Consider the following 144,179-nt stretch of genomic DNA (forward strand, 5'->3'; position numbering starts at 1 on the left):
GTCATCACAGTCTCGTTCTCCATAGGCCTCGATTCGTTAAACAATGTCCATAGAGCCTGGTTGTCCAACATTTCAGTTGTTTTAGTCTTGGTGAGGTGGGGTGCCTCATCCAAGGTGTGGCAATCATGGAAAATTTCAAATCCGGGTTTTAGCAAGCCATCCTGAACGAAGGGTTCAGGGAAATCACAGCATGGGTGTTCTTCTCCTTCCCGAACAAACATCCCGTTAAGGGTTCTTTGATATGGGGGAAGGAGGGTGGTTTGTTTGGCTTTGTTAAGGCGTAGCCTAGATAGGCGGTCAGCAATATCTTCCTCCGTTGGTTCATAACCTAAGCCAAAGGGAGTAGATTTGTCGGGAAAAGGATGGAATGTGCATTCCTTCTTCCTTATGCCCAATGGGGTTCTTGGGAAATAACCTTGAGCCAACAGCATTCTAGGGATGACTCGGGATGCATGCGGGTCTAGGAATGCTGGATCATAATCTTCAATGAACTGGATTGTTTCTTCCATTTGAAACCCATAAAGGTCATCTGCAGTTTCGGCCGTTCCAACCATAGTACAACTGACGTCGAGAGGAGGGGCGCGGATTTCTAGTATTACCCCGTTATGGTTAAGTTTAACCATTTGGTGCAAGGTAGAAGCCACACCTCCTAAGTCATGGAGCCAAGGTCGCCCCAAGAGGAGGTTGAAAGTGGGCTTGATGTCGATTATTTGAAACTCCGTGGTGCGTGCCACAGGCCCGGTTTGTATGGTAAGGTTGATTTTTCCCAATACAGGCCTTCGGGAGTTATCATAAGCTCGTACCCCTTGCGTGGAGGTTTGGAAGTCGTCGTTTCCCAGCCCCAAGCAATGGGCGGTTCGCAATGGGCAGACATTAACCGCCGAACCATTATCTACGAGCGCTAGGGGGATGTTTTGTCCTTTGCATCCAACCACTAAGTAAAGGGCTTTATTGTGAGCACCCCCCTCTTTGGGTAAGTCTTTATCTGTGAAAACTATGGCCTTTTCTCCGGCATCTCTCGTGACATGGCTAACCAATGAATCAGGTGTGATATCTGTGGGTACTGAGATGAGGTCAAGTGAGCGAATAAGCTTTTCGCGATGTTCCTTTGAAGTACACATAAGATCCCAGATGGTAATCTCAGCCTTGGTTCTTTTCAGTTGTTTCAGGAGAGAATTTTCAATGACTTCCGCAACGGTGGCGTGCCGCCCGTTCTCAGGAGTTTGCCTAACCGGGATGTCGTCCATAGGAGGTGGGTGAATATCCGGTTGGTATATCCTTCCGGATCGGGTGAGGTTGTCGACCTGGGGCTCCTAAGGGGTGGTGTCAATGAGAGCATTCCCGGGCCAAGTTTCAGTGAAGAGGTCCTGGCCCGAGACTTGAGATAGGTAAATATCTTCGGCATCATCGTTCCACACACCGCATACTTCCCCCTCGATTCGATCCATGGGTACCACAGCGAGTGGTGCACCTTGAGGTGTAATATACACCGTGGGGTCGAAATTCTCTGGTTGGTCGAGAGAGATGGGACAAGAGCCGAGTGGGCTCTTGTTGTTGTTGGGTTTGCCAACGTTAGGGAGAGGTATTACTTCATCCTCTATCATGTCCTGGATCGTATGTTTTAGATGCCAGCAGTTTTCAGTGTCATGCCCATTTCCTTGATGGAATTTGCAGTAAGTACCTTCGACCCAATATTTGTTTTTGACAGGAGGGTCACGGGTGGGGCCTATAGGTCTCAACTTTCCTTGATTGGTTAGTCTTTCAAAGGCTTGTACCAAAGTTGACCCGAGTGGGGCAAACTTTCGGTCTCGGACCCATCTTACAGGGTATCTTCGGGCGGGAGCCTCTTCTACAGCATGGACTTCTTGGGCTTGGGGTGTGTTACCCCGATTATAGGTGTTGGTCTTATATGCAGGTTTGCTCTGTATGGTTTTGGCGAGGTCGTCCTCGATTTTTATTCCCACATCATAAACCCTTTTGAAAGTGTCGAGTCCCAGGTACCTAAGGTGTTGTCTGTAAGCCAGGTCCAAGTTGTCAATGAATTATTGGACCAATTATGTTTCGGGAGGCCTATTGATTAGCTGGGCCGCCTGGTCCCTCCATCTAGCAAAGTAGGTTGTGAAACCCTCATTTTTCTTTTGGAAGAGAACTTCAAGCTCGCGCATGGTGACTTGGAAATCCATGTTCGACGAGTATTGCTTGATGAAGACATTGACAAAGTCTTCCCAAGTGGGGAAGAGCTTAGGGTCCTGGTGATAGTACCATTTGAGCGGCACAGGTTCCAAGGACAAAGGAAAGGCAGGTAGGTACATGGACTTGTCCACGCCTTTCAAGTTCATGGTATTCACAAAGCTCAGTATGATCACGGGGGTTATCCGTGGCCTTGAACTTTGGTAAGTCAGATGAACTGAACTTTTCTGGTAATTTGCCAGAAAAAGGTTCAGGCTCGAGGGAGAAGTATTTGCTCCCCATGGTTTGCTGTAGGACCATTTTTTCAATCCTCTTCTCGTTTTCGAGGTCATTTTTGGCTTGCGCAGCCGCTAAGGCTTCATTTTCCATTTTCAGTTGGCCCATGAGTTGGGTCATTTGGACCATCTGGTCTCGCAAATCTTCGATGGACATGTTTGGAGGTGCGAATCGAGGTTGGGGAAGCGGAGATCCTTGAAATGAGGGACGACGGACGGAGCTTGGAGTTACTAAACCTGATGTTGGTGATGTATCTTCGAGACGCACCAGCCGTTGATTCCCTGATCGGCACCAAGTGGCAGGACCGGTCCTAGGCATAAGATAAGCTAAAGTTTAGGTTCCCAAAGTTTCAAGCATTACTTAGTCTAGACTTCGACTCTCTAAATTGGTTTTTCACTTTTTCGCTCTTTCTTCTGTCGGTACACTTTTTTGGGGTTTTTTTTTTATTTTGGTCATTCTTTGGATTTTCGAAACACTTGCCTGTGTGGAATTCATAGTTGTTAGCATGTTCGGTTTTGGTGCCGAGCATTGCCGTCGTAGGAGGCCTAACGACGACACAAAGAGTTGTTAATTTTCCGCGAGTCGCTTTTGAAATCGAGTGCTTTTCTTACGCCCTCGTAGCAATTCCTTTTTTATGGATATTTTTTTGCTATGTATTTTCTTTTTGCTTGGGCACCGAGGCTGCTGCACCTGAACAGAAAGCCAAGCAGCAACTTCAGCGCCCAGCAGTGGGCGTCAGAAATTTTGGCGCCCAGCCAGGGGCGTTGAAAATGCGTCCCTGGCTGGTTCTCGTTTTCTGTTTTCTGTTTATGCGACTTCGATTTGCGTGCTTGCCTAATAACGTCCTTTACGCGTAACAGCGTTTGTGGGATTCGTTACAGGCCATCCCGAGCGTCGCTTATTTTGTGGCGATCATTCGGGTTTGCGGAACACGTGCTTCGGTATAACTCTTTGGAAAATTAGTCTATGAATGTTTGGGCAATTTTTAAGGTCATTGGTTTTCTAGGATAGTTTGTCACACACAATCACATATTTCGCTACACATAACTACATTACAAACATGGATTTGAAAATTAAATATGCCACGTAGTTTATGATAGGTTTCTATGGGTAGTTTATTTACGCCTGGCTTGGTACCGCTTCTATCGTAGATCCAACACATGCCCCGGTCGAGGTAGTGTCTTCAACAGACGAATTTCGCTCAAGAGGCCAACCCGCAAGTGCAAGCCAAGGGGGCATGCAGGCGAGAGGGACCTAATGGGCGAGCGATTGGGTTCGGGATAGGTGTACTACCTGCACAAGTACCGAGTGGGAAACATGCGCGGCGTATGCACCCCCCTATTGGCGAAAAAGGTATCCTTAGTCCCAACTCCCGAGGGAGCCGAGATTCGTTATGATGTTCTGCCCGTTCACATTAATATGCTGATTTTCAGGTCGTCCCAACTTGATGGGGAAATAAACGCGGGGTAGGATCGTTTCACCCTTCGGCTATTTTGATTACCTACAAGCACGAGTATTTCCTTCACTATCCCCAGCGGAGTCGCCACTGTGAGGGGGTCGAAAAAGCGCGAGGCTAATGCGTGACCTTGTCCCTCGTGGGTGTGACGATTCTTTTTATTCAATCAAGTGTAATTGGATTTCCTGTGAGTATACACTCAATTGACTAGTAATATAGGAGTCGCCATTCAGTTTTTAACAACAATGAGAAAAACTGACAAAACCCGGTTAACGTGACATAAAGGGAGTGCAATTATGTTTGACCACGACGGCCGTAGGTTCCCTTGTGATCCCTGGTGTGGGGATCTCTCAATATACACCCGCAAGGTAGAGATTGAGGGTTCGGGGGACTGTAACTACCGAGAGGAGTAATTCGCTCGTCAATAACTCCAGAGGCAGGATATCCTTACTAGCTCAGCATAAATAATTGAAGGGACATGCGTTCACTATTAAACTAATCTGAGTTGATTTTAGCAATATGCAACACATAATACTAATTCGATCGTGATTATCTGATTTAAATAGCATTAAGGGACCTAGCATGATAATCCGATTTCCCAAAGATATTATATTTGTTAGGCGTGATAGAACAATCATATTAGGTTGGTTTAACAGTTCATAAAAAGGGCGAGGAAAGTAGTTAAATCATCGAAAAGGGACACATTACGACGCACCCTTGAGAGGTGCGTCAGGGTTCTCAGAAAACTAACCACTTTGACTTTGCTATTTCTCCTTTTTATTTAACGAATCTCGATTATGGGACAGGATACGTTCTGTTCGATTTATGGATCGATTGCGACAGAACGCGTGAACAGTTTCGCAGCGAGAGGCTTAGGCTAAGGGGTTTAGAGTCAATACTCATAATATATTATGTGTTGTTGTGTGTTTCACGTCGAAACTAGGGGCCTATTTATAGGGAAGAGTTCGTGGAAAGATAGAATTGCAGAGTTCTAATCCGCAAAGAATTAGGAAAAGAGACGTACCCAGGTACTTTCAGCGCCCAGAGCTAGGCGTTGAAAATAGGGTCTGGGCAGATTCGTTTAGTCAGATTAGGATTCCTAAAATCCGTAGAGTTTGAGATTAATTCGAGTCTTTTAGCGCGTATCAATTTTGTGACGGAATGCGTCTGGGCCCGTTACGAACTCTAGGTTCGTTAGGATTTTAATTAATACGTAACTCTTATTTCCGAATCCTATTAGGAATAGGATTCTCGCGGTTTTCCATCTCATTTAGGATTTATGTTGGAGTGCAACACCTAATTCTGACAAGTTTCTATCTTTTATGATTTTCCACTATTAGACGCTACCTTTTACGGCAGTTACTATTTTTAGCAGGTTTCCATAAATAGCAGGTTTCAGGTGAAATGGGGAATCGAGATTCGTTTATTTTATAGGAGATGCGTTGTCAAGTGGAGTTTTTATGCTTTCATCATCGAACGTTTCCCTTGCGGGAATGGGGACAAAAGTAGGTGTCTACAACGTGCCACTAGCTCTTATTTATTGGAGCTAGCTCTTATTTTAGAAATTTCTCTTACAATCTTCAAATAAAAGACTCTCGTTACACACTTAAGAGCTAACTCTTATTACCAATTGTCTGTTGGTTCAGTGGTGATTGGGGTTGAATTTGGAAGGGATGACCCGTGTTCGATCTCCCGCAACAACAATTGGGAGGGGACTGGAACCTATCCACCCATGACTCGCCCCAAATCCGGATTAGCCATAAGGGAGAACCGGATGCTAACACCAAAAAAAGAAAAAAAGAAAAAAGAAAAAAAGAGCTAGCTCTTATTTTCTCTCTCTCCTTAAGAGTCACCTACGAGTTCCCCCTTATTCATGCTCTAAGATGCCCTAATTAAATATGCAATGTAAAACTAACAATAAATATGTAATACGTTAAGGTAATGTAAAACTAACGATAAATACAAAATTTTATATAAGACAGTCTTACACAAAAGGCCACCTTGTGTTATTTAAGTTAATCAATGATATTAATTAGTTAACCAGTGGAACTAATTACTTAAGCATTGAAACCAATTAATTAAACAATAAAACTAATTTCCCCTAAAAAAAACAATAAAACTAATTAATAAAGCACTAGAACTAAAACTAATTAGTTAAGCAATGAAACCAATTAGTTAAGCAATCAAAGTGATTTTTCTGATAAAGCCATCTTACACAAAAGTTACCGAACAATATATTAACAAATGAAAGTATCCTTTATGTGCCACATGGTTCATTTGGGCAAATAGTATTAACGTTTTTTTGACGGGGAAATAGTATTCACTTTATAAACAAAATTTTCACTCTTAATTAATCAAGGGATGGAATTAACTAAAAATTTACAAAGACGGGGCCTTTACCAAAATTTTAAATTTGGATAATTTGGGTCAGCTATCCCTCCTTCAAATTTTAGCTTACAAGACAAACCTCAAGTCTTATATGTGACCAGCCACACCATCAACTTGATGGTGTGGCAGAAATCCAATGGTTTTGCTCCCCTGTCGGCTTTGAGCCGACCTTTCAGATTCCAGGCTGCTTGGCTAACCCACGAGAGATTCAAAGAATTCATCCAGGAAAAGTGGAACAATGCGGCTCCCCTTGTCCCACACCTCAAAGATATCTCTCGTGACCTTCAGCAATGGAACAAAGATGTCTTCCATAACATCTTTCACCAAAAAAAGACTCTAATGGCCCGTATCTCTGGCATACAATCAACACTCTCAAAGGGTAGAAACTCGAGTCTTATGAAACTTGAAAATAAACTTAGACGGAAGTTAGATACAGTACTGCAGCAAGAGGAAATTCTCTGGTATCAAAAGGCACGGGTTGATTGGATTAATGATGGTGACCGCAACACCACTTTCTTCCAGTTAAGTACGGTAATCAGACGGTGGCGAAACAAAATCACTGCAATTAAAGATAATGCTAATCAATGGGTACATGATGCAACCCGGGTCAAAGAAATTGTAGTGAAATATTTTGCTGACCTCTTTACAGATGATGGAGTGACACAAGAGGTGGAGATACCCACTGGGATTTGCACAGAATTCTCTGATGAAGACTGGAGAAGGTTGAACCGCCAGTATAGGAAGAGTGAGATAGACCAAGTTATCCTAAACATGGGTTCCCTCAAAGCTCCCGGACCGGATGGATTCCAAGCTCTATTTTATCAGAAAAACTGGGATGTGGTTGCTCCTAGTGTGTATGCAATGGTGTTATCTGTTTTACAAGGAAAGGGCTTGCCCCCTTCTCTTAACGAGACTTTCCTGGTTCTCATCCCAAAGATGGACAAACCCGAACTCCCATCCCAATTCCGGCCGATTGGCTTATGCAATGTCAACTACAAAATAATTACTAAGGCCATAGTAAATCGAATTAAGCCGGTGCTGCCTCTAATCACCTCAAATACTCAAACAAGCTTTGTCCCGGGACGCCAGATCACGGATAATATCGTAATCGTGCAAGAAGTTATCCACACCATGAAAAGGAAACAAGGTCTCAAAGGATACATGGCAATTAAGATAGACTTCGAAAAGGCATATGATAGACTCAAGTGGGACTTTATCCTTGATACTCTTAACGAGATGAACTTTCCGAAACTCATGATCGAGGTCATTATGCAATGTGTTACTTCCCCCTCAATGCGCCTACTATGGAATGGTGAACAAACCGATCCGTTCACACCTTCACCAGTAATCCGGCAGGGTGATCCACTATCACCCTACCTCTTTGTTTTATGCATGGAAAGGGTCAACCAAATAATCGAGGAAGTAGTGATACAAGGGCACTGGAAACCTATATATGCTAGTAGAGGTGGACCTCTCCTTTCAAACTTGTTTTTCGCAGATGATATAATGTTGTTTGCAGAGGCCACAACCGAACAGGCTAGCATATTGAGCAGCTGCCTTCATCGTTTTTGTTTGGCTTCGGGTCAGAAAGTAAGTCTTCAAAAATCCCGTGTCTACTTTTCAAAAAATGTGCCTACCTCTACAAGAGAATCCATATGTGATACTCTATCAATGGAGATGACTGATGACTTGGGACTATACCTCGGCATGCCGACTCTGACTAGCCGAGTAACAAGGGACACATTCAAGCATTTGTGTGAAAAGATAGACAGAAAACTGTCGGGGTGGAAGACCAAATATCTTTCTTATAGCAGGCCGTATAACTCTCACCAAATCAACCATTGCTTCCATGGGTTACTACTCGATGCAAACAGCAAAATTGCCTCGAACATTATGCGATGATATTGATAGAAGAGCAAGAAAGTTTATTTGGGGTGAAGATGGTGATACTAGGAAAATTCATCTCATCTCGTGGGATAAGCTGCTAGAACCTCGTGGTCAAGGGGGAATTGGTTTGCGCTCGGCAAGACAGGCCAACTCAGCCTTTCTCACCAAGCTAGGTTGGAGAACACTCACTGAGCCCAATGCATTATGGTCCAGAGTTCTCAGACACAAATATTGTAACACCCCCAAATTTCTCTCTTTTTAAAACCAACATTTAATTGAATAAAACCAACCTTGAGAGAAACTTAGGAGTATTACCGCCACGTGATTACGTTAAAGGCTAATTACTCAACTAATGCAGCGGAATAACTCAAATACTTTTCTTTATTGAATAATAATAGTTAAAATAATAATAGTGAATATTTGATAAACCCTTGAAATTTAAATACTAAAATCTGAACTCACAAATGAAACCAACTTAGAAAAATAAATCCTAACTAGTGAACTCTCCATTAACCCCATATGCAAGCATGTCACATCATCACATCAAGTTCCTGAAAACTGCTCACCAAAAGGTGAACAGGGCCAAGCCAAAACAAATAGGAAATACGGGTTAGCAAAAGCTAAGTACGAATATATGCAAGACATGTAAAACATTTATATATAGTTGAACATACTTTCACAAACAATTTAATTCAAACTTGCTTAATTGAAATCATAGAAGATTCATTTTCCAAAATTAGAAACTTTCCATAAATAGTAACTTTCCATATATAGTAACTTTTCATAAATATTACCTTTCCATAAATAGTAAATTTTCAAAAGTATAAACATTTCAAAAATTAAGATTTCCAAAATAGAAACTTTCCAAAAGTAGAAACATTCCACGAAAAGAAATATTCCAAATATATAAACTTTCCAAATATAACAATATTCCAAAAGTAGAAACATTCCAAAAATAGATTCCAATTAAAATATGAAAATCAAACACCTCTTCTTATCTCCCCTTCCTTCCTAAATGTGCACACCCCCAAGCTAGTATTCCATCACAAATCTATACATTGGGGTACTAACCAATAATAGTCAACAAGTGACCCTCGACTTACACAACAAGTGATGCGTATGAACATAAAAGTTCCATGAAATCCATTCCACCTTGATACTTTATAAAATTATAATAATGTCATGAAAGACCATCCAGTTCCAACCATATGATAAACCAACAATCCTCCTTTTATTTAATAAAATTTATTTTTAAAGAAAAGAACGTATTTTAAAATAAAGATTTATAACTCATCAAAATCAAACAAACTATTTCAAATAACACTTGAACAAATCTATCATCATATTAAAATCAAGAAAAACATTTAACCTTTCAAAAAGCCTCAAACAATTTTCACAAATCAAGAAACAATTCAAAATCACTAATTCACAATTTTCAATTTTAAAACAATTAATAATTTGAAGTTAATAATCAAACCATACATAGGTTTTATTCATATAATAATCTAGCCACATACACGTACCTTGATTAAATAATACCCCACACAATGATAAATTTGATCCTGCTACGGATCACTCACGAGTTCCTAACAATTAATAAATAAAACCCTAATTAATTCCTGATTGAACAATTAAATTAATAAAAATAAATCTAATGCCCTTAAATTTAATTCATGAGTTATGCATAAATAATAACAGTATTATAAATCAAAATTTCGAACTCATGGTTTAAAAAAATATAATTTTAAAAATTACGGCATTAATTTAGAAGAGTTTAAATAGTAAAAACTGACCGTAAAAGAGAAGGCTTTGAAAACAATTGGGGTGTGGAAGTCACGACACCAAGAGGTAGACGTCGGCGGCAAGGAGTGCACGACGGGGGTGTCGTGGTGGTGGTATAAGGGTTTTAGGTAAGAAGGTTTAGAGCCAAAGAGGGAGAAGAAGTTTAAGAGCGGGCTTGGGAAAGCTCTCAACTTTTGGTGTGAGGAATGATGAATGAAGTAGGGGTATTTATAGGTATAGGGTTAGGTTTAGGGTTATAATGGAACCCTAAGGGGTATGGCCGTGGTTGGTGTTCAAGCTATGATAGGATTCTGAATCTAGTCATGACTTTGGTGATATTCGGTTTAGAGTAAAATTGTTTAAAATAGAAATACAAAAGATAAAATCACGAAATTTTAAACAGAGGCTTGAATGATGAATTAGGATTTATCCTGAAATTTTCAGAATTTATCTCAAAGAAATCGGATTTTTAGGGAATTTTGAATTGGTAAAGCTCTTAAAATCCAATTTTAAATAGAATTATCTTATTTTTTCCAAAATAAATCCGAAATATATTATCATAAATGTATTATTATATAAAAATGATTTTATAAAATACTAAAAATAATTTTCGGATTTTTAAAATAATTTTAAGTTGATTAAATTCTTTTTCTCCAAAATTGATTCCTAATAGAATTAGGAATTAATAAAATCCGAAAAAAAATGATTTAACTTAAGTTTTGAAAATAATATTCCTCTAAGACATTTAAATATTTACCTCCAAAATATTTGAATATATTTTTTTTCCCTCCAAAATAATTTAGTATCAAATATATATTAAAAAAATGCATAAAATGATTAATAAAATGCCTAAAAATATGGGGTATTAGAAATATTGTCGAGGGCGCTGCGACATTGATATGTTCACCCCTACAACGAACATGTCCAATGTATGGAGGGGCATCACGGATAATGCGCAATGGCACAAGAAAGGAGCGTCCCAAGCAGTAGGGAATGGACTGCAGACCCTATTTTGGGAGCATAGTTGGGCCACTGACACTCCCCTTCGTGAGTTAGCTACTCAAGACATCCCAAGTGAGGTGGAAGGTGCCATTGTACAAGAAATGTGGGAAGTTGGTAGTGGCTGGAAATGGAATTTATTTGCCAACTTATTGCCAGAGGAGGCATTAAAAAAGATAGCAGCACATACGGTAGTCGAGGACCCCAACATTGGTGGCTTGTTGTACTGGCGTGGTTCTACTTCTGGTCGCTTCTCGATCAAGCATGCCCTCACCCTCATTCGAAACGAAGAAGATTCAGCTAAAGATCCAAAATGGGAGTTGGCTTGGAAAGCACCTGTACAGCAACGAGTCAAAATCTTCCTCTGGCTTGTCCTTCATGATAAGTTGTTGTGCAATGCAAACAGACTCAAGAGAAGATTAACTGAGGACCCAGGCTGCCAAAGATGCAACCACAATGAAGAAACTCTTCTTCACCTACTTCGTGACTGCCCCACTTCAAGGCACATATGGCAAACCGTAGGAGGAAGTGCCAATTACCCCTCCTTCTTTACAGGGACCCTCACTGACTAGGTATGCAAAAACATAAGAGCAGATGGTTTGATATACTCAAACAACTGGCCTACTTGCTTTGCCACGACCCTATGGTGGATATGGAAGTGGCGGAACTGCTCTATCTTTGGCCGTGGTAATGAGATACCAATTGACACAGGAACTTTCTTAAGAACAAAAGTGGAGGAAGTGTGGGCTGCTATGAACTCCTCTAGAGATGGCAGAATCACAGATAGCAGAAGAGCCCGTCGCCAAGTCTTCATACAGTGGAAGGCACCCCAACTGCATTGGTTAGTGCTTAATACTGATGGTGCCTCTAAAGGGACCCCGGGCCGAGCTGGAGGTGGGGGGGTTATTCGAGACTGCAGTGGTACATTTCAGCGTGCTTTCTCTGCAAACTTTGGAATATGTACGGCGTTTAGAGCGGAGCTAATGGCTGTCTCACTGGGAATTGACATGGCAAAGGAAATGGGAATTACTAAGCTGGAAATTCAAATGGATAATGAAGCTTGAGTACATGTTTTGAAGAACATGGAATTCAATGGAGGAGAATGCTGCCATATCATCAATCACTGTCGTCGACTACTTGCCCAAGACACTTGGGAGACTCGGATCATCCACTGCTACAGAGAGGGAAATAAGGTCGCGGACAAGTTGGCGAACATTGGAGTGGAACAAACTGATAGATTAATGATGTACCATAGTCCTATAGCAGAGATAGCTAACCTCCTTAGGGAGGACTTTGTAGGTGTCACAACACCCCGTTTAATTGCTTAATTTCATTTCCTGTCGGGGCCTCCCCCACGTTTGCACCAAAAAAAAAAAAACTTGATGGTGTGGCATACTCACTCTTATAAATAAGCCCAACGTGTTGGTTAGCGGAATCTAAAAGTAACAACAACATAGAAAACAAAGTAACACCGGTCAGTCTATACAAGTAACCTCTAACATGAAACTGCAATAAAACAAGAAAAGTAGCGGCGAATACAATGTATAAGTAACACCAATATAGAAGTCAAGTAACATCGGGCAATACAAAGAACCTCTAACATGAAATTGAAGAAACTCCAATAACTAAAAGTAACACCAGCATAGAAAATCAAGTAACACCAGTCTATACTAGGAATCTCTAACATGAAATTGAAGAACCATCAATAAAACAAGAAAAGTAACAGTGAATATAATGTATAAGTAACACCAGCATAGAAAGTCATGTAACACCAGCCTACAAGGAACTTCTAACATGAAAATGAAGAAAATGCAATAAACCAAGACATGTAACAACGAATACAATGTATAAATAATATCAGCAAAGAAAGTCAAGTAACATCAGTATAAAAGGAACCTTTAACATGAAACTACAATAAATCAAGAAAAGTAACAACGAATACAATGTATAAGTAACACCATCATAGAAAGTCAAGTAACACCAGTCTATACAAGGAACCTCTAACATGAAACTGCAATAAATCAAGAAAAGTAACAACGAATACAATGTATAAGTAACATCAGCATATATAGAAAGTCAAGTAACACCAGTCTACAAGGAACCTCTAACACGAAAATGAAGAAACTGCAATAAACCAAGACAAGTAACAACGAATATAATGTATAAGTAACACCAGCGTAGAAAGTCAAGTAACACCAGTCAATAACTTTCTCCATAATAGTCGTGCGCGTCACACCATCAAGTTGATGGTGTGGCTAGTCACATAGAAGACGGGCTGCAAGACAAATGTGTATCGATTTTTTTGCGAAGCCCCTCCTAATAACTACTTCAAGTTAAATTTTGATGGTTTCCTTTGCTGAAATGTCAACTTAGCTTTGAGTGTCGTTATAGAGATCATGTTGGTACCGTTAGTTTTGGGACACTAAATTCAGTGGATCCAACTCAATAATCTTGTTAGCGGAAGGTTTGACGCCCTCAAGAAAGTATCAAACGAACGTTATTTCTTGGGATAACATCTTATAGTTGAAGGCGACAATTTTTGTGCCATCAACGCTATTAAGCGGCAACGAAAGATCACTTAGACGATTTTCAAATATATCATTGTCGATGTAGAAAAGGATCTTCCAAAGTATTAGTCAGTTTCTTTTCGTCAATGTTTCCAAAAGGTAAATCAAACATCGGATTTTATGGCTAATTATAGCTACAATCATTCTTCCATTCATTATAGGTTTAACTCATGTAATGAATTGTTCCCCTCAATCATTAGAAAAGATAAGTTAGGTTGCTCTTATCGATCCAAGATCCAAGACTTAGAGATCAACTCTAATATGCGAAGAACAACAATGAGTCGATGACCAATAGAAACATAGGAGCACACATGATAGGGTATGGAAAGAGTGATGGGAGTGATCGAAAGGGGGAGGGGGTTGGCATGGCATGGGACAGCCACCAAAATTCACAACTAACAATAAATTGATCGAAACATAAATTGAAAAGGAATCTAATCTTAAAAATCCAACTTCTTATTTTCTTTGTTTTGTTGTTTGTTTTAAGTTACTTTAATAAAAATTGTATAGTTTTTGTTGGGAAATAAAGAAGTGGGGAAGGAAGAGGATTGAGAAATGAAAGGAAGAGACATGAGTATCTCAAGGTGGGACTTAATATAACTGCTCTCGCCTTTCTCTTGTCTCTTTGTTCATCTCTCTTTCTGACATTACCCCATTGTTCTTTCGCTCTCTCTAAAACCTATCTTCGTTAGCCCCATCAATGCTCTAATTTATTTTATTTATTATATTATGTGTCAAATTTTCTTTTATTATTAACTATGAAAATTATACGAAGTAGGAGTTAGTAGATACATTGGATCCAACTTGTTTTAGTTCAAAAATTATTAGATACAACATGAATTATCATTAAAGTTTTTATATGTAAAGAAAATCTGACGAGGTTTTATTTGCCAGATCAAGTGTTACGAGTACTTCATCAATTATCACAATAGACACAAATGAAAATTAACTAGCTAATGTAACCCGAATATTTAGTCAGACCGTATGATGACCAAGACATATTCGATTTGTTATTGTATCCTATCTATTACATTATACTAAAACATACACTAGGAATGACACGTACGTGTTATTTCTTGATGCGATTTTTTCCCCCTTTTTTGTTAGTTTCTTAAAATGAGTAATAGAAAATTATTTGACTACAAGATTCTAACATATTGTTGTACGTTTCCAACGTTAATATTACAAGGATGACTATAATATCTATTTGACTACAATAAAATTATACTCTATAATAATTATGTAAAACATATATTTTACATATCTGTAATGAATATTATAACTTTGTACATAATAGATAAAAAATTAAAAAATATCCTACAAAACAAGATATGTCAAACGGTAAGATTTATTACTAATAATCCATATCCCTTTTGTTGATTCCTGGTTTTGATGATGACAAGCTAACCTTCTACTAATAGTTTGTTTTGGAGAATGTCAGGAACAGGTTAATATTTAAAAGAAGGACAAATGCAACAACCGAAGCAAGCAAGGGAGCTTTGAAGTAATTAAGTTCAAAGTACGTGGCAAGATTAAATCAAGGATCAAGTCAAGCAAATTCTATAAGGGTCAAAAGGTATAAGACCAATGTAATTTAGTACATGCTTAGTATGGGAACAGAGTATTTTGAAGAGTCCTAGTTATATCGTGAAACGAAATAAATCAGTTTTACTTTTACAAAAAGATAAACATCAAATGTTTTAAACTGATTTTACAAAACCGTTTGAAGTTATACTCTTGAATTTGAGTTAACATATAACTCTCAAAATACGAAAAGATTGATTTTCCTAAACGCGTTTGAAGTCAGATTTGCGAAAATCTATCTATTAAAAAGAGTCCTAAACTGGGTTGGATTTGAATCTAGGTTAAACACTTGGATTCGTATAAATACAACCTTTGTTCTTTGCGAAACTTTTTATCAGACTTATTTACATCAACCGGAAGCTTTCAGGTATCACCCTTAAAGTCTTAATCTTTGAAGAAGTCTGTTCCTGTTCCCATATAGAGCAGTATTTGTTACTTGGTCTTATATCGTATGTTAAGTAGTTAATTAATTCTTATACGTTTGATTAAAGTGTTGAGTTATTGTATGTTAAGCCTGAGTCAGGCTTACTTGAGCAAGAGAGAAGATCTCACGAGAGATCAGTGAGTTGGAACAGTTGAGGGACTGTTTCCATAAGGGAAGAAACAAAGAGGGTTGTTCCTAGTCATCTGCAATCAGAGGCGATTGGCAGATTGTGGCCCGAGTAGATTAGGTTTGTAAAGAAACTAAGTTGTTTTGCCTAATTAGTGAAAGTGTTTAAGTCCCCAAAGGGGCCGTGGTTTTTTCCTCTCTATTGGGCCTAGAGAGTTTTCCACGCTAAATCTTGCTTGCATATTTTACTATTTCGGTTCCTTGTAGTTTAATTTTTATAAATACGTAAAATATCAATTCACCCCCCCTCTTGAGGAACTCTGTAAAACTAACAATTGGTATCAGAGCCAGAACCCTTTAAACTGCAGGTAACGCTGACGGGAAAAACGATTCTGAAGCTATGAACACTACGGAGAAACTAGAAGAGGGATACTCAACACAACGACCTCCAATGTTTAGCGGCAAATACTATTCCTACTGGAGAAACAGGATGGAGATTTTCATTAAGGCTGAAAACTATCAAGTATGGAGAGTGATTGAAGTTGGAGACTTCCAAGTCACTAAGCTGAACTCCTTTGGAGAAACTGTTCCCAAACCTGTTGATGAATTTGACAAAGCCGACTATGAAAAGCTTGAACTCAATGCCATGGCCGTCAAAATCCTTCATTGTGGACTAGGTCCAAATGAACACAACAGAGTTATGGGCTGCAAGAACGCAAAGCAGATTTGGGATCTGCTCCAGGTTACTCATGAAGGAACAAACGAAGTTAAAAGATCGAAGATTGATCTCTTAATGCACCAATACGAGCTGTTCACCATGAAGACATCTGAAACGATTCAAGACATGATTACTCGCTTCACAAACATTATCAATGAACTAAACTCTCTTGGCAAAATCATAACTCCTGAGGAACAAGTCAGGAAGGTTCTAAGAAGTCTACCACAAGATCCCTGGATGGCTAAAGTCACAGCCCTCCAGGAAACTAAAGACTTCACAAAGTTTAACCTGGAACAACTGGCTGGATCTCTCCTAACTCATGAACTTCAATTAAACGCACAACCTTCAGAGAACACCAAAAATAGAGCTCTTGCTCTAAAAACCGAAAATGATGAAGACTCTGAAGAAGATGAAGAGACAGCTCTGTTTGCTAGGAGGTTCAGAAGAATGTTTAGGAACTACAAAGATGTGGAACACAGAAGCAAACCAAATAGAAAGTTCCCTAAAACTGACACTGGATGCCATAAGTGTGGAAACTTGGAACATCGCATTAGGGAATGTCCTCTATGGGATCAAGAACGAGGAAAGGGAAAGGAAACAACAAAAGATAGATTCAAAGACAACAGAAACTCCTTTTCCAAAACTGAGGTAAGGAAAGCCATGATTGCTGCATGGGGAGATACTTCTTCTGATGAGGAACAAGAACAACCCAACGAAGAAATTGCTCACCTGTGTCTTGTAGCTGAACATGAAGATGAAGAATCCGACTCAGAATCTGATAAATTCCAGGCAAGTCTTGTTCATATTAAAAGTAGGCTTGAATCCATGTCTAAAGTAGAACGGTTTGACTTACTTTCTTGTCTCACTAGTGATTATGAGGATCTCCTAAAAGAAAAACTAGACTCAGACAGAAAACACCAAGACATTGTCAATAAACTCACAGAGGAGTTGGAATGGACCAGAAACTCAAACTTAGATATTGACAATCGTTTCTTTAAACTCTTTGATCAAAACCTTCATATAAAAGAAATGTGTGAAGCCTTACGCAATGAAAACTCCTGGCTAAAACAAGATATGATTGACCTAAAAATAGCCAAAACCAAGAAACTCTATAAAGAAGAACTAGAAAAAGCTCAGTTAGAGCTAGTGAAAATTCACCAAGAAAAGACCCATCTAGAAAGTGAATTGACTAAAAGGACCAGACACAAAATAGAGGGAACACCAAAGTGGATAGAAGAAGCTAGAACCAAACGCACAGAAGGTTTAGGTTTTAACCACAAAAAGCATCATCCTAGAAAAACCAGAGTAGATTTATACAGTGACATAGTATGCACCTTCTGTGGTCAAATCGGTCACTATAGAGTTTCTTGCCCTAAAAACCAAAGGTACTTGGAAAAGAACATCGAATTCACTAAAACTAAATGGGTAAAGAAAAGTGATTTGATTCCAAGTAAGGAACCCAAGCTATGTTGGGTTCCTAAAAACTCTAACTAAAAAACTTCATGCAGGTCGAAGTGAGGGGGAACAACACATGGTACCTAGACAGTGGTTGTTCCAAGCACATGACTGGAGACAGAAATAGATTTCTCTCACTCACGACCTACGAAGGTGGAACTGTGACTTTTGGCGACAATAAGAAAGGTAACATCATTGGCATTGGTAAGGTTGGTAAGTCAAAGTCTCATTCCATCGATAATGTGTTTTTGGTTGAGGGACTAGGTCATAGCTTATTAAGTATTTCTCAATTCTGTGACAAAGGCAATTATGCAAAATTCTTCTCAAATAAATGTCTAATCATCAATAGTAACACAGAGACAGTGATCCTAGAGGGACAGAGGAAAGGGAACACATATGTGGTTAACCTCAACTCGGTCCCTCACTCCAATCTAACCTGTCTCAGTGTTATTGAAGATGATCCTTTGTTATGGCACAAAAGATTTGGTCATGCTAGCTTTTCTCTAATGAACAAATTAAAATTGAAAAATTTAGTCACAGGTCTCCCAAATACAAAGTTTGCAAAACAATCAGTCTGTGATGCTTGTATCAAAGGAAAGCAAGTAAGAACGTCCTTTAAATCAAAAGGGGTAATCAGCACAACAAGACCACTGGAGCTGATCCACATGGATCTGTGTGGACCAATGAGGACACAAAGCAGAAGCGGAAAGAAGTACGTACTCGTAATTGTAGACGACTTCTCAAGATACACATGGGTGATCTTCTTATCCAACAAGGAAGAGACGTTTGAAGAATTTCTGTCTTTCGCCACAAAGGTTCAACGACAAAGCAATCATAAGCTGGTCCACATCAGATCAGATCATGGTACAGAATTTCAAAATAAAAGATTTGATGATCTATGTAAAGATTCAGGAATAGATCACAACTTCTCTGCTCCCACAACACCTCAACAAAACGGTGTTGTAGAAAGAAAGAACCGAACTCTTGAAGACATGACAAGGACTATGTTGATTGCTAGTGGACTTCCAAAAAGTTTCTGGGCCGAAGCTCTAAATACGGCATGCTATGTACTCAATCGAGTGCTAATTAGAGCTATCAAAAACAAAACTCCATATGAACTGTACAAAGGAAGAAAACCCTCTATAACCCATCTTAGAATCTTTGGTTGCAAGTGTTTCGTTCACAACAATGGAAAGGATCAACTGGGAAAATTTGATGCACGAAGTGATGAAGCAATATTCCTAGGATATGCCTCAAACAGCAAAGCGTATAGAGTATTCAACAAAAGGACCATGTGCATGGAAGAAAGTATACATATTATATTTGATGAAACTGACTCCCAAAACTATGTTGCAGGTACAACTTCTGATGGAAACTTCGAACTAGGACTCACTAGAGAAACAGAAGACGAAGAGATAAGGAAAAGTTCCCAAACAGAAGAACAAACCCAAGTCGAAGAAACTTCTGAAAATAACATAGTTGAAGAGGAACCAGCACAGGCCGAAGATCAAGCAGAAACAAATGAGCAAGTTGAACAGTCGGTTGTGGAAACAAACACACCTTTCCAACCCAGACCTTGGAAACATCAAAGCTCACATCCCCTTGACCAAATAATCAGTGATCTTGGACGTGGAACCACGACCAGATCCCAACTCAAAAACTTTTGTGCTTTCTATGCTTATTTATCCATGATTGAACCTAAAAATTACAAAGAAGCACTAACTGATTCTGATTGGATCATTGCTATGCAGGAGGAGCTTAATGAATTCGAAAGAAATAAAGTATGGCATCTTGAGCCTATACCATTGAACAATCGAGTAATAGGTCTCAAGTGGGTATTTCGAAATAAACAAGATGAGCATGCTACGATTACCAGGAACAAGGCCAGACTAGTTGTCAAGGGATACAACCAACAAGAGGGAATAGACTTTGAAGAAACTTTTGCTCCAGTTGCCAGAATGGAGGCAATACGCATACTAATAGCATTTGCATCATATATGGGATTCAAACTCTATCAAATGGATGTAAAATGTGCCTTCCTAAACGGAAATCTCAAGGAAGAAGTCTATGTGGAACAACCTCCAGGCTTTGAAGATCCAGAATACCCCGCACATGTCTACAAACTAGATAAGGCACTGTATGGACTGAAACAAGCACCAAGAGCCTGGTATGAACGTCTCTCACACTTTTTGCTAGACAATAAGTTCAATCGAGGTAAGGTTGATAGAACTCTGTTCCTTAAGTCAAGAAATACAGACATACTAATTGTTCAAATCTATGTTGATGATATTATATTTGGAGCAACTAACGAAGATCTATGCAAGGAATTCTCTGACCTAATGCAGCAAGAATTTCAAATGAGCATGATGGGAGAACTCAACTTCTTCCTAGGTCTCCAAATCAAGCAAACGGAACAAGGGATCATGATACATCAACAGAAATACATAAAAGATCTCATCAAGAAATATGGAATGGAGTCCGCTAAGAGCAACCACACTCCAATGGGAACAACCACGAGACTGGATGAGGATCAAGAAGGTAAGAGTGTAGACCAAACAAGGTACAGAGGTATGATAGGCTCCCTACTTTATCTTACAGCAAGCAGACCAGACATTGCATTCAGTGTAGGTGTCTGTGCCCGCTTCCAATCAAATCCAAAAGAATCTCACCTTACAGCTGTCAAAAGAATTCTAAGATATCTAAAAGGAACAGACGATTTGTGCCTATGGTACCCTAACTATGATCACTTTGATCTCAAAGGATATACAGATGCTGACTATGCAGGTGACCTAGTAAACAGAAAGAGCACATCAGGAATGGTTCAATTCCTAGGAGCATGTGCAGTCTCCTGGGCTTCAAAGAAACAAAACACAGTGGCTTTATCCACAACAGAAGCTGAATATGTAGCTGCGGCTTCATGCTGTTCCCAAATGCTATGGATCAAACAACAACTTAGAGATTTTGGTATGAAATTAAAGTGTGTTCCTATTCTATGCGACAACACAAGTGCAATCTGCATATCAAAAGACCCAGTGCACCACTCAAGGGTCAAACACATTCACATTCGACATCACTTTTTAAAAGATTATGTGGAAAAGGAACTAGTCAAACTTGAGTTCTGTCCCACAGAAGATCAAGTAGCTGACATCTTGACCAAACCACTTAACAGGGACAGACACGACAAGCTCAGGTTAGAACTCGGTATGATACGAATACAATAATACCGGTTGTCCTTAACATTTTCTAACCTCACTGGAAAATATCAAAAAAAAAAAAAAAAAAATGTTCTTCATTATTTTTTTTGTTATGCACCATATTTTCTGAATGGACTAACAACCAGGTTCGGATTGCAAAAACCAGTTGTGCATTACCACAGCCACGTCTGCACATTATTAAGGTAATCGCACTTTTTCCCAATACTTGCATTCAATTCGAGGTCTAAGTGGGAATTCTAAAAATGAATGGAAAGCAATTAATTTGATTCATCGAATCTTACAAAATCTGGTGCATGCATTACTATTCCATATTTACTCACTCAAACACGCTTCCCACACTCCGATTCCCAACACCAAAACTCTTCCCATTCTAATCATTCCGCCTATAAAAATCTCGGAACATCCCCTCCTTCTTATCAAATTCCAAATTTTAAAATTCAAAATTCACCTATCTCTCCTAGTAAATCGCAACAGCCCTGCCTATAAAATCATGACCCTCTACAAACTCCAATTCCCAAACCCTACAAATTCATCTTCTCCTTCTACACCCATCATCACCGTCATACCTCTTCAAGCCATTTATCCGGAAACGATGCCTCCCAAACAACCCACACCAAAACCACCAGCCACAAAATCAACTACAAAACTCGCCACCAAACGGAAACTGGTCTTGAAGAAGGGAGTTGCTGCTTTGACTCAGGGGGAACCTCATCTTCCAGCTGAGAAGAAGGTAAAACTCGAACCCACAAAATTTTTCTATTTTCCCCCAGATCGTATGCTCCCTGGTCTTAGCATAGATTTTGGTTGGTGTCGGGAAATAGGGTTTGTAGAATTGTTGGAGACGATCGAGTCTCAAGGTTGGACCTATCTTTTTGAGGTCTGTTCTAAAGCTTGCATGTATCCAGAAGCAATGGGGGAATTTTGCTCAAACTTTGTCAATCAAAAGGGAATTTGTAGTTCTGAAGTCAATGGGAAACAATTTAGCTTCGATTCTGAGAAATTAGGGTCTTGGTTCAAAGTCCCAGTGTTAGGGGAGGAGGTCTATCACAAGGGAAAGGGTCCAATTGAGCTCGGGGGTGCAACAATGAAGGAAGTTTACTCATATTTTGGTGGTCAAGGGAAACACCCAAAAGCTTTCAACCAGTCTGTCCTCACTCCTTTTCAAAAGGTCCTTTTTCATGTGGTCCGACGAGGTATTGTTCCGCGTCATGACAAGCGTGCTTTGGCAAGCAGGTTAGATCTGATCTACATCTTTCTCCTCGAATCTCAGCGTCAAATAAATTTTCCTGTCGTTTTTATCTCCCATCTCACTCACTCCATCTCCCAGAACAATATGATTGGGTATGGGTCTCTTCTCACCTTCATTATGAGAAAGGTTGGGGTTGACCTTACTCGTTACTCTGCTGAACCTCTTACTCCTTCCCATATCCTTAACAAAGCTTGCTTGAATGGGATTAGCCTGAGTGTAGTGGATGGTGTCGTCTGTGTTGGTAAGACGAATGTGGGAGATACTACACCTCAGGAGGAAGAGGGAGAAGAAGATGTCGATGAGGAGGAGGATGATTTAGAAGGAGTAGAAGAAGAGCTTGATGAGGGAGATGAACTATCAGCTGCGGAAGAGGAGGCACCACTTCCTTGCCATGAGACAGAGGGTCAGACAGAGGGTGTTCCTGTTGACCTATGTCCAAAGGAGGCAAGTCCAATCAAAGCCACCTCCTCTCCCAAGAACATTCCGACCACATCATCTCATCAACCTATCCGTCGCAGTAGCCGTCTAGCCAGCTCTTCTAAAGGAATTCCTCCGGTCTACAGGGTCGAGGATTCAGAATCAGACAAAGATGGTGAAACCCAATCTGCTGCTCCCTCACCAGACGGTTCAGTGCAGCTCTTGGTGGCTAAAGTGGATCAACTGCAGCTGGACAATGTGGTTCTGTTGTCAGCTGTTACTTCTTTGCAGGAGCTCATTCACAAGATGCAGCAGGACCAGGCAGAGTTCTTCAATGACATGACAGAACGCCTTGCTGACATGATCGTCGAGGAGGTGACACATGCTGAGGATGCTGCTCCTGGATCTCCCCAAACCTGACCCTGCTACAAAATCTTTGCTTATCCTACCCCATATAATCTGCTGTCCATCAAACATTTTTTTGTTTTGCTGGCTCTTTAAACAATTTTTTTTGGTTTGGTTTTTGGATGCGCCAAGTTTATGACTAATGCTCATTAGTGCGCTTTTCCTACGTTCTGATAGTTGCCCCACTCTGACTTGTAGAATTTTTGCTTGTATTGTGCTATATGTTGCGTTTATCTTGTTCTGCTTGCAGGGGTGCGGTCAAAATCGTTGACCGACTTGAGCTGCATGATGACTATCTGCTTGCTAGGGTAATATGATTCCTATATCCTCCTTCTTCTTCTTCTCCTTTGGTTCCGCGTTTTTCCCTACTCCCTTTTTGATAATTCCAAAGGGGGAAGATATTGAGAGGACAACTTGTGTTCCATTATATTTGTTTTTATACTTGGGTTCACCACCTAAGCGACTCATCTGTTCCTGGTTAAGTTTTTGACTCTGGATTGTCAGGTTACATATCTCATTCCTTAAGTTATTTACTCCTATCAAGTTGTAAGGTTGTCATCATCAAAAAGGGGGAAATTGTTGATTCCTGGTTTTGATGATGACAAGCTAACCTTCTACTAATAGTTTGTTTTGGAGAATGTCAGGAACAGGTTAATATTTAAAAGAAGGACAAATGCAACAACCGAAGCAAGCAAGGGAGCTTTGAAGTAATTAAGTTCAAAGTACGTGGCAAGATTAAATCAAGGATCAAGTCAAGCAAATTCTATAAGGGTCAAAAGGTATAAGACCAATGTAATTTAGTACATGCTTAGTATGGGAACAGAGTATTTTGAAGAGTCCTAGTTATATCGTGAAACGAAATAAATCAGTTTTACTTTTACAAAAAGATAAACATCAAATGTTTTAAACTGATTTTACAAAACCGTTTGAAGTTATACTCTTGAATTTGAGTTAACATATAACTCTCAAAATACGAAAAGATTGATTTTCCTAAACGCGTTTGAAGTCAGATTTGCGAAAATCTATCTATTAAAAAGAGTCCTAAACTGGGTTGGATTTGAATCTAGGTTAAACACTTGGATTCGTATAAATACAACCTTTGTTCTTTGCGAAACTTTTTATCAGACTTATTTACATCAACCGGAAGCTTTCAGGTATCACCCTTAAAGTCTTAATCTTTGAAGAAGTCTGTTCCTGTTCCCATATAGAGCAGTATTTGTTACTTGGTCTTATATCGTATGTTAAGTAGTTAATTAATTCTTATACGTTTGATTAAAGTGTTGAGTTATTGTATGTTAAGCCTGAGTCAGGCTTACTTGAGCAAGAGAGAAGATCTCACGAGAGATCAGTGAGTTGGAACAGTTGAGGGACTGTTTCCATAAGGGAAGGAACAAAGAGGGTTGTTCCTAGTCATCTGCAATCAGAGGCGATTGGCAGATTGTGGCCCGAGTAGATTAGGTTTGTAAAGAAACTAAGTTGTTTTGCCTAATTAGTGAAAGTGTTTAAGTCCCCAAAGGGGCCGTGGTTTTTTCCTCTCTATTGGGCCTAGAGAGTTTTCCACGCTAAATCTTGCTTGCATATTTTACTATTTCTGTTCCTTGTAGTTTAATTTTTATAAATACGTAAAATATCAATTCACCCCCCCTCTTGAGGAACTCTGTAAAACTAACACCTTTTCTTTTTGTAAGTTAATTAAAATGATACTATAAATTACTTGACCAAGACCAAGATTCCAGTGAATGCATAAATAAAATGTTGAAAATTCTGAATACATATGCACTCAATCGATAATAATTTAATTGATAAAGTGTTATTAAAAAGGAAAATATTATTGACTAGTAGTTTAATCGATAGAAAATTATAATCTATAGTGATAGTTATGCAAACTACCTATTGCGTATGAAAATGTATGGTTATGAAAACAAACACCAGGAAATGACACGTAACATGTGTCATTTCCTGGTGCAAATTTTTCCGCCAAAATTTGTCTTTTTTCCCTTTTTTATTAATTTCTTAAAATGAGTACTAGAAAATTATTTGACTACAAGATTCTAACATATTGTTGTTTATAATGATAATATATATATATATATATATATATATATATATATATATATATATATATATATATATATATATATATATATATATATATATATATATATATTACAAGGATGAAAATACTATCTATTTGACTACCATAAAAATATACTCCATAATAATTACGTAAAACATATATTTCACATATTTGTTATGAGTATTATAACTTTGTAAATAATCGAGAATTAATAAGAAACTATCCTACGAAATTAGATGTATCAAACGGTAAGATTTTATTACGAATAATCCATATCCTTTTTTATTTTGTAAGTTTCTTAAAATGAGTACTATAAATTATTTGACCAAGATTCCAGTGAATGCATAAATAAAATATTGAAAATTCGATTTGAATACACATGTGCACTCAATCAGCAATATTTAATTGATAGAGAATTATAAAAAGAGAAAACATACCAGCAGTTTAGTTGATAGAGAATCATAATCTATGGTTATAGTTATGCAAATTACCTATTGTGTATGAAAATGTATGGTTATAAAAATATTTGACCAAAATTTTCTTAACAGATAATCCAAATATATAGCAATAACCAGTTGCACCTTATACATTTTAAAATTTTATGCTATGTCCTTAATTCTCAATATTTTCTCTTATTTTTTCAATAACACATGACAAAACTTGATTTGATTTTACTTTATTAAAGATATCTATTATCTATCTCTATTATATAAGCCAGCTCCTGAGGGTATTTTAGTAACTTAACTTTTCGTGTCCACCTTGAAAAATACTAAAATACCCTATTACATTAAACTCTTTCCCTCTATTTCCCCTCAGCCAGCCAGTCCTCACTCCTCACCAACCCCCGCTTCTCCTTCCTTCACGCCTCTTCTCCTCACCAAACCAGAGCAATTAAATCTCAGAAAATGGAAAACCCCAAAACTTTCGAATCTACACAAATCAAATCTCAGAAATCAAAATCACAAAGAGAGAAATATCTCAGAAAACCTTCGAATCTCACTCGATCTCCAAAGTCACCTTCTTTGTTTTCCCCAAATTTGATCGAAACGACTTGATCCTATTGGATTAACGCTTTGGCACTATCGTTGAAATAAGTAAGGGCTTGCATTGTTGTCTCTTTTGCTTGGTTGTTGAACAATTTTCCCAATCACTGTGAATTTTCACATTCATATCAACTGTGTCTTAGGAAATGGGAGTTATTTTTGTTAGTGTTGGTGTTCTGAGTTGTAATTTGATTGCAATTGAGGAAATTAGTTTTAATTTTGTAGCTCATTGATGCATTGTTTGCGTGCACAAAATCTCAAGTAAATTGGATTCTTGCATCCACTAATTATATATCAGCTTGCTCTTTTTTTTTTTTCTTTCACTACTATAGCACTTTCTAGATGAGACATTTCAGTTACAGAGGTTTATAGTCGCAACAGAACATAGGATGATGGAAGTACAGTCCAAAATAGCTGCTGGTTTTGTTGCTGAGATCACAAATGAGCTTGACGGGCCATCTAAGTAGTGACTTCAGAAAACCTGAACAAAAACTCAGGGTTCTTTTTATATTTTGTATATTCTATGTTTCAGTCAATTGGTGCAAGAAATAGATGGATTATATTCTCTGGTGACATTGTAAATAAACTCCAAAAATAAAGAAGTATGATGTTTGTTTGATACTTCTAAAGATCAGAACATTCCTTGCTTGAACTGATCTTGGATTTGTAGTTGTATTAGTCAGAAAGTTCAGTAATACAGATGTGGTAGTTCATTAGTCTACATCTGCTTAATTTTAATGCGCGACTTTGAAAATTGAGGTTTTGTTCTGTTCATCTTATTTTGTTCACATTACCCAAAATAAGGTGAATAGAATTTTTCTTGGTTTTTCTTTTTGAATACATGTTAAAGATTGAAAACACGAAGTATGAGAACTTTTTATAAGTCTTATATGCATGCGATGCATATAATAATTTCGCACGCATCGCGTGCATATAAGACTAGTTACTATATACTAAAAGAGACACCAGGAATGACACGTGTCATTTTCTGGTGCCATTTTTTCCCGCCCAAAAATATTTTTAATTTTTTTAATTTAAAATAAGTAAATTACATTACGTTCTTTTAGGAAACTAAGATAAAAATATATTTTAATTAACATGGATGTGTACTGCATCTCAAATTATTGGAGGAAAGCTAAATCAATATTATTTTGTTCCTTTATGATATAATTTTATTTATGTATTATTATAACTTTTTTAATCTGATAAGAAATATACAAAATATTGATAAATGAACTTCTAATGTTAGTCTACTATTAATAATATAATATATGGTAACTGGTAAGTAAGAATGTTAATTAAAATAATAATACATGGTAAGTAGTCTAACATATAAGTTTATTTATCAAGATATTTACTCAATTTGAAATATGTTGTATTTGACTAATTAACTCGATTATGCTCGGGTCTTTTCGAAAATTAGTCTTGTGTCATTCTGGTTTGGTTAACGTTGTTAGATCGTTTTACATACAAGTAAACGACTATACTTTTTTAACTTTGTATAGTAATATGCAAATTTAGTCCATTTGAATATTTTTTTTACACAGCTTTGAATTTATACTTTTTCATATATCCTTTTTACTTTCATCTTTCCTAATATCACAAGTCTTTTAGTTACTATTAAAATAATAAATTGTTTTAGTAGTAGCCGTGTGTTACACGGGCCTTAAACTAGTTATTTTAATAAATTAGAGTTAGACTAAAAATACAAAGTATTAATAACAACCATGCATGCATGAGACTTAACCTAGTAATGTTAATAACATTTACCCTTAATCACGGATTCACGGGTCCCCTACTTTGGAGGAAAGGTCAATTCTAAGTTAGGAACTTAGAATACGTGTTTGGTAAACTTTCTTTCTTTTAAAAATTAAAGTTAATTACCCATACTCCACATGATTGTGTTTCGGCTTCAAAGTGAAAAAAAAGACAAAATTGTTTGATTGATTAAAGCACAAAAAATTCTAATCTTTTTACATTGTAGTAAGGAAAGCCTACTTTTCACAATTTCAAAGAAATTGTTCAACTAGTCTTAATAATCATAATAAAATGATGTATCAATGTATTCACGAGACAACTCTAGTTTATGGAGGACCATGCAACTATGAATTTGTGGACAACTCATGCAAAGCTTAATTTGTGGTTGAATGAGTTTGCGCATATGGGGAAAATGAATTTTGTTACAACATTCAGTTTGCCACACTCGCTACAAGATCATAGTTTATTTTGTGTATGTGGTTGTGCGCCAAAATTAATAATTGGATATGTTAAGTTTTTTTTTTCCAATATAGTACTTTTGACTCTATTTACGCCACAGAAGAATATACGTTGTAGCAATCTCGTAGCTTGATCATGCATGTAAGTAACGAAATGTTAATTGTCTGCCCAATGAATCTAATCTCTTGAGTAGGTGGTTAATTCTTCATTAGTATTATATTGTCCCTGGACTCATTTAATTGACTTATTTATTTGACACCTTAAATATTAATATCTTCAATATCAATAAGCAAAAATAAATATTTGATAAAATGCACATTAATAAATTCAAATAAGATAAAATAGGATAAAGTACATGTTAATTATTATGTCTAGGCCTGTAAAATACGAAATTGGGTGAAAAAACACTACCTAAGAGCGTTCAAATAAAACACGTCCAAGGTTTAGTGACACCCACGCCCTTAGAAAACAAGACGTGACTATGGAGTATATATCGATCTTATACTCCCTCTGTTCCTACTTAAGTGTCCACTTTGAAATTTTACGCGGGATTTTATAAAACTGAGTTGTGTGTAAGAGGTAATGATTGGGGGTGTTTTTTTTTTGGGAAAGGAAAAAGTTGTTGGAACTTATACTTTAGTATAAGTTGTTAGTTTGTTTCATTAGTTTAGGAAGTTTGTTACTAGAATACTAACTTGTACATATGTTAGTATAAATACCCAAGCGTGTACTATTCTCATTAGTTACACAATTAATACAATGTAGTCTTTAGTTTTCTCTCTCAAAGCTCACGAGCTTCCAAGGTTCAACAATGGCTTCATGTTTTCTTCTACCTTTCTTCTTCCTATTTCCTCAATTCTAACATGGTATCAGAGCGGGAACGATCCCGACTCTTCAATTCCGCATAAAATTTCCGTTCGATTCAACTCCCCAAACTTTCTACTTCAGATTTTTTTTCTCTCGAATTGGGTCTAAATTCGATGAATTAGGGATTTGATTCGCTCTAATATCTTCTGAATTTCGCTCACAAATCTTCTTTCCAACCTTGAATCAAACGTTTTATTTTTATTTTTTAGTTTTCCCCAAATTCTAGGGTTCTTGAAATATTTGCAAGAATTTGGCATTGCTGATAGATTCTTGAAGAAATGTTCATTTTCGTGTTCCTCAACGGTGTTTTTTTTATCGGAGGTTTGATAGGTCGTCGATTTGGTTGTGATTCTTGAGAACAGAAGCACCCAATACGTGCTCTTCTGTCGTCGTCTTCGACGTCTGCTTCTGCTAAGATTCTGTTTGTTTGATTCTTGGCTTCCTAATTGGTAATACTTAAACCCTTGAAATTTGTTGTTGGTTCGTCCTTTTTTGAAATCATCTCAGTTGTATAGCCTGAGAATTGTTAGGTTTTTTGTCCAATTGATCTCTTTATCATACTGTAATGGAAACTTTAATTTCGAGTGACGAAACATGGAATTGTGAGATTTTATTTTCTTGAAGGTTTTAGCCGAAATGTTAGGGTTTAATTCCCAATTTCATCTGTTCAATTGAATTTTTGCTGTTGGTTCTTGTGTGAGAATTGGAGTGAGTTTTGGTTGAGATCATTTTGATTTTTGGATGGATTCGCGAAATTTGAGTTCATCTTCTTCGATGAATGTCTACGAGCAGTGGCATAACTCCTTCTTTTGCAATACATTTGTGCCCTGGTCTGCTGGTTTGTTCTATGGTCATGTGATGATCTTTCCTCTGGGCCTCTTATTTGGTGCTATGAACTATTTCTCCGCACCATCTGGCGTTGTCCAATTGCTCTGCTTGTGTGGCCGGGTTTACGTCTGCAAGCTTTGTCTCCCTCAATCACAAAACACACTTTGAGTCAGCTGGTTGAACAGATTTCTCTCCCATTGTTTTCATGAGAACAATACTACAAGCAACTGCAAGCAAATTGAAGTTCAACCTTGCCCTACCTCTGATTAGGAACTCTGAAGCTCACGATGGTTTTCTTTCCAGGTGCAGGCTCATCAACAGTGATGGTGGTCAACAAATTGGAGATGGTGTCCACTTTAATGTCAGCTGTGACATTGTTCTTTTCCTTATTGAGGTTTTTTGTCCCAGAAATTGATCTAGAGTTTGAGTATAGAACCTGTGAAATCAGGTCTATTTTGTGACCCATAGAGGTCTGTTTTCATTGATCCATAGAGATCAATTCATGATCCATTGTGATCTTTCTTTTGATGAGACCCATTGTGGCTCATTCTTTCTGACCCATAGAGGTCATTCTTTCAGACCCATAGAGGTCATTTTCAGACCCACGGTGGTCCTCTTTCCGACCCATAATGGTCAGTTTCGACCCAAAGTGGTCAATTCACAAGAGACCCAAAGGGTCAAATTCTCAAATTGTTTCTTTTTTTTTTTATCAATTTCTATCTTCAACTTTCTTTTTCATAGCTGAATTTCTCACTCTTTTCACTCTCAAACACATTATCCTTCATTCTTCACATTGGAGTTATGGTGTATGTATGTGATTGGTTGATGATCAATGGTGGATTTTGGACAGCAGGAAGTTGATTCATGGTGGTTGGTTCAACCATATTATTCTGATTGGTCAGTTCCATCTGTATGAAGTATTCTGGTGGTGTTCTCATCAGTCAACTTGTTCGTCTTGGTAAGGAAGCAACCATGGATTCACATAACAAATTTCGGATGGTAAGTGTTGAAGAAACACAAAGGTTAGCAGTGTTCAGAACTTCAGATACCTCCCGTTGACAGTGTTCTAGCTGTTGTGGCTGCAGTTCTCATCGCCAAGAGGAGTAACAGCTGCTTCATTTCAAGATTTCAAACTGAAAATGTTTAACACCATTTTCAGTTTGAGGGAGGGTGTTGGAACTTATACTTTAGTATAAGTTGTTAGTTTGTTTCATTAGTTTAGGAAGTTTGTTACTAGAATACTAACTTGTACATATGTTAGTATAAATACCCAAGCTTGTACTATTCTCATTAGTTACACAATTAATACAATATACTCCCTCCGCCCCTTAATACTCGCACCGCTTTCCTTTTCGGGCCGTCCCTTAATACTTGCACTGCTTCTATAAATGGTAATTTTTATCAATATTATATTATTTCTCACACTTACATACTACCCCACCTACACCCCTATTCTTTACAAAAAATTATTTAAAAATACACATCCTCCACTCACCACTCCCCACCTCTTAATCATTTCCCACTAACAATATTAAAAAAATAACCCACTATCAACTAACACTATTAAATTAATAACTCAATTAAAATGTCTTAAACTCCGCACCGGTCAAACCGGTGCGAGTATTAAGGGACGGAGAGAGTAGTCTTTAGTTTTCTCTCTCAAAGCTCACGAGCTTCCAAGGTTTAACAATGACTTCATGTTTTCTTCTACCTTTCTTCTTCATATTTTCTCAATTCTAACAAAAGTAGATAATTGTTTATTGATAAAGTACAAATAAAAGTGGATGTGAAGATTGAAAAGTGGGAAAAGTGTGGAATGTATAAGAAAAAATAATCATGAATTATGAAAAAGTGGGAAAAAAATATGTGGAAAAGTGAAAAAAATGTATGTTTAAAAATGAAAAGTGAACACTTATAATGAAACGCTATTTTTGAAAAGTGATCATTTATTTAGGAACAGAGGGAGTACAAGTTTTAAAAATAAGTTAAATAAGTTAAACTAGAGTAGAAGAAAGACGCCGGTAGAAAATAAAAAGTAAAAATAAAGTAAGTTACTTATCCAAAATCGGTGATCCCAAAACCAAATGTCTTTGTTTATACTTTATTCCCTTCTTATCTTCACCATAAGTGGCAAAGAAATTGAGAGAACCCCACTCCCTCTTGTAGCCTTGTCCCTTTTCCTCTTTAATTTCTGATTGTTCTTACCTCATTTCTACTTCACCCAAAACCTTGAAGAAAAAAAAAAGGAAAAAAAAACTCTTCCTACCAATTATTAATTTCCTAATCCCAATACTACTACTAGTAGAGTAGTAGTGTACTATCACTCCCAAATATAGCACAAACACATCCAACACGTTTTTTCTTAACAACTTCAAACTCACCTATTTTAATTTTTTCCCAAATTTCCCACCCTCTTTTTCACTCAACCAAACATGGCACATCCAAATTATAGCACCAAAGTTAAAGAAGATTTAGAGGAACAAGAGAGAGAAAATGAAGAATATAACAATAAGAATAACAATAGCAATCCTCTTTCTCTTGACTTAAATCTTTGTTTTGAGCCAAACAAGGAATTAGGTGGTGGTGATTGTGTTGATGATGACGGCGGTGACCGTAAAATTAACGGTGAAGATGTATTACCACCAAACAATAGTAGAGTATTCTCCTGTAATTATTGCAGGAGGAAATTCTTTAGCTCACAGGCACTTGGGGGTCATCAAAATGCCCATAAGAGGGAGAGGACGATAGCGAAACGCGCTATGCGGATAGGTGCTTTGGCTGACAGGCATGTGAGTTTAGCTTCTCTCCCTCTTCATGGCTCTATCCCTTCTTCTGGTTCATTTCCGATGTCTTCTAGACCGTCTATTGATATTCGAGCGCATCATGGATCTATGATGATGATGATGCATCCGCATCATCTGCACCCGCCGAGTGTCCAACATCAAAATCATCATCACGAGGAAGGAATGATCGTTCATGATCCTAGCGGCGGCAGCGGAACGGTGGCCAAATTTGAAGGGCATAGTGGGTATTTACTTGGTGGTGTGCCGGTGTTTAGCGCGGTGCCTTTTTGGCCAGGAAGTTTCAGGCAGGTGGATGATGAGGCTGACAGCTCAGCTATCACTAGTATTTCTAATAATAATAATAATTTTAGTAATACCAATAGTAATTACAATAATTATCACCAGCTGGAATATCCAGATTCTTGTCCTGATCTTACATTGAAGCTATGAAGGAAGTATTATCATTATTGTTTTGGGGTTTAATTTTTTTTGATGTTGCTTAGATTTTTCTTTTTCTTTTAGTTATGTGGTAAGAGAATTAATTGTTCAGGGGTTAAAGCAGGGCAGAATTATTCATTAATTTTGATGATGACTCTTTTTGTTGTGTCCTTCATTTGTGTTGTTTAAGCTAAAACATGGAGTAATTTCTTACAAATCATCCACCAGAACAACTGATAGAATATGAACTTTCAAGGTACGTATGTTGCTCTAGCTTAGAGTATGTTTGACCAAACTTATAACATATGTCTTTGCCGGTGGCATGTGCGACCTTTAATCGATCATCGGTTTGATTTAGAAATGTTCAGTCATAATCAAGGAGTTTTACGTTAATTGCAACCATTGGTACCATCAAGTGTGAACTCCAATTGGATTGTATGGATTGTATGGGTATTGGTTGCCGTTTGATCATTTTGAAAGTTTTTGTTTTTTTTTTAATAAATTATTAAAGGGTCTACCAAGCTTGACTTATTAGTCCGTACTTTATAAATGAGCTTTTTGAGGACCATTTTTGAGTCTAGTGCCAAAAAAATGGGTGACCATGAACATGGCCATCGAATATCATGGATGGCCAATTCAAGTGACTTTGGAATTGAAGTTTTTCATTATATCGTTTGGAAATTGGAATCCAAGATGAGTTTCCAAAAGTTATCTTAAAAACTTTTGAGGTTTTTTTAGGTTTAATGGAAATGGATAGGAAAATGAAAAGGGGGACTATGCAAATAAGACAACGATGTAAAACGAAGGTATGAATATTGCATATTTTTCTGACTTTTAAGTAATTGACACATTTTCACTTTGACGTACTTTTATCTTCAGGAATATTATTATGTAATAAAAGAATTCTATATAAGTTTTTTCTTATTGATAATTAAAGATGTTAGATGGTTGGATTTATGTATTGACAAATTTGACTAAAGAAAAATACAAGCTAAAAGTGGAAGCAAATCAGCAATGATATGAATCTCTATAACCTTGTCTCTCATTTTCGTGGTTTTAAATCACGTCGGTCGTGATGGAAAAGGTAAAGATTATGGTAAAGGTAAAGGTAAAGGTAAAGATTAAGTTAGGGATTATGTCCTAGTTTTGTTATGCGGATGTTGTTGCCCTTAAGAAATAGCCATGGTCCCTGTTTTGTTTTTAGGGTCGTTTTTTAATGACTTGTTAGTTCCTTTTCTATTGGAGTATATAACATAGTATAGAACATTAGCTTGTAATTAGTTTGTTACTTAGTATAAATACTCTAGATTTGTACTATCTCAATGAGTAACACAATTAATAAAAATGTAGTCTCTGGTTTCCTCTCTCAAAAGCCACGAGCTCTCAAGCTCAATAATGGCGTAGCACTTATCTCCTTCCTCTATTCTTCTTCTTTCCTCCTTCACTCACAAATTCAACATGGTATCAGAGCGGGAACGATCCCGGCTCTTCAATTCCGCATTAAACTTCTGTTCGAATCAAATTACCAATTTGTCAAAATTTCCCCAAATTTTCTGCTTCGAAATTTTTGCTCGAATTGGGTCAAAATTCGACGAATTAGGGTTTTAATTCGCCCTAATATCTTCTAAATTCACACACAAATCTTCTCTAGAACCTTGAATTAAACAATTTTTTGATTCTTGAGTTTTCCCCAAATTCTAGGGTTCTTGAAATTTTTTGAAATATTTGCAAGAATCTGATATTGTTGGTAGATTCTTGAAGCAATTTGTGATTCTACGTTCTTCGGTGTTTTTAATCGCAAGATTGACCGGAATTTTTGATCGGAGGTTTGATCTGTGATCGATTTGGTTGCAATTTCTGACCGTGCTCTTCCGTCGTCGTCTTCTTCGACGCCTGCTTCTGATACTTCAAGTTTTGCTGTTCTTCAATTTCGAAACTCAAATTAATGACGGGGACTGTTCTTCTGTCGTCTGCCTGCTTCTTATTCTGCTACTTCAAGGTTTGATTTACCCAAATTATTCTCCGATTTATGAGTTTTCGATTTGTGAGTTGATAGCTTTGGGTTGACTTTTGGTCGTTTCTGATTGGTGTTGACTCGGATGATCTTGAGTCAATGAGTTTGGCGAGTTCTTGATAATTCCGTGCAACGTAGAGAATATCAGAGTGTTGGTATTGGAGTTTTTTTTTTTTTTTTTTTTTTTTTTTTTTTTTTTTTTGCATTTGTTTGATTGCGGTGTGTTGCCGAATTTCTGGGTTTTATATTACCTGTTCAACTGAATTTTGGTGTTTGTGAGTAATTCATGGTTAATGTTTGATCTGGGTAGTTCTTTTCTACACTGTCAGCTGCATCAGAATCTTTTTCCAATTAGTTTTGAGATTGATGGAGACTTGATAACCACAATTAAATTTGTTGATGCATTTGAAGATTGCTTATATTGCTCCAGCATTTGGAGGCTGTGAAAGTATTGTGGTTAAGGACAGCTTTGTTCTGTACGGTTTTTTTTTTTTGGGAGATCTTGCTGAGTTCTATTCTTGGTGTAAGGGTGTAGAGTTTTCTGCTACGCCTTCTGATGAGTATCTTAGGGTTGAGAGATTTAGTGAGATGTTTCAAGGGCAATGGAGGAGTTTGTCAAGGAAAAGGCAAATGAAATAAGGAGTGCTAAGAAAAGTATTGTTGGATGATGTTGGAGGTTGCTCGTTCATGTGAACCTTGCTGAAGTTTGGGATATTGTTTTGGGAAGTCAGTTTTCAATACTTAAGGAAGTTGCTGCCGCAGTTACACTCAGGCTTTTCCAGGAACAGAAGTTCTGCAAAGCGTAGTTTTGCTGTGCACTGGGAAAATTGAAGGAGGAGGATACTTTGCTCCGAATTGGTTGTTCTTATGTAAGGGACTGATCCTGCAGACAATGGAGGTCGTTGTTGAATGTTGGCATGTTTTGTTGCAGTTTTGGTTGAAGTTTTTTTTTTGAATGTTGGCACGATTCAACATTTCTTTCCAGCAACAGATCTGGAGTTCAGTACCTGTATAATCAGGTCAATTTTGTTCATTTTTCCCAGCAACAGATCTGGAGAATCAGAACCTGTAAAATCAGGTCAATTTTGAGACCCAAAGAGGTCAGTTTTGAGACCCAAAGAGGTCAGTTTTGTGACCCAAAGAGGTCAGTTTTCATTGATCTATTGTGATCATTTTTTTGATGAGACCCATTGAGGCTCATTTCTTCAAGGCAATATTGGACGTTGCAGTTTGATATGAGCAGTTGGTACAACAGCAACAGTAGTGGACAACATCTATGCTTGTTCATGAGGAGTTCTTGGTGCAAAGTTAATGAAAGAGTCTGTTTTGAAGCTTTCAAACTGAAGATGTTTACACCATCTCCAGTTTGAGGGGGGGTATTGGAGTATATAACATAGTATAGAACATTAGCTTGTAATTAGTTTGTTACTTAGTATAAATACTCTAGATTTGTACTATCTCAATGAGTAACACAATTAATAAAAATGTAGTCTCTGGTTTCCTCTCTCAAAAGCCACGAGCTCTCAAGCTCAATAATGGCGTAGCACTTATCTCCTTCCTCTATTCTTCTTCTTTCCTCCTTCACTCACAAATTCAACATTTTCGTTGGTCATTCTATTAGTTGGCATAGGTGTTCAATAGCTTGGTCTATTCTTTAATTTTTATTTTGTTGTGTAGTATTGTGGATTTGTGGTTGGTTTTTATTTTTGTTGGTTGGTTACATTATGAGTATGTTGGTTTTGGCATTCAATGTACGTTGTTTTTGGTGTGTTTGGTATATAAATTGGATGGATGTACTAGGTGTACGTGAATGTCTAATTCGGAGAATTGAAGAGCAGGTAAAATTTTAGATATATGGTTAATAGGTATAAGGAGATAAAAAATAGTGGTGTCCTCTTTCTCTCGGTAGACTATTTGGATGTTGGAGGAAGTATAGCTAGGTTTATATGTTGTACTACCTCCGTTTCAGAAAGTTCTTTACGCTTTGGAAAATGTGTCCAAAGTATAAAAACTTTGACCGTAAATTCTCACCACTATATACATCAAAAAGTTACATGTAAGATCTTGTTAAATTGGTCTCGGAATGTATTTTCAGAATATCAAAATTTTATAATTTTTTCCCATACAAAATTGGATATATTAGTAGTTAAATATTGCATTGGAGTCCGTGCAAATAGTAACTGTAAATATCTTTTTGAAACGGAGGTAGTACATGTTAAGGAAGCCCGATACGTCTATTTCCTATGAATGTGGTCTTGGAGGTAGTTGCTTAGGTAGTGTGGTGAGGGAAGAAGGTGAGCGTAGAAGGCCGGTTAGGTGTTCATGGGTGTTAGTTATTAGTTGGTCGTTGAGATTAACTTTTATTATTGATTCTCAATTTAGGTTAGTTTGAGATTTGTTTTTGGCGCTTTTCAATTTTAAATTTGAAGACAACTCCCCATTTTTGAGGGTACATGGCATGCTAATTACCGAGCAATTCACAAATTCTTTTCAACCAGGTATATAGTGTTTTTATTAGTCCCGTTTTTTTTTTTTCTTGTTATCCAAGTTCCATATGTTTTTGAATGAAACTCGATCTTAGTGTAGGCCGTCTCAATTTCAGCTTAAATCTCATGCAAATAGCTGTGTACAGTTGTACACCAATATTTTTCTGTGAGTCCGCCATATACTATGCGTTGCCGAACACAAATACAGTACGTAGTAGGTCGTACGAGTGCCATGACTCATGCTTCCTATTCCATTAGGCTCCCAATTAAGCAAGAGCTGTTGCATGTTTTCAAGATCATTGGCATTAGGCAATAATGGCTGTACTGAAAATGATTGGTCGAGTAATGCTATTGGTAAGAATTTGTATTCTAATGAGGCCTTTATGCCCATACATGTCCTCGATGATTTCATGCTTTGGGCGTATGTGTTGCATTTCTTTTAAACCTTTTTAGAGGATTCACTAGTACAGTAGTACTAGTAGACTAGTAGTAGTAAGTCACTAAATCAGGCATTCGATTCCATATCCCAGCATATCCTTGTAGCCTTGTACCTGGCTACTTTCTCTGGGCAAAGGTATTTTGCTAGGTCATGTATAATTAGAATATATTTATGTTTTAAATCGTGTCTTACAGAACTGAAAAATCAAATAGGACAATCTTTTAAGGATGTAAGGAGTACTAGAGCACATGCTGGTCCTTAAAATTGGCAAACTCTCCTTAAATTGGAATTCGAAAATTCGTTCAGAGTCTTGATTCGAGGAGATCTCTCACATATACTCTTTAGAAATTCTTATATGCACTCGGGTGTATCTAAAACTAAGAGCACAAGGTACTTTTTTGTTCATAGATAAATTTAGCTCATTTCAAAATCTTCAAATGAGCAAAACTTGTCAAACAAACATAAATCTACCCTAGAGTGCACCTAGGAAAATTCGTTCAAAGTTGTGATGCGAGGAGATCTCTCACATATAAATTTATAAATAAAGCCTTTTAATCGTGTACCCTAATTATTGTCGATTATTTTCACAAGAACTTTATTGAAATTCCAATATTAGTTTTCATTGGCAATTATGTTCTATTATGGTATGTTTATTAACTTAATTAAAACTAGAGTAATATATGTAATCGTATTATGGATTATGCCATAAGGAATTAATGGAGGATCATTATTGATTATACATAAAAAAAAGATTGCTGATAAATAATCTATCTCTGCATGCATGAAACATAACAAGTCGTACAAATCAAAGATCTCCCAACTGCAACATTGGCCATTAGATTTGAAGTACGGAGTAAGTAATTTATTAGAGATGTTTGTGATTTATTAATAAAATCGACAATTCAAGAAACTAGAGGGGTTTTCAGTTCTGCAGATTCGAAAACAGCGAACAGGTGGCAGATTCTAATGACATTGCCATCTCTTGTGGGTTTCGAAGTAAGACTGAAACATGTGTTCTTTCGAGGCCGTGACCACTCTCATCTAAAAATAGAAATAAAGTAAAAGGATTTTCTATCTCAGAGCTCAATATCTTGATGACTAGACATGATAGTCGAACAGTTTCCCCAAAAGGGTAATCCGTAATTTCATTTGGTGCCCTAATAGAATTCGCATACACGACAAAGGTTGTGTTTGGTTGTTACTTCCTCCGTCCCGGAATATTTGACCTGTTTTCCTTATCGGGCCGTCCCTTAATACTTGACCTGTTTCTAAAAATGGAAATATTCTAACAATATTATATTATTTCTTACTCCACCCCTATTAACCCACCTACCCCCTACTCCATACAAAAAATAATTAAAAATTCAACCCCTACTCTCCCCCAACCCCACCTCTTAACCCACCTCCCACTAACTACATTAAAATAATATCCCACTATCAACTACTACCTATTAAATTAAATAAGTCAATTCAAGTCCCTTAAACTCTGTGCCGGTCAAACCGGGTCGAGTATTCCGGGACGGAGGGAGTAGATGATTAGCAAAACGTTGGCCAATTAATAAAGAGATTTGACCAATTTAATTCTCTAATGTAGGTGTTTGAAAGTAAGAGGATTGAAATAGAGTATTGGGATGAATCCTCTAATTTCAAAAAAGTTGCTCCAATGAGCTTTTTCAATAAGAGAATTGTATTAGGTAAGATAAAAAGACAATTTAGTCCTCAAGTTTGCAAAAATTACACCCATATTAATCATGCCCATGCATTTATCATTGGATTCACCAATTCGCAGTAGCTTAATCAAATAATTAAAAAGAAGGTAACAACCCTTGCAACAATATAGAAGATGAAGCTAAACAATGATAGAACAATACAAAATGTCAAAAATATTTGAGACATACTCGAACTTTAAACATCTTGATCGTCCAAGTCCTTATATTTGTTAAACTTATCTTATCTGAGTTTAACTACCTTGTAAGATCAATCATGAATGATTTGTAATTAATGCTCACCTAATTTTGACTTATTATAGCCAAAAAATTAATGTGAAGATAAATTCAAATAAGTTCAAATATATTAGACAAAATGCTTTTGGAGTGACTTTAGAGGAAAGAAAATTATGCACAAAATTATTACACGGTGCTTACCTTTTCTTTATTCACTTTAATACTTATATTTACTACTTTACTTACCTTTTATTTTTATATTACTTAACTAGACATTTATTTCTTAAATAGATGATGTATATATAGTAATGTTACCTTCAAAAAAAAATTTAATAATATAGTAATGAAAAAAAAATCAGTTTCTTAGAAGAGTGTAATGTAATTTTTTTCTCTCTTAGTTATTCCTATTTTGCAAATTAGACATTTAACCATTTATTTTCGTAAAAATTGTTAGTGGGATTAACAAATTTTCAACTTTATATAAATGTTGTTTAATTATTTTCATATTAGTACATTTTATTCCAATAAAAATCTAACCATACATATACATATATTTAGCAATTACTAATTCTCTATAATTAAATAAGTTAATGTCCTTATTGGTAATTTTACACAATCAAACAACTATTATATATCAGCCCTGTTTGGCAATTAGCGGTTAGCGGTTAGTTGTAGCGGATTTGATTAGCAGTTTTGACTAGCTGACTGGATTATCAGTTTTGACTAGCTGATTGAACTAGCATTAATTTTTTTATAAAAGTGTTTGGTAAATAGCTATTAGCGGTTAGTTGTTTGAGCATGCAAATTACAAAAAAGGACATGACGTATTCTATTGTTTAATTTTAAATTACTAATTGTTAAAATGATAATAATATATTTAATCATGTATATATGGTATACAAGGCCACTCGGAGAGTTAGAAACTGAAAAATGCATGGTCGTGCTCACATGAATCATAGGCTATGATTATCTGTTTATTTGATCAGTTGAACTCTGAAACCGAGAAATACCTTTGGACATAATAAGGATGACTACTCTTACCTTATGTTCATGAGCAAGCATCAAGCGACAAAGGAATTAGGCAATGCACACTTGTCCCTAAGGTCAAGTGGGAGCTGAAGGAAATAATGCCCTTGGTCCAAGTATGCATTCAATGCTAAGTCTAATAAATGCGGTTCAGTATTAATTGATTAAACAAGTTTATAATTCAGTGAGATCAAGTGAGCTGAATGCCTAGCTAGAGGCCACTTCAGTTCAAGTGGAATTCATAATATTAATCCACAGCTTACTCTTGACTAAACCCGTAGGGTCACACAAATAGTACGTGAACGAATCAAGTATTTAAGTGAATTAAATACTCTATTTATGAACATTCGGAAACGACGGATCTCGGTTCCAGTGGGAGCTGAAATCGTCAAAAGGAAAAATATAGAATGCTCCGAAAATGATGATATTGCCGGAAACGGAAATATGGATCATGACGGAAATATAAATATTATCCAAGTCGTAGATGTTGCCGGAAACGGAAACATGGTACGTATCGGAAAATATTATCGGAAATAGAAATATTGTCGGAATCTGAAATATTGCCGGAAACGAAAATATTACCGGAATCGAAAATATTGTCGGAATTGGAAATAAATTCCGGAAACGGAAATATTAAATATTTGTTCAAAACGGAAATAAATTTCGGAATCGGAAATATTAAATATTTGTTCGAATCAGAAATGAATTCCGGAATCGGAAAACGAAACGGAAGCGCGACGTACGAACGATCGACGGACGAGCTTGCAAGACGCAAGGCCCAGCACGAGGCCAGGCCTAGCGCCCAGCAAGCCCGTGCGCGCAGAGCAGGCCGAGCAAGGCAGGCCGAGCAGCAGCAACGCCCAAGTGGGCCGCGTGCATGCTGCCAGCGCCCTTGGGCCAGCAAGCAAGCAGCAGCGCCACTTGTGGGACTGCGTGATGCGAGCTGCGTAAGGGGTTGGCTGCGGGCTGCGTAGCAGCGTGGGCTCAAGGGCCACGCATGCATTACCTTGGCCGGTTAGGATTATTTCGTCGTCAAGTAATCGTGTTTTCCTAATTCTACTCAAATTGGATATTTTGTTAAATATGAAATAATTACGTATTTGATTAAACGTAAAATTCTAATGATATAATTTAACTAGAATCCTAATGGATTTAGTTATTGGAATCCTATTAGAAATCTAACTCCGTTATTTCCACCCTATAAATATGTGGTTCATGATCAAAATTTATAATGCAGTTCAATAAGTATTCACATACATTAAGTTCAAGAGAGAATTTAATAATTTGCATAAAATTAATAATAAGCTTTCCGAGTGCACATAAAACCTTAGATAATATTCTAGTAAATTGAATCTGAGGCGGATCTGAACGTGCTGTGGACTATCTACGGTGGGGCGACATTTGGAGTCCTAAACTTGTTCTTGTTCGGTTTGGGAGCAGCTAGGGAAGGCACGCATCACATTGTATGTATCCTAATTATGCTAATTAACTATGTGGCAATTAATTTGGATTCCTGGCTTTATGGTTTTTCCGCATGAATTATATTGTTTATATTTTTCATAACCTAACACGAATATACTGGGACTTTGCATAGACTCTGGGATGAACAACTGAGTAGCACATCCTCCGACTTGCATCATTGCCATTACACTCAATCAACATAGCCCCCCTTTAAATCAAACAATAAGTCATTATAAAACATAAGTAGGAATGTTATTAAAATTATACCTCACAGCTAAATAAGTTGTATAACATACTCTTATTTCAGTTTAGGTTGTAAGCCTCCACGTATTTTATAATTGAATTGTTAACCTTTGTCATTATGATTCCTTGTTGTTGAGTTCGGGCGGCTAAGCCTTTCTGACTCAGTTTCTGAGCCCTCTTCGTCCCACAACGGGCATTAGGTTTGGATTTGGGTTTGGGTGCCTTTTTGTACACCTTCCCTACCCTATTTCCTCCATTTTCTTCCTCAGAATCATTCTGACCAGCGTTATCTATTTTTCCTTCCCCATATACAAGTGGTGGATCTTCCCTTTCTTCAAAAGGTTTTGCAGTATCCGCATCCGTGCTTTTTCCTTTATTATTTTCACGAACACCTCCAGTACCACCATCACCTTGGTCATCATCATAATCCTTTTTTCCATGACCTCCTGTATTTCCATTAACATCTTCATCATCCTGATCATCATTTTCATCATTGTCCTTGACTTCCTCCTGCTCCTTCTCCTTTTCATTGTCCTTCTCATTGTCCTTCACTTCCCCATGCTCCTGTTCATGTACCTTCGGCTGTTGTAGCTATTCTCCTTTCTTTAGGTCTTTTTCCTGCACCTTGGCCTGCCCTAGTCGCTCCTGCTGCTGTTGCACCATAGCCAGCTATAACTATCCCTGTCCATGTGGTTGTACCTCTAGCACTGGATGCAATCCATACTCCAACACATTCTCCACAAGCTGTTGCAATGGTTGTGGCTCTAACACATTCCCCAACTTAATGTTAACCCCAAGAGCTTCCCCCACCTTAGGGTGCAGCCCAACAAGTTCATCAGCATGAACATATTGGAAAATAGGTTGAATGAACGTTTCACCAATAATCGGTTGCAGCATTGAATAACTGGTTGACACAACTTGGACAAAAGGAACATTACGAGTACGATATGCAGCAGTATCTCTTAAAAAGTCTCTTCCTCCTGGTGACATTACCCGATCTTCTTCCTTAAATACATCATCAGCAACAACAAAAACATAGTCTAACTATTCATAACCTTCCTAATTGACTAATCCAGTCACATAGCCTCACCATCAACATCAATATATGAATGCATGATCGCTTAATACACGATGGGAACTGCTTCCAGAAGGATCCTTCTCGCAGACACTATATTTCGCCCCCAGTCTTCGTATAATGATCTACTCTCGCAAAATTTTACGGAGCTCTTGCAATACTAAGGCCATTATTTTCATCACCTGAAAACAAGACAAATACAATCATATTTCTTTGGCAAAAAAAATTATTACACTTACTTACACGACTATAATGTACTATTATTACGTTTCGTACCATATGTGGTACCAACTACAGCAAAATAAAATTCCAAATAATACTGATGGTACCAATCATTCTTACTGTACCAAACTACACCAAACCATTTTCTTCCATCTCTGATTGATGGACTTTGTGCATAGCTTCTTAAGTCTTCTTCTGCTTTAAAACCTCACAATACTACTTTGGGAATTCTGAAGTGCTGAGATAAAAGAATAATCAATCATCGTCAATGGACTTCAGAATCCCCCCCAATAACGTATTATTATAAGCCTCAAGCTATGCTGGGACCGTCAATGGGATACAAAATATTAATATAAGCCTCAAGCTATACTAAAATCGTCAATGGATACACAAAACTTTAGAAAGTCCAACATATTAGCAGGTACACAATTTATTACTAATGAAGTAACTTCACTTACCATATCAACCACCTCTTTTGCCATGGACCTCTTTTGCCTCGGGTCAGAATGATGCCTAGAAAGTAGCTGAGTGGACCTAAGTCCTTCATGTCAAATTAGGAGCTAAGAAGAGACATAATGTGACGCCGTAGAGCATCAGAGGAGGCAGTGAGAATGATGTCATCAACATATAATAAGATGTAAGTTGTTTCAGCACCATGATGAAAAATAAATAGAGAATGATCAAATTTGTTGTGAGTAACGCCAATAATCAGCAAACCTTTGGTACCATGCTCGTAGGCCTTGTTTCAGACCATAAAGAGACTTCTTCAGCAAGCATACATAATTTTGATGAGTTGGGTCACGAAAACCCATAGGTTGGTGCATGTGAACTGTTTCTTGCAAGTGACCATGTAAGAAAGCATTTTTTACATCCAACTGATGAATGGGCCAAGATTTAGACAATGAAATGTTGAGATCAGAACGAATAGTAGCAGGCTTCACCACGGGACTGAATGTCTCATAACAATCCACACCAACCTGTTGAGATTTCCATCACCAACATGAAGGGCTTTATGCCGCTCAAAATCACCATTAGGTTTGCGTTTATGACGAAAAATCCACAAATGGCGAATAATATTAACATCAACAGGACGAGGTACTAACTCCCATGTCTCATTTTTAATAAGAGCATTATATTCATCTAGCATGGCTTCTTTCCGATTCGGGTCTGATAGGGATGTTTTCGGGTTACGTGGAATGGGAGATAGGCTAACCAAAGCGGTCAAATTAAGATTACGGTTGGGCTTGAAGATTCCATGAGAAGAGCGAGTGGCCATGCGGTGTGTGGGCCGCTCAGAAGCAGCAGGCACACGAGGCGCATACGACTGGGAGGCACTCGTTAGTGGGCTACGACGCGGTCTGTCCGTGAAGGACTGCTCCAATGGAGGGGAGGTGGTTTCGTCTGGCAGTTGCTGAATCGTTGGGGAGTGGTCCAGTTGAAGAGAGGAGTTTGTTGTTTGGGCTAGGGGAGATAAGGAGGGAATTGTTGTTAGAGTGGGTTGGGCCGCCTGGTGAGATGAATTAAGAGGAGATGGGATTCCCATATTTAGAAAATCAAAGCTTGTGGCAGTGGGTTTGTGAATTTCTGAAAATGGGAATGTGGTCTCATCAAATAATACATCTCAAGAGATGATAATTTTTCCACTCGAGAGATCATAACATTTATACCCCCTATGATTACTAGAATAGCCAAAGAAAACACACGGAGTAGATCGGGATTGCAATTTATTGATTTTGGTGGAGGGAATCAACGGAAAACACAAACACCCGAATACTCGTAGGTGAGGATATGATGGGTCTTTACAGTAAAGGAGTTGAGTAGGAGATTTATGGTTTAGAAGTTTGGTGGGCAAATTGTTAAGGAGATAGGTAGCTATTTGAAGCTTATGGTGCCAAAAAGAGGGTAGCATAGAGGAATGCGCAAGGAGAGTTCAAATTAAATTATTAATTGTTCGTATTTTCCGCCTGGCTTTTTCGTTTAGGGAGGATGTATGAGAACATGAGAAACGGAAAGCCATACCATTAGTAGAACAAAATAATATAAACGATTCATTGTCATAATCCCGGCCATTGTCACATTGAAAACACTTGATTGTGCGTTCAAATTGAGTTTGAATTAAGGTGCTAAATTTGAGAAACACGGAAAAAACTTGGGATTTTGCACCGAAGGGAAAATTCCACAAGATGTTCGTGAAGTCATCCAAAAACAGAATATAGTATTTGTGACCGGCAGAGCTTAAGACCGGAGAGGTCCATAAGTCACTATGACAAATATCAAATGGCATTAAAGTTCGAGAATTTGAATCAGGAAAAGGTAACTTAACATGTTTACCCAAAATACACGACCGACAAACCAAAGGTAAAGAATTTCGAGTACAATCAATAAGTTTATTATTCTTGAGAGAATTTAAAACTAAAGACCCCCGATGACCCAATCGGTCGTGCCATAATGATGAAGACAAGGCAGTGAAGGCGAAAGGTCGGTTGGCTTGATTTGTGGAGATAAGAGGATAAAGATCTCTCATGTTATTACATCTCATTCGATGTATCCTCGTCTGAAAGTCCTTCACATAAAACCCAAAAGGATCAAACTCAACAGTAACATTATTATCAATGGTAAATTTACGAACGAAAATTAAGTTTTTGATGAGTTTAGGAGGCATGAAGGACATTTTTAAGATGAAGAGACCGATTAGGAAGAGACTTATGACCATAACCTCGGATTTGGAATTTCATGACCATTGCCAACAACAATACTATTTTTCATGCTCATAATAAAATAAGGAGAGGGAGTACCTCCATTTGCAGTCATATGTGACGTGGCACCGGTGTCCATGTACCAGTTAGCATTCGGTGCTGGAAGGGACATTGTATGAATTGTCGCCTCTATGTCAGTTGGTGAGTAGGCAGGTGGGCCTTGAGCATAATAAGCTTGTGTGGGCCTTGCACCAAGGATGCCAGACCCACGTACCTGATGTTGCATGGGATATGGACAAGGAGGCACTACCCAATTTTGTTGCATTGGAGGACTGGCATGCGAAGCCCATTGCCAAGATCCCCACTGCTGCTGCACCTTCTAATCGCTGGCGGCCGGTGACCCGGAGGAATTTCGGTTGTTGTGGCCACCTCGATTCTTGCCTCGACCACCTTTCTTGCCGCCCTGATTACCACGACCGCAATTGTGACCTCCCCTTCGAGGATGATTGTGACGATTTGCGGATGGATAGTGACTATCAGAGCTGTCGGTGGTAAGGAGAGCAGCGGCGTTAATGGCTGCATCGTGCTCCACTTGGTGGACTTTGCGGCGTTCTTCCATACACAAGCTAGAACGAGCCTCTATGAAAGGGGGGATCGGTTTGGCACGAGAAAAAGAGATTGTCATTCCATCATAATTCGCGTTCAGACCTGCAATGATACGCAACACGAGCCTATTATTCGACACTGGAGCACCGATGTCGGCAAGTTGGTCGGCGAGAGTCTTAAGCTCGAGGCAATGGACGTCCATGTTAGGAAAATTGTCGAGTTTGACATCGTTGAATTATTGTTTCAAGTAAACTGCCCGTGAGATTTCTATGTCTTGAAAAATCAATCGAAGGCTTTCCCAAGCTTGCATGGCGTGGTGTCGGGGACGATAATGGTGCCCAAGAGATCGTGAGAGATTGTCCCATATATCCATTGTAGGACAGCAACATCAAGACGGTGCCATTCAGATATTTTAGCGGCGATTTTCTCTTTGACTGATTCGCCGACAGCGGGAGGAGGTGCCAGAATAATGTGATCGATAACTCGATGCACACGGCAATGCAGTTTGAACAGTTATGTCCAGTGAGAATATTGGCCTTTATTAAACTCCAAAATAATGGGAACGACATTTTTGATGTTGGAGAGAGTGGGATTGGAGTTGTCATCCGTGAGGAAGAGAGGAGACGGCAAAGACTGGATTAGGGTTCAGAAAAGGGGCCTAATACCATGTATGAAATTATCCTTGCTTTGTTTATGCATTGACTAGAGTATTTATACAAGTATACTACTAGGGCTTACAAAGATACTACTAGGGTTTACAAAGATACTAGGGTTTACAATATATTCTACTTGCTATAATTAACAATATATACAATATATTTATCAGATACAAAGTAAACCTAAATGACAAAACTATCAGACAACCTAACGAACACAATGCATAATTGAATTACCGATGAACCTAACAAACCCTAAATTAGCAGCATATAGGAATTTAACAATGGAGAAAAGAATCATTACAACGAAACTTGATGTTTTATGAAAGACTTAATATTTACTTGGAATAGAGAGTAAACTTTCATCCACTCACAGCAATTTCCCAGAATCCAAAGTGAAGATGAAAAAACGCCTTGTAATACCCTTATATACTAATTTAATGGAAGTTACCAAGGGTGCAGCGGTTACGAAAGTTAAATGATACAAGGGTGGTTAAGCGTTTAAAGGTAGATTGACCGTTTGGGGGGAGAGAGAGAAAGATTGAGCGGTTGTGTGGTGCGATTTTGGAGGAATAGCAAAGAAGTAGGAGTCGAAGATGTCGAAGAACCTGAGCTCAAAAAACTTATGAGGTGGTTAAATTTCAGGAGAGAGAAAGTGAAAATGAGTAAAGAGTAATTATTTACAAATTTATTACATTATTATAATTGGAAAAAAAATGGAAAATAAAATACTTTTGAAATTTGAAAATTGAAACCAGAATTTTAAAGAGAGGAGTAGAAAAATAAAGGGAAATGTTTAATTGGTGGGTCAAACACAAAAAACCACTTGAACTTACCATTTTTCCCTTAGTATAGCATTTAAATGATTTACTAATTATAGTCTTAGAAAACCTTCCCATACACATGTTGAGATTGTATCGCATCAAAGAAATGGAGTAGTTTGTGACATTATCCATAAGCGAGCGTTTGGATTAGGGATGGCAATGGGTCGGATCTGGACCGGGTCCGACAGGATCCAGACCCAGACCCGCTTTTTAAGAGGTGGATCCAGATCCGACCCAGATCCGTTGGGTCCAAAAAAATCAGATCCAGACCCAGATCCACTGGGTCTAATGGGTCTAGGGTCGGATCTGGGTCCTAAATGGGTCTAACCGTATTTGTTTTCCAAAAAAATCTGTCCCTCATTTTTCATATATTGCGTAATTTTTTCGCCCATTTTATGTATGTAAATGTAACGTTGCTTTGATAAAACCACTAAATATGGAATATTCGTTAATTTTGTTTAGGAAAAAAAATCATATTAGCCTTGTAATACAGTAAGTATTTAAAGTTTCTAATATTATTATTTATATGTCACGTCAAACAATATTTAAATAGTTTAGCATCATAAGAACTTAATAAAGTTTGGCACATAAAGATAGAATCATATTTAAATTTTAATAATTTTTTTAAAAAATTATATATATGGGTCTGTGGGTCGGATCTGGACCGGATCTGGATCTTTAATTCTTGGACCCAGACCCGCCCCATTGAACAAAGAACCAGATCCGCCCCAGATCCACAGGGTCTAATTATTTTGGACCCAGACCCTTATAAATGGATCGGGTCCAACCGGATCTGGGTCGGATCCTGGACCCATTGCCATCCCTAGTTTGGATAGAGGTGAAAAACAGGTCGTTTGGATCTGGTTCGATTTGGTTCGTTAGTTCTGGTTAAATTCGCGTGAAATATAAATGGGGTTGATTTCGGATATGATATGGGCCAGTTCGGGTTTGTCAGGTCATATTCAATTTATTGCTAGTCGACTATATTGCGATAAAATAATCATTATTAGGTATATTTTGTTGGGTGGTTAGATTTGGGTTTGGTCAAATTCGTCTCGAATACACAGGTCAAGTAATTTCGGGTAGAGTTTGGGCCTCGGCTCGAGTTATTGGGTGCGGATCAATTTTCTCAGGTCTAAGTGTGAAGTTTCACGAATAATTAATACTCCTTTAAAGCATGGGAAATGGGAGAATGATCATCCTCTCCTCCTTTTGACACCTCACACTCTCTTTCTTATACCTATGATCCTACTAGCTCCATCATCTTAATTTTTTCTATATCCTCTATAAAATTATTATCGTTATTATTTTGTTTATATTGCAAAACAATAACCATTGGCAACTACAATTCTATAGTAATCTTTTAAAATAAGATATTGTCCTGTTGTACATATCATGATTTCACATGTTATCTCTTTGATTTTTTTAATATTTTATTTTGTAAAACCATCATTTGTATAAATCATTTCCGCTTCTCCTACTTAATTATATTTAAATTTAATTTGAATTGTTTCACATTTTAATTATAATTTTATCATACTCCAAATGCATCATATTTTATTAATCCTTAAATGGAGGAGATAGAATGTTGTAATGATGCATTTGAGGAGATGCGAAAGAAGACGGTTACATAGGGCAATAGCTTCGCTAAAACAGAAGGCAGGGCAAGAGCCTAAATCGATCATATGCTCTACTAGCTAATTAAACAAAAAGTGGGTAAAAGTTACTCGATGTACAGTAAATTTATTATACACATAAATGCGCGCAAGACCTTGTGATAGCAAAATTAGATGAGTGTTTTGAGTTTAATCTAGTTTTCGTAGAGTATAGTGAATTCGTTTCATTGATAAAGAATTGTGAAGGATCATAACAATTAGCAAATTTTCCAATTCAATCGAATGTATCAAATGAAAATCATTATTGACGCTATAACAAATCATTAGATTATCTTTTCATAACGGGATACACAATACCTACTAAAATAGAGTTATTTAAAAAAAATTAAGAAGCAAAATGAATGTCTAACTAGTAAGGTTAAACGTAAAAAGAAAAATGAAAAATGCGGTGAGCGTGGATCGAACACGCGACCTTCAGATCTTCAGTCTGACGCTCTCCCAACTGAGCTATCCCCGCAATTGTGATATTTTTATGGAGCGCATGTATCTATACATTATCATCAGAAAATACCGGTAATTAAGTGATTACAAAGTGCACTTAATTTAAACTGAAATTTTACATTTAGCGTAATCAAGACCAACTCAACTTTCCATTTCTGTTCACATATATATTTTAGTTTAAAGTAATTAAACGGAAAGATAGACGTTAATTAAAACAAACAATGTTAAACGGGTTCTGACCACACCACAACTACATTGTTACGACTTACGAGTAATGGGTGCCATAAATTATCTACGGAAGTGCTAGTTGCATGGCAAATATTATCTATAATTTTATTTTATTTTATTTTAATTGCCGGGTACACCGGGTCATTTACTCCATCGTGATAAAAGAATTAAGTAGAATACTTGTCAATTCTCATATGATTAGTACTTCCTCCGCTAAAAATATTCTATCATGTTGAGTGGGTGGCCAAATGGGTGTTGTAGTCTTGGTGATGGATCATCTCATTCTACCAGCGCATGCAAAGATCTGTTCATTTTGCAACTTCTAGTTGCTCAAATGGCTATGGTTAATTAGGAGATTCCGTTTTTCCTTTAGTGGCTTTGATACATATCCAAGTATATCAGGCAATCCATTTGCGAGCTTAAGACATTAGAGTATGTCACAAGGAGGGAGCTAGCGCAGCGGCGCAGCCTCCTATTGGTGGGGCCGTGACGAAGTTTGAGTTTTCCGGCCAGTTTTGTCCATTGGGGTCTCAAACTCTCAATGCCTACCCCTATACACCAGAATATATGACACCAACGCTATCATGCCATTTTTCTTTCTTCTCTTAATGGAGCATTCGGACATTTTAGTAAAGGGATATAAGCCTATAAGGTGCATTGTACTTATTTGTAGACTAGAGATACATGGACAACTTAGTAGAGTTAGAGCTGTCAAAAACTGACCTGACCCTAAAATCCGACCTGAACCGACCGAACTCGTAACCGATCATGACCAGATTTTTTTGGTAAAACAGGTAACCCAAAACCCGACCTGTACCAGACCCGAAAAAATCGATAAACGATTTTAACCCGATGTTGTACGACCCGAACCCGACACTCGAACGAAAGTTAACCGATAACCGAACTGACGCGACTGAACAATGATCTGAACCCGATTCGATACCCGACAATGACTTTAACCCGATTTTTACCACATAACCTGTTAGTGTATCGATCTGTGTAGTAAATATTTTACGCTTGAATATTTTGAGATGACCAAATCAGTTATTGACTCAATCTTAACACGCGCTCGAGATTGAACCCGTCCTGAATTTGCACCAACCCGAAAATTATCCGATCTGAGCTTGACCCCGAACCAGAGATTAACTGTTACAAACACGACTATATAAGATCCAAACCCAAAATTGAACCTGACCCGAACATGACTCGACTCGAACCCAACTTGTACCCAAAATGAAAAAACCCGACATGACCCGACAGAAACCAACCTGACCGAACCCGACCCACACCCGAATGATAAAGTGACCCAACACGACCCGACATGTTCATAACCCGACGCAGACCCGACCCGACGACCTGTTTTGACAGCTCTAGGTATAGTAAAGGAATATAAACCCTATAAGTTGCTTTGTTTGTAAGGGATATACATGGTGAAAACTACCTCTTTGAGAGGTTAAAATTACAGGCATTTCACCCAAAGTGAGCAAAAGGGAGTACATTTGTTAGTTATCTATCAGTAATGAAGAGTTACTGCGAAAATCATATACTTCTTATATACAAAACTTGTACTTTGCATCAGCAATCTTCATCTAAGATGGACCCGAGTATCCAGTGACATGATGATGTCATTCATTCTACCGATCCTCGCCTGTGAATGATGTGTACGAGAAACAAAAATAGTTAGATTTGCATGGTGAAAGAAAACCTCAACAGAAGATACTATTGTAAACAAAGCTAGTTAAGTGTCCGTTTTAGATAATTATCCCTCACAAAATTACTTATCATTATACAAACAGTCTAAAGACAATACCAAGGTCACAAAGAGCAACAACAAAAAAAAATCATGTTTTTGAATGATAGAGTTCGTAGAGACTGTAGAAAGGATCCATTTTTTTTATTTGGATAACGAAAGATCAGTAGAAGGGGAAGCACAGGAAATTGAAAGAATCCAATTAGCTTCCTCTTTTGAGCTATTTCAATCAACATCAAATTGGGAAGGAGAATGCAGGCTGTTACCCCTCCCCTTCCCTTTAGTTCATGGTTACTAACCAAACACACTGTTTATAGTAAAAGAAAGGTCAGCATTTCGGATCAGATAAAGTAAACTCCACATTATAACTCTTGATTGATACCCGTCATAATAGTGAACTGCAAAAGTTTTAAGTATGATAACAAGGAAGAGTTCACATTACCTTAGAACCAATTGATGTCACTCCAACTTCGGGTTTTGACTTAAATTTGGGTACCTTGTGATCAATTGATGTTACTCCAACTTCGGGTTTTGACTTGAATTTGGATACCTTGTGATCAATTGACGTAACTCCAACTTTGGGCTTTGAGTTGAATTTGTGATCATTTGATGTCACTCCGACTTTGGTTTTTGACTTGAATTTGGGTACCTCGTGATCTGATACTCTTACAACTGACTCGTCTTTACCACCAGATCTATGACTCAAAACTACTCTTCCTCGCGTGTTCTCCTTTCCACTGCTCGCACCTTTACTAAACGGGTTGCTCCCTACTTTACCCTTGACACCTTGGGCTCCAGTTCTCGACAGATTCAAAGAATTTGTATGAGTTGTTTGAAGTAGAACCTGCAAAATATCATATGCTAGCTTGAGTCAGCAATTGTACATATAACAAAATGACCCCTTGACTCACATTCTAACTGATAATTTAAGAAAAATCAATACAAGTACTCAGTTTTTCTGAACGGACAACCAATACCTCACCTTTGACTTTAAAGCTGCCTGGCTTCTAGATGCTTCTGCAGTATCTTTACCCTTTATCTTGGAGCTGAAAGTGTTCCTTGTGAAAACAGACGTCTCAGTCATCTTTTTAGCTATTACCCTACCATGGACAGGTTTTGTCGATTTCCGAAGGTCTGTAAAATTCAGATTTCTATCTTTATTAAGTTTCAAATCAGCAGCTTTTTTCTTAATTTCAAACTTTGGATTTGAGAATCCTTGACCTTTTGATCCTTTATTCACGTTCATCTCTACTTTCAGTTGCTTGCAACGATCAGTTTTTGGCACTGCAGCAAATCCCTCACCTTTTGTATCATATCCAGTACTAGAAGAGCCCATACTGGACTTGCCAGCGGAAGATTGACGCCTGTTAGATTCTCTATCATCACTTATTTGAACCCTTGATGCTGGTCTTATGGCTCCAATGGCACGACTTTTTCTGAGATTGGTTCTTAAAGCATTCAACAGACCACCTGTATGACCAAATGCCTCTTTTGACACCTCCAAAATCTTTGAATCTGGTTTCATACTTAGAGTTGTTATGGTGCTTATTGAAGCCCCACTTGTACTTGCTGACTGGGAATTCAGAGCAACTCTTCTCTCTAAATCTGGTTGCATACTTACAGTTGTTACGGTGCTTGTTGAAGCCCCACTTGTACTTGATGACAGAGAATTCAGAGCAACACTTCTCTCTGAATCTAATACCACACTGGTGATCGAACTAGAAGTCCCACTTTTATGGTCATGGTTCAGTTCACATTCCTGACTAGAAACTGTATTTGTTATTGAATTTTTATCACCCAAACCATTTACAGGGTGGTCTTTATTAAATGAAATCTGACGACAGTTGATTTTCCAGTCTCTATTTTTGTAGTCTTTGCCTCTTGATTTTGAAACAGAAGACGGATATTTTGGAGAACCTAAATTGAAGAGGTCATTTCCCACATCTGGATGTGCAAATGCAGATCTCATATGGCGTGCAGAATGATGATGGAACCTAAAATCAAGCCGAACCCATAAACAAAATGCGTATATAGATGGACGATAAAAAAGAAGTCGACTAAACCAGGTGCAAGGATACTTACGGGTGGCTTGCGTGGAACCATGCTTCATCACTGCAAATTAACAGGGGCGGTTACTTAGTAGCCGCTGATATCAAAGGGTATAAATATGCTACTCACTCCACCCCAACTAAATTTGAAGAACTTAAATCTTCATATTTGAATTTCTATGATACATAAACCAAACCTTCTACTTTAGACGATATAGTACTAAATAATTTTAGTTTGCGACTTTCCAAGCTCTCAGTTTCACTACATTCGCGAGAAAACTACGAATAAAACCTCTTAAACTTGACAAGAAGTCAACTATGACGATTTACACACGGACTAAAAACAGAACAGAATCTGAATCTGAATCAGAAGAAACTCACTTGTCTTCTGATATCAGCTTTGTCTCCAATGTAAGATCAGCCCACATAGGTGCCTCAATTTCTTCCTGTGATTGATACATACACAACAAAGGTCGAGGTATTACAACCCAAGCAAGCCAATCCTACTTTAAAACCCAACATTTGCAACAAACAGAATCAGGATCACGTAGTTATCTTGGATTCATTGTTAGATGAGAGTCTGTAACTCTCACATAATACTCCTCGTTCATCACTTACTCAATACTTCATGTATATTCGAGGTATTTCGACCCAATCACACCCACACCACTTTAATAACATAATCTTCTCAACAAATGGAAGTAGCATCCCATAGTAATAATAGTTGAATGAGAGTCCGAGATGCTCACACTATACTCCTTGTACATCATAACACTTCATATATACATTAATACATACCAGATGAGTTCCACAACACATAATCTACTAGCTTAAACAGAAGCATGTACAAGTAAATATTCGAAAGTACATCCCCCGTTTCATCACTTTTATTGTGATTCATAAAGCATTTTACTAGGCTTAACCAACAAAACAATGCAAACTACCATGAAGTGAGGCCTAAGATTCTCAAAATAAATTCTCGATCTAAATAAGATAATGAAAATTTGTGAAGTTCAACTAACCAGCTGGATCTCCAAACCAACAAACAGAGCGGTACCATTATTTTATAATTTTATATGCCTACAAGTCTACAACACAATCATACATTGTCGACTCCTAGAACTTCGGAACATGTCCACTAACTTAGTTGGTACAGTTCTTAGCGATCATGCCTGAGAACTCGAAACCTATCATCGAAACCCCTCTTCTTAGAATTTGCTAGTTTAGTACAGTACGTCTTCCGGAATCCAATAGAAGAGAACATAAATATCCAATCACCCAAAAGTCCCAAAAATTCAGGGTTTATTGGAAATCACCCAAAAATAAGAACAGTAAAGAATTTGGGTATATTGAAAAACCCCAATAGCAAGAAATCCAATCAAATGGGAAAAACCAAAAAAAGCGCAAATGCTAAATCGCAATAAATTAATGAGAAATCCAACCTAAATTACACAATGTGTGTATTCGCACAATAAACAAAATCAAAATTCAAAACCCAGCAAAAAATTAACAAAAAAAGGGAATTGCAGGAGAATATGAAATTACCAGAAAAGCCCAGTGATCAAATTCCGCAATGCTTCTCCTCTTGGACGCTCCAACACTATTTTCGTCGTTTTCTTTGACCCTAATCTTACTCTGAACCATCCTTTCTTCAAAAAAAGTCAAATCATCAGCAAAAACCTAGAAATTAATTTCTAATTTGAATCATGGGAAGATTGCAAATGATTTGAATATTCCATTTTTTGAACAAAACATCAATGAAAATTTCTGGGTATTTGAGTAAGAGTGAACTTTTTAGAACTGAAGTGTTGAAGTGGGAAGTTTTGGGGTCAAGAGGAGGAGGATGTGAATCGTGCGTTGTAAGCTGGATTTTACACGTGTACAGTCAGGATGTTTTTTCCCATTTGTTCGACCGTTGGACAGCTCAATGAATTAGTAGGAGGGAAAATAGCTTCTCCACGAAGCCTTTGCGGTTTTTCTTTTTTTTTTTTTGGTTTTTGGGGGGGATCAAAACATACAACTAAAATTTGGTTTAATACAAATTTATTTAATTTGCAATCTTCTACTTTCTTTAATTTGGTTTTTCACATTTAATACTAATTATTCTATCTCTCCTTCAATATCTGATACAGAGTATCTTTTTTTTCCCTTCAATCTTGTAAAATGTAAATCTTCTGTTCTCCGTTTACATAAATTGATCTTGTAATTTGAGAAACAAAGCCGGGGATTTACAGATTCATTACTTTAAAGGCTGGTTACAATTTGTCAATTTTTAGTTTTTACATCGACATTCTGACACCTTGTTCTTTAATTTTACTGGTCATCTATTAGATTTGTGAATTAATCTTTATTTTGGATTTATTTTTTCAGAATGAGCGGCTAAAAATGACATTCCAAGAACAGATAAAACAACAATCTACAACACTAGTGATAAAATTGGAAGCGAACGCAATGTAATTAATGCATCTAAACGACGAAGATATTGCAGAGAAGCAAGTTTAAAACAAAAACGTATTAAAATTAATTCTCTGTTCTGTTCGACTTATTTTGACTTATTTCACACAAAATAAGTTCTCGTAAGTTCATAATAAGTTTAGTTAAAATAAATTCAGAAAAAAAAAAATTGTTTTCCAACTTTCACACACAAGTAAATTTATTTCAGACAATACGTATTTTATTTCAAATAAATTGAATTTAGATAAGTTCAAACAAAACTAATAGAATAGAACAGAGCCTAAGTTACAATAAAATTACTTTATAAACTTTCGTATTATAATGTGTAATAAAACTTTCACACACAAGTAAGTTTATTTCAGACAATACGTTTATTTTTCAAATAAATTGAATTTAGATAAGTTCAAACAAAACTAATAGAATAGAACAGAGCCTAAGTTACAATAAAATTACTTTATAAACTTTCGTATTATAATGTGTAATAAAACTTACTTCCTATATACGCAGTAATAATACAACTAAGAAAATGAGTTGGGTTAAACGAGTTGCGGGATGTAAATGGTTCGGGTTAAACAGGTTATGAGCTGTAATCAATTCAGATTAAACGGGTCACAATTTGAAACGATTCGGGTTAAACGGGTTACGATTGCAGTCGTTTCGGATTAAACGAGTTTTCCTCACATTGAAAAGATTGGGTCATAAACGGTTTCAGATCGGTTCGAGCTAGGTTGAATGTAACCGGATTGTCATGAACCGGCTTGTTATCATATTTCGTATCTTAATCGGATCAATATTTTCGGGTTGGCTTGACCTGGGGTTGAATATATTTGGTTCGGATAGGGTTTCGGGTTCTAGTTCGCGAATTCTAAACGACCGAAAATACTCAACGGTTTCAACAATTTGAGTTGAGAATTGACACCCCTAGTTTTAACCTACAACTATTTACATTATACGTCGTACTAAAAAGACACCAGAAATGATACGTGTCACTTCCTGGTGCAACATTTTCTCGCCAAAAAATTGTTTCCTAAAAAATCACTTCTTTATTTTATTTTATTTTTCTATCTTTTTTTATTAATTGTTTATCTATGAAAAAATCAATATTTGAATATAGATTATGAAATTAAATATATGCCACATAATAATTTTCTAAAAATGATTTTTGGTAATATATATTTTAGTCAAATCTTTATACTAATAATGGAAATTTTATTACTTAATATTTTGATAAAATATATTAGGATATTGAATATTTCGTTCCAATCAGCTTATCAAACAATTAAATTATGTAATACTTAGTAGGACGAAAATTTTATTAGATGATTAAATGAGTATATTCAAGATTTATTATTGATGCAATATTTTTAGGTAGAGAAATATTTTAGTTTTTGACTAGTATTAAAATTGGTCAAATAATTTAAGAATGTCGATGCATGCACGGGACCTAATCTAGTAGTTCACTATATTTGTGTGTTTTAATTGGATCGAAAATGTCAGTTTGTCGTATCAATTATGCTCCGTTCTATTGGACTTATTTTGACTGAACTTATATTATCTGAACTTATCTGAATTTAACTAAACTTAACTGAACTTATCTGAACTTAACTGAACTTATTTTATCTGAAAAAAAAACTTTTTTTGTCTAAAATAAACTTATTTGTGTGTGAAAATATCTGCAAAAAAACTTAAATTTTGCTGGACTTATATTATCTGAACTTAACTGAACTTATCTAAACTTAACTGAACTTATCCGAACTTATTTTGTCTAAAATAAGCCAAAACAAAACAGAGCCTTACATAAAAGCTTTTGAGCTTTAAATTGAGCTAATGTCTTAAGCCAATATGATTTTTGTGTATTATTATTAAAAGCTTTAGTTGTGTGTTCCAATCGATCTATAATTTTTAAGGGTGCAGCCGTGCAATGCTTTCTATTTAACTTATATGACCTGAACTTATCTGAACTTGTATGATCTAAACTTATTTAAACTTATTAGAATTGATCAAACTTGAGTGTACCTTATTATACCTGATTAGAACTTAATAAAATAATAATAATAAAAAAAAAATTATAATAATAATAATAATAAAATAATTATAATAATAATAAAAATAATTATAATAATAAATAGCAACAACAAAAACAATAATAATAAATAACTATATTTATAATATTAACAAAATAATAATTGTATTTATATTTATAATAATAATAAGCAATAATTATAATAATTATAATTATAATAAATAAATGATAATAAATAATAATAATAATACATAATACATAAATAATAATATATAAATTGAATCATAAACTAAAAAATAATACGTGGTTCGGTATCACTGTCAATTTTCACTTTTTGTTTTTATGGTTTTAAAAGTCCTGTGATATATATTGAATCGTAAACTAAAAAATCGGCATACCTATAGTAATCATATTGATTTGAAAACTAATAACAAGAAACTAGAAACTACTTTTTGTGATTTTTATATTTTGATTTTTAATTTTGTAAAAAAAAACAAAAAAATTGAAAACAAAAAACGATACTAAACCACGTATTATACAAACCACATATTTCAGTTTCCTATTATATAATCTTTTTTGTAGAAATTCACTCCCATAATTGTATTTTCTTTTATGTTATGTACTTGATTGCATCTTTTTTACTCCATAAACTTTTTTTTTTTTGAGGTAATCCTTTTTACTACTCCGTACATATTACTTTTTCTTAAATATCTTAATTGTTAAAACTAATAGAATATATGTAAATTAGGTTAGATCTTAATTGTTAAAACTGATAGAATATATGTTTTTTTTTTGGTTCTACTGCGAGGAGTTCCCACCGCCTTCGGCAAGTGGACAAATCTCCCGCGGGAGTTTGCATGGGTACCTCGATGGGCAGCATCCCTCCTAGTTGAGATTTTTTCCATTCCCAAGACTCGAACCCGAAACCTTGATTAATTGATAGAATATATGTAAATTAGGTTAGTGTATTATTCTGTTAGATCCCTAATTATTAGCCTATGTTGCTGCGAAATTTGGCATATTTACTTCAAGAATAATTATTTACATATATTCTAGCAAAAGTGTACGCTAAAAGTTTATTAATTATTTTTTTCTTTGTTCTGCTTTTTTTAGTGTTATTTTATTTTCTTTAATTTGAGCCTTTCTCCTCTTTTAAAACCCCCCCAAAAAAATAGAATTTTCTTTACTTGGTTGCTTTTATTTTGTTTTAATTTCATTTATCTGCTTCTTCATATGATTTTTTTTAAAAGCATTCTTTTTCAACCTCTTCACATTTCCACACTTTTTAATCTCGTATGGAAAATTGTAAATGTCTCTTGGAAAATTGTTCTTTTAAGTTACAATTATAATTATAAAATAACATCTTTTTCCTATCTTATATTAATTACTAGCACAAACTTGTTAAATGCTTTCACATCTATATATTCCTTCGATGCTTACTTGGTTGTCCAACTCATCTTTAAATGTCCACATGTACTGTCCACCTCAGCTGGGTAAACAACCCGGTGGGTTGATATATCAATCTCCCAACTATACAAGTGATACAACCGTATGATCTAACTATACAAGTGATACAACCTAGATAGGACTATCTGGGATGGAGTAATTTACTAGGCTTAAAAGCAAGACAGTACTTAAAATTAATAAAATAGACAAAGGATAAAACTAGACCCTATTAAATATATTATGAAAAGGCTACATATACCATGTGGGTATGCAATAGTGTCATACCCTGGCACATGATTGATCTAAAATTTCGGTGAGTAGCGCCAAAGTAGAAGAAAAAGAGGGGGAAATAATTTGGGAGAAATGCGTCATTTTTACTCTATTATTTTCATTGCCGCCAATTGCCAAAGAATGGATTTACTAGAAAACAAAAAAGTTCAAAGCATTATTTAAAAAATTGTATTTTACACATATTTAAACTTAAATATCTCAAAATACGTATGTCAAAAAAAAATAACAACTTGATATTGTGAAACCGTAAATCGAGACGAACCAAACAAGATCCCACATTAATATGTTTCGAAATGTTTATAAAAAAAAAATCAAGTCTCTTCCGTTGTGAATGATGTAAGATTATAAACATGACTAAGGCTCCGTTCTATTGGACTTATTTTGACTGAACTTAAATTATCTGAACTTATCTGAACTTAACTGAATTTATCTGAATTTAACTGAACTTATCTGAACTTATTTTTCTGAAAAAAACTTATTTTGTATGAAATAAACTTATTTGTGTGTGAAAATGTCTGAAAAAAATTTATTTTTGCTGAACTTATATCATCTGAATTTATCTGAACTTAACTGAACTTATCTGAACTTAACTGAACTTATCTGAACTTATTTTGTCTGAAATAAGTCGAACAGGACAGGGCCTAATAAAATACAATGAGATTTTTTTTTTTTTAACATCACTCTACTTTTATTGGTTGTTTTTTCTTGGGCGGTTTAAGTTGTGCCAATTTCGTGTTGATAATCTCAACAACAACCCGACCCGTCTGATTAAATTTGTTGTGTCGTGTCGTGTTAACCATTTAATTAAACGGGTCGTAATCCGTTGACACTAACCCGCTTTTTTGTATTTGATTCGTGCCATATCATATTTTTTCATCTCTACAAATAACCAAATAACGTACAAATTTGAAATCACTAATTATTATGAAAGAGTTTTAAAAATGTGTTTGGTACGTCTTCAAAATATTTGGGTGATTTACCCGTCCAAGTATTATACTACGTAAGTTTCATTATCTTTGTTAAATAAAAATATTTACATACTAAACCATTACATTTCCATACCATAATTAATAAAATGGGTTTTGCAACTTTCAAACCGATATATGTTTATATTTACTCAACATAATAGATAACTTAGAATTTTAGTTCCTAACTGTATATGGATCAAGTTTATCATAAAAGCCGATATTTGTTTATAAAATCACAAACAAATATGTTATTGTTATATGTATCGAGGATAGATCATTCACTATTAAAATCTCAATCTCGATCCTAAAACTAAGATAAAGGAAAACGGATAGAGGGAGTACACTAAGTTTTGTTATAATGAGTATTGTACACACCAAATGTTGTCTCTCTCAATCTAGAATTTAATGATTTAATCTAACCCCATCTTTTTGTTTCAAATTGGTCTTTTTTTAAAAGTTTATGTATAATGTCACTTTAATTTTACCTTTCAAATATATAAAGTCATTCATTATCTTAAAAATGTATTTATCTAATTTGTTTTATGATTTCAAAATAAAACATTTCATAAACATTTAACCACTCATACAACCAAATGATGTATATGTAAAATAATTAATTATATTGATGGAGTTTTTAAAATGTACTTAGTAATATTATTTTTTTGGTGATTTACCCTACCACGTACTATATGTTTCATTATCTTTGTTGATAAAAATATTTACATACTAACCCATCGCCTTTTCCTTCCCATAATTAATTTATAGGTTTTGCAACTTTCAAACAATATATTTTTATCTTTACTCTGAACCATATAATACTACGTTCGTTCCATAATGATGTTCCAATTTAGAATTTTGACACTATTCACAATTGAAGAGAGTCTTCTAATTTTTTTTCAATACATAAGAAAAAACATATTCATGTAGGGTCTTGTTTGATTTGTTTCAATAAGTATTTTAAGAATATCAAAGTTTTAAAAGTTTACTAATTGTAATTAGAGATAAAAATGATACAAAATGTGCATTAGCAAACGTGAAACGTGAAAACTGGAACAACATTATAGAAAAGATGGAGTACAAATTGTGGAGTAATTTAAGATAACGAATTAGAACTATAAATCTTAATCGGATATGGATCAAGTTTATCCAAACTTATTTTAGATCATAAAATTAAGGTGATGTTTGTTTATAAAACCATACACAAATATGTTATTCTTATACGTATCGCGGATAGATCATTCACAGTAAAAATCTCAATCTCTTAAAAATAAGACAAACAAAAACGGATAGAAGGAGCGCGATTAGTTTTTATATAATGAGTATTATAGACAACAAGTTAATGTTTTCTCCCTCAATCTAGCGTTTAATGATTCAACTTAACCCCATCTTTTGGTTTCTTATAGGTCTTTTTTTTAAAAAAAAGTTTATGTATAATGCCACTTTAATTTTACCTTTCAAAATATATAAAATTATTAATTATCTTAAATGTGTATTTATCTAATTAGTTTTATGATTTCAAAGCAAAATCTTTCCGGACACGCTTACCTAACCCAAACAACCAAATAACGTATATGTGAAAAATCACTAATTATATCGATGGTGTTTTAACATGAATTTAGTACTTTTTCACAATTTTTGGGGATTTACCTTTTCACACACTATATGTTTCATTATCTTGGTTGATAAAAATAATTACATACTAAACCATCACTTTTCTATCCCGTCATTAATTTATGGGCTTTGCAACTTTCAAGCAATATATACTTATCTTTACTCCGATCCACATCATACAAATTATGGAGTAATAATGATAACTTAGAACTCTAGTTCCTGATCAAGCTAGTTTATCCAAAATTATTTTAGATCATAAACTTAAGGTGATATTTTTTTTATAAACACATACACGAACATGTTATTCTTACATGTATCGAGAATAGATCATTTACAGTTAAACAAAAACGGATAGAGGGGGTGCGATAAGTTTTGATATATAAGTATTGTAAACACTAAATATTTTCTCCCTCAATATAGCATCCAATGATTAAACTTAACCCCGTAATTTTTTTTTTGATGTGTCTTTTGTAAAGTTTATGTATAATGTCACTTTGTATCAAACAATCCTTTATGATTTGTCGCTTGGTTGTCCCTAATCGAGACCTGTAAAAACGTTTAAATGTTGTGTATGCTGGCTTAAAAAATTGTATCATATATGTTTCTTATTTGAAAACTTAATTATTGTTTGATTGCTTATATGAATACGCCATATATGTTTTACTATAGGTATTTCATGAGTGTGTATAGAGTAAAATTTTGTAAATACGTGATTTCGTTAATTGAAACTTACGTCTCTTACTGGATTTACTTTTTCATGACTCTATATTTATGGGCTAGTATATGTTCATATTTAATATATTATGAAATTTTAGTTTTAACTTATAAATAGTAAACCTTTTTTCATACTAAAATAATTCAAACACCACTTTTTTTTTACTACAAACGTCAAACCAAAAATTGATCATGTATACAACTTATTAATATAAACTACTAACGCCAAAAAACCAGATATGAATTTTGACATGGAAACAAAAATATGTGAATCTTCTTATTTGAGTTCATTACTCTTATTTATTTTATATTTTTGAATTTTCTTTCTCCCAAGTAAAATAACTCAAAAATATTTAAAAACAAAAAATAAAGTTAAAAAGAATACTCGTTGTACTAAATAATATAAAAATCTTACAAATTTTTTTACTTCCTTTATATACTTGTACGTAATAGCCCGTAATAAAGTGAGTATAAATGTGAAATGTTAATCATGGTACAAGTGTCACCAACTTGAAAAAATATAGGAGAGGCAAGACTGTATGGACGGTTAATTAAAAATACTCGTGTATGGACAAAATTAAAAATATTGAAAGGGTGGGGGGGGGAGACGAAAGATATATTGAGCGCATTAGAGTGAAAAAAATATTTTATACATAACACAATAAATAAAATGATAAACATTGGATACATAAACATGGAATCAATATTTTATACTGATAAACTACTGAGAATAATATTGATGGGTGATATTATGACTTAATGGCTTCCTCATAACTTGGTTACATCATTGGTTATATAGGAAAGCATAACATAACTCTATTAGGTTTAGGACTCTATTAGATTCCTAAACTAACACTACTCTAGTTTCCTAAACATACTAGAACCCTAGATATACCATAACTCCAACACTCCCCCGCAATCGTAACGGCAGTAACACGAACGGTATGATTGAAGTGTAAAATCATGACGACCAAAACAATCAATTTGATGTCGAGACAACCGGTACACTCCTATTCCTTTGTTGCGGTACACTCCGCAATAACTGGTGAAGAGTTTGGCGATGCTAGGACACGTTGAGCACCAACACAAATGCAGGTACACTCTTGCTTTGGATTCCGCACAAAAACAACGAACAGGTACACTCCTTGTCCGATTGGTACTTGCGCATTACGTACATCAACGATTAGTCACACTAGCGCAGGTACACTCCTGCACACGCGATTGCAAGTACACTCTTGCAGGCGCAAAAAAAAACCAACTCTACAACACCAACACCAATGTAGTTTCGTCTCCACTTTATATTTAATGTCAACCAAAACATGAATCATATTGTATACCCTCAAAGCAAGGGTACGTCAACCACACCACAGTAAGCAAAACAAACACCATAAAAAAAAAACTAACCGATCGATCACGCTTAATAATATCGGGAAAAAAATATCTCAATTTTAGAGAGTTAACAAATCCAGCCGGTGGGTTTTTAACTCATACCCACCGGCCGGAGACTATTTGCGAAAGCGTAGGATCAATCCAAAATTATGGATAGCTCCGATACCATGATAAACTACTGAGAATAATATTGATGGGTGATATTATGACTTAATGGCTTCCTCATAACTTGGTTACATAATTGGTTATATAGGAAAGCATAACATAACTCTATTAGGTTTAGGACTCTATTAGATTCCTAAACTAACACTACTCTAGTTTCCTAAACATACTAGAACCCTAGATATACCATAACTCCAACATATACATAGCATAATAAATAAATAAAGAATTTTTTTAAAAAAGGGGGTGGAGGAGGGAAGAGAGAACTGATATATAATGAGCGCATTAGACTGAGTTAGCAAGAATCAAACCCGTGACCAAGGTGATTGCATATGTCCGTAGTAACCATTGTAACGCGAGGCAAGAGCCATTGACATTTGACATTTGATAATTTATAATGTATATAAGGTTTAATAACAGATACAAACTATATAAAATTACACACTAAAATAAATAAAAGTCAGACTACTTAATTAACTTGTGATGTATATAAAGGGTTAATTACATATATAAAAGTTCATACTAAATTCATTTACGGTCATACTAATGTGTTTCATTAATTAACAACTCTGTCGTAAACCAGATCTGGACCTCAACCCAGAAATTTGACATGGAAATGAAAAACTTTGAAGCTCCAAATCTTCTTAATTCAACTATAGCTCGTTCCAAAATTCAGATCCACTCCCCAATTTCTTTTACCTTACACAATTTAAAGTCGAACCATCATTTATAATTGAAATCGAACCCAAACGACGATTCTTAATCTATTGTTTAAGGCACAAACGACCCCAAACTTCTAAATCATAATTTTATTACACAAAATCGAACGAATTTATATTATTATTACTCTAGTGATGATCGATGTTGTTGAATTTTCATTGGAATTTCGTCTAATACCTAGAATCACTAATTAATTTGCCCAAATTTATTACAAATAATCTTCATTTTCTCTCTCCTAATTATTTTCCCCCCCCAAAAAAAAAATTGAAAAAAAAAAATCAAATTGTTAAAAATCAAAAGGTAAAAGAAAATAAAAAAGATTTGAATTTCAAATTCAAATACCATTTGAAATTTCAGATTGAAATTTCATTCCCATGTGGCGTTGCTGCTGTGGCAACTGTCAATGGGAGCCCAAGGTACAACACTATTTCGTACCCATGGGATATACTTCATCCGTTCTTTTTTAAATAACACAATTATTTAGGCACGTTTGCCAATGTACGATTTCAAACATTAATATCTTCCCTTATGGATAAAAGTTATAAAAATTTGATATTTGAAAAGTATTTATTGAGACGAATCTAATAAGACCCCACACGACTATGTTTTTTCTTAAACATAAATCACAAAAGGAAGTCAAAGGAGTATGTGTGAATAGTGTCAAAAATCCAATTGTGTCATATAAATAAGAACAGAGGAAGTATGTAACATCTTCCAATATATTAACTTGGATGACTGAAAAACTTCGATGGAAGGGGAAACAACTATCCTCTTCATTCAGCTCGGTACTTACAATCAGCGAAAAAGGGATAGACATTGCATTTTTTATATGACACGTGCATGCTGCATCATTATGTTGTAATGTTGTTGGCCCTTGTTGCCTATTTAATTACTCCCTCCGTCCCAAAATTATAGTCCTGATTTCTAAGTCGGGTGTCCTAAAACTATAGTTTTTTTTTCTAATTTTGGCTATTAAGGTCTCCACTTTCCTATGTACTATACTTCCTCCGTTTCGCAATAGATGCGTCATTTCTTTTTTTCACATATCCCAATATATACTTCTTCGAACATCAATATCTCTAATTGCGTGTAAGTAAAAAATTTTAAAAAAATTTGATATTTGAAATCCTCACATTGATACGAATTTAATAAGTTCTCCCTTGACTATGTTTGTTTTTACATAATGTGAAAGAATAATTGTCAAAGTTAGTTAATGAATAGTGTTCAAAAGAGAAACGATGCATCTATTGCGGAACGGATGAAGTATTAATTAAAAATACATTGAAAACCCCACCAATGTACTATATTCCACTTTTCTATGTACTATATTCTCTTTCTCATGTACTTTATTCCCCTTTTCCATGCAATTCAATCATTATTTGTACTTTATTCCACTTTTCCATGTATTATAATCCGTTTTTAATAAAATTCGTATTTTTGGTCAAACGGGACTATAAATATGAGACGGAGAGAGTAATAAAAAATTGCGAAAATATGGGTGCGTTTTTTTTGTTGCCCAATGGTCACATATGTGAACCTTGGCAAGAGAACACTCTTATTTTCTCAACATTGGAGTAATATCCAACAATCATTTTCAACACGACATAAGCAAATTGTCAACGTTGCACATGCTCTTATTGATCTTCATAAGGGTGGTAATGAATCGGATTTAGATCGGGTGAGGCTCAATCCGCATCTATCCATGACATTTCATCTGTCATCCAACCTATCCATCACCCGTAAAAATTCTTCATCCACATTCGAACAATCCATCATCCACATGTGATTCGGGTGGGTCGGGTGAGAATCGGGTGAAATATATTTGAAGCTATATAAAAATAACTTAAAGTGACACATATTGCAATTAGGAATAATTAGTCCACATATAGTCCACATGACTATTTTTCTTTTTGAAAAACCATAGTATAACTTTTACAAAGCTTTAGATTTTTCTTTGTGTTATCCTAGTAAGGGAACGCAATATTTTGTGTTACACTTATGTTTAGCATAGTTTTATTTACAATAGTAAATATATTATGAAAGTAAATGATGATAAATTAAAGCATACAACTAATGTAATAGGTTGATGGATCGGGTGGTGGGTTGGATGCACCTATATCCATATCCGACCCACCCATCATCCCATCCATCCATCATCCGTCAATCATCCGCTTATTTTCGAGTTTTCTTCCATATAATCTGGATCGGGTGCATGAATATCCATCGGATTCGGTTGAAATTTAATGGTCAGCTCTAGATTTTCACTATCCTTGTTTGGAAGATTATTCTTTGGCTTAGACTCTAATAAGATAACCATGAGAAACCCTAGTCCAGTGTTACAAACGTAAAACAATAGATAGATTTCCCTCACTAATATTTTTTCTTTAAGATGGAAAGAGAAAAGTTTGCTCCCGTTTGGTTAACAAACCGATAGGTAAAATCCGCCAAAATTGAGTTTTTTAAGTTAGAGGAACTCATGTTATCTTAATCTTCCATTACCCCATCCTTAGCTTCTTTCACAACCTCATTCAATGCACAATTCCTTGCTTCAGAGATCATTGTCCTCAAGATAATATCCTCCTTAATCTCTTGTTTAACCAATTCCTCATCCTTGTTCGAAGAACACTCATCATTATCATTCGAACACCCACGTGACAACATGTCTTACATTCTCATCCTTTCGAACTCTCCTTCGCTCTATCAACATCGAGCTTCTTCTCAAGGGAGAAACATATGCCCATTGACGATCACCTCAACTAAGTTCCCCCTCAGCCTTTTTTTGACGAGGACAACCCTATTCTTAATTCGCTTTAAAACTATTTTTTGAGACCCACTTGTTTGAGGGATCAAACTCGAAATATGTCGATGATTCCTAATTAATTCCTGAATCCTGGAAAATTATAGAGTACAAGTAAAACCCTATTTAATGATGTGGGAGCTATCAAGCTCACCAACAATGGTGATCGAAGTTTCCAGAAAAGAGAGATGAGAAGAAGAAGAAGAATAGAAGTTTGGGGAAGAAGTCAGAAGAGAATTGTAGGAGAGAGAAGGAATCTTTGTATTTGATTAATTGTAATCCAAATACAATGTATTAGCTGCTTAAATAGCTGGCTGACAGCAACAAACTAATAACAGATTTCACTAACAAACAAAAGTTGTTCTAACAGCTTTTCCCGCCAAAAACAGAATACAATTTATTTGCTTAAAACTGCTTAAAAAGGAAACTAAAATAGAATCCCATCTTATTTAACTCCTGGGAGATTATAGATTACTACCGCATGTCGGCATGCATCATGGTGGCAGTCGAGATGTTCTATTTGGCTTAATTCTGGTGATGATCATTTTGTTTGATCACTGCTCTTTTTTTTTTCTTTTTTTTTTTTGACATAAGCTAATACAAACAACTAAGGAAAATTACAAAAAGAAAAAAGAGAAGTTGAAGCTGCCTTTGCCAGCACATGGGCCTGCTCAACCCTTGATCTATCCACCTTGTTAATGCAGCACCAGAGAAAGGATTTTCCGATGTTTGATCACTGTTCTAATTAGGTTGAAATTAACCACTATACTCCGTATTAGTCATAGTAATATAGAAGTTAGATAGAAAATACGGAGAAATAATAAATAGGGCGCACCATTTATTTGAAAAATCTTGTATACTACTACGTATATTACTATGCACTACTCCGTAGTATTTAATTTTCACTACGTATATAGGCGTATCAAGGAACTTTTTCCCAAACTAGTACAAGTTGTTTGCCCTCTTCATCAAGAGAACGCTCATAGTAGATGCTTGGCCACCAAACCTCCAAACCGAACAAAATGGTGCTAAATAACTTGTGAAATAGGCCATAAACCAACAAAGAACATAGTAGCTCATACATATGAAGGAGGTGAAACATATGAATTTCGGCTAGGAGCTGGTAATCAACATATAATACATCACCATTTCTACACCAACTAGTTCAGACTTCAGAATTGTATTACTACACATTAAACCTACAGGAAAATCTCCAAGCACTCTCCTAAAGAAAACTTCAAATTGTACTATACACTGGCCAACGGGAAAATCGCCAACTGTCAACAATTTCTTTATAATGACCGTACCTTTTATGCTATATCAATTGCTAAATTTCCACACTAACTTTTGAGGTAGCTAGAAACGGCTCCTTAGAAAATGTGGCTTCAACACTGGTTTGGTGAAGAAGACTGCATTATTATGTTACCGCCTTAAAGCTCCATAATTTCTTGTGACCTGAATTAAAACATTAGGAATTAGATACACATGAAAAACAGCATACATTTTAATAGTGGTCTAAAATCCTTTTCCGATCTTAAGTGAGGGAAAAGGCCGACCACTGTAAATTCAACCTCAAGGGGCCTATATACAGGTCTGTTGCAAACCTTCATAAAAATAAAATAAAAAAAATAAATAAATAAAATCATTCTCAGATACAGCAAGAAAGCAAAAGCAGGCACACCGAAAAGACGAAGTCAAAAAACATTTGTTCAGCTACACATTTTAGAGCAATGAAAGACACCAAAGTGGGATGAACAAGTCAAATAGCATTCTGACCTTGGGTTGAGACTTGTTAAATCGGTTGGGTATGTCATCATCATCGTCTTCATCATCTTTTCCCATAAGCATCCTTTGAAGTGAAGAGCCCCCTGATTGTTTCCCCCTCTTAGAGGGCTGCGTAGAACCTCTCCCCCTTCCTCTCGGTGCAGCTCGTTTGCGACTTTTTCCTTGGAGTTTTCCATCATCACCCTACCCACAAAACAAAAGCAAAAAACAAACATTGATTATTTTTGCACAGCATCTACAGAGGCTCCCACCAATGGCAAAGCAAGGGGGTAGAGATGTATGCAGCTCTGCGCCTCTACCATTACAGATGCAGAGGGCTTGTTTACATTACGCTTTACAGATTTAAAGGTTGTTACCCGTACACCAATTTTACTGTTCATTAGTGCAGTTAATTTCTTTCAGCAATTACATTTTAAGAAACTTATCTTGCTTAAAATCTCCCCTCAGAAATTAGGAACAAATTATCTGGCATACAAAGCAGATCCCACGTACCGAACTTTCATCAACATCCCGAGCTTCATACTCCTCTGCTCCATCACTCGAGGCAGAATCAACATTGTCATCGTCCGCAACAATACTATGAACTGAGACTGAGGCAGCGACTGATGAAGGTCTGCAGTTTAAAGAGCTATTATTAGAAATCATAAATCACCAAAGACACAAGTAAACAATTTAATTAAGTACGCAGTATGCACAGTTGGGTTTGTTTGGAGGATAATTCAAAGGAGAGAAAAGCAAGGTGTTGGTGTCAAGCTTCATGGCACATCTGACGCCTCCAGGCATGGGTGTTTCAGACTTTCAGGGGAGGCAGGAGCTGCCTGATGTCTGGAAGTGAGGCACCACGTTTAAGGCGAATTTCGCACGTCCATGGAAATAGTGGAACCGTACAAAAATTACTACGCCCACGGTGCCTAGTCTGGGCCAGATCAGAACTATTCTGTTTGGTTCTGGAAGTTACTGCTCGACCCAGAATGTACATCTGTGCCAAACTAAGAACGTCCTAGACTCCCCAGGAAAACTGACACGTATGTCTTGATGTAACCTATTATAACCTCTAGTAGTCTAATTGTACGGTATTCACAGATATCAAACACTTTCTAGGGATTTAATGTTTATAATCATCATTCAACTCCATTAATTACTCCATAGTGCATAATTTGTGTGTTTTCTTCCGGAGCTCAGATTTCCACTTGAGGTTGTTATGTTCTTTCTTTGCTTTTGTTTGTCAATTTCTGTTTTGCTTGATTTCCATTAGTGGTATGATCATTGCTTGTTCCACAAATGAGTTCTTGCTTAATCTAAATCACAACAATGCACAATATTTTCCAGATAACTCGGAATATGAATGAGTTAAATTTCAGTTTGCGACAACGAGCATGTACTTTGTTTAGTGAAACCTTAGTTGAACAGCCAGATAAATGATATTGCAACACATGTGAATCCGTCTATCACAAATATTTTACTACCTTTTGAGCAATAACCTACAACAGCTGCAAGGAATCATCAACTCCATCGAAGCGTACCAAAATGTTGCATGATATGATTACAATCCTCCCCTCCCCCCCAACCCCCCCCCCCCACTCCACACACACACTCTTATGGATATGGTAGAAGGGGAATGTGAAAAATACCTTCCAGAACTGAGAAGTTAGTTACTTGGGTATGATTGGAATTCACTAAACAAGTTTGTTGTAATAAAAGGAGAAGTGGTGCTGGGAGGAAATGCATCCAGAAAGTTGTTATCATTTGATTAGTTCGGGAGAGCACATATTGGCTAGTTTGTATTATGTGATTAATTACCCTGATTATTGCTTAATACAATCATATCCTTCTCCTTAATTCTGCATCTCTCTTCTCCATTTCTTCTTAAACTGTTCTTATTCTTCTTTTGTGGGTGAAACTGTTGAGAGACAAGTTATTGGGTTCTAAGCAATAAACTAAGCTTGAGCGTTTGGAAGTTGGAACACTACCCGTCACCCCCCCCCCCCCCCCACACGACACTCATCGCACGAAAAAGTTTCAGCCATGTCGTAATCTTTAAGCCATGCTGATCCTCACCATCCTAAAAAAGAATTCAAAAGAAAGAAAGAACCTCAGAGCAAAACAAAGATGCTGAATATGTCATCCAGACTAACATACTGCATCCCCCATGGGAAGAAGGTTATTCAGGCTTCCCCAATCAGAAATACAACCATAAACTTATGCAACTTTCTGCACAATCACATGCACAGAAGTATAGGTAGAGGAGTGAAACAGGGAAATGACACAGAAGTATGAAAAGAAAAAAAAAACCTTTCAGAACGGCGGAAACCCAAAGATGCATCAAGAGTTGTCTGCTTCATATTGGTGGCACCTTTTCCTCTCCCCCTTCCCCTTCCCCTTCCTCTCGTCGAGCTTTTGCCAGTTTCAGAAGCATCACGGGAAGAGCCAAGAGCTGAAGCCGTCGCTTTCTTGCCTCGAGCGATAGGTTTTGCTCCTGACAACTGGGTGGCATCATCATCATCATCACTAAAAGATGCTGCACTTCTAGCTCCTGCCATGCGTTTACCCCTAAACTCCTACAAAATTAACATAGTTTAACTACTTCAACAACCAGTAAGACTCATCACTAACACAAATCCAGAGTCCGATATCATCAAAACCAAATCCTTTTTTAAAAAAAAAACAAATGTTCAGTACCCTAGAACAATAAAGTGGCATTTTTTAGTAGTCATCAATAGTTTTAAATTCCTGATGGATTTGCTGAACATATACATAGTACATACATCAAATATTATTCAAAAAGAGCATTCAGGAATAATATCAACATATACCATTGATGGCTTCACACAGAGTTAAGTTAGAGAGCCAACCTCTGATTGAGCACTGAAGGTAGAGGTCTCCTTCGGGTGTGTTGCCCTATGTTTAACACGTTCCTTAAGAGAATAAAAAAAAAGTCTAATTAGACACAAATTTGATATAATTAACTCCAATCAATAAATATATCTTGGCATATCATGGACCACTGGTGAAAAAAGAATACAACAGAGGAAGAGGGGATACACTATGAATGGGTTTGGATAAATATTGTTCAGCAGTTGCAGTGATAAAGAAAAAGCTTTAGCAGATACAAAAATATACGCAAAGATCAAGAATGAAGTCTCTTGCCTCCAAACACTCTCCGACTTTGACTATCAAGTCTTCTTCCTCAAACTTGACTGAGTCTGAATCCTCAGCAATTTTGCTCTACAGAAAAAATTAACGAGACATTACAAGTAAATACTTGACCATTATGTCAAGAAAAAAGTACTAAAGAAAACAAGGAAAAGAAAAAATTATCTATTAAACTATCGACACTCATGTGGGACAGAAAGAGGCGAACTTATAATGTAACTACTTACACGTGTTTCATCAAGATTGTGTTGCAAGCAAGCATGGAAAGCCAACTTGTCATCTTTACTGACAAAATTATGCAGTGCAATATCCAGATCATTGACAGGAAGGATCTCCATTTTCTGCAAGATGTAAAAGAAGAAAATATTACGCTTACTTCCTGCATTTTGTACAGCTGTTTTCATAAATACGACACATTTACGCAAATGGTATCAAGTTGATTTCAGAGTCTTAATGCAAAGATGCATTGTCACATGAAGGGGGGGGGGGGGTTGGCATACCAAATTCTTAGGTGACCCAAAAATATTTATTAATAATTTGAAACCAGTCAAATCAACTGCATTCAGCTAATGTAAACCTCATACAGGAACATCATCTTACATAACTTGAGGTTAGTTCGTATTAAACGCTTCGGACAAAATCAATTCAAAAACACAGTGGGAAGATACTCCATAACGCTAAATAAATAGTTCAAGTTGATTTTTCACACAAAAGAAAAAGGAGTAGAATGATGTAAGAGCAACAGGTTGTAGTGGGATAGCACACTAAAAACAACACGCATCAGTTAATGTGAGAGACCAAGGATGGAAGAATCTCTTTGAGACGAAGTGAGCAGCCAAAAGGAAAAGAGAACTGCGAAAATTTAGTTTGCAAAGTATTAAAATGTGATATTTGTATAATAAACAACAACCACCACCACCCAAGCAGGGAGGCCTGGAGGTATGCAAACTTTCCCATGACCAATGCAATCTAATAGAGGCATGTGATTGTGGTAGAGTCAAAACACGGAAAACAAGGACAGAGATCAAAGGATCAATATACATACCAGGTTACTCTCTGCAACCAAAGCCTCTATATTCTGTTGATTTAATTCTTCCGGTCGGAATTTCTCAGAATTGTCAATTTTCCCTAAAATAAAGGAAATGGATAGTTCCCTCATTAAAAGAAAAGAAAAAGGATAGTCTACTTATAACAAAACAATAAGGAAACTTAAATGTGTTACTGGGAACAAGATTGTTAAAGATAGAATTGAATAGAAATTTAAGTATGTAACAAGAAGCAACCCTAAAAACCTGTATTCTAAAAACAAAGTGTGGACAAGTATCTAGATTAAAATTAAAAGCCTGCCAAGGATAATTTCATGAAAAGATGATTCAGTTGTCCTTAATTAGAAGAAAATATTACCCGTAGAAAAGGGTCTTATAAGCTCTGTAATTGATCAACTGTTACAAACTTACAACCCTAGCTAATCCTACAAGTAAGCCTTGTTTCCCTTGGGTAAAAGATAAACAATTTTATTGAAGTTCAAGAACATGTTAAGAACATTCAGCAAAATACCCATTTCTACACAGGCGGAGGGAGGCATCCTTGAGTGGAATGTTGCTGCTCTCCTAGCCTTCTAGACTAGCTACAACTAGCTTAGTTTTAAAAAGCGCGCTTTTTTGCGCTTAAAGCTCGGAAGCTCAGAAGCTCACAGCAAAACGCTTCTGCCAGCCGAAGCCTAGCGACATACAAGAAGCGCGCGCTTCCTAGCGCTTCGGTGCTTCTGCGCTTCCTAGCGTTTTTGCGCTTCTTGTAGTCTGGGCACATCCGACCCTTCTTTTTTATAAAAAATAAAGCCACGTGACTCTAATCTTCTTTTTTAAAGTATCACGTGATTTCTTTTTTATGAAAAGCAAATATTTGGGAAGTTTTTGAAAACCCTAGTGCAACTTTCTCCCGTAGCCGGATTTCTCTAGCCTTCTCGCCGGATTTCTCCCGTAAGATTCTGAATTTTTCTTTCATCGTTTTGATTTCTCTTTTTTTTACATCTTTTCTTTCCATATTTTCTGAACTTTTGAAATTTTATTATTTCTTTCCGGTTGCGCTTCGCCTACGAAAAGCGTGCGCTTTCGCTTTGCGCTTAAGCTCCAGGGCCCTTTTGCGCTTCAGTGCGCTTCGCGCTTTTTAAAACTAGGGCTACAAGAAACTTGAAAGTCCTCAACACCCAAGGAAATACAGATAACAACTCTGACTTAACACCCCCTATACAGCAGGATAATCCAAAGAACTAATTACAAACTTGAAATCAGACTTTTATCATCCTGCTTTCCTGCTGAAGCTAAAATTAAAACATGTCTCGTGATAAAGTGGCTCTCAAGAAAATTGAGCCACTTGAGATTAAAGGATGGTAAACAATCAACACTAAGTGTTAAGAAGGCCAGAGTAAATAAATTCTAAATGTTAAGAAGGCTGGAGTAAATAAATACTAAGTAACCTGAATCATTTGTATGAATCTTGCCTTAAGTCAAATGAAAGGTCTAACCTTAAAGCAACACTTTGCCTTTCAAATAAAATTGGTGACATAGTTAAGCAACAAAGTAAAAACTTCCATTAAACATTTCCAAAGGATTGCCCATCCACACCCTAGTGGCCTAGAATCGTTACCCTTGATAATTAAAAAAATCCAAAACCTCCACCAACATAGTAAGCTACCAAACCTGCATAAAATGGGGTGTCTTTAGTAAATGGAGGTCTCAAGAATTACAACAAAAAAGGAAGATACAGGAGCATCAAGAAGTACCCGAAGATGGAAAAGATGAGGGAAACGGATGCAGAGTGGCTCATACCATGACCATTTAATTAACTTTGGCTTGAACAAGGTAAAAATTAGAAGCCAGTCAAACTCAAACCAACAAGGATATACATATCTACAGACAAGTATGCGTAGCAGCCCTTTCAAGATGAACAACCCTTCCATTTTGACACATTCCATTTCCATACTTGATCTTATTATCTTAATAAAATGATGCAAAAATATCAATTCTCCAGAAGAAAATGAATCAACCATTTACCCACTAAACCCACATTCCTGGACAATAATCTCCAATTCTTCAAACCTCAGAACCCTCCACTTTTAAAAGACGTCATATTCAAATTCACAACCACAATCTTTCTGGTATCACTAAACCCCAGATCACGAGAGTATTTTCTTATCAAACTTTTGACACTGTTTTCAACAGCAAAAGCTAAATCTTAAGAAGACAGAGGAAGTGAAGAGGAAAGTTAGATATACTAGATTGTAACAATTGAATGCAGGCACCTAGGAACCTATTGACTCTCTTCCACTTTCCCGGTCACAGTAAAACCTGTACAAGTCTTGGCTCCCAAAAGTAGTTCAACAACTGATTGCATCAGCACATCCAAAAATCAAAAGCAATAATAGAAGCCTAGTCTTTCATTAAGGTGGTTAAAGAGTTGAAGATGGTATTGAAGTGGAAGCATACACTCCAGGGGAGATAAAATTGCATGACCATTCATGGAAGTTACATTCAATTATAAGTAGCAGGAAAAGGATAGACTTTTTTGTGGTCCTTGCAGATTTCAAGATCTCCTGCTATGCAAATCAGGTTTACTAAAAGAAATCTGCAAATCCGTATGCAACCAAACAAACAATTTCAAGATACAATTCTACCGCACGGATGATATCAACTGCAATTCAATTGGTCATCAAATATAGGTACTGCTATACAAATATTTCCGCTGGTCTGGATGCACACACTCAATCTACCGTAAATGACATGATAATAAGGGTTTTAAGTTTTAACAGTAATTTTCTAACGAAATGCTAATCAGACTTTCAAAATACGATCCATATATGTCAACACATGCAAGACAGAATCAAGTTTCTTCTGCTTACAGACGATGTTACTCTTTCACCAATGACTGCAAGTGGTTTAAATTTCTCAAAGCTTGATGGTGGAAGCCTTTTGTGTTCTCCGATTGTTGGGGAAAGAAAACATAAAAGCCTATGGTTGAACAATCAGCAAAGGTACTAGAACCTGGCTATCAAAGGATTTTACTAGTTTCTAAACCTACTCATAGTCAGAATATATTATATTCATGACTGATTAACAAAAATGAACCTTATCAAAAAGTTATTAATGTCTGATATTGTTGAAAGTCCAAGGAACGTTACGAGAACCTGTTTCACTTCTCTTGGATTCTATCATTCTACGAGTTTCCAATTTGTATGACACTAAGTATAGATTATTGAGCTGCATTACATGGCCTTATGAAGATGATTAGGACATGTATTTTAATTAGCTAATGGGCGGATTAGTATGTTTGTTGATTAAATTTGGTCGTTAGGCGGTAATATAGCTTTATAACTGCACTAGCTGTAATCGCTATAAAATAAAACCGCATAGCTACATGTATAACCACACAGCAACATGCATAACCGTGCCGCTATATATAATGTTGAACAGTTATATATGAAACCACACAGCTCTGTGCATAATGGAGCGACTATATATATAACCACATGGCTCTATGTATATATAACCACACGTCTCTATGTACATCCTCATGGCTCTATATATATACACGTGAAGGAAACTGAATTAAAGTAAAGAGGGAGTATACAGAAATAGGATCAAGTGAATTAATAGGGATCCAAGCAGTAAAAGAAACAAGTCTAACATTGCCTCTTTTTCTTAGCAATTAAACAAATTTAAAAAACTTACTACAAGCATTGCCCACAAGATAATATACCTTCACTTCGATTCTTGACCCGTGAAGCCTTTGAGAATATCAGAATATCCTGAGGGTTTGCCACCTATTAATCGCAAAAATGTTCATTTCACTAACAATCATGAACATTATTTATCTGGATAGTAATAAGGCCACTATCCCAAATAATTGGCAAGATTGTAAAAAATTGAGATTAAGATAATGGTCAAATTCTTTTTGAAAATACAAAAAATAGTCAAACTCCTGATGAATTGTCACCATCTTTTTACATTGAAGCAATAAGGCCCGATTCAATTCACCATAAAAAATGATATTCAGAAGAATAAGTCATTAGTAAAATCAGTTTTAATGAGTATAAATCGGTTTTGATCAATAAAAATCAGTAATTACACATATAAAAACACTAGTGAATCAGTAAAAAAAAAATTGTTGTACTCTGTAATAAGTAAAAATCAGTTTCAATAAGTAAAAAGGCTGTAATCAGTAAAAAAAAATAAGTTTAAGACTTAAATCAGTAAAAAAAAATCAGTTCAGTGTTTTTTTTTTTTAAATACTAATGGTAATTGTAAGCGTCTCGCATGTAAGAGGGGTGTGAGTCAAAGAAAAATATATACTGCATTTTAAATCAAGGAAGGAGAAAATGGTAGACATAGTACCTTTCCAACATATTTCTGACCAAATCTCTGAGGATTTATAGTCATATATCCTGAGTAATCTACCTATCATCATAAAAAATGAAATTAAGCTCTGTTGATAACCAAACTGTGGTCCATGTATGATAAGAAATGGAACCCTAGGGGTATCACCTTCTTAATGCACATGAGAATCATCAAGAATTATTAGATAAAAATGAATCATGAGTCTGTCCACAAATTCAAGAAAAAAACACTCCTGGAAAATACTAAGCACCTAAATGAGGCAATATGAAAAATTGCCATGAAAAAGAAGCCCAAAAAAAATGAGGGTGAAACAGAAACAATAAGAAGTGCAACAGTTTTGTTTGCACTTCATTAATTCATAGTATGTTTTACTCCAGATTAAGATTTAGAGATAAGTACACATCTCCAGGAACTCCTGACTTGGACATAGAGGCGGAGTGAGAAAGAAGTTACTGAAGAAGTTTATTCTTTGCAGAAAGGACTACAAAATCCAGCACAACACATGGTTGGAGGCTAGAACAACCTCAGTCACATTGACTCTAGTCTCTAGATGATGTTTCAGTTCTGGAAAATCATGGTTGGCGGCATTGGAGACTCAATTAAATTTATAAAATGTTAAGAAAGAGATAAGTCACATAAATCATCCAAAGTGCAGCAATCAATAATATTCGTTTTATAAAATAATTAGGACTAACCTTAACTCGAACCAATGGAAGCTTAGCCTCATCTTTGTTGGCCGCTTTGCTGTTAGACTTCTCAATCAGATCTCTGACCTAAGCAATTTAGATCAGATTATCTACCCTAAAACCAAAATAATAGACTGCAAATATGAAGAATCATTACCAGCAACCTCAATTTTTTTTCACATGGAGGTATTTGAAGGGCATAACAGCAAGATATATAAGGGGCGCAGAACAGACACAACAAAAAGGAATTCTCTGAAACAGAAATATTTTACCACTTTATCCAAATGCTCAAGAATTGAATTCTGATCACTTTGATCAATATCAGTTAAATCTTTCAACGCAACCTGAAGATTAAACGAGAAAAGGTCAGGGAGCGTGTCTTTCACTATAATCAATGTAATACTTCCTCCCTTCATTTTTACTCGCAACGTTTGTCACTTTCACGAATGAACAATTTTGATCATTAATATCTTTAATTCTCTTTAAGCAAAAAATATAAAAAGTTAATATTTCAAAAATACACATTAAGACGAATCTAACAAGATACCATATGACTATGTTTTATCTTATGTATAAATCACCAACAATGGTCAAAGTATAATATGTGAATAATGTAGAAATCACAAATGTTGCGAGTATTAAAAATCGGAGGAAGTACTAAATTAGATCCTGTGGGCGCACGGATAGTTCTCCCTCAAAACTACTGCATAATTATAATAATCTTGAACATACTCATTTAGTTATCTAACTAGATAAGATCCCGTGCATGCACGGATATTTCTCCCTAAAACTACTGCATAATTAACAATTTTGAACATACTCATTTAGCTATCTAATATGCAATTTCGTCCTACTACGTATTGTATTACATATATCTATGCGCTTAATATGCTAATTTGACAAAATATTCGATATGGACAATATGTAAATTTGACCAGAATATTGAGTAAATATATTTTCCATTATTAATATACCGATTTTACTAAAATATTACCAAAAATTATTTTTAGCGAATTATTATTAAGTGGTACCACGTATATATTATTGCCTTATTTTATAAACTAATATTCTTTTCCATACATAAACAGATAAGAAGGATAGAAATAAAAATTAAAATAAAATAAAGTAGACATACTTTTTAGGAAAAAGATTTTTGGAAGGAAAATTTTGCACAACGCGTGTCACTTCCTGGTGTCTGTTTTAATAATAAAGTTATAGATGCGAGTAATTACCTCAGAATATTCAAAAGGCCTCACGGATAGCAGAGGTATTTTAGTTGGGCGGTATTGGTTTCCCTAAACAAGCAGAAGAGAATGAGAAAACAAGAAGTTTTTATCCCAAAGTTGTTATTTTACGTAAAGTACAAAAGCAGTATAAAGATTTGTTACACCACCTTAATTTCCAAGAGAAGAACATGTTTTGGCTTCGATTCCCCATCAATTAGTGATGTTGCAACAGAAGAACCAGGTTGTGTGATATGAAAACCCATTCCGGAAACTTCCTGTGAAATTAACAGCCCATCAGACATAAAATCGGATGATAAAGGTGAGAAGCTGTGAGAAATCTAATACTGCACCTGAGGGTCAATTAGGCATTCATGTTCATGCCCCCAAACTATAAAATCAAGGAATCGTGGTAAAAAATGCTCATTTATAGCATTTTTAGGGTTTGTTTTTATTCTGCACAAACAAAAAACCTCGTTACCAAAACACATGCACCTGCTGCAAACATCCAAGAGCTCATGTTTCTCCAGCATTAGGATTAAATTAACTTTTCTATAGGACAAATAGAGAGGAATTCATTTTCAATAGAAAATTGGTAGTGGTAGTACCGATTCTGGTGGAGAACAAGGATATTGAACCAATCTGAAACTTGACATTCTTCTTGCGCTTCAGGGCGCATCCACTGAACAGCATGGGGAGTCTGGGACCACGAAATCAACAAAATTATATCTGACTACAGACTCTATTTCAGAACTTAACAGATGGAATATATACATTATACACATAGAACCAGGTTCCAAAGAGAATCAAGTCTATAAGAAAATGAGAACTAATTTCGTCACTTAAGAGTAAAGCAAAAAAACATTAAAGTAATTTGTATTAAATCCATCGTTTGTGCTCATAATAAATTAAAAGGTTCTCCTGCTACTCAGCTTAGAGCCTTGAGCATTATACAAGGATGTGTCGTAGGAGTAGCCTATTACCTTCTGGGGTGAAATGGCCACAACATGAGCGTTTTTCTAAGCAAGAATTATTACAGTAGGATAATGGCTAGAAGGATTAGAAAGCATTATGACATTACGATTTCCAAGGTTTAGCCAAGGGTTAGCTCAGGACCCCACTTCTTGTCATATTTGGTTTGGTATTGCAACCGCACATGACTTCGAGAGTCATGATGATATAACCAAACAACGTCTTTATCAGAATAATTTTGCTTCTCACTTTGGGCAATTGGCAATCACTTTTCTCTGAACTTCCGGAAATCTGTTTCATGTATCTCGGCATGGAAATTTTGAGTCATGGGTACAGGACCCTTTACACGTAAGGCCTAACGCCTATTTCTCATGCAATTTGGGATCCTCATTTTAGTCAAAGAAATTTATTAAAAGAATCCAACGAAACTTAACGCTTAACACAAGCTGGTTATGAAGAGCAGATCCATGTTTAAGTTCTTCCGTATGCCTTTGTCGTATCATTGTACATCAAACTGGTTGGTAATTTGATTTTTGGACTTACTTTGACATAGTACAAAACGTAGCCCACCAAATAATATATACTCCCATCAAATCAACAACAATATACCCAACTCTCGTGTATACAAATTTAAATCAAATAAAAAATCAAGAATTCAAAGAAACTTCATGAAAATCGAATAAAAATGTGTTATTCAACAACAATTAAATATGCATATTCATAGAAATATTCCCATTAGCTTGTTAAGAAGCTTATATTTGGGGGGAAATCAAATCCTAACTCTTGAAAGTTCGTTGCTTTTATCTTCAACATTGCCACGTAATCATCTTGAGGACGATAGGAGGGCCACCGAATATCCAAAAACATCTACGGAAGCGATGACAATGAGACTGCGAGACAGCGAAGAGGTTGCAAGAACGACGGTGATGAAGGAGATAGAAGGAGTGGTGAAGGAAACAGCACGAGGGTGAAGAGGAGAGACAATTTATGGAGGTTGAGAGGAGGAGGTAACCGGTCGAAGATATGGAGAGTTTAACAATGGTGGTTAAGGAGAGAGAAAGTGAACATATGAAAAACACCAAAGAAATGTCGACCAGGACCAGAGGAGAGAGAATGGGGAGAGAAAGAATAAGATGGTTTTCAAATTACAGCATTTCATTTTGGATTTCATATTCCTTACATTGGAATTATTTTTTAAAAGCCTTGGATTTGGGACGAATGCAAATCCAAATTCTTGGAGTAGCTAAACAAGTCATTTGGCCCACTTCCAAAATTTCAAATGAAATCCATTGATTCCAACAGGCCATTAAAAAAATTCGTTGAATTTGATGTTTGAGTTTCAATAGAGTCAACTTGAAGAGAAAGAATGTGTATTCTTGAGTAGAGAATAAAAGTGAGTCTTCTTGAGGAACGAGAAACAAAATTGAATTAATATCTATTGAATTCATCCTTAAATCGAATTTCATAAAATTTGATGAATAAATTTGTGGAATTTGTGAAGAACTTAGTTGAGTTTGAACTTGGAGGTTCATGGAGTTTACTTGAGGAGGAATAATGGGTACTCTTGAGGAGAGAAAATGGGTGTTCTAGAGGAGAAAGAAACAAAATTAAATTCGTACCTAAATAATTCAACATATATAAGTTCATTTTCAGAAAATTTGATAAAGAATTTAGTTAAACTCGTGAATAACTCGGGGGAATTTTAGTTTGGAGCGTTTATGGAGTCCTCATGAGAAGAAATCGGAATTTAGAACATAACACTTAATTTGTAGAGCATAGGTATTTTCTCACATAAGGAAGTGTACTCACATAAGAGAGATGTTCTCATGAGAGTTTCCTTATACATATATGTGAGAATGATTTCGGACCACCCGGTCAACTTAAATCTAAAGGAGCAAATTACTCCCGTTTTACTAATGGTTCTTTGGTACCTCTAATCTCGGAAAATAAATTGCGACCCAACATTCCAAAAAACTAGACACCTGTTATGACTTGTCTGCCATATGTTTGTCTCTTTCTCTCTCCCCCTCTCTTCCCCATCAGTGTAATTACAGTTGCCATGTGTCAGAAGCTTAAAATATTGCATATTCAATAAAAAAATGAATTTAATAAAATTCAACATCACAAATATGAAATTGTCAAACTTCCTACAAAATTAATTGAATCGGGAAGCTTAATTCAATTGAACACATAATTTGCTCATATGAAGTGAAAGATCCGATTGGAAGTGAAACATGGAGGAGACAGAAACATTCATCGAAATTGACGGAAAATTTGCTCATTTAATTTTTTTTTTTGCTCATTTGAACAAAATGAGCAAATTGTTCTGCTCGTTTACACAAAAAGAGCAAACTGGTTTGCTCATTTACAAAAAATAACGAAATTTCCAGATTTGTTCATCAATTATATCCTTCATTAAGATTTAATTAGAACACTTTGTATTAGCACCGAATCTAGTAACATCTTCCAGCAAATAACAAAAAGAAAAAAGAGGGGAGAGAATGCATAATGTGAAAGAAATTGAAAAGAAATTATGCACCATTAATGGAGGTACAGTGACTTACGAAAATGAATTTGCTCTAAAAGCTTTGCTTTGACAAACTAATTAAAATTATCATTGATTAAAAAAAAAATGGAGAATGAATAGAAACCAACCAACATGATAGATTAATTATTTGCTTTATCTCTCCTCAAACTTCAAAGACCAACCGTAAATTAATCACTCAAACTAGTTAAGTTTTCTCATGGTATAAACTTCGATTTCGTAATTACGATGCTTCTTCTTCAATGTCAGCTTAATTGAAAATGGAGGAGAGAGAAAGAATAAGTGAGGTTTTATTTGGGTGAAATATGGAGGAGAGAGAAAAGATAGGTGGGTTTTATTTGGAGTTTTCTAAACTTCTGTTCCGTATTCTTTGGACAATTATTTGGGCGGATCATGATTGCTTTGAGATTATTGAACCACCGTGAGATTAAATTATTTGAAGGGTCAAGATCTCTTCTTATTCTTCTCATTATAAGAATCTTCTCATTATAAGAATCTTCTCATTAGATGGGGACCCTATATAAGCCAACTCCTGAGGGCATTTTAGTAACTTCACTTTTCGTGTCCACCTTAAAAAATACTAAAATACCCTAATACATTAAACCCTTTCCCTCTATCTCCCCTCAGCCTGTCAGCCAGCCAGTCCTCACTCCTCACCAACCCTCGTTTCTCCTTCGCGAATCACGCCTCTTCTCCTCACCAAACCAGAGCAATTAAATCTCAGAAAATGGAAAACCCCAAAATCTACACAAATCAAATCTCAGAAATCAAAATCACAAAGAGAGAAATATCTCAGAAACCTTCGAATCTCACTCGATCTCCAAAGTCACCTTCTTTGTTTTCCCCATATTTGATCGAAACGACGAACAAGGTCAGTAATCGTGGAATTTCTAACAAATTAAGCATTTTTTCATTAATTTTGTCGATTTCTTTTTAACCTTGATTTCGTATATTCTTCCTTGATTTTCATAATTTACTTGATTATTGATTTTGATATTTGGTTTAATTTGGTGCTCAAAACCCTAACAGAGGAATCCCTAGGATTTGATCGAGAAATTTTATTTATTTGTGCGATTGATGATACTTACGAATACAGGTATGGATTTTGGATTTGAATAATCAAATATTTGGGGAATTTTTTGTTGTTTTGATAATTATTAGGATTTTTAATTAGGTGTTGATAATTTAATTATTATTGATTCACACTATTTTCTTATTAGCTCAGGTCTCCATTTCTCTCATGTTTTCGTTTTTTTGGTCAATTGATTTGCGTATGCTTGGTTTTGATCCGTTGTTTGTGAATTAGGGAGGAGTTTAGAGTGACATTCAAGCAAAAGCACCCTAACAACAAATCTGTTGCTGTTGTTGAATTGAATTGAATTTTGAGGTGTTGCTTTTGGTTTATCAAATTGAATTGTGAAATTTTCAATGTAATTTGCAGTTTCAGTTGAATGTGTGAGCATGTGTAAATTAAAGCTATGGAGAGGAGAAGGGAGTAGTTGGAGGTATGATTGTAGTGTATTTTCGTGTGCCTGGAAGGCGCCTGGGACTCTTACTGGTTCATTTAATTGATTTAATTTTGATTTATTCCACTAAATTGATTGATGAAGCAGTTTCGAAGATGGCAGAGGATCTTCATCCTCTTTCTTCTCTCACTTCCTGTATTTTCTCCTATAGGTGGGGATTCGACTGTAATACCTCGTATTTTTATAATATTTATAAATATATTTTATTATATTTATAAAGCATTTTACGATTTATTAGCATTTAAATAATATTTAAATGTATTTAATGTATTTTAATTAATTAGAATAGTTATTATTTTAATTAATTACGAAACGAATTTAATTCTTGAGTCGGGAAATTAAACGAGTTGCAAATGATTTTTAAAGCTTCGGGTTTTAAATAAAAAGTCTAATTCGTTTTATTAAACGAGCCCAATCAAAAGTATTTAATTTTAATCCTAAGCTAGCCCAATTCATTTAATTCCTAAGCCCAACTCAAATATCCTAAGCCTAGCCCATCAAGGGATTAGGGAGCCTATAAATAGGACTCCCCATCATTAAATTAACCACTAAAATTTCATAAAGCCCCTTTTTGATTTCTTGACCAACACTCCTCTCCTCTCTTTGCTCGGCACACCGCACGCACGCACACAGCCCCGTGCTCGTGCTGCTGTGCTCTCGTGCTGCTCGGCCTCACGCCCAGCGCTGCACCCTCTCGCTCGTGCCCTCGCGTGCAGCGCCCACACCTCCCTCACTCTCTCGCTCGTGCCCTCGCGCACAGCGCTCACACCTCCCTCGCTCTCTCGCTCGTGCCCGCGCGCACAGCGCCCAACCACACTCTCGCCTTCTCTCGCTCTCTCCTCGCGCACAGCGCGCGCCCCTGCTGCCCTCGTCCTCGCGCACAGCGCGCCCCTGCTGCCCTCGTCCTCGCGCACAGCGCGCGCCCCGTGCCTCGTCCCTTCGCTGCTGCGCGCACACACGCAATCGTGTGTGTGTGTGTGTTGTTGTTCGTGTTCGTTTTCCAATCTCTTTTCGCCCAATCACCCTAATTCGTGATTGTTCCATGCTATAGGCCGGATTGGTATAATTCTCTTCTTCCTTACCTATTCTATTTAAATTGCGTATTTTAAATTATTACTCCCTCCGTATTTATTTAAGAGATACACTTGGCCGGGCACGAGTATTAAGAAAAAGAATTGAATGAAATAAAGTAATAAAACAAGTGGGGTTGAGTAGATATTTTAATAAGAAAAACAAGTGGGGACCATGTCATTTTAGGGAGTGGGGTTGGGGGTGGGGTGTAGATATATTATTTAATTAGATGGTGGGGTTGATAAGTTACTAAAAATGGCAAGTGTATCTCTTAAATAAATACGGCCGGAAAAGGCAAATGTATCTCTTAAATAAATACAGAGGGAGTATATTAATATTGTTTTGAGTAATTAAAATGCTGGGAACCGGTTATGAATACCGTGGTTTGAGGATTTGTGTGTTGTGATTCATTAGGTTTGTTTTAATTATTAAAGGATGAATTTTCAGATTTGTTTATTTAATAAAGCATGGATTTTTATGATATTAAACTAGTGTTATTGGGATGTATGGTTCAATTTACATGCAAGGGATGGATTAATTATTTGTATGCTATTGTACGGGATGTCTAACATACTTTGAGCCATTTATTTGTACCTCGTTGTACTATTTATTTTACCACATGTGAAGGGTTAGCTCACGTAAGTCACCGCACATGTAGGGTTCAGTTGGGAATATTATGTATGAAATGAATTAGGATTTGTCGTGCAAGGGCACAACCCTCATGTTAATATGCATGATGTGGAGTCTCACTTTGGTGAGGAGGAACATGGTAGTAATATCACAAGTGTCTTGCTTGGATGATCACAAGTCTTAAAGCATTAAAATAAGATTGTTTTGGTTGTTGTTTATTAATTGTATGTATGCATGTTGTCGAGTCTTGAGTTCGCCTTTATTAAAATATTAATAAACGTAAAGTGCAACCGGAACAAGCTTCAAAACTCTTGGAACGTATATACCTTGAGTATGAACAATGGGGGGAGTCTTGCCGGAAAGCTCGTACTCCTACTAATGATACAAGACGTTGTTTCATTTATATTATGCGCAGGAATTCCGTCGGTATGGCCCGACACTCGGTATGGCCCGATTTTATTATTATTATACTTGGTGTTTGGTTGGCTCCCATCACCTTTTTCCCTTTGTGGATTATTCTTTTGGCCCGTTCGAAGCTTATTCTAATTAAATTGTGAGTCAAGAGTCGAGTCTTATATCTCATGATTGTTTGATTTGTTATTATATGGCTTTTGCATGTTGATTAGTATTTAGTGAGTGATGCATGCTTAGTTTCATTACTCTATGCTTGTAAGTACTCAGCTTTTGCTGACTACGTGCTTTGTGTGTTTCCGGTCATGGCCTTTGTCTTAATGACCCTATGATGATCCATCATTTGCACTTGCATTGTTGGGGAGTAGAATAATATAGCAGGTTGGTAGATCAAGTACGATCGAAATCATGTGGCTTGGGATGATTGAGAGAGTTGCATGTTTTCGTCTTTTGAAACTATTTCTTTAATATTTTAATTATGTTTGAAATGTTTGGATTATTTATATTTTGGGTTTTGGGCCATTATGGTTCCAAATTGTAGGAGGCCTCGATATTTTATTAATTATGGTTTTTAAAAGTTAGTTGACATTTAATTCCGCTGCGTAATTCTGGTAATAGCCTTAGCCGTTATCACGGTGGCGGTAATGCTTTAGTAATTCCTTTATTTTAAGTTGGAAAATGGTTTTATAAAAGCAAGGAATTATTAGGGTGTTACATCGACGGTGCAGGGTTTGAGGACGAGTGACGGCAAGGTGGAGTCTGGATCAGAAAGAAGGGGTTAGTATTATTGATTGTATTCTGCTTTGTGATTTGATGATTTGATGATTTGATGATTAGATGATGATTATGATGGGAGAACTGTTAATGATGTTACTGATTTTGCATTTTTAGGGACTCAACAACAAAATCTGATGTTACTGAAGATGACTGGGAAGTTGTTGAGCTCAACGCTCAGAGTGCTGACTGCTGAGGCTACTATCTTGAATCAGGTTTTTTCTCCCTTTGTTTGTTTTTCCTGGTTCTTTTGATAATAAATAATAGGTTTCTTATTAAAAAGTAGGTTTTTGCACAGATTGTGTGGTTCAAGTTGTTATGGTTTTGGGTTTTATGAATGATCATTGATACCCTAATACTAATACTAATAGGCATGTTTTCTCTCAATAAATCAAACAGTTATATATAAAATGCCATGTGATTCATTTCACCATTTTTAAATTTATTGAGAAGTAAATAAGAGAAAGAAGAGAAACAGTTTTATGCACCCAGAAACTTATAATTTAGAAAACAACCGATCCCTAATTTGACTTTCAACAGTAGTATCGTATTTCTGAGAAAGACCTTTGAAAAGTCAGGAAAGAAATTGCACACCACCTGTTCGACAATATGCCTACATGAGTTTCAAGCAAAAGTTATGCAACTGATCACTGTGATTAATGATATGATCACCCATTTTAAGCTAACGTCCTCAACCTAAATTCAAGCAATTTCAGGCAGGTAATTATTGACAGCACCCAGAAAATTATAATTTGGATGATTTTGGGTTTTATGAATGATCATTGATACCCTAATAGGCTAATACTAATAGGCATGTTTTCTCTCAATAAATCAAACAGTTTTATATAAAAAAAAAAAAACTTTGCCATGTGATTCATTTCACCATTTTTAAATTTTTATACGTGAGGGCCAATTGGGATTGTGGGGGATATACCACTTGAAGAAGTGGAACCAGAGGATCTTTGTGGATGACCATCAGAGAGAAAATATTGGTTCATGCAAGACTTGATCCTATTGGATTAAGGCTTTGGCACTGTCGTTGAAATAAGTAAGGGCTTGCATTGTTGTCTCTTTTGCTTGGTTGTTGAACAATTTTCCCAATCACTGTGAATTTTCACATTCATATCAACTGTGTCTTAGGAAATGGGAGTTATTTTTGTTAGTGTTGGTGTTCTGGGTTGTAATTTGATTGCAATTGAGGAAATTAGTTTTAATTTTGGAGCTCATTGATGCATTGTTTGCGTGCATAAAATCTCAAGTAAATTGGATTCTTGCATCCACTAATTATATATCAGCTTGCTCTTTTTTTTCTTTCACTACTATAGCACTTCCTGGAGGAGATATTTCAGTTACAGAGGTTTATAGTCGCAACAGGACAGAAGATGATGGAAGTACAATCCAAAATAGCTTCTGGTTTTGTTGCTGAGATCACGAATGAGCTTGACGGGCCATCTAAGTAGTGACTTCAGAAAATGAACAAAAACCCAGGGTTCTTTTTGATATTTTGTATATTCTGTGTTTCAGTCAATTGGTGCAAGAAATAGATGGATTATATTCTCTGGTGACATTGTAAATAAACTCCAAAAATAAAGAAGTATGATGTTTGTTTGATACTGCTAAAGATCAGAACATTCCTTGCTTGAACTGATCTTGGATTTGTAGTTTTATTAGTCAGACAGTTCAGTAATACAGATGTGGTAGTTCATGAGTCTACATCTGCTTAATTTTAATGCGCGACTTTGAAAATTGAGGTTTTGTTCTGTTCACCTTATTTTGTTCACATTACCCAAAATAAGGTGAATAGAATTTTTCTGGGTTTTTCTTTTTGAATACATGTTAAAGATTGAAAACACGAAGTATGCGAACTTTTTATAAGTCTTATATGCATGCGATGCATATAATAATTTCGCACGCATCGCGTGCATATAAGACTAGTATATATATATATATATATATATATATATATATATATATATATATATATATATATATAGAGAGAGAGAGAGAGAGAGAGATCACCTGAAACATTCTGTTTAACCTTTCATCCCGTATATTTCCAAGGCCGTATAAAGCCACAGACGTGGAACCCTGCCAAAAAATAGTATGCGGTCATTCGCTGCATAGTTGACTAATATAGAACAGCTGAGTACATTGAAGACTAACCTTCCTGATAAGAATCGGGCAAACAGTTATTTGCCCAACCCCAGATCCTCCAAGATCCATTTTGCCAAAATAATTGACAAGATTGCACGCTGAAAGGATATCAACAGCAGATAGATTGTCCTGTCATCAAAATATGAAAACCATAATCATTACAGCAGAAAACAATGATAAGATGGCAAGCCAAAAACATTGATAACTGACCAATTTGACAGGTCTAATTATGATATACAAGTGCTTGTTCACTAATACTATCCCTTCACCAAAAATTATGTGGCGGAAGATCATACCAAAAATGACAATAGCCACTATTGCCAGACACCATAGAGAACAGAACACCCTCTAAGGAAAAATACATCTAAACAAAAAGATTTTTGTGAAGTGTTCACTATATGCCTCTGTGTGATCATTGACGTAGCAGAAAATACATCTAAACAAAAAGATTTTTGTGAAGTGTTCACATTCTACAAGGTGGATACCTATATGCTCTGGATATTTATTTATAGCACAAGTTGTAGCTAAAACAAGCCAGTATGCAAAAACTCTCTCCACTTTTAGATGCCACCACCTATGTAATTAGCACAACCATTTTGCATATGACAAGAGTGACTCCGACTTAAAACCGCATCAATGCCTTCAAGGCTCCAAGCCTCTGATACAGATTTTTATCCTTTAAGCTGAATTGAGCTGTTAATTAACTCTAACCAAACTGCGAAATGTGATACCCCTCTAGATCACAGCACTCTTAGCGAGAAAATGACTTTCATTTTATTTGAACTCATGCACAATGAAAATCTGGTTAGAACTTAAACAACTGTGAAATATGGAATCCAACAAGAAAAATGGGTAGGACACAATGGCCTAAAGGAGAACAATAAAACAGCGTAGGACATGATGGTTAAAGGAGAACAAGAAAACTGAGTAGGACAAGATGGCCTACAGGAGAACAAGAATGAGAATTAGATATTGACAGTTCCACATAACTAGCATAAATTTGAGAACATCCCAAAGTCCCAATATATTATAACCTATTGTTCAAAGTTCCAATTAGATGGAGACAGAAACCACGCGTTGACCATTACAGCCTCAACCATATGAATTTAGCATGTGTCCTTTTGGTGCACAATGAGCATCGTGCACATGTGTCCATGATCTAATTTGCGAAAGAAACTCACCCAGTCACCCACTCAAATGACTGAACCACATAATTGATTAAATTAGCTTCATCCACAGATAATTAAACTTGATGACTAGCATAAAGCATTTTACATTTTCTATATTGTAGCTATGGTAAGACCATTGACAGTCCATTCATGGAAGGAAATTAATTTGCATGTAGGTAAGAACCAGCCTAACAAATGCCTTCAATTTGGACAGGCAGCACTCGCCCACACTATATATCACTCTAAATATGAGGATCGGTGATCAGTTGAACCCAAAGGATTGGAAGCTGTATTACAATAGTTTCCACTTCATGCCACTTTTCATAATCAGAATGAACTAAAGTTTAGCAAGATAGTACGACCAGAAAAACTAAAGATGAAGACACACATACGACGAGTGCTCCAAGCACCAAACAAGGGAAGAAGTTATGAAGTCTAAGAAAATATTATCCACCCATTCCCATCCCTCTCAGCCCCTTGTACACAATCCTACACATCAAAGAGATTATTAGTTCAGTCGCTCTTTACCTATCTCAATTATTAGTGAAGCTACATATACATATAAGATAGGAGTATAGGACAAACCCCAAATATCTAAAACCCACATTGGGTGTTTTTGTTGATTAGTGCAACACTCGACCCCAAGGCTAGTCTATCTCGGATGTCGTATGCATATGAAGTATTGAAGTGTTGTGATAAGTAAAATTACAATAATAATACGGTGGCTAGTCATGTTCAATTTCTCCATGGAGGGAAAGTGTTGTGACAAGTACATCAATACAAAGACACGATAAACCAAATCACCCGGACCTCACATGTATAAATAGAGAAAAACGGAAAATAATTGCTCCATGCTACAGGTCATACCACTCCAGCAGGATCATCATGATTGCCATGAATTGTGAACACAGGCAAGCCTACATTGTAGTGAGGGTCCTCGTAATTCACATGACCAAATCTGTTGAGCAGAGAAACGCATTATCTATCAGAAATACAAGTAAGGATTCAGCAGTAAGCACCCAAAATAAATAAGAAGTGAAAAAAGGTTCCTGAGAAGCAGCAATCTATGCCTTGAATTTCAATACGGCACTCTTATAGTCGGTTGTAGACATCAGAAGCCCTTAGAGAAGAAATGCTGCAAGAGAATAATTCCTCATCCCTATGAAAGAGATAAGTTCAAAGGGATGGCATATGAATCCTTAACAGCCATCCGGCCCATCCGGATCCATTAAACTGAAAGACAACAGAATATCTCTTGGGGGGTTCCATGCAAATTACAAAAAATTCCAAGGTCATTCAAGTCTCCATCCTAACATGGTAAAGGGTGGGGGGGGGGGGGGGTGTAAGGGCTAGTCATCCTGAACGCATTTATTCAAGTGATAATGCCCCCCTTTGCTCCAAGCTTGGTATGTTTCCGGAAGCTAAAATTTTATACCATCTCTCTTTCTATCTCCTCCTCACTACCACTTCATCCTCGATTGCAACTGAATGCCAACTTCACCAGCTTAATTCAACCTGTTATCAGAGCTAACTCTCAGAGTGGCCACTGGCCAGAATAGGCCCTATTGTTATTAGCAAATTCATTGTTCAGAAATCCGACGATGGTTAATAGGAAATCTGAATTTTGATGGCCTAGACGAAAGAGAAATAGATGAAAAAGAATATGATGGGAATAGTTGACCATGGCTCTTGAACACCGTGATTACCTCTGGATACCATGAAGGAAGAATGGGAGAGAGAAGAGAGGATAGAGATGGTAGGCACCATATTTGGTGGTGGAGCTGATGGTGACAATGGTGTTGGGGCTGTGGAGTAGTAATAGCGGAAGGGAGAAGAATGAGATGGTCGTCTGTAGCTGGCGAGAGTTAGGAGGGAAATAGTTACTCTGGGAGACCCTTTTATCAGGGGAATAGAATATTGGATTACCTTCCTTGAATTTTACCCCTATTCCAACCAACAAAATTGGGCCAAAACTTCTTCTCTTGGAATAATTACCATTGCCCCCAATCTATTAACAACCAAATTATGTGTATGCAATTTATCATCATCTTTTTTCAATAAAAAATTCCCCTTGCTAGTTTCAGGCTAAACATGTCTAATCACATTCTTTAAAAATAGCACAACTAAGACATATTATCATTAAGAAGTTCAATCTTTTTAGGAACTACATTGTTTCCGGATTCATATGAAATAATTTTTTTTTACTCGAACAGCAGTAAATGGCCCAAAAACGTAGATGCATTGCAAGTTTGAAACAAACAAGGTAATCTTCTAGAGGAAATTCACTTCCTTTCCAGCACAATCAAGGTAGAACTGTAGAACAGTAACGCAACAAAAGCTTCGAAAAAGCCCGAGGGAAATTTAGATCCAACATTTATACAATGAAAAAGACGTTGTAGTCAGATCTAAAAAGTTTGTCAATGCTACTATAGATAAAGACAAGCGTAAAATAAACCTGTTTGCGAAGTTTAAAGTCTGGTCACTAACGACTTGGAACTGCACTGGACGATCATTGAGGCAGTATTGACGAAGAATCTCCACAGCCCTTACCAGAGTTGACCTTGAAGGTTTGTTCTCGTGAAAGAGATCACCACCAAGAAGTATGAAATCCACCTGATGGCCACGTACTGTTATTATAAGAGCATTTTGTAATTGGTATAGTGTATTTTATGTGTTGGAAATAGAATCAACAACTGTTTCTATTACCTACTGTTTGGTATGAGTGGTGAGTGACGCACTTCATTTCCTAAGGGTAACCAACTAACCATTACCACCCATTTGTTATCTAAACTAACCTTGTGGTAACAAAATTGTTACCCTCCTCAATCCCTAATCTGAAACAAGGGGTATTATACCAAACATCTGATAACGGTAACAGTTAACATTAGTCTTTCCCCTTCTTATTTGTTTCAATTCCATTTCACTTTCTAAATTTATAACAAACATGCACAAGGATGAAGTAATCACGCGAATGATTCACAACAAAATGACACTAGAAATCCTCTAGAAAAATCACATTATGACTACTAACATATGCAAATTGCAAGTTTTCATCAAAGGGAAATTCTGGGGTTGGTTTTGACACAATTCAATGCAAAAGTATGGAATCATGGATAGTCGGTAAGTACCTGCTTTTTCTCTGCTATTGAACATATCTCCTCGAACGACTCGAATGAATCATGCCTCCGTATCTCATCCTTCTCCATGTAACCTAGGTGGCAGTCTGTTGCAACAAGCACTCTTAACGTATTGATATCGCCCTCCCTGAGAACAATAATATTATAAGTACATTATAAAACATCCCACAACTCTGATAGCATACATGTCATATAGTGCCAACTACCAAGAGCACCACTTTACTCAATTTTAGACCTTAGCCAACTTTTCCTCAATCAACAAGGCGAGCTAAAAGCAATCTCTAATGAAAATTCACTGATTATACTAATATGTGTTAGTTAAATTAAAATAATTACGCAAAAAAATAGCCTATTTTCACTTGAAATGCACTCAATTTCACAGAATAAATACAAAATGGAAAAGTGAAGAAAATAGATGAGAAAAAGAAGCTATACATTTCGTCAACACCGAGAATAACAGCAGCGGAGTAGGAGAGGTGGTTGGCAGTTCCCAATCGCGGAGGTGCCACAGACGGTAGGTGGTGATACAACTGGAAGACGGTAGTTTTAACGGAGGAAAGTAGTTAGGGTTTTAAGAGGATGAGGAGGCAATCGGAACTGCGGTGGCCGGAGGAGGAGGAAGGAGAGGAAGAGCGGCTCTCTGGCGAATGGAGTTTGAGGAGAGAGAAAATAAATTTGGGGTTTAACTTTATTGCAGAAATTAATCAATGGAAGTTGAAAGAATGATGGCGGGAAGGGAATTTCGCTCAGTAGCTAGCTACTCAGTAGTCACTAGTCAGTACTAGAGTGCGCCGTGCGGGTGTGCCTACTGCCCTTCAGTCTTCTACTCTTCTCTCATATTTGAACCAAACAAAGCAACGGTGTAGTGTAGTGTAGTGCAGTGTAGTGTAGTGTAGTGTAGTGTAGTGTAGTGCAGTGTAGTGTTGATGACTTGATGGATTAGTTGGCCACAAGCCGAATTAAGCTATGTTCTCTTCACTTTGTCATTGTTACTTATTGAATCAGATTTTATTAAATCAGATCAGATCAGACTAGATCAGGAACATTCAGACCAGACCAGACCAGATCAGGAACATTCAGACCAGACCAGACCAGATCAGGAACATTCAGACCAGGAACATTCAGACCAGACCAGACCAAACCAGGAATTTTTAATTATTTATTATTATTATTTTAATTATAAATTATAATTATAATTATAATAATTAAAAAAATTATTACTAATAATTATTAATATTATAAATTAATAACTAATTATTATTATAAGTTAATAATTAATTATTATTATAATTATAAATATAAGTAATAATTAATAATTAGTTATAATTAATAATTATATTATTAATTATTATTATTAATTAATAATTAATAATTAATATATTAATTATTAATTAATACTTACCAATTTTTAATTTTTAATTATTAATTATTAATTATAAATTAATAAATAAAATTTTTAAATTATTCATTATTGAAACTTAGGTATTAGTTATTTTTATTAAGTAGTCATTAATTATTAAAAATTAATTTTTAATTATTAAATAATTTATTTATTATTATTTATTTATTTTTATTTATTATTTATTTATTATTATAATAATAATTAGAAAAGTTCAGACCAGACCAGCATGAATCAGACCAGACCAGACCAGACCAGCATGAATCAGACCAGACCAGACCAGCAAAATGAAAAATCAGACCAGACCAGACCAGACGAAGAGAACAAAGCCTTAATCCCATTTGATCTGACTTAGGCCCTTTTTTTGGACTTTATTGCAGTTCCATTCAGTTCAGTTCAGTTCATATCGGTTCAGTTCAGATCAGTTCAGTTCAGTTCAGCTTCATTCAGTTCAAAAGAACGGATTCATCTTTCTATGTAGTTATTTTTATTCTTGATATTGTAATTAAAATTGACAATTATTATATTTAAGTAATAATAACAATATATATATATATGTATATATATATATATATATATATTGTTATTATTACTTAAATATTACTATTATTATATTAATATTATATGTAATTATTGTTATTAATAAATAATTATGACTATTGTAGTTATTATTTATTATTATGAGTATTATCATATACGGAGTATACATTATAATTATTACTATTAATCTTTTAATTATTATTGATATTGCTAAAATTATCACTACTACAATATTGGCATAAGCGCGAGTAAAATTGCAAAATAACGATGTAAATATTTCTATATAGACATCATAAGTACAACACAAATTTATATTTATTATTTATTATTTACTATTCAATCAGTTCCATTCAGTTCAATTCAGTTCAATTCAGTTCAGCTCCATTCAGTTCAGTTCAATTTAGTTCAGCCAAACAAAGTTCAGAAGAACAGGACCTTAATTTGTACCACATTTTCTTTCCGTAAAAGGGTTTATTGTATTCTTTATATGTAAAATAAATTTGACATATAGATTGATAATTTTGTTAAGTTTAATAAGGTTTTTCAGATTAAAGATCGAATTACTAACAAAAGAGGTGAATAGAGGAGCCCATATACAAGTAATATGACCATTAGCATTTTTTAACCAAGGACGCAAGGTTTTGACATTTTATACATGCAAGGGTATAGCAATTGTAGAAGAAAAGCGTTGAATTGAGTTGGTTTATTCCCTCGCATACATAGTAATAGCAAGGTAACCCACATGATACATGAACTTCGTCAAAAGTTACTAATGGGAGCATCTATCTTCTTGAGTTTTTAGTAAATTCTATATCTCGTTAAACTTGGATAACAGACTAACCAAAAGTTGTTTTGCAATAGCAAGAGTGGTCTAACATGCATTCACACAAACTTCAAAACATGTTGATGACAAGAAACTAGGAATGTGCTAAAATCCTATCTAAATAACCTGATCATGATTTGATTGACTCGGTAGAATTTAGGATATCAGAGTGATTACAACTAGTAAGCCACGTGATATATTGAACCGTATTCCTTAAAAGTTAACGATGCGGAGCATCGATCTTCTTGAATTTTTAGTAAATTCCACATCTCACTAACTTGGCTAACAGAATAACCAAAGTTTGTTTTTGCAATAGTAAGAGCGGTCTAACATTCACAGATTTTTTTATAAAAAGTTGGTGACAAGCAACTAGGGATGTACTAATTAACAATATTATCTAATTAACCCGATTATGATCTGATTGATATTAATTTAGGATATCAGATCATTTTAAGTTTCAGACAATTTGGATTGACTATCAGAAAGTGATCGATTGGATTCTGGTCGCGTTTGAAAAGTCTCGGATATCTAAATTATTTTTTATAATAACTAAATTATTAGCTTTAGAATACTTAATTTTAAACTTAAATGGAAAAACTAAACGTCTAGCATTGCATGGACTAAACTTTACAGAAAACATAGAAAAATTCCCCAATCAGCTAAAGTTATTAAACTACTAAAATTAGGCCTCGTTAATACACGGATATGCTAAAATTATTTGACCAAATTATAATATATACACACTACAAGAAAAGCATACAAATTTAGACCGAATAACATCGACGGTTCATGAAAGGGCCGCAGGGATTCTCGGGGCACGGATATTAGTTTGCAAATATCGGCGCACTAAAACGTCGAAACATGTTAGGGCGCTATAGTGGGTCGCTATGTGCGAATAAAATACACGTGTCGCTAATCCCGCTAAACTATAACGGTTTGCTTTAACATTTTAGCCAACTCCCCCCTTAATCCCGCTTAATTCTCCCATACCTGCTCCCAAAAGACTTTTAGAAATATTTTCAACGCCGAAATATTTTCTCACCCATGAAACCCACTCATCTCTCTCATCTCAACTGATTCACTCTGAGTCTTCACCACTTTCAACAAAATCCCAGATTGTTCTCAACAAATCGTTCTGCTCCACCCATATTTCTAAGTATGTGTTTCGCAGATTAATGTGATTGTAATTTTTGCAGATTCATTTGACTTCGTAATTGCAATACCTTCAGTTCTCTCGCCTTTTTCTTCATATTGTCTAGGGTTTGCTTGGTTGAGCTCGAAAGTTCAACTTCAATGGGCGGAGGAAAGAGGCGAACACATGATGTTGGAACTCTGCACTCTATTGGCAGATTCAAGAAGCCACAAACAAGGTTTGTTCTTATTTTTATCTTTCTTTTTTAACTCGGTATATTTGCTGAAATTTTTTTCTAATTTTTTTTGCCTGGGTCTGAACTTAGAGGCAAGAATTAATTTTGTTTGCAGTAGATCTTCCTTTTCTTTTCCCTTTTTTTCGTTTTTCGCAAATTAGGTTTTATTCGAAATGATTAGGATTTTAATCTCATGCGATTTAAATGTTAATCCCATTCTCCATACGAAATTGCGATTTTTTCACTATTTTCCGGTTGAGCTTTGAGTTTCTTTAGTATGACATGTGAAGCCTTGAAGGGGTTCAAATTTGTTAGTTTTTTTCTTCATTTTTGTTTCATTTGTGATGTATTGAATTATTATTGCTTATAAGTTCGTGTGAAATATTAATTTTTTTGCTATAACAGACTACACGAAGTATTTGTTTAAAATTTGACTTTAACCATTCTTATTCTTAATGCCTTGCCAATAGTTTTATGATGTATGAAATCGAGAACGCTTTTATTCTTTGTGTAAAATCAGCTAGGTAAACGGTCGGCCTTCAATGTGCTAATTAATTTGGGTGGATTTGGTGAAATGACACTGCTTTCTATTGTACTGAGGTAATTGGTTTCGATCACAAAGTTGATGACTTGAATGGGTTTGCATACCGTAGACAGGTAGGCTGGAACTCTGGAACACTATCTTGTTCTTGTGGCACCTTTCTTTTTTGTCTTTCAAGTGTTTCCAATTATTTGAGTGTTTTCTTCTTGCTTTGGGTTGGGGTGATGGAATGAAATTTGTTTTCAGTTAAGCTAGAGCAAATTCTACCATGGGTTGGCAGTGGAAGAAAGTTTAACTACTTTGGAATAGACCTGGTTATTGGACAGGGTAGTCCAATGGATATAGGGTTAGGGTCAAATTAATAGGACTTTTATTGGTCAGGGCTCTTATTGGACAGGGTCTTTATTGGACAGGGTCATTATAGGGTCAAAGTTATACTACAATTATTTTGAAAATTAAAATAGTAATGATACAAAAAATTACGTGTATAGCTTCGTATTCACTTGTACTTGCACATGGCTCTTTTGTTTTTCATTTTTCATTGCTCGTTTATTGACCCGCCCATAAAGACCCGCTATTGACCCGCGGCCCGCTTTTGACCCGCCCATTATCGACCCGCTAAAAATGACCCTTTCAATACCCGACCCTCTTTTGACCTGCCCCGACCCTGACCCGACCCGCCCGATAACCAGGTCTACTTTGGAATTACAAACACGAAAGATGCATTTTTATAGTTACCATTAATCTTATACGGAGTAATTTTCTTTACTTACTCTGATATTTAAATTCTCATGTACTACGTGCCCTTGAGATATATACAACTTCTATTATCTAGAAAATCCCTAATAACGTCATATGTTAAAAGGTTGGAGTTGTTTCTTGTGAGTTTAATGTGGGTAACATATAATTTTTTATAAACGTGTCTTGCTCATTTTCTTGCATAGAGCCTATAGGTTATTGGTTTATCTTTGCTATTTATTGATCTGACCAGTGTATATAGTAGTCACTTGATTGGGAGTTAGCAGTTAATTTTCAGTCACACAAAATGGAAAATTAGGATATTTCCATTTTGTTGTTTTGCCTACATTTTATGAGTAGTGACTCTAGTGAGTGCTCAAGCTCGTCTTTGTCACTCTCTATATGACCAGGAGGCACTTGGACACACATTATTTACTTGTTATCAAGCATAATTCTAGATTCTTGTGCATTTTTCCTACTTAATTTGAATACTAGTGTGGTGTTTTTGAGTTGTGAGTTTTGGTTTCCCCGATATAACATTGAAGATACTGAAATAAAGATGGGAGAATTTGGAGCGTGAAATTAGATGGTTAGTTCATCTAAATCTATGGAAATTTTGTGTGATAATGGCAGGCATGTTCGGAAACTAATTGAACTTCAATCAACGCTTCTAAAAGTATTATAAGCACAAATTGACACAATTGCATCCTGATACCCTGATACTTGGAGAATAAATTGTGTTATGTTTGAACCAAATTCTTTAATATCAGGGTCATTTGTGAACCTAATATGTTTAACGAGTTTGTTTCTCTACTTTGACAGGTTATTAAGAAGGATTCGAGCTCAATTCAGACTGTAAATGGTACTGAGTCTCTACTGTAACAAGTAAGATTGACTACTTTGTAACATTTACATGATAATTGATGTATCCATGAAAAATTCAGAAGTTTGACTGTGTAGCATAAGCTTGGAGGTCTCCACTTGAGCACGGTCATAGAAAACATTGTTATACTGGTGATATTTTGTTTCATATACGTTCTGTAACCTGGAGAAAGAATTAATGGGCCTATTTGGACGTGGGGAGGCCAATGGGGGTATAGATGGGATGATAGAGTCTATTCAGGTGTAAGGTAAGTAGTGATCTCTTCCAATTCAGTTGGAGTCCATTGCATCCAGTTTGAGTACGATAAGAATGGCCATGTTGTTTGGTCTGACAAGCATGGTGGCAACTCTGGTACCAGGACTTCTGTCAAATCTACTGTAGAGTTTTTCACCTTACAAGAGTACCTTGTGGTCTGCTTAATGAGTTAGTTTTTGCGTGGATAAACTCTTATTTCTTATCATGTGGTGAAACATGTTGATTTCACCACTTATGACTACCTTAAGATCAGGCACATTAATACTTTCTTTCGGCTGCACAATGACATTATCTTGATCTTTGGATCCATAATGGTCTTATAATTCAATCAGTGAGTATTCGTCATAGCCCCAACCAATATTCTTAGGAGGTTGAGAGACATCAAAACACCAGAGAGTAGCTTTCTGCTTCCTAAATCTATTATTTTGATAAGTTATACTTTTTAGCTTAGAAATATGTTTAGGAGTTCCTAAAGGTATGGACCTACTTATATTGAAAATCTGTAGTTCAGTAAGGAAATCCGCTTTTTTTGGGGGGGGGGGGGATTTGGAAATCCTCTTTTATTTTATACAGTCACAAATTTTTATAAATAATCTTAGAAGTGATATTGTTTTGTTCCTGTTCTTGGTATACTACTAACTGAAGCTCGAAAAATAATCTTAGAAGTGATCAATTTGTTATTTTATTTAAGCATTAGGTTCTAGTGCTCTTAATTTTTGCAATTTGATCTTAACTCCGTAGGTTCTTTTCAATTTAAAATTTCTCCCTATGTTGTTTTTTGCTGTTAATTTTGTTAATGTTTGTATGAGTTTCTGAATTATTGCAGTCAATCAAAGAAGGGTTTTTGTGCGAATGGCATGGGTGGGAAAAATAGCAAGGATTTGGGGGTAGGGTTGTCTGAAAAAATCGAAATATAAAGATATCATTTTTGGGGTTGAAATAACCCCCAAATTAGAAAAAACTAGGAATTCCTACGTGTTTGATTAAGGATTCTTACGTGTTTGATTAAGGAATTCCTATGTGCTTATGCTGAGAGCGGCTTTGTGTCGTGTTCATGTAATTCTTTATTATTGATAACTAATATCCAAATTATCCAACATGAAAAAATGGAGAATGAACCATTTTTTTGTCTCATTGAGGTATCTAATAATATTCATTTGGTTGATGGGAATAAAAATTGAAAATTTTAAAGTGATTTGGAAGTTTGCACAACGCAGATCGTACCTTATATTGTATGTTATGTGGCAATTTATCCCAAAGGGTTTATAGCCGTTTGAATTGATAATTGTATATGTTATTTTTGTTGTTGACAGATTGAATCTAAAAATGAGGTAATTGCTCTTTATTCCATGGAAGCTGAGTTCGCAAGGCCTTTGTGAGTTTTTGGCATGAGCTCTTGAAGTCATAAACAATCTTGATCAAACAAACTTAATTGCTTGTAGCTATAGGTATGTCTCTAATTTTATTGACGAAGAATTTTATTGGTGTATGAATGTTGTTCCATGTATAACTTATCGATTCGCTTTTGTACCGTTTTTTTTCTAGTCTGGTGTCCTAAAACAAATGTAATTAATGGTTAACTCTTTAGGCCATATATCACTGTGTGCTTGTTAATGAATGGAAAATTTGTCAATTATTACCTAGCATGTATATGACTCTTTGTCACTTATTATCTTAGAAAAAAGAAAATTGTCGATTACTACCTAAAAAATCTGGAAAGAAATTACTATGCTACCTTTATCTCTGTTATTAATTAATGTACTTTTAAATAAAACAAGGGTAAAAAAGAAAAAGAGAAAAGCTCCATAAGATTATAAGATAAAATGAAGTTAATTTCCCATTTACTAAGTTACTCCTCTCTTCTTCCCAAAATATTACTCAAAAGGTTAAGAAAGTACCAATTAATTGTTTATCAAATTAATTGGACGCAGGTAGCACATGCAATTGTATTCCTGTTTTGTAGACAGTAATTGACAACTCCCCCCTGGTCGTTGTAGGTACTAGGTAGTAAGTGATAAAGAGGCTGCTAGGTAGTAATTGACAAATATTCATTAGTGAAAGCGATGTACTCTTTGGTGTGGTGGTGAAGAAATATTTTTGGGTTTGCCTGACTTCTTTAATTGAGGAATACTATTTTTGGTGTTTGTTGTTGTGATGCAGGTTGAAAGGAAGATCATATGTTGGAGTCCTTGATGATGCCCAGAGCTCTTTATCTCTTCTTGACATTCCTTTCACAGATATAAGCAATATTGTATTATCTCATTCCCCGACTTACTCTTCATTGATGATTGAGAAGTTCCACCTTGAACGGTTGTAAGATAGTTATAACTGAAGGAAATAATGCCCTTGGTCCAAGTACGCATTCAATGCTAAGTCTAATAAATGCGGTTCAGTATTAATTAGACAAGTTAATAATTCAGTGAGATCAAGTGAACTGTATGCCTAGCTAGAGGCCGCTTCAGTTCAAGTGGAATTAATAATATTAATCCACAGCTTACTCTTGACTGAACCCATATGGTCACACAAATAGTACGTGAACGGATCAAGTATTTAAGTGAATTAAATACTCCTGTAATACCCCAGATTTTTAAAACTCGATTAATTATGCTTAATTATTTTTATTTAGCTAAAATTGTTTTAAATCTTAATTCTGAACTTTATTTTAATTAACGAAATTTTATTTCACTTGAATTTTAATATCGATTCCACGATTTATTTTTCGGATTTTATAATTTAATTTTAATATACGAGCTTCACGACCTTTTTAAATCTTAATTATTTTCGAATTTTTAATAATTTCGAAACGTTCTTATTTTATTCGGAAACTAAATTTATTTCTTGTTAACGATATTTTTTTTTATAAAGAATTATTTCAAAACTTGGTTTTTAATTAAACATTTTTATTTTTTTTTATCAATTCCTAAAATAGAAACCAATTTTCAGAAATCTTGCCTAACTATGTGAAATGTCGAAAATGCCCTCAAAAAAAAAAAAATTCATTTTGTCTCCTCTTTCCTTGCTCTTCACGTGTATCAGGAAGAAGGGAAAACAATTCCTTCCTTCATTCTTCCCTCATTTCAGTCTCCATTCAAAGCAAAAACCAAGTTTTCTTCTTCCACTTCATCCTTTACAGATTAAACAATTTTAGAATTCAATTTCAACAGCAAAGACCAATTTCACTTCCTTTTTCTCTCTTTTCTGATTCAAGCTATCAACCACCACCATCACTGAAACTAACGTCTGCCTATCACCACCAACAATCACCACCTGCCACCACCACCGTCCAACACCGTCCGACACCACCTCACCGCCTCGACCACCACCGTACCTCCCCCCTCCCCCTGCTCTTCCTTCTCACGGATTCCCTTGTCTCCCTCTTTCTTCCCCCTGTCGCACCACCCAGCCGCACAAACACCGCAACAAGCCACCGCACCACCTTCTAAACTCACCTCTGCCCCACAATCCCCGACAACCGCCCTCCCTCCTCCCAAAACCGCCCAGAAAACGCCCCCTCAACTCCCCTAGTTCGCCAATTTCGTGCCCCTTCCTTCCTCCCTCTCTTCCGTCGTACTACCACCACACAACCACCATCATCACCGTCGCCTCCGGCGCAACCCTGCTGCGCCGCCCAACCAACTGCCACCTTCCTCCTCTCTTTCCTCCATTGCTCCTCTTCGTGCTCTCCTCTCTTCCCTCTACTTCGCGTCTCCCTTTCCAGAAAAACAAAGAAATCAAGTTTCAATTTGAAACTTGATTTATCCTCCCAAACCCAACTTGAGTTGGCCCAATATAATTGTTTGGGCTTTTGGGTGAGTTATACCAATTTTCAGATTTTTCTTATTTATGGATATTCATGTGTTGATAAAGTTTAATAATCTAATTATTTACTAATAAAATTGCTTATTATTTTTCAGGTTTAATTATCGATTTTAATAAAATAAATTACTAGCTTTATTTATCAAAAAACCGAATTTATATAATATTTTCATGTAAATCGATTTATGAAATATATAAATATATTTCGATTAAAATTTCGTTTAATAATAACATTTTCATTAAATTTCGAGATTTAACTTTTTATTAAAATTCGTTAATTATAAACTCATTATAAAATTTATTATTTATAAAATCTTGATTCTAGATTATTTACCGTTGTCGTACTAATTCAATAATTTAATATTTTGAAAGAAATTGGACTCGGAGCTTAGGAAGAAAGATCCATCAGACGGGAAGTATAAAACTACGGTTGAGGTAACGGCTATTGCTAGTACCCGCAATCCCCTTGTAAATATGATTTATGAAATTATGACGTTATGATTGAATTTATGAATTAAATGTTTTGACATGTTTTATGGATTGTGGGAATGAATTATGATTTGTTTGAATTATTCTTTATAATATGATTTGATTAAGTTTTCTCATAAAATGATGTTTATATAATGCCATGAAAGAAATGATTTATTGATCCCAGGATCTAAATGATGTTTTATGATCTCGAAGAGTTATGTTATTTCAACTGAAATAAAAAAGCCAAGGCTTAGTAAAATTACATACAACATGATAAATGAAAGTGAAAGACCTGGTTTGTCTGACAGTATATAAAGTACTATCTTCCTATCTATCGGTCATGCATATATGTACCTACGAACACTTGTCCACCCATGGATTACGAGCCCAGGCTCCCATGGTTTATGAGCCCAGGTTCAGGGCCCAGGCCCATGTTACCAGTTCGATGATTAGCCCAGGCTCTTATGGGCCCAGGCTCTAGTAGAGAATTCTTTCACGGTTCGTACTTGCCGACAACTAGCATGTTAATTAAAAAGTTTATGAATGAATTAAATATGATGTTTTATTAAATGTTTTACTTATTCTATTCTCCCTGTGTTATTAAATAAAATGAATTGAAATGAATTTACGTTGCTAGGATAGTCGTTACTGAGTCTTCGGCTCACCGTTTTGTTTTCTGATTTAGGTACTGCGGGGAACGATAGTAACGAGTAGTGGCGAAGAATTTCACTTTAATATTATCCACCTGGCTTATGCTTAATGTTTAATAGTAATTAAAGACTTTTAGTAAATTATGTACTTTTACTTTGGGAATATAAAGGCCGGATTATTATGTTAATTTTGGAGGATTTAATAGCTTATGTTATGATGTTGCCTTGTAATTCCCAATAGGGAGTCACGGCAGTAATATCCCGATCGAATTAGATAAATTTCGCTGCTAAGTATGCTTTAATACTTGAATTAGAGGTCGGGGCGTTACAACTCCATTTATGGATTTTCGGAATCGACGGATCTCGGTTCTAGTGGGAGCTGAAACCGTCAAAAGGCAAATTATGAATACTCCGGAAATGATGATATTGCCGGAAACGAAAATATGGATCGTATCGGAAATATAAATATTATCCAAGTCGTAGATGTTGCCGGAAACGGAAACATGGTACGTATCGGAAAATATTATCGGAAATGGAAATATTGCCGGAATCGGAAATATTGCCGGAAACGGAAATATTGCCGGAATCGGAAATTAATTCCGGAATCGGAAATATTAAATATTGTTCGAATCGGAAATGAATTCCGGAATCGGAAAACGAATCGGAAGCGCGACGTACGAAAAAAACATCGGACGAGCTTGCTAGACGCAAGGGCCCAACACGAAGCCAGGCCCGCTCCTAGCGAAGCCCGCGTAAGCGAGCAACAACAAAGCAACGCAACCCGCCTAGCAAGGCAGGCCCAGCCAAGCACAAGGCAACGCCAGGCCCAGCCGAGCAAGGCAATGCCAGCAGCAGCAACGCCCATGTTGTGGGCCGCGTGACTGCCTGCTGGGCCGAGTCGCGCGCGCAAAGCACGCCCTTCGTGGGCTGTGCGTGTGTGTGTTGTGTTCGTGCATGCTTCGAATCCTTAGACGCTTAGGATTTGTCTGGTTAGTTGTTTTCCTAAATCCACTAGAGTTAGTCGTTTAATTAAACACTAAAATACAAAGGATTAATTTAAGTAGAATTCTAATCGAATTAGTAAATTGAATCCTAGTGGAAATCTAATTCCGATATTTCCTCCCCCTATAAATAGGTGATACATAATCACAATTTATAACACATAATCATAAGTATTCATATAGTTTTAAGATTAAACTAAGCTTAATAATTTGCCAAATAATTAAATTCGAATAACATAAAACCTTAGACTTTAGTTAATTGAATCTAAGGCGGATCCGAACGTGCTGTGAACTATCTACGGAGGGACTACACTTGGAGTCCTAAACTTGTTCTTGTTCGGTTCGGGATCAGCTAGGTAAGGCACACGTCACATGTATGTATCCTGAATTATGCTAATTGACTATGTGGTAATTAATTTGGATTCCTGGCTTTATGGTTTTTGCGCATGAAATATATGTTTTATATTTGTCATAACCTAACAGTGGTATCACGGGCCTCTAATTAATTCCATAATAAATTATAGTTAACACGGTTAAATTTTATAAATTTGCAAATGAACTAGTTGTTGGACCGTGCGCGCTATAAAAACAATTGCATAAAAGCCGTATGGAGAAAGTCGGGGGCAAAGTGCGAGGGTAAATTCGTAGAATACTAAAACTATTGCCTAATGGATAAACCTTGTCCAAGCAGTGTAGTTGATGATACATAAATGGTTAATAACAATTAAACAGTTGGTTAGGAATACCAACAGGATTCCACAGCCCAATCTTGATTTTGTATGATACACTTCATCATCTGAGTAATACCAACAGGATTCCACAGCCCAATCTTCCCACACTGCAGTGCTAGCACCAAGAAATCTGCACACAGTTTACAGTCTGGATAGCTGAAGTTTACAAATAAAGTTCATTTGTATCCGACAAAAGCTATATTTACTCAAACAAACATGGGAATTTATACTGCCTAAAGTTAAAGCAGAGGAAGTATCTCAGTTTCGATGTACCTACTCTCATCTGGAAGCACAAGTAAAATGGATCTTGTGGAAAAATTACCCATAAGGTTAGGACAGTAATAGTGTAATACATGGTTTACCATATTGTTGGTTATCCCCAACTCTTTTACAAGAACCTATCAAACACTTCCTAAGGATATTTGCACTGATATAATCCTACAATAGTACATCATACACATGGAAACATAATGTCAGTAGAATGTGTGAACCAGTGGAATGTTTCTACAAGAAACTAGGGCACTACCACTGCACCAGAGTGATTTTGACAACCAAGGTGAGGAAACCCCAGAAGGGTCAGTGTGTTCAAATACATATATTGGATGAAAAAACAGATATAAGAATATAGCCTGGTCAATCAGATGGATGATGCCCCTAGAGAAGAGAATCCTGCAGCTCTTACCTCTTTGAGAGTGCTAGATAACCAATCCAGACCCTTGTATAGACCATCTCCCTTAAGAGCACAAGTCCCCTGAATATGCCATTTCCTGTTTTTGAGATCAAAAAGACCTAGCCCTTCGCAAACTTCCATCGGTGACATAGCTCCTCTCTGCAAACAGAAGTCACCTCTTTGTCAGCCATGGAGCATTAAGATAAAAATTCTAAAACTTGTATCAACGATAATTTTATGCTATGACCCAAACACTGCAAACAAGTAATCTAAGAGTACAAAGATCTTTTCTGCACAACAGCTTAAATTGCAGGATTAACCTAACTGTTGACTGGTTATCATTTTTGAATTTTCTGACTACCAGTAATAGACTAATAGTCAGGTGTGACATAAATTTGCAAATAATAACAGCGGGAAATTCGTGGGAGGGCCATATATAAAAGTGACTATTTGAAGGAAATAATGCCCTTGGTCCAAGTATGCATTCTATGTTAAGTCTAATAAATGCGGTTCAGTATTAATTGACAAGTTAATAATTCAGTGAGATCAAGTGAGCTGAATGCCTAGCTAGAGGCCGCTTCAGTTCAAGTGGAATTAATGATATTAATCCACAGCTTACTCTTGACTGAACCCGTAGGGTCACACAAATAGTACGTAAACGGATCAAGTATCTAATGGCATTAGATACTCTATCTATGAATATTCGGAACCGACGGATCTTGGTTTCAGTGGGAGCTAAGATCGTCACAGGCAAGAAATGAATACTCCGGAAACGATGATATTGCCGGAAACGGAAATATGGATCGTATCGGAAATATAAATATTATCCAAGTCGTAGATGTTGCCGGAAACGGAAACATGGTACGTATTGGAAAATATTATCGGAAATGGAAATATTGCCAGAATCGGAAATATTGCCGGAAACGGAAATATTGTCAGAATCGAAAATATTACCGGAATCGGAAAATAATTCCGGAAACGGAAATATTAAATATTTGTTCGAAACGGAAATTAATTCCGGAATCGGAAATATTAAATATTGTTCGTATCGGAAATGAATTCCGGAATCGGAAAATTTAATCGGAAGCGCATCGTACGAATAAGCATCGGACGAGGCCTGCCGGACGAGGCCCAGCACGAAGCCAGGCCATCGCCCAGCAAGCCAAGCGCGCCGCACAAACAGCAAGGCCAGGCCCAGCAGGCTGCGCGCAGCGCGCAGCGCGCACAGCGCGCACAGCACGCGCAGCGCACAGCGCGCAGCGCGCGCGGGCGCTGAGTGGGCTGCTGCTCGCGCGCACGCATGAGGCCCATCGTGGCTGTCGTGCGTGTGTGTGCAAGTGTTTGTGTTCGTGCACGTTTCCTAAAACATGCAGAGTTCGGTTAATGATTAAATTCCTAATTCTATTTGATAAATTAATTAAATTAGAGTTCTTGTAGGATTCTAGGTTTGATTAATTTGTATCTGAATAGGATTTCGATTCCCTTTCCATACCGCTATAAATATGAGGCTAGGGCTCACAATTTATAACACAAGTTTCAAAGTATTCAAAGTGAGTTTTTGAGAGAAAAATTCAGTCACACATTTGCCTATAAAGTGCCGAAAATAATAGTACCTTAAGGGCGATTCTAGTTGGTCAATCTTAAGGCGGATCCGGACGTGCTGTGGACTATCTACGGAGGGACGACACTTGGAGTCCTAAAGACTTGTTCTTGTTCGGTTCGGGCGCAGCTAGGGAAGGCACGCAACAAAGAGTATGCATCTATTCTATGCTAAATGATTATGTGTAAATAATATGTTTTCCTGGGTTTATGGTTTTTCCGCATGATTTATGAATTGTCATATGTATCATAACCTAACAGTGGTATCACGAGCCCCTTATTATTTTCATAATCTAAATTGCATGAACATGGTTAAATATTACAAATTTGCAAGAATTAAAAGGGGTGATTAATTTTCGTAATTGTTAATTAATTGCAAATTGCGTTTATTTAATTATACGTACGCAGTTTTTCGGCAGTTTCTTCGTTACTCATCCGAATTGAGTGATTTTTGTGTCAATTCCGCATGTAAAAGGCATTCTAAAAATTTTGACAAAATTAGTATTTTTCTGCCGAACCCAGAATTCTCAAATTCGAAGCCTAACTATGACTTTTCGAAGGTTTTAGTTTTTCGAATGCAAAATTTCGTAAATTTAAGATGTTAAATTAAATATTTGCGATTCTTGTTGATAAATCTTGAATTTTTGATTGACCTACTGCATATGTTTAACAAGTTTGAATGCCTAGTCTTGTTAATTATGCAATCTAATTATTAATTATGATTAATTTGTTGAAAATTAGAATAATTTAGAATTAATTTGATTTTCATAATTAATTGTAATTTAATTAGAAACCTATGATTAAAAACCACCATAAAAATTGTAAATTTACGATAAATTTTAAATTTTTATGACCTAGACTTGAATCCATATCAATCGGAAATCAATTGGATAATAAATTTTCGATTTTTCGCCCTAAAATTATGAAATTAATATTATTTATTAATTTGTCATTAATTTTAAATATAAATTTTAAATTTTATGCGATTCGTTCATAAAACTTGCACGCACGAAGCAATGGACGCTTCGTGTTACCCTTAAGGGGTGTTGTATAATGCGGGCATGCGACGACGAGCAAGGGAGCTCGTCGCCCGTGCGGCACGAATGCAATGAGCAAGGGCGTAGTGCACGAGCACAAGGCAGCAGCCCTGCCTTGTGTCGTGTGCCACGAGCAATGAACGAATGGGCATGGGCGAAGAGCGAGCCAAGGCAGTCGCGTGTGGGCAGCAAGCGAGCTGCGCCACAACGCGCGCTGCCTCGCACAAGAGCGCGCAGCCTCGCGCGCAGCGAGCGCAAGCTCGCGTGCCACGAGCGCTGCGCCCAGCATTACTCGCGCGCACAGCGAGCGATGTCGCCCGCCCAGCGAGCGATGTCGCGCCCCAGCGAGCGATGGCTCGCGCGCACAGCGAGCGATGTCGCGCGCCCAGCGAGCGATGTCGCGCCCCAGCGAGCGATGGCTCGCGCGCACAGCGAGCGATGTCGCGCGCCCAGCGAGCGATGGCTCGCGCGCCCAGCGAGCGATGTCGCGCGCCCAGCGAGCGATGTCGCGCGCGCGCACTGCGAGCGATAGCTCGCGTGCGATGAGCGCTGGCGCGCGCAGCGAGCACCAATGCGTGCGGAGGCTTGCGATAGGGAAGCAGCAGCTATGCGACGAGCGCATGGGCTGCGCGCACATGGCCAGCAATGGCTGTGTGCGTACGGCCCATGGGCGTGCAACGCGTAGGGTGTTTGCGTTACGATTAGATCGTTTTGAATGTTTAATTTGAAAATTTCAGTTCACGTAATTTTAATTAATTTTAAAATTAATAATTTGAATTATTTTCTTGGATTTTAATTTTGAATATTATAATTATAATAAATGTTATTTATTCTAATTATTTTACTAAAATTAAAATCATGAATTAATTTAAATACGACTGAAATTAAATTAAATTTTTGGATTCAATTACAAATTGATATGAGCTTTAAATTTTAATTAAATTTGTATGTTTCCGGTTGGACTAGAAATACATTTTTATGTTTAAAATTGGTAAAGCATATGAATTTATTGGTTTAAGTGGGAGCGCTTTTTAGTCATAAACTCTTGATTAGGTCTACAAATCCTTAAGGTTAAAACAACTTGATTAGAATTAATAAGGACTGAATAATTGGTAGATTATTGGTGCCCTTGATTAATTGCTGCAAATGTTTACGTGATGCATAATGTGTTTTACTAACCAGCTATGTGGGCCATTCATGATAATGAATGGGTGAATGGTATATATTGTATATGTACTGTTTTGCAGGTTATGAAGTGACTAGTATGGCCCAAATAGGATAGAAAATATGGTCTGCGTACCATTAATTTGAATGTAATTGGTCTAAAGTACCAAAGTTATTTTTCAATTCAAATATGGTCTGCGAACCATCAAATAGTTGTAATTAGTTATAGCTTATCCTATTTGAAGAAAATGGTGCCTCCCACGGAGATTTTCAAGACGGACTTTGAAGTCAAAGCTTCAAGATGAAGTCGGGCCATACTAGATCACAAATATCTTATGCATGTTTTAAGTTATTTATTGTTTTAAATATGTCTTAAAATGCATGAGATCAAAAGCTTGATTATGTTGCATGATTAAGGATTTTAGTTCACTTAAAATCTAACCAACATAGTAAGAGCCTTAAGTTCCAAACTTAAAAATTGAGTTAAAAGGTGCCATGCCAAAATATACACTTGCTTGGATATCCTTTACATCAATCTAGTAATAGTTTTCGCTCAGCGAGGTGTTACTTATTGGTCCTAAAGGGGCAAGGTACACAAATAATTGTGAGTACATGTTAGTTTTGGTGAAACTCAACGATATAAGTAAGGAGTCCTTTTATGTCGTGGCAAATTCGATAGGTTTACCTAATAAGTTCTTAGACGTACCTATCAACCAAGAATAGTTTCTAGACTATTAGCAAAAGGCTTTTGCTTACCTAAGATGTTCTAGGATTAAGTCGACAAACTGTGCTTAGTTCTTCAATGATTTTAGGATCTTGGAATCATTTTATTCACACCTGCCGGAACACATAACTTGAATAAAATGCTTAATAAACATTGAATTATGCATGTATGCTAGAATTTAAGTTTATTAAGAGAAACTGTGAATGGTTATTTATTTGTTTATTCTTTTCAATTGTAGTTTTTAATATGGCAAACAACAATTCATTCAACATTCGATCAATTCTTGAAAAGGAGAAGTTGAACGGGAAAAACTTCCTTGACTGGCAAAGGAACTTGCAAATAGTTCTTATGCAGGAAGAAAAGGAGTATGTCCTAGATGAGGCGATGCCCGAAGCTGCAGGCGACGGGGTCACTCAGGCAGCCCTCAATCGTTGGATTGATGCCAACAAGGATGTGAAATGTCTAATGCTCGCCACCATGAGTGCGGATCTGCAGAAAACGTTCATCAACTCAGATGCTTTCACAATCATCAGTGAGTTGAAGAACATGTTCCAAGATCTGGCTCGAGTCGAAAGATTCGAGACTCATAGGCAAATTCTTGAGACCAAGCTTAAGAAAGGCGAGCCCGTAAGTCCACATGTTCTCAAAATGATTGGACTCATTGAGAATATGAGTCGGCTGGATCAGCAATTTTCTCAGGAAATGGCTATAGACACCATCCTCCATTCTCTTCATAGCGGGTATGATCAGTTCAAACTGAACTACAGTATGAATAGTCTGGACAAAACGCTCACTGAGCTTCACGGTATGCTGAAGACCGCTGAAAAGACGCTCAAAAGTGATAAGCAGGATGTGCTTATGGTGCGTGGGGGCAAGTTCAAGAAATCTGGAAAGAAGAGGAATGCTAAGAAAGGTGGCAACAAGGCCAGCCCAACTAAGCAAACTGGCGCCAAATCTGCAAAGAGGAAGGTCAGTCAACCCACTTCTGAATCCGAATGCTTCTACTGCAAGAAGAAGGGGCATTGGAAGAGAGATTGCTTGAAGCTAAAGGAAGATCAGAAGAACGGAACAGTCGTTCCATCTTCAGGTATTTTCGTTATAGACTGTATACTTGCTAATTCAACTTCTTGGGTATTAGATACAGGTTGTGGCTCACACTTATGTTCCAATCCACAGGGACTAAGAAGAAGTAGAAAGTTAAGCAAGGGTGAAGTCGACCTACGAGTGGGAAATGGAGCACGGATTGCTGCATTAGCTGTAGGAACTTACTATTTGTCGTTGCCCTCCGGGCTAGTTTTGGAACTGGAAGAATGTTTCCATGTTCCAAGTCTTACTAAAAACATCATTTCAGTTTCTTGCTTAGATGCTAAGGGATTTTCCTTTATAATAAAAGACAATAGTTGTTCGTTTTATTTTAAAGAGATGTTTTATGGATCTGCTAGATTAGTCAATGGACTTTATTTATTAGATCACGACAAACAAGTATATAACATAAATACCAAAAAGGCCAAAAAGGATGATTCAGATCTCACCTATCTGTGGCATTGTCGATTAGGCCATATAAACTTGAAACGCTTAGAAAGACTTCAAAGGGAAGGAATTCTAGAACCATTTAACTTAGAGGATTATGGTAAATGCGAATCATGTTTACTTGGCAAAATGACAAAGCAACCTCTCTCTAAAGTTGGAGAAAGAGCAAATGAACTATTGGGTTTAATCCATACAGATGTATGTGGACCAATGAGTACAAATGCTAGAGGTGGTTTCAGCTACTTTATCACTTTCACTGATGACTTCAGTAGGTATGGTTATGTCTACCTAATGAAGCATAAGTCTGAATCCTTTGACAAATTCAAGGAATTTCAGAGTGAAGTAGAGAATCAATTAGGCAAGAAGATCAAGGCACTGCGGTCTGATAGAGGCGGTGAATATCTGAGCTATGAATTTGATGACCATCTGAAAGAATGTGGAATTCTATCAGAATTGACTCCTCCTGGAACACCACAATGGAACGGTGTGTCAGAACGGAGGAACAGAACCTTGCTAGACATGGTCAGGTCAATGATGGGTCAGGCCGAACTTCCATTAGAATTTTGGGGACATGCACTAAATACAGCTGCACTCACTATAAATAGAGCTCCGTCTAAAGCTGTCGAAAAGACTCCATACGAATTATGGTTTGGAAAGCCTCCAAATGTGTCTTTTCTTAAGATTTGGGGATGTGAAGTATACGTCAAACGATTAATTTCAGACAAACTTCATCCAAAATCTGACAAATGTATCCTTGTGGGCTATCCAAAGGAAACAAAGGGGTATTACTTCTACAATACATCTGAGAACAAAGTGTTTGTTGCTCGAGATGGTGTCTTTTTGGAGAAGGATCACATTTCCAAAATGACAAGTGGGAGAAAAGTAGACCTCGAAGAAATTCGAGTCGAACAACAAACTCTAGAGAATGCTCAAGATGACATTCAAGATGAAACTCAGAGATCTTTAGAAGAATCTGGTGAGAATCATGGTCAATCTAGAAATGTTACCCCGCGTAGATCGCAAAGATATAGATCTCAACCGGAAAGGTACTTGGGTATTTTGACGAACGAGAGCTATGACGTTCTATTACTTGAAAGTGATGAACCTGCGACTTACAAGCAAGCTATGACGAGCCCTAGCTCCAAGCAATGGCAAGAAGCCATGCAATCTGAATTAGACTCCATGTCTGAAAACCAAGTATGGGATTTGGTCGATTTGCCAGATGGCTACCAAGCCATTGGAAGCAAATGGGTTTTCAAACTGAAAAAGGACAAGGATGGGAAACTTGAAGTTTTCAAAGCTAGATTGGTTGCAAAAGGTTACAGGCAAGTCCACGGTGTGGATTACGATGAAACCTTTTCACCAGTTGCAATGCTAAAGTCTATTCGAATAATGTTAGCAATCGCTGCATATTACGATTACGAAATATGGCAGATGGATGTCAAAACTGCTTTCTTAAACGGCGTTTTAACAGAAACTGTGTTTATGACACAACCTGAAGGTTTTGAGGATCCAAAGAATGCTAAAAAGGTATGCAAGCTAAAGAAATCAATCTACGGATTGAAGCAGGCATCCAGGAGCTGGAATATACGTTTTGATGAAGCAGTCAGTGACTTTGGTTTCATCAAGAACGCGGACGAATCTTGTGTATACAAGAAGGTCAGTGGGAGCAAAATTTCTTTCCTAGTATTATATGTCGACGACATATTGCTTATCGGAAATGACATTCCTATGTTGAACTCTGTCAAGATTTGGCTTGGGAAATGTTTTTCGATGAAGGATCTAGGAGAAGCACAGTACATATTGGGCATCAAGATTTACAGAGATAGATCTAAAAAGATGATTGGACTTAGTCAAAGCACTTATATCAATAAGGTGCTTGATAGGTTCAAGATGGCGGACTCCAAGCGAGGCTACCTACCCATGTCTCATGGAATGACTCTAAGCAAGACTCAGTGCCCAAAAACACTTGATGAGCGTAGACGAATGAATGGGATTCCATATGCATCATTGATTGGTTCAATAATGTATGCTATGATATGTACACGCCCGGATGTTGCGTACGCACTCAGTGCTACGAGCAGATACCAGTCAGACCCAGGAGAGGCGCATTGGACTGCTGCCAAGAATATTCTGAAGTACCTGAAAAGGCACAAAGATGACTTCCTGGTCTATGGTGGAGATGATGAATTAATTGTTAAAGGCTATACGGACGCAAGTTTCCAAACCGACAAAGATGATTTCAGATCACAGTCTGGGTTTGTCTTCTGCCTCAACGGAGGAGCAGTAAGCTGGAAAAGTGCTAAGCAAAGCACCATTGCGGATTCTACAACTGAAGCGGAGTACATTGCTGCACATGAAGCAGCAAAGGAAGCTATATGGCTAAGGAAGTTCATGAAGGAAATAATGCCCTTGGTCCAAGTATGCATTCTATGTTAAGTCTAATAAATGCGGTTCAGTATTAATTGACAAGTTAATAATTCAGTGAGATCAAGTGAGCTGAATGCCTAGCTAGAGGCCGCTTCAGTTCAAGTGGAATTAATGATATTAATCCACAGCTTACTCTTGACTGAACCCGTAGGGTCACACAAATAGTACGTAAACGGATCAAGTATCTAATGGCATTAGATACTCTATCTATGAATATTCGGAACCGACGGATCTTGGTTTCAGTGGGAGCTAAGATCGTCACAGGCAAGAAATGAATACTCCGGAAACGATGATATTGCCGGAAACGGAAATATGGATCGTATCGGAAATATAAATATTATCCAAGTCGTAGATGTTGCCGGAAACGGAAACATGGTACGTATCGGAAAATATTATCGGAAATGGAAATATTGCCAGAATCGGAAATATTGCCGGAAACGGAAATATTGTCAGAATCGGAAATATTACCGGAATCGGAAAATAATTCCGGAAACGGAAATATTAAATATTTGTTCGAAACGGAAATTAATTCCGGAATCGGAAATATTAAATATTGTTCGTATCGGAAATGAATTCCGGAATCGGAAAATTTAATCGGAAGCGCATCGTACGAATAAGCATCGGACGAGGCCTGCCGGACGAGGCCCAGCACGAAGCCAGGCCATCGCCCAGCAAGCCAAGCGCGCCGCACAAACAGCAAGGCCAGGCCCAGCAGGCTGCGCGCAGCGCGCAGCACGCATAGCGCGCACAGCACGCGCAGCGCACAGCGCGCACAGCGCGCGCAGCGCGCAGCGCGCGCGGGCGCTGAGTGGGCTGCTGCTCGCGCGCACGCATGAGGCCCATCGTGGCTGTCGTGCGTGTGTGTGCAAGTGTTTGTGTTCGTGCACGTTTCCTAAAACATGCAGAGTTCGGTTAATGATTAAATTCCTAATTCTATTTGATAAATTAATTAAATTAGAGTTCTTGTAGGATTCTAGGTTTGATTAATTTGTATCTGAATAGGATTTCGATTCCCTTTCCATACCGCTATAAATATGAGGCTAGGGCTCACAATTTATAACACAAGTTTCAAAGTATTCAAAGTGAGTTTTTGAGAGAAAAATTCAGTCACACATTTGCCTATAAAGTGCCGAAAATAATAGTACCTTAAGGGCGATTCTAGTTGGTCAATCTTAAGGCGGATCCGGACGTGCTGTGGACTATCTACGGAGGGACGACACTTGGAGTCCTAAAGACTTGTTCTTGTTCGGTTCGGGCGCAGCTAGGGAAGGCACGCAACAAAGAGTATGCATCTATTCTATGCTAAATGATTATGTGTAAATAATATGTTTTCCTGGGTTTATGGTTTTTCCGCATGATTTATGAATTGTCATATGTATCATAACCTAACAGTGGTATCACGAGCCCCTTATTATTTTCATAATCTAAATTGCATGAACATGGTTAAATATTACAAATTTGCAAGAATTAAAAGGGGTGATTAATTTTCGTAATTGTTAATTAATTGCAAATTGCGTTTATTTAATTATACGTACGCAGTTTTTCGGCAGTTTCTTCGTTACTCATCCGAATTGAGTGATTTTTGTGTCAATTCCGCATGTAAAAGGCATTCTAAAAATTTTGACAAAATTAGTATTTTTCTGCCGAACCCAGAATTCTCAAATTCGAAGCCTAACTATGACTTTTCGAAGGTTTTAGTTTTTCGAATGCAAAATTTCGTAAATTTAAGATGTTAAATTAAATATTTGCGATTCTTGTTGATAAATCTTGAATTTTTGATTGACCTACTGCATATGTTTAACAAGTTTGAATGCCTAGTCTTGTTAATTATGCAATCTAATTATTAATTATGATTAATTTGTTGAAAATTAGAATAATTTAGAATTAATTTGATTTTCATAATTAATTGTAATTTAATTAGAAACCTATGATTAAAAACCACCATAAAAATTGTAAATTTACGATAAATTTTAAATTTTTATGACCTAGACTTGAATCCATATCAATCGGAAATCAATTGGATAATAAATTTTCGATTTTTTCGCCCTAAAATTATGAAATTAATATTATTTATTAATTTGTCATTAATTTTAAATATAAATTTTAAATTTTATGCGATTCGTTCATAAAACTTGCACGCACGAAGCAATGGACGCTTCGTGTTACCCTTAAGGGGTGTTGTATAATGCGGGCATGCGACGACGAGCAAGGGAGCTCGTCGCCCGTGCGGCACGAATGCAATGAGCAAGGGCGTAGTGCACGAGCACAAGGCAGCAGCCCTGCCTTGTGTCGTGTGCCACGAGCAATGAACGAATGGGCATGGGCGAAGAGCGAGCCAAGGCAGTCGCGTGTGGGCAGCAAGCGAGCTGCGCCACAACGCGCGCTGCCTCGCACAAGAGCGCGCAGCCTCGCGCGCAGCGAGCGCAAGCTCGCGTGCCACGAGCGCTGCGCCCAGCATTACTCGCGCGCACAGCGAGCGATGTCGCCCGCCCAGCGAGCGATGTCGCGCCCCAGCGAGCGATGGCTCGCGCGCACAGCGAGCGATGTCGCGCGCCCAGCGAGCGATGTCGCGCCCCAGCGAGCGATGGCTCGCGCGCACAGCGAGCGATGTCGCGCGCCCAGCGAGCGATGGCTCGCGCGCCCAGCGAGCGATGTCGCGCGCCCAGCGAGCGATGTCGCGCGCGCGCACTGCGAGCGATAGCTCGCGTGCGATGAGCGCTGGCGCGCGCAGCGAGCACCAATGCGTGCGGAGGCTTGCGATAGGGAAGCAGCAGCTATGCGACGAGCGCATGGGCTGCGCGCACATGGCCAGCAATGGCTGTGTGCGTACGGCCCATGGGCGTGCAACGCGTAGGGTGTTTGCGTTACGATTAGATCGTTTTGAATGTTTAATTTGAAAATTTCAGTTCACGTAATTTTAATTAATTTTAAAATTAATAATTTGAATTATTTTCTTGGATTTTAATTTTGAATATTATAATTATAATAAATGTTATTTATTCTAATTATTTTACTAAAATTAAAATCATGAATTAATTTAAATACGACTGAAATTAAATTAAATTTTTGGATTCAATTACAAATTGATATGAGCTTTAAATTTTAATTAAATTTGTATGTTTCCGGTTGGACTAGAAATACATTTTTATGTTTAAAATTGGTAAAGCATATGAATTTATTGGTTTAAGTGGGAGCGCTTTTTAGTCATAAACTCTTGATTAGGTCTACAAATCCTTAAGGTTAAAACAACTTGATTAGAATTAATAAGGACTGAATAATTGGTAGATTATTGGTGCCCTTGATTAATTGCTGCAAATGTTTACGTGATGCATAATGTGTTTTACTAACCAGCTATGTGGGCCATTCATGATAATGAATGGGTGAATGGTATATATTGTATATGTACTGTTTTGCAGGTTATGAAGTGACTAGTATGGCCCAAATAGGATAGAAAATATGGTCTGCGTACCATTAATTTGAATGTAATTGGTCTAAAGTACCAAAGTTATTTTTCAATTCAAATATGGTCTGCGAACCATCAAATAGTTGTAATTAGTTATAGCTTATCCTATTTGAAGAAAATGGTGCCTCCCACGGAGATTTTCAAGACGGACTTTGAAGTCAAAGCTTCAAGATGAAGTCGGGCCATACTAGATCACAAATATCTTATGCATGTTTTAAGTTATTTATTGTTTTAAATATGTCTTAAAATGCATGAGATCAAAAGCTTGATTATGTTGCATGATTAAGGATTTTAGTTCACTTAAAATCTAACCAACATAGTAAGAGCCTTAAGTTCCAAACTTAAAAATTGAGTTAAAAGGTGCCATGCCAAAATATACACTTGCTTGGATATCCTTTACATCAATCTAGTAATAGTTTTCGCTCAGCGAGGTGTTACTTATTGGTCCTAAAGGGGCAAGGTACACAAATAATTGTGAGTACATGTTAGTTTTGGTGAAACTCAACGATATAAGTAAGGAGTCCTTTTATGTCGTGGCAAATTCGATAGGTTTACCTAATAAGTTCTTAGACGTACCTATCAACCAAGAATAGTTTCTAGACTATTAGCAAAAGGCTTTTGCTTACCTAAGATGTTCTAGGATTAAGTCGACAAACTGTGCTTAGTTCTTCAATGATTTTAGGATCTTGGAATCATTTTATTCACACCTGCCGGAACACATAACTTGAATAAAATGCTTAATAAACATTGAATTATGCATGTATGCTAGAATTTAAGTTTATTAAGAGAAACTGTGAATGGTTATTTATTTGTTTATTCTTTTCAATTGTAGTTTTTAATATGGCAAACAACAATTCATTCAACATTCGATCAATTCTTGAAAAGGAGAAGTTGAACGGGAAAAACTTCCTTGACTGGCAAAGGAACTTGCAAATAGTTCTTATGCAGGAAGAAAAGGAGTATGTCCTAGATGAGGCGATGCCCGAAGCTGCAGGCGACGGGGTCACTCAGGCAGCCCTCAATCGTTGGATTGATGCCAACAAGGATGTGAAATGTCTAATGCTCGCCACCATGAGTGCGGATCTGCAGAAAACGTTCATCAACTCAGATGCTTTCACAATCATCAGTGAGTTGAAGAACATGTTCCAAGATCTGGCTCGAGTCGAAAGATTCGAGACTCATAGGCAAATTCTTGAGACCAAGCTTAAGAAAGGCGAGCCCGTAAGTCCACATGTTCTCAAAATGATTGGACTCATTGAGAATATGAGTCGGCTGGATCAGCAATTTTCTCAGGAAATGGCTATAGACACCATCCTCCATTCTCTTCATAGCGGGTATGATCAGTTCAAACTGAACTACAGTATGAATAGTCTGGACAAAACGCTCACTGAGCTTCACGGTATGCTGAAGACCGCTGAAAAGACGCTCAAAAGTGATAAGCAGGATGTGCTTATGGTGCGTGGGGGCAAGTTCAAGAAATCTGGAAAGAAGAGGAATGCTAAGAAAGGTGGCAACAAGGCCAGCCCAACTAAGCAAACTGGCGCCAAATCTGCAAAGAGGAAGGTCAGTCAACCCACTTCTGAATCCGAATGCTTCTACTGCAAGAAGAAGGGGCATTGGAAGAGAGATTGCTTGAAGCTAAAGGAAGATCAGAAGAACGGAACAGTCGTTCCATCTTCAGGTATTTTCGTTATAGACTGTATACTTGCTAATTCAACTTCTTGGGTATTAGATACAGGTTGTGGCTCACACTTATGTTCCAATCCACAGGGACTAAGAAGAAGTAGAAAGTTAAGCAAGGGTGAAGTCGACCTACGAGTGGGAAATGGAGCACGGATTGCTGCATTAGCTGTAGGAACTTACTATTTGTCGTTGCCCTCCGGGCTAGTTTTGGAACTGGAAGAATGTTTCCATGTTCCAAGTCTTACTAAAAACATCATTTCAGTTTCTTGCTTAGATGCTAAGGGATTTTCCTTTATAATAAAAGACAATAGTTGTTCGTTTTATTTTAAAGAGATGTTTTATGGATCTGCTAGATTAGTCAATGGACTTTATTTATTAGATCACGACAAACAAGTATATAACATAAATACCAAAAAGGCCAAAAAGGATGATTCAGATCTCACCTATCTGTGGCATTGTCGATTAGGCCATATAAACTTGAAACGCTTAGAAAGACTTCAAAGGGAAGGAATTCTAGAACCATTTAACTTAGAGGATTATGGTAAATGCGAATCATGTTTACTTGGCAAAATGACAAAGCAACCTCTCTCTAAAGTTGGAGAAAGAGCAAATGAACTATTGGGTTTAATCCATACAGATGTATGTGGACCAATGAGTACAAATGCTAGAGGTGGTTTCAGCTACTTTATCACTTTCACTGATGACTTCAGTAGGTATGGTTATGTCTACCTAATGAAGCATAAGTCTGAATCCTTTGACAAATTCAAGGAATTTCAGAGTGAAGTAGAGAATCAATTAGGCAAGAAGATCAAGGCACTGCGGTCTGATAGAGGCGGTGAATATCTGAGCTATGAATTTGATGACCATCTGAAAGAATGTGGAATTCTATCAGAATTGACTCCTCCTGGAACACCACAATGGAACGGTGTGTCAGAACGGAGGAACAGAACCTTGCTAGACATGGTCAGGTCAATGATGGGTCAGGCCGAACTTCCATTAGAATTTTGGGGACATGCACTAAATACAGCTGCACTCACTATAAATAGAGCTCCGTCTAAAGCTGTCGAAAAGACTCCATACGAATTATGGTTTGGAAAGCCTCCAAATGTGTCTTTTCTTAAGATTTGGGGATGTGAAGTATACGTCAAACGATTAATTTCAGACAAACTTCATCCAAAATCTGACAAATGTATCCTTGTGGGCTATCCAAAGGAAACAAAGGGGTATTACTTCTACAATACATCTGAGAACAAAGTGTTTGTTGCTCGAGATGGTGTCTTTTTGGAGAAGGATCACATTTCCAAAATGACAAGTGGGAGAAAAGTAGACCTCGAAGAAATTCGAGTCGAACAACAAACTCTAGAGAATGCTCAAGATGACATTCAAGATGAAACTCAGAGATCTTTAGAAGAATCTGGTGAGAATCATGGTCAATCTAGAAATGTTACCCCGCGTAGATCGCAAAGATATAGATCTCAACCGGAAAGGTACTTGGGTATTTTGACGAACGAGAGCTATGACGTTCTATTACTTGAAAGTGATGAACCTGCGACTTACAAGCAAGCTATGACGAGCCCTAGCTCCAAGCAATGGCAAGAAGCCATGCAATCTGAATTAGACTCCATGTCTGAAAACCAAGTATGGGATTTGGTCGATTTGCCAGATGGCTACCAAGCCATTGGAAGCAAATGGGTTTTCAAACTGAAAAAGGACAAGGATGGGAAACTTGAAGTTTTCAAAGCTAGATTGGTTGCAAAAGGTTACAGGCAAGTCCACGGTGTGGATTACGATGAAACCTTTTCACCAGTTGCAATGCTAAAGTCTATTCGAATAATGTTAGTAATCGCTGCATATTACGATTACGAAATATGGCAGATGGATGTCAAAACTGCTTTCTTAAACGGCGTTTTAACAGAAACTGTGTTTATGACACAACCTGAAGGTTTTGAGGATCCAAAGAATGCTAAAAAGGTATGCAAGCTAAAGAAATCAATCTACGGATTGAAGCAGGCATCCAGGAGCTGGAATATACGTTTTGATGAAGCAGTCAGTGACTTTGGTTTCATCAAGAACGCGGACGAATCTTGTGTATACAAGAAGGTCAGTGGGAGCAAAATTGCTTTCCTAGTATTATATGTCGACGACATATTGCTTATCGGAAATGACATTCCTATGTTGAACTCTGTCAAGATTTGGCTTGGGAAATGTTTTTCGATGAAGGATCTAGGAGAAGCACAGTACATATTGGGCATCAAGATTTACAGAGATAGATCTAAAAAGATGATTGGACTTAGTCAAAGCACTTATATCAATAAGGTGCTTGATAGGTTCAAGATGGCGGACTCCAAGCGAGGCTACCTACCCATGTCTCATGGAATGACTCTAAGCAAGACTCAGTGCCCAAAAACACTTGATGAGCGTAGACGAATGAATGGGATTCCATATGCATCATTGATTGGTTCAATAATGTATGCTATGATATGTACACGCCCGGATGTTGCGTACGCACTCAGTGCTACGAGCAGATACCAGTCAGACCCAGGAGAGGCGCATTGGACTGCTGCCAAGAATATTCTGAAGTACCTGAAAAGGCACAAAGATGACTTCCTGGTCTATGGTGGAGATGATGAATTAATTGTTAAAGGCTATACGGACGCAAGTTTCCAAACCGACAAAGATGATTTCAGATCACAGTCTGGGTTTGTCTTCTGCCTCAACGGAGGAGCAGTAAGCTGGAAAAGTGCTAAGCAAAGCACCATTGCGGATTCTACAACTGAAGCGGAGTACATTGCTGCACATGAAGCAGCAAAGGAAGCTATATGGCTAAGGAAGTTCATAGGAGAACTTGGTGTAGTCCCCTCCATTAAAGGACCAATAGCCCTGTATTGTGATAATAACGGAGCTATTGCACAGGCAAAAGAGCCTAGACACCACCAGAGAGTCAAGCATGTACTTCGTAGATTTCACCTTCTACGAGAGTTCGTTGAAAGAAAAGAAGTCGAGATAAGCAAAATTGGAACTGATGACAACATATCAGATCCATTAACTAAACCTCTGCCGCAAGCGAAGCACAACTCGCACACTGCAGCTATGGGAATCAAGCATATTGGAGAATGGCTTTGATGTCTCTGTTTAATGTTTTAAAGTTTTAGAGTTTAAATCTTTGTAAAACATTATTGGTTAATCATTCACAATAAATGAAAGGAATTCATTTTTCCATTTAATTTGTGGTTTATTAAATGATGAGTCCCTTCAATTTGACGATACATTCAAGATAGACTGTCAGGACCAGTCCTGTGACTAAGAAATGTCTATCAAGTGAACTTGAATGTCAAAGGTTGAAAATGGTCCCTAATCGGAGTTTTCTATAAAATTGGACGCATAGAAAACGTTAGACGATTAGAATGCAAGATGACTAGTAGTTCTGTTTCTTGAACTATGTGGACATGGCAATGTCATAATCATTTGCATAGATACTTACTTTGGGAAGACTAGTATCGGACAAGACCTATGAAACTTTACTGTAAGAGATGAAAGTCTGTCATAAGTAAATTTCATTAAATTATTAGACACTAAATCCTCAATACCTGAGTGATTTGAGATTACTTGTTTGAGAACTGGTTGCTTTGACGTTGACCAACCGTCGCACCGTAAAAGGAGGCTATAAAGGCAACGCTCAGGTAATCACCTATCAAACGAAGTCTAATCTCAAGATCGCAAGATTGGGATTGTCCTCCCATAAATCGGGATGAGATGCTTAAAAGTTGTACAAGGCCACTCGGAGAGCTAGAAACTGTGAAATGCATGGCCGTGCTCGGATGAATCATAGGCTATGATTATCTGTTTATTTGATCAGTTGAACTCTGAAACCGAGGAACACCTCTGGACATAATAAGGATGACAACTCTTACCTTATGTTCAAGAGCAAGCATCGAGCGACAAAGGAATTAGGAAATGCACACTTGTCCCTAAGGACAAGTGGGAGACTGAAGGAAATAATGCCCTTGGTCCAAGTATGCATTCTATGTTAAGTCTAATAAATGCGGTTCAGTATTAATTGACAAGTTAATAATTCAGTGAGATCAAGTGAGCTGAATGCCTGGCTAGAGGCCGCTTCAGTTCAAGTGGAATTAATGATATTAATCCACAGCTTACTCTTGACTGAACCCGTAGGGTCACACAAATAGTACGTAAACGGATCAAGTATCTAATGGCATTAGATACTCTATCTATGAATATTCGGAACCGACGGATCTTGGTTTCAGTGGGAGCTAAGATCGTCACAGGCAAGAAATGAATACTCCGGAAACGATGATATTGCCGGAAACGGAAATATGGATCGTATCGGAAATATAAATATTATCCAAGTCGTAGATGTTGCCGGAAACGGAAACATGGTACGTATCGGAAAATATTATCGGAAATGGAAATATTGCCAGAATCGGAAATATTGCCGGAAACGGAAATATTGTCAGAATCGGAAATATTACCGGAATCGGGAAATAATTCCGGAAACGGAAATATTAAATATTTGTTCGAAACGGAAATTAATTCCGGAATCGGAAATATTAAATATTGTTCGTATCGGAAATGAATTCCGGAATCGGAAAATTTAATCGGAAGCGCATCGTACGAATAAGCATCGGACGAGGCCTGCCGGACGAGGCCCAGCACGAAGCCAGGCCATCGCCCAGCAAGCCAAGCGCGCCGCACAAACAGCAAGGCCAGGCCCAGCAGGCTGCGCGCAGCGCACAGCGCGCACAGCGCGCGCAGCGCGCAGCGCGCGCGGGCGCTGAGTGGGCTGCTGCTCGCGCGCACGCATGAGGCCCATCGTGGCTGTCGTGCGTGTGTGTGCAAGTGTTTGTGTTCGTGCACGTTTCCTAAAACATGCAGAGTTCGGTTAATGATTAAATTCCTAATTCTATTTGATAAATTAATTAAATTAGAGTTCTTGTAGGATTCTAGGTTTGATTAATTTGTATCTGAATAGGATTTCGATTCCCTTTCCATACCGCTATAAATATGAGGCTAGGGCTCACAATTTATAACACAAGTTTCAAAGTATTCAAAGTGAGTTTTTGAGAGAAAAATTCAGTCACACATTTGCCTATAAAGTGCCGAAAATAATAGTACCTTAAGGGCGATTCTAGTTGGTCAATCTTAAGGCGGATCCGGACGTGCTGTGGACTATCTACGGAGGGACGACACTTGGAGTCCTAAAGACTTGTTCTTGTTCGGTTCGGGCGCAGCTAGGGAAGGCACGCAACAAAGAGTATGCATCTATTCTATGCTAAATGATTATGTGTAAATAATATGTTTTCCTGGGTTTATGGTTTTTCCGCATGATTTATGAATTGTCATATGTATCATAACCTAACAGTTCATAGGAGAACTTGGTGTAGTCCCCTCCATTAAAGGACCAATAGCCCTGTATTGTGATAATAACGGAGCTATTGCACAGGCAAAAGAGCCTAGACACCACCAGAGAGTCAAGCATGTACTTCGTAGATTTCACCTTCTACGAGAGTTCGTTGAAAGAAAAGAAGTCGAGATAAGCAAAATTGGAACTGATGACAACATATCAGATCCATTAACTAAACCTCTGCCGCAAGCGAAGCACAACTCGCACACTGCAGCTATGGGAATCAAGCATATTGGAGAATGGCTTTGATGTCTCTGTTTAATGTTTTAAAGTTTTAGAGTTTAAATCTTTGTAAAACATTATTGGTTAATCATTCACAATAAATGAAAGGAATTCATTTTTCCATTTAATTTGTGGTTTATTAAATGATGAGTCCCTTCAATTTGACGATATATTCAAGATAGACTGTCAGGACCAGTCCTGTGACTAAGAAATGTCTATCAAGTGAACTTGAATGTCAAAGGTTGAAAATGGTCCCTAATCGGAGTTTTCTATAAAATTGGACGCATAGAAAACGTTAGACGATTAGAATGCAAGATGACTAGTAGTTCTGTTTCTTGAACTATGTGGACATGGCAATGTCATAATCATTTGCATAGATACTTACTTTGGGAAGACTAGTATCGGACAAGACCTATGAAACTTTACTGTAAGAGATGAAAGTCTGTCATAAGTAAATTTCATTAAATTATTAGACACTAAATCCTCAATACCTGAGTGATTTGAGATTACTTGTTTGAGAACTGGTTGCTTTGACGTTGACCAACCGTCGCACCGTAAAAGGAGGCTATAAAGGCAACGCTCAGGTAATCACCTATCAAACGAAGTCTAATCTCAAGATCGCAAGATTGGGATTGTCCTCCCATAAATCGGGATGAGATGCTTAAAAGTTGTACAAGGCCACTCGGAGAGCTAGAAACTGTGAAATGCATGGCCGTGCTCGGATGAATCATAGGCTATGATTATCTGTTTATTTGATCAGTTGAACTCTGAAACCGAGGAACACCTCTGGACATAATAAGGATGACAACTCTTACCTTATGTTCAAGAGCAAGCATCGAGCGACAAAGGAATTAGGAAATGCACACTTGTCCCTAAGGACAAGTGGGAGACTGAAGGAAATAATGCCCTTGGTCCAAGTATGCATTCTATGTTAAGTCTAATAAATGCGGTTCAGTATTAATTGACAAGTTAATAATTCAGTGAGATCAAGTGAGCTGAATGCCTAGCTAGAAGCCGCTTCAGTTCAAGTGGAATTAATGATATTAATCCACAGCTTACTCTTGACTGAACCCGTAGGGTCACACAAATAGTACGTAAACGGATCAAGTATCTAATGGCATTAGATACTCTATCTATGAATATTCGGAACCGACGGATCTTGGTTTCAGTGGGAGCTAAGATCGTCACAGGCAAGAAATGAATACTCCGGAAACGATGATATTGCCGGAAACGGAAATATGGATCGTATCGGAAATATAAATATTATCCAAGTCGTAGATGTTGCCGGAAACGGAAACATGGTACGTATCGGAAAATATTATCGGAAATGGAAATATTGCCAGAATCGGAAATATTGCCGGAAACGGAAATATTGTCAGAATCGGAAATATTACCGGAATCGGAAAATAATTCCGGAAACGGAAATATTAAATATTTGTTCGAAACGGAAATTATTTCCGGAATCGGAAATATTAAATATTGTTCGTATCGGAAATGAATTCCGGAATCAGAAAATTTAATCGGAAGCGCATCGTACGAATAAGCATCGGACGAGGCCTGCCGGACGAGGCCCAGCACAAAGCCAGGCCATCGCCCAGCAAGCCAAGCGCGCCGCACAAACAGCAAGGCCAGGCCCAGCAGGCTGCGCACAGCGCGCACAGCACGCGCAGCGCACAGCGCGCACAGCGCGCGCAGCGCGCAGCGCACGCGGGCGCTGAGTGGGCTGCTGCTCGCGCGCACGCATGAGGCCCATCGTGGCTGTCGTGCGTGTGTGTGCAAGTGTTTGTGTTCGTGCACGTTTCCTAAAACATGCAGAGTTCGGTTAATGATTAAATTCCTAATTCTATTTGATAAATTAATTAAATTAGAGTTCTTGTAGGATTCTAGGTTTGATTAATTTGTATCTGAATAGGATTTCGATTCCCTTTCCATACCGCTATAAATATGAGGCTAGGGCTCACAATTTATAACACAAGTTTCAAAGTATTCAAAGTGAGTTTTTGAGAGAAAAATTCAGTCACACATTTGCCTATAAAGTGCCGAAAATAATAGTACCTTAAGGGCGATTCTAGTTGGTCAATCTTAAGGCGGATCCGGACGTGCTGTGGACTATCTACGGAGGGACGACACTTGGAGTCCTAAAGACTTGTTCTTGTTCGGTTCGGGCGCAGCTAGGGAAGGCACGCAACAAAGAGTATGCATCTATTCTATGCTAAATGATTATGTGTAAATAATATGTTTTCCTGGGTTTATGGTTTTTCCGCATGATTTATGAATTGTCATATGTATCATAACCTAACAGTTCATAGGAGAACTTGGTGTAGTCCCCTCCATTAAAGGACCAATAGCCCTGTATTGTGATAATAACGGAGCTATTGCACAGGCAAAAGAGCCTAGACACCACCAGAGAGTCAAGCATGTACTTCGTAGATTTCACCTTCTACGAGAGTTCGTTGAAAGAAAAGAAGTCGAGATAAGCAAAATTGGAACTGATGACAACATATCAGATCCATTAACTAAACCTCTGCCGCAAGCGAAGCACAACTCGCACACTGCAGCTATGGGAATCAAGCATATTGGAGAATGGCTTTGATGTCTCTGTTTAATGTTTTAAAGTTTTAGAGTTTAAATCTTTGTAAAACATTATTGGTTAATCATTCACAATAAATGAAAGGAATTCATTTTTCCATTTAATTTGTGGTTTATTAAATGATGAGTCCCTTCAATTTGACGATATATTCAAGATAGACTGTCAGGACCAGTCCTGTGACTAAGAAATGTCTATCAAGTGAACTTGAATGTCAAAGGTTGAAAATGGTCCCTAATCGGAGTTTTCTATAAAATTGGACGCATAGAAAACGTTAGACGATTAGAATGCAAGATGACTAGTAGTTCTGTTTCTTGAACTATGTGGACATGGCAATGTCATAATCATTTGCATAGATACTTACTTTGGGAAGACTAGTATCGGACAAGACCTATGAAACTTTACTGTAAGAGATGAAAGTCTGTCATAAGTAAATTTCATTAAATTATTAGACACTAAATCCTCAATACCTGAGTGATTTGAGATTACTTGTTTGAGAACTGGTTGCTTTGACGTTGACCAACCGTCGCACCGTAAAAGGAGGCTATAAAGGCAACGCTCAGGTAATCACCTATCAAACGAAGTCTAATCTCAAGATCGCAAGATTGGGATTGTCCTCCCATAAATCGGGATGAGATGCTTAAAAGTTGTACAAGGCCACTCGGAGAGCTAGAAACTGTGAAATGCATGGCCGTGCTCGGATGAATCATAGGCTATGATTATCTGTTTATTTGATCAGTTGAACTCTGAAACCGAGGAACACCTCTGGACATAATAAGGATGACAACTCTTACCTTATGTTCAAGAGCAAGCATCGAGCGACAAAGGAATTAGGAAATGCACACTTGTCCCTAAGGACAAGTGGGAGACTGAAGGAAATAATGCCCTTGGTCCAAGTATGCATTCTATGTTAAGTCTAATAAATGCGGTTCAGTATTAATTGACAAGTTAATAATTCAGTGAGATCAAGTGAGCTGAATGCCTAGCTAGAAGCCGCTTCAGTTCAAGTGGAATTAATGATATTAATCCACAGCTTACTCTTGACTGAACCCGTAGGGTCACACAAATAGTACGTAAACGGATCAAGTATCTAATGGCATTAGATACTCTATCTATGAATATTCGGAACCGACGGATCTTGGTTTCAGTGGGAGCTAAGATCGTCACAGGCAAGAAATGAATACTCCGGAAACGATGATATTGCCGGAAACGGAAATATGGATCGTATCGGAAATATAAATATTATCCAAGTCGTAGATGTTGCCGGAAACGGAAACATGGTACGTATCGGAAAATATTATCGGAAATGGAAATATTGCCAGAATCGGAAATATTGCCGGAAACGGAAATATTGTCAGAATCGGAAATATTACCGGAATCGGAAAATAATTCCGGAAACGGAAATATTAAATATTTGTTCGAAACGGAAATTAATTCCGGAATCGGAAATATTAAATATTGTTCGTATCGGAAATGAATTCCGGAATCAGAAAATTTAATCGGAAGCGCATCGTACGAATAAGCATCGGACGAGGCCTGCCGGACGAGGCCCAGCACGAAGCCAGGCCATCGCCCAGCAAGCCAAGCGCGCCGCACAAACAGCAAGGCCAGGCCCAGCAGGCTGCGCACAGCGCGCACAGCACGCGCAGCGCACAGCGCGCACAGCGCGCGCAGCGCGCAGCGCACGCGGGCGCTGAGTGGGCTGCTGCTCGCGCGCACGCATGAGGCCCATCGTGGCTGTCGTGCGTGTGTGTGCAAGTGTTTGTGTTCGTGCACGTTTCCTAAAACATGCAGAGTTCGGTTAATGATTAAATTCCTAATTCTATTTGATAAATTAATTAAATTAGAGTTCTTGTAGGATTCTAGGTTTGATTAATTTGTATCTGAATAGGATTTCGATTCCCTTTCCATACCGCTATAAATATGAGGCTAGGGCTCACAATTTATAACACAAGTTTCAAAGTATTCAAAGTGAGTTTTTGAGAGAAAAATTCAGTCACACATTTGCCTATAAAGTGCCGAAAATAATAGTACCTTAAGGGCGATTCTAGTTGGTCAATCTTAAGGCGGATCCGGACGTGCTGTGGACTATCTACGGAGGGACGACACTTGGAGTCCTAAAGACTTGTTCTTGTTCGGTTCGGGCGCAGCTAGGGAAGGCACGCAACAAAGAGTATGCATCTATTCTATGCTAAATGATTATGTGTAAATAATATGTTTTCCTGGGTTTATGGTTTTTCCGCATGATTTATGAATTGTCATATGTATCATAACCTAACACTATTGCTACTGTTTAAAGGTGAAAATCCAGCACAATGCCTTGAAGGTGAACAAAATTTGACAGATATAAATGGAGGGTGTAGCAATGATTCAATAGTAGGCCTCATCAGTCAATTGTTTAAACCTCGGTCACTATAAAATGTAAGACAAGTAATCTGGTCTCATCTCGTGATTGGAGTACGTCAAACAAAAGCAAGCCTCACATAGTCCAAGAAACCCGACCTATTGATGGTTTAACCAAATAGGCAAATTATATTCAAGAAGAAATTGAAATACACCAGAAAGTACCTGGCCTTTATAGTTCATGATGACACCTACATGGCTATCATACAACTATGGTCTATGAGAACACAATTATGTTTTCCTAACTGCTTATATGATCCACCTAGAACCGGTCCTATCAACACATAAGTTTATGTTTCACTTCCATTGTCATGAAAGAAATCATCCCACTATTGATGCAACCATGAAAATAAATCAACAAAAAACCTCTATTTTCAGCAACATGTAACAAATCAACTTCAATTAGAAATTTAGGAACCTTTTCTCTGTTTGAGTATATGTGTTCTTCCAGATTATTTTTGGACTCGGTTGTCCTCCTTCTCTCTGCATCCTCTTGTACGATTCCTAAAAAAGTGGGTTCTCAATAGATTAAGACATTTCCAGTGGAACATAAGTTCAAGGCTACATCTTCACTCGTAATTGATGGTCATCTTAGAACCAAGATGTTGAAAGAACATATACAACATGGTCCCAGGGTGAAAAATAACAACAACAACTGTAGAAGTATAGTGTGATATAGCAACAACAAGGCAAACATACCTTGAAACCACCTGGCTTATCACCGAAGCTGTTGATTTTCCCTCTCCTGAAGTTGAGGCCATCGATGACATCACCCAAGTGTTCTTCAGGTGTAACTACTTCGACCCTCATTATTGGTTCCAACATTCTCATCCCCTCCCAGAAAGCTCCTCTAGCTGCCAGCTAGAATGCTAAGACACTCGAGCCAACATCATGGTATGACATCCACTGCTCATACAACATTGCTCATACACTCTTCCAATCCTCCTTTATTTCACTGGCAAACCCATATCCACTTCCACCCAACTGTTTATTGTCAAGATACTTGATTTCAACAACTTTAGAAATACTTTCACCAACATTGGCCTCAACCTGTATAGAGAGACTGATAAGAAAATCAGGTCATCAACTCCAACATAATCATTAAAGCAACAATCAGCTTTGCATACAACAAAGTGTTTCAGAATTGATAGTGGTCACAAAAGTGTTTAACATTTAAGAAGATCAGAATCAAAGATCTAACAACAAGTGTTTAACATTTAAGAAATGACTTTGAATTAAAGGTAAAATAACTACATGTACACGCTCTTAATAATTCAGAAGACACACACACACACACAGATAATCACATATCCATGTAGTAAAAGTGAACAACTATCATCAAACACGACTACCATACAGATCTCAAAAAAAACTGGGTGCTTCATTCTACACTTCTTTGCTTCAGCACCTGACATTATAACAAATATGATGCAAAATACATAATTGACCAAAGTACTGATATGCGTAAACATGTCTCATACAATGGACAAAGGGTTTTGACTAAGAAGCCATAGGTAATAATACATTACATGAAATAGCCATATATTACAACGGTGTGACCATTAGTTTGGAGCCACAAAGGCAAAAGAGACATAGATATTTCCTAGGAACATGCGCTACTAATCAACATTGCCATGTTCCTCAAGAAAAACCATAATCATAAGAGCTAGAGTTAATATATTACAATACCAAGCCTTTGGGAAGTTTGCTAGCAAAAGGCATACACATGGCCATTAACGAGGGGGGCGTAACTGATTATCTACTGTAATGCAGGTTGGCAGTGAGCATGCTAGACAAAATGAGGAAGGTCAGCGCTTAGTCCTCTAATGAGTGACATTTATGTCACTCATATGGTAGTGATTTAGGCATTATTTGAGTCGGTTTTACTCTATTTTAGCATTTTTTAGTCTTTATTTTCCTTAATTTCTTATTTTGAGTGTTTTTAACTTAGTTTAGTTTAATTAGCAATTTTTATTAGTTTTTAGGTCTTATTTTCTTAATTTATTTAATTTATAATTTTAATAGCTTAGTTTAGTGTTTTTAGCTATTTTTGTTAGTTTTTAGATCTTAATTTCGTAATTTATTTATTTTATAATTTTATAGTTTGATTATTTTAGTTCTCGTTATTACTTTTCTATTTCTATTTCAATTTCTATTTCAATTTCAATTTTTATTTATTATTATTATTATTATTATTATTATTATTATTATTATTATTCTTATTCTTATTATTATATATTCTTATTCTTATTATTATTATTATTATTATTATTATTATTATTATTATTCTCATGTTGACCTTCTTTATAAAATTGTTCAAGATCCATCACTGATAACAAATTCAATTCCTCCCTCAACTCATTTGTAATATTATCCCCTTATATAGTAAAGTGCCCATATCTCTATTATTATTACTACTATTACAGATTATTATTATTATTATTATTATTAGTATTATTATTACTATTATTATTAGGACAAATTGTTTTTTACCACTTAAAAAAATCCAAAAATTGTTTTTTACCACCTAAACAAAAAACTTGTATTTTACCTACTAAAAAAAAAATTTAAAAATTGGTTTTTACCACCTAATAACAGAAAAATTAAATGTTGAGACTTTTTTTTCTCCTAGATAACTTTCTTCTCTACCTTGTCATCTTCATCCTTAGTTTCCACCTCATCCTCCTCATAAACAGTGCTCAATTACACCCCAATGCTTAATTACTTCCCGATGTCATCACTACTTCCACTGCTTAATTACATCCCACTTCCATCCACTGCTTCCAAATTCCAATACAGTGGTATAGTTATAGAATTTGTTTGTTTTGGCTTTGAGGGTGAGGTTAAATAGTACGAGTTCAAGATTGTTTTGGTACTCACTTCCTCGAATGTAATGCCCGGTTTAACCGGGCAGGCCAATTTCATAGCAGTAGCTCTGTAATCTCAGTAGAAGCAGATTTGAAAACAAGGGCTGAAAGACAGAGAAACGAAATTCTTACAGGATACAAGCAGACACAACTCTAGCAATTTTCATTTTGTAATTCATTTTATTTTTTTAGTTTTCTGGTGGAATGACTCTTCTATGGCTTGTTCATGGTTGATGAATCTTACCCATATTTGAGCACTGTTTATGAGGAGGAAGAAGTGGAAGCTGATATGAAGATGACAAGGTAGAGAAGAAACTTATCGAGGAGAAAAAAGTCTCAACATTTAATTTTTCTGTTATTAGGTGGTAAAAACCAACTTTTAAATTTTTTTTAGGTGATAAAAAACATTTTTTAAATTTTTTTAGGTGGTAAAAAAAAATTTGTCCTATTATTATTTCTCTTCATTTTATTTTTATTTGCCCGCTTCTCTCGTATTTCGGTTTTTGTGTATAGGTGAGCGATTTGGAGTCCGGAGTTCAAGCTCAAAGTAACGAATGCAAGCTAATTTGCCATAAAACCTTTGCAAAGCATAAGCAGCTATCCTACACCACACCCTTCTCTAACCTACACCACACTAACTGCAGCCCACCAACGCCACCACCCACGCTGCTCCGCCAACAAACACCACCAAAATCCCTCCTCTCACCTTCATCTATTCACCAACAACAGTACAACACACAACAACAAAAACACAACCAAAAACTCAATCAAAATCGAACACAGAAAACAGAGCAAAAACAGAGTAATTGGTTCGTTCGAACCCGTAAATTCGTTCGACCGAACTGAAAATTTAGAGTTCCTGATTGTATGAGGTTCGGTCGAACCTCAATGGAGTTCGCCCAAACCGACAAAAGTTCGCCCGAACATCGCAAGTGTTCGCCCGAACCTATTTAGCGCTCAAATGGGTACGGAATTAATGATTGCACGTGACGGTGGTGGTGCTAGTTTCTTGGATTACCGCCGTACAACCCGAATTGGAAGGCTACGATTGACGATTGACGATTGAGTTGTTATTTGGGTTGCTCGATTGAAGGCTGTGATTTGAGATGATGATGATTGGTAATGAAGATCGAAGGTGATGATTGAATGATGATGGATGAAGATGACTAAAGATTGACGGTCGATGATGATGATTGACGGTGGCTGATGAGGTGAGGGTGCAGGTGACGAGATGAGGGGGCGGAGCGAAAGGGATGAAGTAACGAAAAGGGGGGGTCTGATGTTTGGATCGAAAAGGAAGGGGGATGGAGTATCTGATTGTTTTGGTGGGGATTCCTCCTTTTTCTTTTTCTTTTTCTTTTTCTTTTTATTTTTTTCTTTTTCCTTTTTCATTTCTTTTAATTCTTTTAATTCTCTTACTACTTACTTCTTCCTTTTTCCTTTTTTTTAAGATTTTGTTTTTAATTTTTATTTCATTTTTTTTCTCTTTTATTTTGATTTTAGGCCTTGAGTATAAATCCTCATTTTGGGTCATGAACTTCATTAGAATGTAAAATAATTTTGAGTTTAGTTCTTCTTTTCTCTTAGGGTTTAGGGTTTTAGTTTAGTTTAGCTTTTTGAGAGAGAAAGTGAGAAATTAAAGAGGGGTTTTGGGAATTTAATGTTCAAGGTGACAAATTGGCTTGTGGATTTCCATCATCAATCAATGAGCAATTTCTTACTCTCTCCTCATTTATTTCTTCATTTATTGTTTTATTTATTTACCGTTTTAATTAGTTTAATTGTTTTTGCTTAATTTCATGTTCATGATTTAATTAGTTACTTTATTCTTTAGATTAATGTTTAGTTTCATGTTTCTAGTTGTTAATTTCTTTAAATTTCCTATTTTTATGATTATGGAGTAGTTTATTGATTAGGGTTTGGTGAAAACTCAACATTGATCGGTTTGGGTGTTTGTGATTGGAAATTAGGGATTTTCATGATTAAATTATTGCATGTTTAGGCATTTCCAATACATGTTGCATTTAACTTGATCAATTAAGTGTTTCATGATTGCTTGGAGTAGTTTAGTTGGGTTGGAAAGGGATTAAAGACCTAAACTTGACTATTTGGTTGAATTGAGACTTTGATTTACCCCGGGTATGATAGGGTAGAACGGGAGTTCGTCCTTAATGCTTAGGGAAATTGTTCGCGCACCGGGAGGTGGTTGGAGCTATTTGTGAATTCAACGCTTATTCGTGTAGTGCTTGTGTTTCATCCCATATTTGCAATCCTCTTATATCCAATCTATGATTTGTTGTTGTTTGACCCAATTCCCTAATCTAGTTATCTTTGATTTCTTAGTTTAGTTTATTTAGTTTTAGTCTATTAGGATTTTCCAAAACCCCATTCCGACCTAGCTTATCGATTGATTAACATAAATTAGTGCACCTTAGTCCTTGTGGATTCCGACCCTTGCTTACCGCTTTACTTGTGTTTAGTGGTTAGTTTAGGTAATTTGTTTGATTAGGAGAGACTAGTAACGACCTAGTTTTTACCTTGATCAAAATGGCGCCGTTGCCGGGGACTACGGTTCGCATTAGTTTGTGTTAGTTAGATGAGTGTAAGTCTTTGTGCATAGTTATTTTTTTTGTTCGTTTTATTTTGAAAATTCCTTAAAAAATGGCAAGCCTCTGCAACAGTGTGATCACCTTCCTCCTGAGCAGCAGGACCAACCTCATCATTAGGGGCTTCTATGATGACCACTTTCTTCAAGCACCATTGAAGGGCATTGGATTTGGCCAAGGACATAGTTGGGCCAACTTCCATCAGAACATGCTTGGTGCTGAGAAGTTTGTGTGCGGACGCGTAGGTCCTAGCATCAACCTGCAATGAAGGGTAATATTAGACATCTTGGAGTTGCGTTTAAACGATGTATCATGGCACATACTGTTGTATACGAGGAATAATATGTAAGGCATGTGTAGGTGGTACATATTGAGTTTTATTGTTTTCCCTAACATGTATGGTTTCCCAGGTTTGTAAGCAGATTTTGAAAGTGTCCTATAACATGAATATTCACCAAATAGCAGACAGATCAACATTTGTAGATTCTTCTTTAACATCCAAAAGCAAAGTTTACCAGTCAGAAAGCACCAAATCAAACATAACTTTCGAATTTGTAATTGATAACAATCACAATTGGAGCAGATAAACACTATAAACACTATAACCAGGCATCTGCAGAACAGATGAGATGCTCCCTCAATGCAAGAAGCACAATTATACACAAGTGAGATGGTTTTTTAACGTGAGAGGTGTACAACTCCAAAACACACAAGTGACAGCTGGTTACGGGCGATGTTTAGCAGTTAGACGTTTGTCAAAAATATGTGTTCATCGGGCATTCTATTAGGGGAAGATGTGAGGCTGGATACACTTTAGTTAGGGGTGTGTGCATAAGAGTACAACAAGAATTTAGATTCGAAGAGAAGGTTGTGATTAATTTAGATAGATGCTAGAGATATTGGACAGAGAATGTTGAGATTTGGAGCACGATCTTTTACAAACCAAGAATTAAAGGCAGAGCACAACATTGGAAAAATTATAAGAATTAGGCTCCATCTGGCAGAATGTAAGAAAGTAAGTGTAGTCAAGCAACTGTGGTATGTTTAATCTGTAATTATTTCAAAATATTTTGGTTGGAATACATTATGCTTGAAAGGAAAGCAAGGTTTTAGGTTGACTTGATTCCCTTCAGTAATCAATAGGACAAAGTTGCACCTTGAACTGTAATATGGGTTCTGTCTCTTCTACATCCTCGCATACTCAATAAATAAGGTAGTAAAGAAGGAAAACCAGATGGAAAAACAGTAATAAGGAGGAGAACCTGGGAAAATTATATCTAGATTATAACTTTTTTTGAGCACAAGGTTTGCAAATCTCATTCCACTGAAGTTCGATAATGCCATTTACTTGACTATTGGCATGCTGGAAGTGAGAGTTCTGTATTGGTTATTTTTGGATTCATGTCAATGTTGTGATCAAGTTGTATATTCTTTTGTTTGTATGCCTTTTGGATTCATTACAGTGTCGTGATCGAGTTTCATATTTTTTTTATGCCTTTTGGATTCATTTCAGTGGGATGTGGTTGAGTTCCAGAAAAAAGAGGTGTTAATTCATTTACAGTGGTCACTTTTCAATTCCAATTCTATTATGTCTTTTTCGTTTCGTTGGTTTGAGTTATACAATGCAACGTAGTGGTGAATTTATGTCAGACTTAACTGTTAATTATTAGGAACCAGCAAAAGGGAGTGTTTAAAAGAGCTCATAGTGTGTTTCATGCGGAATAGATCTGCAATAGTCATAGCGAAAAGCTTTTCAGAATCCTCAGTGAATGAAGTTAATGCGCATTTGTCCGTGCCATCAGAAACTTCGAAGTTGAAAGTGACCCTGTGGCAATAACAAAGTGAGCAAGAGTAAGTGTATTTGAGAGAAAGGGCGGGATTGGATGGGGTGGGGGATTGAATGTAAGTGCTGGATTGAATGTAAGTGCTGGGTAGTCGACGAAAGATAACTACTTGCCACATTTTCCACGAATTTTAGTTGTTGCTAAAGCCATGGGTTGGTTTCCACAAACAAATTCAAAATCCATTGCTGAGAATTAAACCAGCACAAGTTCTTTATTGATTTCAAGTGTACTTACATATTTTATCATCATAGGTTTTATTACTCTTCATTGATAATAGTATAATACACTTAATTACTCAATCAGTTTTGATATGCTTTGGGCATTTTAATTCAGAATTCATCATTAAAATTGATCAAAATAATGTTATTACAAAAGTGACTATTGCGGAACCTTAAAAAAAAAAACTAATAGACTGCCAAAATGCCACAAATTAATTTGCTCAAGAAACAATCAGAAATTTGGATCAGATTCAAGATCAGACACAGACACACGAACACGAAACAGTGAAAAACTTCGAGACCATATAGATGAAAAGGCAGCCACTAAATAAAGATGATCTTGGGACTAATTGGGGGAAAAATTATATAAAGCACCCATTGAAATAGGAAATTAACTATTTGTCTCTCTACAAGAACCCCCTTCCAACCAAACAACCATTCTTCTATATTGAATAAACAAAAAAATTAGAAGACAATATTAAAAAAAAAGGCCAAAAAAGGACCGAGAAAAGAAAAGAAAATTGGCGTTAAAGATACCACAATGTTTTGCTGGAAATCGGTACATATCCCTCCTACAAAGCTCCTTAGACTCCTCTCTTTCGCGAAATTCACCATAATAATCTAGAATCATCAAGTCAAAACAAGATTTTATCTGCTGTATTTATCACATTGTGATTAGCAATCCATTCATCACCATATATAGGAGAATGACTAACAACCGCCAATCCATGTAACAGCCGCTCAATAACTTAGGGTCAGGTCAGGTAGGAGGCTTTCCACCACCATAAACCATCTCGTCATTGGCTACTTCAAATCACAGGAAATAATCAGGTGTCCTCCGGGTCACATCGGGCTCCCTCTTCTTGGAGCGGGCTCAAACTGCAATATTATAGTTTAAACTATCAAGCACCTACACATACACATCTATCTACAGCAATCACTAAGACAGCAGCCTAGAAAATCACTCGTACAAGCTTAATGTACTTATACCGTACATTGCACAATAGCCTTAGAATCCAACATGTGATAAGATCTCAGAAACTAAGACTCTGTTTGGTAGGGTGTAAATTACAACGATTTTCCCCTTATACAAATCATTTTACGTTGTTTGGTTTGACAAAGGATGAAAAATAATTTTCCATAACACTCTCAAAGGTGGAAAAATCTTTTCCATTTGAAAGGGGGGGGAAAACGTTTTGCCACCTTCTCTCTCCCTTCTTCCCTCAATCCTCACCATCTTCTCTCATTTTCTTTTAAGGAACCAAACAAAGAAAAACTAATTTGGAATTGTGTTTTCCCTTGGGAGTTTTGTGTGGAAAATTATTTTGCACCATAAACGTTTTACACCAGGCCAAACGGAGCATAAGCAATGCATACCTGAATAAATGTGTGGCCTTTGCAGTCATCAACTTCCAGAATGGATGCCATATTTCCACAGCGATAACAATAGTTAGGAGCACTAAAAATTGTAACCACTTTTTGGTCCTGAAAAAGGATAAAAGAAAATCAACCACGTATCAATAAAATAAAAACCCGTACAGAAAAATAAGCAAAAAATTGAACTATAAGATGAAGATATTGTCACCCACATGTGCCCAATTGAATCCCTCCATCACCAGTTGGTGAGCTCTGGCAATCAGCTTTAGGTTATTGGTATGGGTAAATTGATCAGATATGTCCTGCATAAAGAATCAGAAACAATCAGAAAGTTCCAAGAAAATGAAAAGAAGCAGAATAATAGGCGGAAAAAAAGGCTGAAAATTATACTTGGCCAAAAGTGTATCCAGCTCCCCTGGGTGATATACCCCAACCACAACGGTCATCAGGGTCAGACCACAAGAGATCACACATAGGTCCCTCGTGGGGGACTTCTTGGACACGATCGAAATTTCGTATATTATCAAGAGTTTCAATGGAGGGAGACAATCCTCCGTGAAGACAAAATATTTCAGATTCCACCTAAACATAAAAGAAAAAAATAAATAGACATTTAAAGACATTTTCCGGCATTTGACAAACACTAATAATATAAGAATATGCAAACTATAGTAATTTGGCAGATTAAA

At 36.7% G+C, this 144,179-nt stretch overlaps 5 protein-coding genes, 2 long non-coding RNA genes and 1 other non-coding gene across 12 annotated transcripts; 4 read left to right on the top strand and 4 right to left on the bottom strand.

Annotated features, from left to right (window-relative positions):
* Nucleotides 1-12,070: 12,070 nt before the first annotated feature.
* LOC130471931 (uncharacterized) lies at nucleotides 12,071-17,915 on the top strand. The gene is made up of 4 exons (XM_056842289.1): nucleotides 12,071-12,182; nucleotides 16,048-16,376; nucleotides 16,422-17,782; nucleotides 17,906-17,915. Exons 1-4 carry the CDS (start codon nucleotides 12,071-12,073, stop codon nucleotides 17,913-17,915), a joined length of 1,812 nt encoding a protein of 603 aa, XP_056698267.1.
* A 14,407-nt stretch (nucleotides 17,916-32,322) lies between these two features.
* On the top strand, nucleotides 32,323-33,561 carry LOC110775691 (zinc finger protein 7-like). The gene has a single exon (XM_021980303.2). It carries the CDS (start codon nucleotides 32,603-32,605, stop codon nucleotides 33,401-33,403), a length of 801 nt encoding a protein of 266 aa, XP_021835995.2. The 5' UTR covers nucleotides 32,323-32,602; the 3' UTR covers nucleotides 33,404-33,561.
* A 13,814-nt stretch (nucleotides 33,562-47,375) lies between these two features.
* On the bottom strand, nucleotides 47,376-47,804 carry LOC130471932 (uncharacterized). The gene has a single exon (XM_056842290.1). The coding sequence runs from the start codon at nucleotides 47,802-47,804 to the stop codon at nucleotides 47,376-47,378; it is 429 nt and encodes a 142-aa protein (XP_056698268.1).
* Nucleotides 47,805-51,142: 3,338 nt separating this feature from the next.
* TRNAF-GAA (transfer RNA phenylalanine (anticodon GAA)) lies at nucleotides 51,143-51,215 on the bottom strand. Its single transcript has one exon. It is a non-coding gene; the product is annotated as a tRNA-Phe (tRNA).
* A 1,636-nt stretch (nucleotides 51,216-52,851) lies between these two features.
* On the bottom strand, nucleotides 52,852-57,088 carry LOC110775694 (uncharacterized). Of its 3 annotated transcripts, XM_021980306.2 has the most exons (7): nucleotides 56,771-57,088; nucleotides 55,607-55,671; nucleotides 55,260-55,289; nucleotides 54,399-55,171; nucleotides 54,160-54,311; nucleotides 53,620-54,021; nucleotides 52,852-53,075 (listed from the first exon to the last, which is right to left on the bottom strand). In XM_021980306.2, exons 1-7 carry the CDS (start codon nucleotides 56,867-56,869, stop codon nucleotides 53,013-53,015), a joined length of 1,584 nt encoding a protein of 527 aa, XP_021835998.1. In that variant the 5' UTR covers nucleotides 56,870-57,088; the 3' UTR covers nucleotides 52,852-53,012. The 3 variants fall into 3 exon arrangements, with proteins under 3 accessions (XP_021835998.1, XP_021835997.1, XP_056682780.1); XM_021980305.2 differs by having other exon boundaries at nucleotides 54,160-55,171; nucleotides 56,771-57,086; XM_056826802.1 differs by lacking the exon at nucleotides 55,607-55,671 and having other exon boundaries at nucleotides 54,160-55,171; nucleotides 56,771-57,080.
* Nucleotides 57,089-70,845: 13,757 nt separating this feature from the next.
* LOC110775693 (double-strand break repair protein MRE11) lies at nucleotides 70,846-97,254 on the bottom strand. 2 transcript variants are annotated; one of them, XM_021980304.2, is made up of 22 exons: nucleotides 96,865-97,254; nucleotides 96,421-96,556; nucleotides 95,748-95,905; nucleotides 94,160-94,250; nucleotides 92,133-92,252; nucleotides 91,989-92,057; nucleotides 82,649-82,740; nucleotides 82,394-82,496; nucleotides 82,211-82,318; nucleotides 82,050-82,112; nucleotides 81,090-81,161; nucleotides 80,827-80,904; nucleotides 80,129-80,191; nucleotides 79,494-79,557; nucleotides 75,784-75,866; nucleotides 74,966-75,079; nucleotides 74,733-74,810; nucleotides 74,438-74,500; nucleotides 73,878-74,143; nucleotides 72,078-72,198; nucleotides 71,577-71,768; nucleotides 70,846-71,255 (listed from the first exon to the last, which is right to left on the bottom strand). In XM_021980304.2, coding segments are annotated over exons 1-22 (2,169 nt in total). In that variant the 5' UTR covers nucleotides 96,867-97,254; the 3' UTR covers nucleotides 70,846-71,222. The 2 variants fall into 2 exon arrangements, with proteins under 2 accessions (XP_021835996.1, XP_056682378.1); XM_056826400.1 differs by having other exon boundaries at nucleotides 95,748-95,919; nucleotides 96,865-96,877.
* Nucleotides 97,255-100,041: 2,787 nt separating this feature from the next.
* LOC130459708 (uncharacterized) lies at nucleotides 100,042-105,324 on the top strand. Of its 2 annotated transcripts, XR_008919291.1 has the most exons (5): nucleotides 100,042-100,347; nucleotides 100,451-100,561; nucleotides 102,660-102,722; nucleotides 104,289-104,423; nucleotides 105,136-105,324. It is a non-coding gene; the product is annotated as an uncharacterized lncRNA (long non-coding RNA). The 2 variants fall into 2 exon arrangements; XR_008919290.1 differs by lacking the exon at nucleotides 105,136-105,324 and having other exon boundaries at nucleotides 104,289-104,588.
* A 31,862-nt stretch (nucleotides 105,325-137,186) lies between these two features.
* Nucleotides 137,187-139,165, top strand: LOC130459896 (uncharacterized). The gene is made up of 2 exons (XR_008919624.1): nucleotides 137,187-137,748; nucleotides 137,959-139,165. It is a non-coding gene; the product is annotated as an uncharacterized lncRNA (long non-coding RNA).
* Nucleotides 139,166-144,179: the final 5,014 nt, after the last annotated feature.

This window comes from Spinacia oleracea, chromosome 4 (genome assembly GCF_020520425.1).
Source record: "Spinacia oleracea cultivar Varoflay chromosome 4, BTI_SOV_V1, whole genome shotgun sequence".
In the NCBI taxonomy this organism is placed as follows: Eukaryota; Viridiplantae; Streptophyta; class Magnoliopsida; order Caryophyllales; family Amaranthaceae; genus Spinacia; species Spinacia oleracea.

What these genes read in the sequence shown, in the direction of transcription:
- LOC130471932 (XM_056842290.1), bottom strand. Translation starts at nt 47,804, where the DNA reads ATGGACGTCCATTGCCTCGAGCTTAAGACTCTCGCCGACCAACTTGCC.
- LOC130471931 (XM_056842289.1), top strand. Translation starts at nt 12,071, where the DNA reads ATGGAGGAGAATGCTGCCATATCATCAATCACTGTCGTCGACTACTTG. An exon ending in GGAAATAAGGTCGCGGACAA is followed by an intron (nt 12,183 to 16,047) that starts GTTGGCGAACAT and finishes TTTAAACTGCAG; the next exon opens with GTAACGCTGACGGGAAAAAC. An exon ending in GTCCAAATGAACACAACAGA is followed by an intron (nt 16,377 to 16,421) that starts GTTATGGGCTGC and finishes GATCTGCTCCAG; the next exon opens with GTTACTCATGAAGGAACAAA.
- LOC110775691 (XM_021980303.2), top strand. Translation starts at nt 32,603, where the DNA reads ATGGCACATCCAAATTATAGCACCAAAGTTAAAGAAGATTTAGAGGAA.
- LOC110775693 (XM_021980304.2), bottom strand. An exon ending in GGTTAAACAGAATGTTTCAG is followed by an intron (nt 82,741 to 91,988) that starts GTGATCTCTCTC and finishes TCGTGGTCCCAG; the next exon opens with ACTCCCCATGCTGTTCAGTG. An exon ending in GTCAGAAATATGTTGGAAAG is followed by an intron (nt 79,558 to 80,128) that starts GTACTATGTCTA and finishes TGCGATTAATAG; the next exon opens with GTGGCAAACCCTCAGGATAT.
- LOC110775694 (XM_021980305.2), bottom strand. Translation starts at nt 56,869, where the DNA reads ATGGTTCAGAGTAAGATTAGGGTCAAAGAAAACGACGAAAATAGTGTT. An exon ending in TTGATCACTGGGCTTTTCTG is followed by an intron (nt 55,672 to 56,770) that starts GTAATTTCATAT and finishes TATCAATCACAG; the next exon opens with GAAGAAATTGAGGCACCTAT. An exon ending in AGGCAGCTTTAAAGTCAAAG is followed by an intron (nt 54,022 to 54,159) that starts GTGAGGTATTGG and finishes GATATTTTGCAG; the next exon opens with GTTCTACTTCAAACAACTCA.